The 121,896-nt window shown below is 51.7% G+C and overlaps 5 protein-coding genes across 9 annotated transcripts; 2 read left to right on the plus strand and 3 right to left on the minus strand.

Annotated features, from left to right (window-relative positions):
• Positions 1-16,058: 16,058 nt before the first annotated feature.
• On the minus strand, positions 16,059-47,445 carry Pafah2 (platelet activating factor acetylhydrolase 2). 2 transcript variants are annotated; one of them, XM_021643307.2, is made up of 11 exons: positions 47,294-47,445; positions 41,155-41,290; positions 40,050-40,203; positions 39,166-39,262; positions 32,283-32,351; positions 31,688-31,826; positions 30,426-30,539; positions 26,355-26,446; positions 24,482-24,652; positions 21,999-22,153; positions 16,059-18,221 (listed from the first exon to the last, which is right to left on the minus strand). In XM_021643307.2, exons 2-11 carry the CDS (start codon positions 41,242-41,244, stop codon positions 18,112-18,114), a joined length of 1,191 nt encoding a protein of 396 aa, XP_021498982.1. In that variant the 5' UTR covers positions 41,245-41,290; positions 47,294-47,445; the 3' UTR covers positions 16,059-18,111. The 2 variants fall into 2 exon arrangements, with proteins under 2 accessions (XP_021498982.1, XP_060235315.1); XM_060379332.1 differs by lacking the exons at positions 39,166-39,262; positions 41,155-41,290; positions 47,294-47,445 and having other exon boundaries at positions 40,050-40,188.
• Positions 47,446-67,063: 19,618 nt separating this feature from the next.
• Positions 67,064-82,231, plus strand: Extl1 (exostosin like glycosyltransferase 1). 2 transcript variants are annotated; one of them, XM_021643316.2, is made up of 11 exons: positions 67,065-68,721; positions 74,493-74,583; positions 74,800-74,907; positions 76,069-76,188; positions 76,791-76,923; positions 77,109-77,215; positions 78,274-78,363; positions 78,843-78,929; positions 79,556-79,716; positions 80,629-80,755; positions 80,914-82,231. In XM_021643316.2, exons 1-11 carry the CDS (start codon positions 67,955-67,957, stop codon positions 81,094-81,096), a joined length of 1,974 nt encoding a protein of 657 aa, XP_021498991.1. In that variant the 5' UTR covers positions 67,065-67,954; the 3' UTR covers positions 81,097-82,231. The 2 variants fall into 2 exon arrangements, with proteins under 2 accessions (XP_021498999.1, XP_021498991.1); XM_021643324.2 differs by lacking the exon at positions 80,914-82,231 and having other exon boundaries at positions 67,064-68,721; positions 79,556-79,780; positions 80,629-80,759.
• Positions 82,232-83,957: 1,726 nt separating this feature from the next.
• Slc30a2 (solute carrier family 30 member 2) lies at positions 83,958-93,629 on the minus strand. 3 transcript variants are annotated; one of them, XR_002476633.2, is made up of 9 exons: positions 93,503-93,629; positions 92,667-92,875; positions 91,546-91,692; positions 90,316-90,469; positions 89,505-89,712; positions 88,551-88,656; positions 86,345-86,479; positions 85,835-86,051; positions 83,958-85,736 (listed from the first exon to the last, which is right to left on the minus strand). XR_002476633.2 is itself a non-coding variant. In XM_021643345.2 (9 exons), exons 1-8 carry the CDS (start codon positions 93,550-93,552, stop codon positions 85,906-85,908), a joined length of 1,155 nt encoding a protein of 384 aa, XP_021499020.1. In that variant the 5' UTR covers positions 93,553-93,629; the 3' UTR covers positions 83,958-85,736; positions 85,881-85,905. The 3 variants fall into 3 exon arrangements, 2 of the variants coding, with proteins under 2 accessions (XP_021499020.1, XP_021499007.1); XM_021643345.2 differs by having other exon boundaries at positions 85,881-86,051; XM_021643332.2 differs by having other exon boundaries at positions 83,958-86,051.
• Positions 92,875-94,419, plus strand: LOC132652976 (uncharacterized). Its single transcript, XM_060379333.1, has 2 exons — positions 92,875-93,316; positions 93,400-94,419. The coding sequence occupies exons 1-2, from the start codon at positions 92,902-92,904 to the stop codon at positions 93,789-93,791; spliced, it is 807 nt and encodes a 268-aa protein (XP_060235316.1). The 5' UTR covers positions 92,875-92,901; the 3' UTR covers positions 93,792-94,419.
• Positions 94,420-102,831: 8,412 nt separating this feature from the next.
• Trim63 (tripartite motif containing 63) lies at positions 102,832-116,552 on the minus strand. The gene is made up of 9 exons (XM_021644234.2): positions 116,279-116,552; positions 114,884-115,056; positions 111,262-111,430; positions 110,318-110,413; positions 108,371-108,604; positions 106,762-106,784; positions 106,353-106,477; positions 104,674-104,742; positions 102,832-103,586 (listed from the first exon to the last, which is right to left on the minus strand). Exons 1-9 carry the CDS (start codon positions 116,435-116,437, stop codon positions 103,576-103,578), a joined length of 1,059 nt encoding a protein of 352 aa, XP_021499909.1. The 5' UTR covers positions 116,438-116,552; the 3' UTR covers positions 102,832-103,575.
• Positions 116,553-121,896: the final 5,344 nt, after the last annotated feature.

Raw genomic sequence — 121,896 nt, forward strand, 5'->3', positions numbered from 1 at the left:
AAACCCTCGGGACAATGGGGTAGCTTAGAGATAAAGGGGCTTGCTGCTGAGCCTGATAGCAGAGTTCGATCCCTGGCACCACATGATGGGAGGAGAAACAACCCCAAGTTGACCTCTGACCTGTATGTCCATGCCATGACACACACATGTCCACATATAACAGTAAACAGATTTTAAAAACTTAAGAAAAGGGATCTCCTTTGTGTAAAGGAGAGACTTCCCTATCACGGCTAGAGAAACTTCGTTTTCATATTGATGCTGGCTTCTAGAAAGGCAGATGCACTCTTGCCCCTCTTCTGAGCTTTTGAGTCAAAGCAAGACCCTCCCAAAACAGGGGCACCAGACAGTAGTACCCACGTTTGTACCTGGCACCAGATACATTCCATACATTATTGCTTCTAGACTTTGCCACACCCTTTGTTCTGCACCATTACGGCTCAGGGTAAGAGCACTGGTTAGTTTTTATTGTCACTCTGACACCTGGAAAGAGGAACTCGACCCTCACAGCCAGGCCTGGCATGGCACACCTGTAATTCCTGCACCTGGGAGGTAGAGGCAGGAGGGTTAAGAGTTCAAGGCCAGTCTCCTTGACTCCGCAGGTTTCACGACAGCTGATAATATGGGGTGCTGTCTCAAGAACAAAACAAGGGCTGGGGTGAAGCTGGGCCAGTAGGAGGCTTGCCTAGCTGTGCATGGGCTCATGAGTGTGAGCTTGAGCTCTAGCACATATAAACTGGATGTGGTAGCCCCCAGAAGGTGGTGGCAGGGGGACCAGAAGGCCAAGGTCATCCTTGGCTACATAGGGAGTTGAGATCAATTTGGGCTAGAGACTGTGTCTCCAAAAACAAAACCAACCAACCAACCAACCAAACAAACAAACAACTGAAATGAGGGCTAGAGAGAGGGCTCAGCTGGTAAGGTGCTTGCCGCTGCCAACTCTGATGACCTGAGTTTCAACTCCCAGGACCCAACTGGGTGGAAGGAGAGACCTGACCCCGGAGAGTTCTCTTCTGACTTTACAAATGTGTACTGTGGCGTATGCACCACCCCATCCACGCATAAGTGTAGCCAGAAGTCAACAACACAAAAAGTCAGCCAGGTAACTCATGCCAGCAAACCCAGCATTTGGGAGACAGAAAAGGAGGATCACTACAATTTGAGGCTAGGCTAGGCTATATCACAAGTTCCAAGCCAGGCAAGGGTATATAAGCAAGCCTGTGTTTTGAAATAAGCTCACACCTTTAATCCCAGCATTTGGGAGGTAGAGGCAGCCAAATCTGTGAATTTGAGGCCAGCCTGGTCTACAGAGAGAGAGTTCCAGGACAGCCAGGGCTACACAAAGAAACCCTGTCTGGAAAAAATAAAACTGAAAAAAAATAAATAATCCCCAAACAAATAGTACAAAGGCAGGATTTGAGCACAGCCCTGCCTAACACCAAAACCCAGGATTTCTCTGTGCCACAGAGATTTTGGGTTAATTGTTACCTGATGGCAAGGCCTCCCCTGACTGACTGACCATGCGGTGCCCTGTCCCTGGCACTCAGTGTACCGCCCCTCTGTCACTTCTGTTGTATCCTTTGATTACTTGTGTTTTAAGATAAGACCTCATTCTGTAGCCCGCCAGACCTCAAACTCACACAATCCTCCTGCCTCAGCTTTCCAAGTACTGATGTGACAGTTTGAATAAGAACGGCACACATAGGCTCATGTATTTGAATGCTCAGTCAGCAGGGAGTGGCGTCACTTAGAAGGATGAGGGGTGTGGCCTTGTAGGAGGAAGTATGTCATGGGGGGTGGGCTTTGATGCTTCAGAAGCACAAGGCTGGTCTAGAGACTCTCTCTTCCTGCTGCCTGTGCATCCAGATGTAGAATTCTCAGCATCATGTCTGCCTGAATGCCGCCATGTCTCCTACCATGACAACAGACTAAACCTCTGAAACCAGAAGCCAACCCCAATTAAATACTTTCCTTTATAAGAGCTGTTGTGGTCCTGGTGTCTTTTCACAGCAAATGGAACACTAAGACAACTGGGATCACTGATATGTGCCACTTTTGATAAAGAACAATCCAGGAACCTTTAGGGAACCAACAGGTTTGAGGTTCTGCAGGGATAAAAGGAAGAGGAACAGGCACGGAGCACCTTTGGGAGGAAAGTGGCATCCAGACCACAGCACATGAGATGGGGCAGGAGGTGCTCTTCTACAAGTTAATCTTGGCGTGGACAGAGCTAAGCGGACGAGAAAAGAAAGCAGTGGCGCGGGTCGCCTGCCCGTTGCCTGTGCTTCTTCCTGCCCCTTCATCGAGGAAGATGAAAGGATAAAGAAGCTTCGCCCACAGCACAGGCACTTGACTAGTCCAGGCAAGAGACCTACAAAGTCGCTTTATCGAGATCTTTCTTTGGCTTGCCCAGGCTTGGCCTCGCTGGGAATGAGATGGGATCACTCAGAAAAGCCCTGCTCATGCCAAGGCCTGGCATGCTGGGGGGCGGAGTGGGGGGGTGGCACGCACTGCCCGCTTTCAAACAGAAATCTCTCTTTAAAACTCTGGCAAACACTATAAACTCGCTGGAAAACCACACAGTCAATCAGGTCCTGTTTTGCACGCAGCTCTGAGAGTGGTAAGTCGGTCTTTGGAACCTGCTGAACCGGGATTTGGGTACAATTGCTAAGAGACTAACAAGCTTCATTGCTAAACACAGGCCTGAAGGAGCAATGTGCGTATGGAACTGGAGTTAGAAAACCATGGAAGCCCAGAAACCGTAACAGGCCGATACAGGCTGTCCCCATTCAAGCACTGCTTTGGGAGTGGTACCCGGTCCACAGCCCCTGCAGCTGTCCCTGGAGGCGACGGCTTGGGATTACCGCAGACATGTGCGGTAGAGTCTTTGCCTGATGGTGTCTCTCAGGTCCCCAAGCTTGCATGGCAAACACTCTTCTGAGTGAGCTATCTCCTGACGTCTTTCGCTTTTTACTGCTTCGAGCATCAAGCCCGTAGTCATTTATCCAGGCAAGGCTCTGGCTTGAGCCACATCCCCAGTGCCATTGCCTGATGGCTTTAATTTAATGCTAATGCTACTTAAGCCCCTTGCTCCATAATGACCCATCAGTCTGCACCCGACCCCTCACCCCCCCCTCCACCAGTGAGTGAAGGGCAAACAGAGGGCTCTGGCTGAGAGCAAGCATTCCTTCGGTCTCCCCTCTCCTAAGCCACTTATATTTTTTATTGAAAACTAGCCAGCTAGCACTCTGGCTTTGTGGGACAGTCTAGCGGTGTGGCTAACCCCTTTTCTTCTCAGGTACGTAGAGCAATTCGTTTATACCTCTGAGCCTTCTTAGGGGATAGCCAGCAAATTTCCAACACGCTGGAACTGAGGTCTCATTTCTCACTGAATTCCTTTGCAGCCTCTCTTCTGGGAATCTTCTAGAAGGGAATGAGTAGAAGCAGCAGTACCCATATGTACAGTATTTTTATTTACTATCATTTTTATTTATGTGTACATGTGTGTGCCTGTATGTGCAAGAACAGGCTGAGCCCAGACGAGGCCGTCAGAAATCCTGGAATGGCATCACAGACAGCCGTGAGTAGCCCATTGCGGGTGCTGGGAACTGAACCCAGGTCCCCTGCAAGAGTAGCAATTGCTCTTAACCTTTGATCCATCGACGCAAACCCAACTCTCTCTCTCTCTCTCTCTCTCTCTCTCTCTCTCTCTCTCTCTCTCTTTTTCCTTTGGTATCCCAGGCTTGCCAGGAGCTCACCACGTACCCCAGGCTGGCCTCTGACTTCTGAGAGTCCTCATGTCTTAGCCCCTCACATGCTAGGATTGTGTGTGAGAGCCCTCATGCCTGGATTGTTCTAAAAATCTCTGTAATAAGCCTCTGTCATGGTGGATTATCCTTCCCTGAGATGCACACGTGCCTCGAGAGGTGTGGCTTGGTTGAGAGAGTGCTTGCCTCACATGCTTGGGCCTCTGCACTTGATCTCCAGCACTGAGTGTGCCCGGGAGGCAGAAGCAGGAGTATCAGAAGTTCGAAGTCGGTTTTGGCTATATATCAAGTTCAAGGTCAGCCTGGGCTAGATGGAAAAAAAAAGTACATGTTGGAACTATACTCTGTTTTTGATGATACTCAGGGGTGGGGCCTTTGGAAGTGGATTTGGTGAAGAAAAGATCATGGGGGCAGACCCCATAATTGGTTAGTGTCCTTGCAGGAAGAGAAAGAGACAGGTGGTATAGCTCAGTGGAAGCCCACCTGAAGGAAAGGAGGAACAAGCTGATCTGTCCTTCCACCATGTGAAACGTGGCAGAAGGCAGCAAGATGGTGGACATCCAAAGTGGACAAACCACCAGCAGCCAACCAGTATCCTTTTTGTTTTTTTGGTTTTTTTTTTTTTGGGGGGGGGTTTGGTTTTTCAAGACACGGTTTTCCTGTGTAGCCCTGGCTATCCTGAAACACTCTGTAGACCAGGCTGGCCTTGAACTTAGATCCTCCTGCTTCTGCTTCCCAGTGCTGGGATCAGAGGTGTGCCCCACCACACTGGGCTTCAGTTAGCCCTGAGCTTGGCCTTCTCAAGGCCTTGCCAGCTGTGGACTTCAGTTGCTGTTTCTGCCTCCTGTGTTATTATGTTATTGCACCCCGAGCTGAAGAGATGGCATCTGCTTCTCACAAATGAAGAGGTGGGTGTGGGTGGGAGGTGTAAACACAGGAGGGGAGCGAGCCGGGCCAAGATAAATTAAAACCCAAAACAAGTCAAAATAGGCACTTCGGGCAGAGATCCAAAATGGAGAAGACATGCTCTCTGGGGGCTTTCTACAGGGGACCTGAGGGCCTCTGGCCTTTCTCTTAGAGCAGCTTAGGGAGGCGTCATCCAAGCTCTGCAGCTCCAGGCTGTGACCTGGGTAGAGCAGGAAGGTGAAACAGCTCCCTGGCCTCAGCTGTTTTTCAAGCAGGGTGTCCGGAGCACCATGACAGGGTTGGAGGGCCGCCCAGCTCTGCCCTCTTCCCTCAGATCTGCAACCCGGGGGAGAGAGGGGTGTGGCCTTTGGGAGACGAGAGATGGGCGGGGCACTTGTTCAGCGGGGGGAGGAGGAGGGTAGTCAGTCTGCTATCTTCCCTGCTGGTCCTATCAGATAAGAGCTTGGCCTGGGGGTTGCCACATGGGTTCCAGCTGAACTGAGCCTCACACCCCGGAAAAGCCAAAGATGCAGGGGACATTTTGATCCCCGAGGCATTTTGCTATCAAAGCACTGAATAGAACAGAAAATCAGGTTGTTCCTGCAAGACCTACCCAGCTCTTGCTTGCTTTCTGATGCTCACCCAGCCCGCCACTCCACTGCTGCTGACCTTCCCCATCTCTGACAGTCACCAGGCCCCTAGCCACCTCTCCACTGTAGATTGTTCCAAGTTTCCAGTGCTGGGAGCCAGGGTAGGCTGAGAATCAGAGAGGAAGTGGGGATGTCCGCTTTACAGGCATCAGTTCAGGATAAAAATTAGAAAACAACCATCTGGAGCCTGGAGAGAGGGCTTGATGCTCTCACTGAGGACAGCACCCATGTTGTACGGCTCACCACCACCTTTACCTACAAATGCAGGAGCCTCTGACACCCTTCTCAGGCCTCTGAATGCACACCTGCACACACAGACTCATAAGGAAAAATAACAAAAATAAAATCTAAAATAACGTGTAAGTATCTGGTCTTAAGAATAAAGGTCCTCAGCTGGGCAATGGCGGCATATTCCTTTAATCCCAGCAGAGGCAGGCAGATCTCTGAGTTCAAGACCAGCCTGGCCTACAGAGCTGGACAGCCGAGGCTACACAGAGAAACCCTGTCTTGAAAACAAGACAAAACTAATGTCCTCACGTGAATCGATGGTGCGCCGGCAGGCAGGTCTACTGAATGGCTGCTATAAACTGTGGAAGGGCACAGAAGGTGCTGAAGGCACCAGAAGCTTTCCTACACGAAGTGAGAGATTTACGAAAGCTCCCAGGTGAAGAGGCCAGGCCTCAGAAGGGAAACCCTAGGAATGGAGCACCGGACAGTCCTTGGGAGGATGCAGGTGGCTGGTCCATGCACCCTGTCCTCCTGCCTGCCCTTGTGGTCTGGCACACAAACACAACGTAGCCTTTCAGGTAGGTGTGCGGGGTAGGCAATGACCGAGGCCTAGCCAGTCAGGGAGACACATGACCCAAGCAGCATCTCTGGGGTCCAACAACCTGTTCCTTGGTAGAGAGCAACGCCAAGGGCTTCCTCTAGGATTGTGGTCTAGAAGGGGCTGGGAGGTTGGGGCTGCTGGCGACCATCTCGCCTCCATCTGGAGCGTCAACAGCCCTACTTCAGATTTCCCTCGCCAATAAATCCCCTTGTTGCTCAGACTAGATCACATCCGTATTTTGTTGTGACTAACAGGCTCCCAACACACTCTCCTGTTCCTTGGATTTTGTACATGTGGGGATCCCAAAGGGAACCCTGCCGCTTACTGACAGTCCATGCCCATCTGTGTACCCACAGTTGGCAGCCACACCTTCCGCTCTGGAAAGGGAACCCGTGCGCTCCAGGGGAAACCTGCACAGCTGCCCTTCCATGCTAACCAAACCCCTCATCCATTGTTATGGTTTGTATGTAAAACGTCCCCCACAGCCTCCTGTGTTCGAGCATTTGGTTCCTAGCCATTTGGTTCCTAGCCACTTGGTGCCAGCCTTCGGTGCCTGCGGAAGTGGGAACTTCTGGACAGAGAGCCTCGCTGGCAGAGGTGAATCCCTGGGGGCAGGCTTTTGCAGGTTCATCTGCTACCAGGTCAGGCCCAAGCTCTCTCTGCTTCTAGGTCCACCCCCAGGTGAAGGAGCCATGCTGAAAACCCGGCCTCTCCAGCCACCATGCCCTGCCTGCCATGATGGACTCACTGTATAGCCAAGGGTGACCTTGGACCTCGGCTCTCAGCTCAGTATTAGGTCTCAAGAAAGTTTTCTAAACTCTCACAGCTAGAAAGTGGGGATCCGGGGCTGACCACAGAGCCCTGGGCCACAGTCCCTGTTCATTCACGTTCCCTGCTTTCCATCAGCTATCTCATTTGTGCTGTGACTTCAGTAATTAAGTGAGCATCGCCTAATTCACTTGCCAGCACTTGCCTGTCCCCGTGGCCCTCTGCTTAGCACTACCCTGGTCCAGTCAGGGTAGCTAGGTTCTAGTCCACAGCTGTGCTGATGAGCCTCCAGGGCTAAACCTCTAATTATCTTTTCTTTTTATTTCCTCCTTTTTCATTTTTTATGTGTACATGAGTGCTATGCACATGCATGCTTTTTGCATGTGTGTGTGGGTTCATATGTGCGCAAGTACAAGCGGAGGCTGGAGATCGGTGCTAGGGCTTACCCCTGATAGCTCTTCATCAAGGCAGGATTTCTTGATCAAACCCAGAGCTCACTGAGATAGTCTTGCTAGCCAGCTAGATTAAGGAATCCCATGTCTCTGCCTTCGGAGGCTGGAATGGCAGGCAGCCGCCACAGCTATCCAGCAATCACTTAAACCTCTGAGGCACCTCCCCGGTCTGGAGTCCTTATTATTATTATTCATTTTTTATTTTATTTCTTAAGAACAGGCCGGGGTTAGAGAGTGAACGCTGTATTCCCTTTATGCTGACCATACTGACTCGGTGAAGTCAGGCAGCATTCCAGGTAGGAGAGAGGACACAGCAGGTCCCCATTCGGCTGCACACAGCGTCAGCCCACAGAGAGCCAGAGGCGCCGGGAGATGAGGCTGGGTCCCCACAGCATTAGTCACTGTCTGCTTCCCCTCCCCAGGAGACGGGAGGGCAGAGGCACACCAATTAGGCTGAATTGATGAGGGACTTCAGGATGATGAAAGGGTGAGGAGTCATGTCGGGATAGAAGTGGGAGATCCGGACCCTTCAGCCCAGAGGGAAGACAGGAAGGGCCAGGTCTCCGGGAGATAGACAGCCGGGTGGCAGGGCCAGAGCGCCAGTCCGAGGCTCAGGGTGGCCAGGGATCTGCTGGCTCTAGTCCTGGCTGTCGAAGAAAACGAATGAAAAGCAGTGTGGTCCTCGGCAAGTCGTTTCAGTTCTCTAACCTGCAATGTCCACATCCAGAAAATCGAGAGGTCAGGGGTGGGGTGGGGCAGGGAATCCAACCAATGTATACAAAGAAATGTATAGGATGCTAGCGGGTAGACGTTTGTAATCATGGTTGGTGGGGGGTGTGGGCAAGAGGAACAGGAGAGGCCAGCCTCAGTGACATAGTAACTAAGGCTAGCCTGGGCTATGAGATGCAGACCCTGTCCCAAAAATTGGGTTGGGAGATCGACAGCCTGGGCTGGTGAGATAGCTTGCTCTTTCAGCACGGGGACCTGGGTTTGCTCCCCAGAAACCATGCAAGAAACAAGGCTAGGTGTGGTGGCAGATTTTTTAATCCCAGTGCTGAGGAGGTGGAGACAGGCAGCCCTGGGACTCACTGCCATCCAGCCTCGCCCACTTGACTAGTTCTAGGCCAGTGAGAGATCCAGCTAAAACCCAAAGCCAACTTGACAGTGTCCTCTGGCTTCTATACACGTACATACATACACATAGACACACACACACAAACACACACAGACACACACACCTACCCCACTGCTTACATTTTAAAAATCCTTAAAAACATATGTACCTGCATACACACACAAAACATTTCCTCAATAAAATTAAATGAACAGCCAGGCATGGCGCACCCTCCTTAGTCTCGGCACCATGCTCTGCGAAAGCTGTTGCAGGCGCTCTGAGCGCGTGCGTCCCGGACCCACCAGGGCCACATAGTAACTCCATGCCTCTTAGTTACTTTTCTGTTGCTGCCACCAAACACCGTATACAACTTAAGGGAAAGGGGGTTATTTTGGCTTACGGACCAGAGGCATGAAAGACCATCGTGGCAAGGCAGAAAGAGGGCATCAAGAGGCAGGCAAGGCAGGAGCAAGACCCTAAGAGATCACATCTTATAATCCTGGCTCTAGGTTGCTGGAGACCCGGGGATCCCTGGGCTCACTGGCCAGTCAGACTAGCCTACCTGTGGAGTCTCAGGCTGGTGAGGAACCCTATCTCAAAGAGGAAGCAAGAGGGAGTGAGAAAGCATCAGGCATCTTTCCGCAGGCACCATCTAATCATCTACCCTTCCTCTCTCCCTCCCCCCTTCTCTTCCTGGTATCCAGATCCAGATCCTCAGTGGCAGTGAAGACACTGGCCTGTGGGGAAGGCCCTGGCTACAACGCCAGAACCATGTAGAACCCATCTCTGCAGCCGTGTGCCACGAGAGGATGGCAGTGGACGCCTATGAGTGTGGCTTGCGTTGGGGGTGATGCTCCATGATCATAGTGGCATTTACAGCCCAGACGGACCACTTGAGTGTCCTCCCTGAGACCCACGTGGTGAAGAGAGAACCAGCTCCCGGGAACCTCGTCCTCTGACCTCCACAAGCCACCACCCCATACAAAAAAATAAAATAAACAAAAGCTCAACAGCTGGAGAGCTGGCTCAGCAGTTAAGAGCACGCACTGCTGTTCTGGAGGATGGCTGTTCCGTTCCGAGCTCCCATGTTGAGTGATTCCATGTCACTTGCACCAGCTCCAGGGAATCCAATGCCTGTTTCTGGCCTCTTTGGGCACCTGTACCAGCATGGCATTCTCCGGCTCAGTGGCTTGCATTTTATCCTCTTGGATCCTCTCTTTCTCTCTCTCTCTCTCACTCTCTCTCTCTCTCTCTCTCTAGCACCCTTTTCTCTCTTTGATCACTTACTTTGGGAGATGCCAGAAGCTAAGTCTGGACACTCCACGTTCTAAGACATGTAGGCCTTGTAATGACAGTGACAGGAAGGCCCTTGGCTCAGCCTCATGGGAGATGATCAGCTAGAACAATCCCTCTGTGACACTCCAGAATCCCTGAGCCATCGAAAGTGCGAAGGAACACTTAAATCCTGGCACAACTGGTTACAGTGATAGATAATTGTTGGCATATTAAAAAAAAAAAATTTTATTTATGTTTCTTATATCTTCTCCCTTCTCCACCCCAATCCCTCCCAACACCCCAACACCAGGTAGGAGAGAGTCAGGGTTAGGGGGAGACGGGGAGCAGTTCTTTCTCTTTCTTAGCTGTTTCCTGCTGGTTAGGGTCATTGGGTTCCTGGGAGCCAGTCCGATCCTTGTTTCAGGAGATCTTCATCTTCTTGTCTCACAACAGCAACCAGGAGCTTCAGGGGAAGCAGGAACAGCCTTGTTCTTCCTCCTTGCTCCACTCTCTGGGCTCTGGCATTTGTTCTCTCCAGAGTCCTCAGATTTAAACTATCTGCAGCTGGCAAAGAGCTCGGAGGCCACACAAAGCAAATAGTTTGCTGTCGTGAACAATCTGAATCAGCCCCATATCCCACACGTGGGATTGAAACAAAAACATGTTTACATCCACGACAGGAAACCAATGAAAATACCAAGTACACTCCAGTAGCTCACACTCATTTTGTTCTGGGGACAGGATTCCTGGAGCCGAGGCTGGCCTTGAACTTACTACGTAACTGTCTTAGTTTCCTTTTCTGGGTCTGTGCTACACTACCCAACAAAAGCAACGTAAAGGGGTTTGCTTTGGCTCGCAAGTCAAGGCGGGGGGGGGAAATCAAGGCAGCAGGAGCTTGAAGCAAATGGTCACGGAGCGTCCACAGTCAGGACGCCAGGGAGGGATTCTGGCCAGACTGATTCTGGGCTCCCTTTCCAGACTCAGAGTGGCCAGGATCCCAGCCAGGGAACGGCACTGCCCACAGCGGAGAGTCTACCCATTCCAATCAGTGTAGTAAAGGTGATTCTCCTCCCGGTGCACCCAGGGCCTACCCTAACCTAGATCATTTCTCACAGGGGTGCAGAGAGCCTTGTCTCCCACGATTCCAGACCTGGCTAAGGGCATAGTGAGTGCAAACCATTACCACAGCCAAGAAGCACCTTGAACTGATCCTCCTGCCTCCCCCTCCTTCGTGCTAGGATCCCAGGTGCGCACCAGAAGGCTTGCCCCTCAAGCTCAGGTACCTGACGCTTTTTCAGCCTTTCGCTCTCCTCTGCTAAGCTGAAACCGGTCACCTGGACCACTTTTGAGGGGTGTGGGTCCCCCGTGACAGCACTCACCACAGCAGGCCTGCCTAGTCACTTTTCCTCCTTGCCTTTAGATTCGGTTCTGTGAGCCCAGGGCCAGCCACAGCGCAGGCACCAGTGTCAACCCTCGAGGCCTTCTAGGCTAGGCGTCTTCCTTACACAAAGGCTCCAAGGTACAACTGTACTGTGAATTGGGGGGAGGAGTCTGAGAACAAAACCTGGGCAGTGATGAGTGTCTCTAGAGTGTGTGTGTAGCTGGAAGATCTAGGGCTGTTCGTTTCCACAGACCCCGAGGGCTTGTTGACACTAGTCAAGTGCTCTACCAACCGAGCTGTGCGTACTCAACCGGAGATTTTAACCCGATCTGCCTGCTATCTGCCAAGTATCTGTGAACTCTGGTTTCTTCACGGACTAAACCAGCCAATTTTTCTTCTAAAATGTCGAGGTTCTGAGTTCCAGGACTTACTCTTATTCCCTAAAATCAGGCCAATCTGCCTAAGTCCCTGTGTGGCGGGTGTCTTGACCTCCGCTGAGTGTCTGTGCGACTTCCCATCATATCCCATCCATCTGGGCCCCCTCCTCGATCCCCTGGGGACCAGCATCTCCAGAACCCTGAGCAGATCCTAGGCATCTCCATCTACAGTCCCCAAGAGAGTCTGATGTACACATGCAACATACTCATCAGAATTGGGGGTTCACTGACTTCTAAGAGAATCTAAGTGTGTTTCTCTCGGCTAATGGCTCCGTGGATTACGGAGACGCTCCTTTTATATCCGAAGGATGGATGGATGGATGGATGGATGGGTGACAGACAGATGGATGAAGCCTGTCTTTTATTGCTACTCAAAGTACACGTGTTACTGCTTGGACCTAGTGGTGTTTTCAACAGAAGCAGCTCTTTGTATGAACAGACTAGGCAATGCACTTAGCTGGGGAAGAGAGTGGGGGTTATTTCAGCTGACAGGGGAGCTGGTACAGAAATGGTTTTTCTTTCTTTGTCTGTTTATCTATGCGTGTGGCATATGTATGTCTGTGTATACATGAGTGAGCCAGAGGGTCGACACAGGGTCTCTTCCCCTCTTGAGCTCCACCTTAGTCTCTGAGACAGCATCTCTGCTTGAACCCATAAGCTCACACACTGGCTAGACTGGCTGGCCAGTGAGCCTGGGACCTGCCTTCTCGGCCTCAGCCCTGGGGTTGCAGACCTGTACTCCTGTACTTGGCTTTGCCATGGATGCTGGGGAGCCAAACTTGGGTCCCCACACTTGCAGAGTAAGTACTTTCCTGACCCAGCCTGAGACCCTCTTTCTTTTTGTGGAGTGGCTTTGGTAAGGGGCTAAAGCACTGGCTTTGGAGCCCACATTTTAGGTTCAAATCCTGTTCCCATCACCTAGATGCTGGTGTCTTGGCTGGTCCAGTAAATCTTCCAAGGCTCACCTTCTTGGTCCAAACAATGGGAATAAATGCGCTGCCTTCTAGAAATGAGGTTCGGATTAAATGGTACAGTGTGCAGAAAGCACTCAGCACAGTACCCAACACAGAAGTGAAGTGCTTACTGCTAAGTAGTAGCTAGCTCACCCAGCAAATGCAAAATTCGGCACACCTGATGGGTAGCAGCAACACTTGTCTTCCTGGATAGCACTTTGTAGACAACAAGGGTCATTCCATTTTACCTTAGCCATCCAGTCCCAGCAAAAAACACCCGAGGTGGGCAAGGCCCCCACGAGTGACCCTACTTTGCTGAAAGGGAAACAAAAGCCCAGGAGGCCCCACTGGCTCTAGATCAAACAGCAAAAGAAAGTGCCTGTGTCTGAATCCAGTCTTGGGCGTGATTCTGTGAAGATGAATAATTACCCATGCACACTGGGCAGGCTGCGCGTCTCGGGCCCATCTGGCTTCACAGCTCGAGGAGAGCCGTGTTTCTAAGCAGCTTTTTTTAGACGAGAGCAAGATGGGAGAGAGGAGCTGGCAAACTGCTTTCCCTCGTTTTCCAGGCTGGCATGATTTGTGCTCAGCTCTGCCCTCCTCCTCACTCCCAAATGCTTCTTGCCTGTGGCTTCCCAAAGTTCTCTGAAGCTGCCCTTGGCTGGATGGCTGGCCGCTGGCTCTGCCCTGGCTCCTCAGCTGGGATCTGGGGAAAAGCAAAAAAAGGGGAACAGGGGCAGCTGCCGGAGACATCAGAGAGCTTGGGCCAACACCAGCTGGTCACAGTCTGGGTAGGGAAGGAGGAGCAGATAGAGGCCAGAGGGCAGGGTCCCTGCTGCCTCTGTCAGTTAGCAGGGGGTGTTATTCCCCGTCCAACAGATGGGCCCTGGAATCATGTAATGAAGTAGAACATTCACTGTGGCACAGACCACTACTCTCCCGGGAGCACGAGGCCCGGAGATCAAATGTTGACTGAATGCAATCAGGACACTTCATTGAAGAGGTAGGCTGGCTGGGAGGGGCAGACCAGCCTGAAGTTCCAGGAGTATCAGGGGTGTCGAGGTGCACCTGAAGGGGGCTGGGAGGCCGTGAGAGTCAGCAAAGCACCGGGAGGGAGGGCTAGGGAATGGAAAGACACGGGAAGAGTGCACAGAGGCCGGGACAGAGCAGACGAAATAAGGTACGATTCTATGGGCACCTTGTAAACTGTCAGGAGTGGCAGGCAGAGCTGAAGGGGCCTCAGACACCAGCCAGCTCAACCGCTGCCACCCTACATCCTGGTTCACAGGGAGGAAGGCTGGAGTCTACAGAGCAACATGAGGTCGCACAGTGAGAGAGGGAGACAACGGACTGGGCAAGAACCAAGGGATCTCAGGAGAGGCTCACGAAACCCTGTGCCCACAGAAGGCTAAGGAGAGACATCTTCTTTAGTGGTGTGGCCACCGGTGGGGTGTCCACGCTCTTGGGAATGCCTCATCCTTATCCATGCTTCTGTAAAGAATCCTCCGTGAAGTCACTGAGACAGGACACACACGCACAACAAGTGTGCTTGAACACACACACACACACACACACACACACACACGCTTGCACATATACGTGCCATGGAAGAGCTATCAAAGGGAGGGAGGGGCTGGTGGGGGTCACGGATAAAAATATATTTTACCTATATGTGAAAACATCATAACGAGGAGGCTGGAACAAGGGCTCAGCGGTCAGAGCATAGACTGCTCTTGCAGAGGACCCGGGTTCGGCTCCCAGCACCCACGTGGTGGCTTGCAACTCTCTGTAACTTCAGTTCCAGAGGACCAGACGCCCTCTTCTGGCCTCTGTTAAATCCTGCATGCACGTGGGACTTCCAAACACGAAACACACATACACAGTAACAACAATAGTACTAATAACATTCCGGAAAAATTATCAAAAGAAAAAATAAAAACCACAAAAGAAAATCTCACGATGCAATCTATCGCCATGCATAATTAGCACGCACTAACAAAATCTAGAAAAAAACCCAAAAACTCAGGGCTCCAACCGACTGATTTGTTCTTGCCACTAGACAGTCCACCTTGCCAGGCTGGGGTTTTGGCACGAGGACCGTGCTTATGACGGACCTGGCCACAGAACGCAGGGCCCTGTAAACAGGAGTGGGGGCGTGAGTGAGTCGCGTAGACTTAAGGCAAATGGAGAGGACTGGTTGCTGTTAGACCCACCGTTTCCAGGAAACACGGGGCTTTGTAGTTATAGGGGGTAGAAGTGAAGGAGAGCATGCAGAGCTGACTCGTTGGTCACTCTCAGGGTGGGGCCTTTCTCCCAAGGACACAGGGGACTTGACCCACTGACCCCAGCCTCAAAATCCACAGACAAAAATTAGCCAGCCTCTGCAGACTTTCTTCCATTTGACATTTAAAGATTTATTTATTTATTCTAATGTATGCGTGGTTCCTTGAGTTTTTGTGCACATGTGCATGGAGGGACCCTCAGAGGTCAGAAGAGGGCTTCAGACTCACCCAGAACTGGGGCTACAGGCCATTGCGGGTCATCATATGGATGCTGGGAACTGGACCCTGGTCCTCTGTAAGAGCGGTGGGTTCTCTTAACTACAGAACTATCTTTCCCGCCCACCTGCTGATGTTTTAGAACTTGGGCCTGTGTTTGGATGATTAGGTGTGCAATTAAAACCCAAATCAATCCACTAGTGTAAGCTACTGGGTGAGAGGCCTGCAGGGTTCCAACCGTGCTGTGAACTTTGATTTCTGGTGTAAGAACCAAGAAACCAGAGCACAAAACAATGGGAGAGTGTCTCTCTTCATGGAGCTTGAGGCCAGGGCTGCACTCTGGCAGGCACTCCACCAGAATGAGATCTATTGATTTATTTATTATTATGAGTGCGCTATCTGCATGCATAACTGAATACCAGAAGAGGTATTGTTGTGAGCCTCTGAGCCATCTCTCTAGCCCCCGAGATATGTATGTATGTACATATTTGTTTGTTTGTTTGTTTGTTTTTGACAGGGTTTTTCTGTGTAGACTTGGTTTCTCTCTTTTAGTCCTGGACTCACTTTGTAGTCAGGCTGGCCTCAAACTCAGAGATCTGCCTGCCTCTGCCTCCCAGAGTGGTGGGATTACAGGCGTGCCACCTCGCCCAGAATGTGTATGTTTTACACAGACAACCATTTCAGAGAGGCAATGGTTTCTGGCTTATGGGATAGGTCTACAGAAGAGTCCCCTGGTGTGCTGCTGCTGGACACGTGGGCCATTAGCACAATGGATGGACAGGGTCCTCTGTCAAGAGGTCCTAGGTCTCCTCACAGCTTTGCACCTGTATTATTTTTGGGTCTCAGAAGTGAGGTCACAGGTGCTATGGCTCCCAGGACCAGCCCAAGGTGGCATCCTCTTTGGGAGAGTCCTGTGGGCACTGGGGAACTGGACTCTGGACCCATTTGGGGGCTAGAGCGTCCATTCTAGACCAGTCTGTGCTCTCTGGGAGAGACATTCTGCGGACTACGGAAGAACACCAGCCAGCGACTTCGGAATAGACAGGCTTTTTAATAGTACAGTCAACAGTGACAGTGTCGACTTCAAGTGGGCTGACGATCACGTCAACAAATCTTGAAGGATGAAGATCATATGGGCCATTCTTACCATGAGACATTTAACACACGAAGAATTAGAAAGCGCACGTGTGGGAAACAGGAAACGCACATCTAATAACCCATAACCGCGTCTAATAACACATCCTCTCGCTCATTATCCCAACTGTTCAGAAGGACGGCCCTCACTTTACACATTCAGAGATGGAGGTTGCGAAGATAACACAGCATGCTCTGATTTACACGGTGGAGCCAGAACTCAAGGCCCAGCTGTGTGGCCGCAGAGCCATGACTCTGAGGAGCCTCCTGATGCCTGCATGTCTCTCTCTGCTGACCTTGGCCTACTGTGCAGAGATGCATTTCTGTTCTGGACTTGCCCCTCCAGCGTTCCCTCGCTGGACTCGGGTGATGTGTCTTGTATGGTAGAGATACGGTCCTAGACAGGCCTTCCCGTAGAGCTTGGAACTCAGGGAGACTTCCTTTCTTTACAAGGGTTTTCCATGTGGGCACACTTGATCAGTGAACAAAGGGAAACAGGAAGAAAATTCACTCCCAGATGGTTCCCCGACCTGCTCTAACGCAGACCAAATAGACAGGGTAGGACAACACACCACCAGACAAACATGAGAGTAGGACTATTTCTTGACTTAAACTGCGGACGATGGCCTCGAAAACACAAAACAAAAACGACGGCTGCAGCACCCAGGTTTGGAGCAAGCTGGTGGCTCATGGCATGAGGGCTAAGAGGCAAGACCATGCTGACCTCAGACAGAGATCTGGAGCTCCCTAGAACATTCCAGAGTTGAGCTGGCTGACCCAGTGCCCTCGGTGGCCTGTGCAAGTGGCGCCTCGGCCGCATTAGTATCCCACCACCCACCTCAACCTATTCAGGATGCTTCCTGACAAGACATACCCGTGAAACCTCAAAGACGCCGAGCTTCTGAGCTTCCAAGCGACTGGGCTGTGGCTGTGTTCTAAGGACAATACTGTTTGCCACACCCGGGGCTCCTACGAATAACAGTACGAGGTGCCCACGGCTGTTTTGCATAGAGCAAGACTTAAAAGTAAGTGGGAGACCAGTTCCCCAGTGTTTCCCTGGGGAGAGACGGCACGTGGAGAGTGCCAGGCAGGGATGGAAAGCCCTAAGGTTTCCCTCTGGCCTTTGGCATCACGAGGCAACTATTGCCCTCGGTGAAGAGAGTGGGCTCGCCCAGTCTGCACAAGCGGGCTCCACGGGGCTCGGCCTGGGGCTCAGCCAGTCTCCCCCTGCAGCTTCTTCTCTTGGCCCAGCGTCAGAAAGTCAGCGTGCCAAGAGCAGGGGCTGCGGCTCGGACACAACAGTGGCGGCCTAACCTTCAAGGCAAACACTGTGAGGTCAGCCCAGGGTGGCTACCCCGGCTCCAGTGCGGTTTCCTTGAGATGAGCACCCGGACACCAAGCTCACTGGGCGTGGGGCTGCCGTGGCACAGCGCCAATGGCTCCTATCGCTATGGATTCCACACAGTAACTGTGTGGCCAGAACAGCAGAAACGGTCCGTGGCTAGCGAGAGCTCAGCTGAGCAGGCACACGCTGCTCTTATTTAAAACAAACAGGTCCCGGGACTGTCACTGGGACCGGGTCCTCTGCACACAAGCACATCACAGCCATTAAGTCAGGCATAACCACTCACGTCAAATCCCCAGCACTGAAGGAAACCAGGCAGAGTGGCAGTGTTTCGTCATTCAGAAGGAGGGTCATCCTCACTCTAAAGTAAGTTCAAAGCCAGTCTGGGATATGAGCCCTTGACTTAAAAAAAAAAAAAATCAACTTCCCAATCAGCCGGTGATGTGTATTCTGTTCTGAGGTGGGTTTAAGATCAGCGAGTCCGAGTGCCCAGTTGCCCAATCAGCTGTCTGATTACGTCTTCTCGGTGTGTGAAAAAAGGATCCTGCCGACAGGCTACAAGTACCCTGGGGCAGTTCCTGAGTGGAAACCTCTGCTCAAACGACTTACAAACGGCCAGCCGTGCCTAGAGATAGGTATTGTGGGGACCCCTGGATGAGCCGGGGCCCGATGCCGTCGATGAAGCTGCTCCACTGATCGTAGTCCTCCTTCAGGTCTGCATGGGCACAAACAGGAAGGAGGGTTAGGAAGGAGAGGAGAGGTGGAAGAGCAGTCCTGAGTAGTCAGCAGAAGGAAGCAGGGATCTTACTGGGAGGGTGGCACTTAGCACTGGGAGGCGTTAGGTAGGAGCTGAGAGGCGCTGTTGAGCCACCTCTGGCCCGTTTTAGTTCCCCGTGTGACAAGGCACTGCAGAGTCACCTAAAAGCTTCCTTTCTTTTGCTTTTTAATGATTTATTTATTTTTAAATTTCATATACATTCGTGTTTTGCCTGCATGTAAATCTGTGTGTCACATGCCCTGGAAATGAAGTTACAGACAGATGTGAGCTGCATGTGGGTGCTGAGAATTGAACCCAGGTCCCCTTCTGGAAGAGCAGCCAGCGTTCTTAACCCCTGAGCCATCTCTCCAGCCCCTAAGAGCGTCCTTTTACTGTAAAGCTAGCTGATGAAGATATGGCACCCTCACTCAGGCTGTTCTCTCTCTGCTCACCTGGGCTACCACGAGAGCCTCCACGTTACCCACACTCTTGGCTCTCAATTCTCCATCCTGCCCACCCTCTCCACGCAGCTAGACCACAAGCCTGTCCAACCATACTGTTCTCCTGCCTCTAACCTACCGCAGGCTCCTCACAGCCGGAGGAGGCAGATCCCAAGACCTTCAGCAAACCCAGAGACCACTGTTTCCGACTTCTGCCCACTTCTCCACCTTCCCCCCCTTCAACGGCTCCCCGTCCTGAGCTCTGGATTTGTGGGAATAGTTTCTCCAAACTACTGTCCCTTCCCTCCCCGTGGCCTCTCTTCACCAAACAAGACCAAAGCCAGAACTGCCTTGTCTGGGCATCCTCTTCCCAGGCTGTTCTCCCCTTCCCTCTAGTCCCCTGGGTCCTCCTAGGCAGCCACTGTATGCCCACGATCAAAGACATGACAACACCTCAGCACAGCAATGACGGGACACGGCTGTAGAGCGTGAGAGCCAGGCTGCAGGCTGCCATTGCATAACACCATCACCAGATAGCCTTCACAAACTGCAGGTTCCAGAGATTCTCTACGCTTTAAGGTATTCATGTGAGAAAATGAGTAATAAATAAAAGAACGACCGGAAAGGGCCATCTTCAGAATTAGACATGACAGATAGTGCATCTAGAGTGCCGAGAGCGGCAAGTATTGACGGCATCAGCGCCCTCAGCATGAGACCGAATCACCAGCGAGATTCCTCCGGCCATGACTCCTGCCTTCCACCTCCTCCTCTGCTGTCTCTCCCCTTGACTGTCTCTAAAAGGGAGCACTGTGGGCTCCCTGCCTCGAGACTGGACGCCTCAAATTCACCAAGGTCTACCTGCTTCTGCCTTCTGGGTGCTGGGACTAAGGAAGTGTCACCACCCCGGCAGCTCCCACCATCTTTAACCTCGGACTCCTACAGTGACGTGTGCCCAGGGGAAACAGGAGGTGTGGGCTCAGGACCAGGGAGCAGGAAGCACTCAAGTCTTGGGAGTTGGGTCTGCCCCCTCCTATCAGGAGAGGACACACGTCTCTGTAAACCCTGGCAGGCCTCTACAGAACAGCTCTTTGCTCATGATTTGCACGGTGAAATGAGCAGATATAAACAGACATGCAAATTTGGCTCAAAGTACCAATGCGTTCTTAGTAGGACAGGCATATTTTAAACATGAGCACAATCCCAACCAAATGGGTTGCACACGTTGTGGGAAATGTGAATGAACCAGGTTGTCCAGAGCCCTGACTGGAACACAGCACATGTCTGGGCAGCGCCTCTCCCAGCAGGACTCTCTTTAGAAGAAGCCCTGACACAGCAGGGCGGGGGTGCACACCTTTAATCCCAGCACTCAGCACTCAGGAGGCAGAGGCAGGAGGACCTCAGAGTTCCAGGACAACAGAGCAACACTGTCTTGAAAAACCGAAGGAAGCCCTGATAGAGTACACCCAAAGGAAGGGGATAATGGAACCTACGGGGCCTTGAACAAGGGACTGCTGCAGGCCCCATGGACATTAGCTTAATCAACAGAGGACATGAGAGGGGACCACAAAAGAGCTGCCATGTGCATCTCAGGCATCTCTGGTCAGCTCTTGTGATAACCAGAGCAACTGTGTATGTGCGTGGCGGGGAGGGAGGTGGGGGGGTACGTGTGTGTGTGTGTGTGTGTGTGTGTGTGTGTGTGTGTGTGTGTGCGCGCGCGTGAGGTTAGAGTTCGAAGTTTCTCCCAGGCAAGCCTGGCTGCCTTCTGATGAAAGTGACTGGTTCGGGGTCAGCTGCATGAGGGTCATGGTCCCCCCACCTCCACGCTGACTGCATTGAAAGGCCACGTGATCACGAAAGCTCCAGGCTGCGGCTGGACAGTGACCAACAGTGTGTTTTGGTGGGCGAAGATGAGCTGACACAAGCATCTCTCTTGGGAATCTGGTGTTAAGAAAGAATCATAACAAATACCTAAGTACAATAAAGTTACCCCCCATGGCTTACTCCCCAAATACAGCTGTGACAGTGGAGCGGAAGAGGCAGGTATGAGCCCGCAAGGACAGTGAACCAGCCACCGGCGGCAAAAGCTAAGCCAAGTTCTGAGGAAGCAAAGGCTGAACAAACCGATGCTTCTGAGTAAAAGAGCACAGAAAGAAAGAAGCTGAGGAACAGGAAGGAAACAGGAAGCCACCCATCCTGCAGTGACCTCTGCCCCTTTGACTGTGCTGCCCACGGGGACCAGGAATACCTCAGAAGCATATTTTCACTTGTTTTTTTGAGGTAAATTAAAATTTTAGTCTTCATGGCCAAAAAAGTAACGAGACCATCAACTCCTTTTTGCTGTATTTGTGTGCGTGTGCATGTTCGTGTGCACATGCCACAGAGAGTGTGGGCTGACAGGACAATTGTGTGTGTGCTCCCAAGTGCACATGCCACAGAGAGTGTGGGCTGACAGGACAATTGTGTGTGTGCTCCCAAGTGCACATGCCACAGAGAGTGTGGGCTGACAGGACAATTGTGTGTGTGCTCCCAAGTGCACATGCCACAGAGTGTGTGGGCTGACAGGACAATTGTGTGTGTGCTCCCAAGTGCACATGCCACAGAGAGTGTGGGCTGACAGGACAATTGTGTGTGTGCTCCCAAGTGCACATGCCACAGAGTGTGTGGGCTGCGAGGACAACTGTGCGGTCAGTTCCTTCCTCCTGTTCTGTGGGTTCTAGGGACTGTACTCAGATCATCAGGCATGGGCCACGAGCACCATTTCCCATGGGGCCATCTCACTAGCCCCTAGAAAATCACCTCAAGCATTCAAATTCCCAGTGGAGGAGTCGGCTTGCTGGTCCATCAGAGAAGACAACTTCTCTGGGTAGAGGCGACACCAGAGACCTCGAGGGGCTTTGCCATTCAGCGGGTCCGTGACTCATGATACTGGTCACAATCTTCTCATATTTGGGTTTTTTTTAGAAACTTAAATTTTGCCCAGTTACTTGCATAAAGACTCCACAGCGCACACAGCACCGACAAGTTTGGGGGCAGAGGTGGTGGAGTAAAGAGAGGTGACTGTACCGTCACAGTGAGGATGCCATGGCTCAGAAAGGTTAGAAGATCAGGCCAAGGTCATTCACCTCCTAGGTCAGGGCCTAGAGGGGCAAACCTTCAGAAATGATTTTTCTGTGTTGCTAAGCATCGCTTCTTCAGTCAGGCTTCCATTTGCCATGAATCCCCTGGGTCCTGGTCCTGTCACGACAGGACCCAGGGGACCCCACATGCGCTCTGTAATGCCCCTGTGTCTCCTTACCAAGGTGCTTCTGCAGGAAGGCCAACATGGCCCGCACCATAACCTCCTGACCTTCATAAGGGTTCAGCGTCCCACGCGTGTGACTGGAAAAGAACTTGGCGATCATGCCGCCTGTCATGAAAGCAAAGTCACTTTGACTCCGATGAACGATGCCTCTGAAGAGAAAGAAAAACAGCCCGCAGGGGGGTGGAGGTTAGGCTCACACATCAAATACCTACTGTGTGCAAAGCACTTGCCTGTGTGTCACGCCCAACTCTCCCAGCCGCCTTGTCAGGGAAGTATTTTCCTGTGTGACAGACTCTGAGGAGGGAACGAGCGACCCTGGACAGCGCTAGGATCTGAACTGAGGTACTGCAAAGCTGGCTTGATGTCTAGGTCACCATGGTGGACAGTGCAGAGAAGGAGACTGGGCTTGTTAGAGGGAGCTGGGAGGCAGAGCTGAGGGTCCCGTCACCTACTGCTCCCACCATGTCACGGCTGTTCTCCAGTGACCCGAAGGCCCATGAAACATTTAACCTCACTGCCAGAACTGCGCCATGGCGTCAGCAGGGAGAAGGAAACACCTGCTTTTAGTTACATAATCACAGCAGAGAGGACATGGAAAAATGGGTTTTGGATTAAATCCTTTGCCTGTAAGTGCAGCATTCATTCACTCATCTATTCATCCATTCATTTATTCACTGGTGGTAGTGAAGACTGACCCAGGACCCCCAGCCCCCTAAATACATTTAATTCACACGTGATATCCTCACTGGATTCCTACTGAGCTAAATTATTCATAACTCAAATGAATGTGGCATGGAAATCCAAATAGTAAAATACCTGTCTAACATGTAAGAAAAAAAAGATTAAAAGAAATTAGATCTACTCGTTTACTCGTGTGAGTGTGTGCATGTGTGTGTGGTACATCTGGATGGCGGAGGACAGCTGGCAGGAATCGGTCCCCCTCCCACTGCGCAGGTCCCAGGGACAGAATTCCACATTCAGGCTTCCAGGCAGGTGCCTCTACCTGCTGGACCGTCCTGCCAGCCTACAACTGTTTTGCAAGGGCGCATGAAAAAGGTGTGTAGAATGATGGGTGCTTGAGTATTCAGAACTGGGTTTTAAAAAATACTCTTCTGGGGCTGGAGAGATGGCTGAGTGCTTCAAAGCCCTTGTTCTTGCGGAAGACCCACGTTCTGTTCCCAGCACCCACACAGTGGCTCACAACAGTCTGTGACTCCAGGTTTAAGAATCCAAAACCCTCCACTGGCCTCCATGGGGCACCAGACACACATACGCAGGAAAATATAATATATATAATAAAATAATTACATCAGAAAAAAATGGGGTTGAGGCAGGGTCTCACTATGTGGCTCTGGCTGTCCTGGAATTCACTACGTAGACCAGGCTGGCCTCGAACTCACAGAGATGTGACTCTGCCTCCCAAGTACTCGAATTAAAGGTATACGCCACTGCATGCAGCTCTTAAAAAACTTTTATAGAACAGACTGCCTATTGTTAAGTCTCCTTTGTGTGCCCTGTCTCTTCCCTACAGATTCTACGTGACCGAGTCTGACTGGCCTGGGAAAACATCCCCACAGTCCTGTCCCTCCAACACATGAAGTCAAAATGAAAGAAGAGGGCCAGGCCACGGTGAGCAAGAGAGGAAGCCACGGAAGCCGCTATGGCAGCCAGCCGGCACTCGGGGGTTTGGCATGGCAAGGAATTCAGCCGCCTAGCTCATTTCCAGGGTGCAGAACACGCAGCCAGTTGTCTTTTCCCAGACACTGGTGTGTGTGTGCTGTTTGGCCTGAGCAGGGCAGCGGCAGGTCAGGGAGGTCTCGGGCCTGCCTGAGTTCCTCCTGCCTCCCACAGGGCCAGCACCTGAAGATGCGAAAGCCTGTTGTTCCCGAAGAATGGCAACCACAGTGCCATGAGCAAGTGAGGAAAATGCAGTTTACTTGGCCAGCACGGAAGAGGTTTATTTGGTTTGGATATCATGTTGATGCCCTGGTTGAGCTTTCCATCCCCGTGCCTCAGCTTCCTACGTGCTGGGATTACAAGCATGCGACACCAGGCTCAGCTTGCATAAATGGCTTTTAGAAGAAGGCCTAGGCTAGGATAACCTCGGTGAAGAGGATATCCATGGAAATTCTACAAATCCCCTCAAACTGTCAACTCCTACTACGTCCATAGTCTTCAAAAAAAAGTAAGATTCCTGTAGGAGGCTAGAGATGTCTGGACTCCACCCAGACCTGATACAGCCATTTTCCAGAAAGTACTAAATTCATTCTATCATGCAGCCACCTGAACTGTGGAATAAATCTCGGTAGGTGGAGCCAAGCAGAGACCGCAGACATCTAAATCACTACAGGATTGCAATGTAGGGATTCTGGCCATACTCGGATGTTCTGTGAATATATAAAAAGTTCTGGATAACCTAGAAGAAATGATTAAAAAGGGAACAGGACCCTGGGGTAGTCCCAGGGGGGCACACTTACAGGACAGTCACAATCCTGGACTGCTCATGCCGGGCACATATCTTCTTCATCAAGTTGACGCTCTCCACAGTCTGGAATTTCTCAGCGTTGATAAAGAACACAGGGCCCCGGGCCTTGGGGTAGACGTCGTGTTCCAGAGGGAACATCCAAGCATCCAGGGCTATAGCACACCTGGGAAAAGGCAGACGCTGCGCATCACTAAGAAACTCAGGCAAGAAGAGCTAGGGAGCAGAGGTCAGATGGGACTTTCTTGCCAATGGGAGGATGACTCAGAAAGCCAGCAACTGGGTGCTGGAACCCTCACTCTCTTATCATGATCCTACACAGGCATCCCCTTCACCTGTCCCCAGGGAGCCTTCTAGAACTTAGCCTCCCTCAGAACAAGGGGCGGACTTCCTTCTCTGGAGCTACCTTCAGGTGATGCACTCAGTTCTGCAGAATGTCACCTCTTTCATTTCATCTCTCAGTTCATTCATCCTCACTGAGTGACTGCTGTGGGCGAAGCCCTCTGGATGCAGAGATCAGTGAGAAAGGCCATACATCCCAGGACATTGTGGGAGGCGGGGGGCAGGACCGAGAGACTTTGAAAGTATCAGAACCACAGCTCTGAGCTCTGATGCGCAAGATGCTATATGAACGCGGAGCCTGGGTGACAGAGAACCCTGCCAACTTCCTTGGTACCAAGGGCAAAACTGTGGCACTGTGACTCGGAGGCACACCCACTCCATCTTCTCCCTTTCAGCAGGGGACAGCCAGCCTTGCACTGTAATGACAGGTGCACCCATAAGGCCCCTGCTTGCCCTCCCCTTGCTCTTACATATCACCGTGGCCTGACAACTTGAATGCATCCGACTCCATCCATGCTCCCCCTCCTACACCCCCACCCTTGTGCAAATTCATCCTCTCTTGGCTTTGCTCTGACCCAGCCCACATCCACCCAGCCTTCAGGGTGGTCTGCCATATCTCACAGCAGCCAGGGGGCTTTTAAAGATCTAAGGTTGATTCTTTCTCTGCTTAAAATTCTTTTTTTTTTTTAAATATTTATTTATTTAGTATGTATACAATGTCCTGCCTATATGGACGCCTGCACGCCAGAAGAGGGCACCAGATCTCATTTTAGATGGTTGTGAGCCACCATGTGGTTGCTGGGAACTGAACTCAGGTCCTTTGGAAGAGCAGCCAGTGCTCTTAACCTCTGAGCCGTCTCTCCAGCCCTCTACTTAAAATTATTTGGTGGGGTCTGGAGAGATGGCTCAGCAGTTAAGAGCACCGGCTACTCTTCCAGAGGTCCTGAGTTCAGTTCCTAGCCCCCACATGGTGGCTCACAACCATCTATAAAGGCATCTGATGCCCTCTTCTGGTGTACAGGCATACATGTAGCAGAGCACCGTACACATAAAATAAATAAATAAAATATACTTTAAAAATTATTTAATTGTGTTCCATTTTACTTTTTAAGATAGGGTCTTGTGCCACAGTGGTGACACACACCTGCAATCCCAGCACTCGAGAGGCAGAGGCAGGCAGATCTCTGTGAGTTGGAGGCCAGCATGGTCTACAGAGTTTATTCCAGGGCAGCCAGGGCTACATAGAGAAACTCTGTCTTGGAAAAAAATAAAATTAAAAATAAAAGTAAGGTCTTTCTTAGGCTTGCTTTGAACTCTGTGCTCCTCCTGCCTCAGCCTCCAGAGTGCAGAGGTATGTGTGTGTGTTCTGCACCTCTTACCCTCTTCACTGCATTAAGTGGTGATCTTTGCTGATCACCACTAAATCCCCAGCCCTTCAGAGGGCCCAGAACACAACCCCGTGTAACACATCCTGGCTGAACGAACGGCTCATGAAGCTTGACCACAACAGCATCACTGGCACTCACCGAAACTGGACCTCCTGGGCCAAAGCAAGAATAGCTGTAGCTCCTCCAAACGAGTGTCCCATCACAGCCACACGGCTCATGTCGATGCTGCCCTGAGGAAAGCAGAGAACTTAGCCGAGCCTGACACTCACAGAGAAGCAGCTGCAAGGGAATGAAGTGAGCTATGATGCCAGCTAAAGCTGCACCATCTGAGCCTCTGGCTGGAGCATGGTACCCTACTAGCTTGATTCTCAGGCAGGATGATGGCAATTTCAAGCCTGGCTTGGCCTATACAGTGAGACATTGTCATAATTGAAAAAAAAAATTCAGGAGGTGGGGAGATAGCTCCATGGCTAAGAGCACTCGCTGCTTTTCCAAAGAACCTGGGTTCAATTCCCAGCACCTACATGGTGGTTCACAACTGTCTACAACTCCAGTTCCAGGGCACCTGACACCTTCACGCCAATGCACATAAAATTTTAAAATAAATACATTTTAAAAAGGAACCTCTGGGGTGTAGCTCAGTGGCAGAGCACACTCAGCACATAAAGGCTCTGGGTTTAACACCCAGCATGGCAGAGACCTTCTGTCCTGGAGATCTGACCTCTGGTGTGATCGACCTTTAAAGGATTGTGCTTTATATCTGCTCTTTTTCTTTGTTTTGTTTTAAGACAGAGTCACTCTGCATCCCCGGCTGTCCTGGAACTCATTCGATAGCCCAGGCTGGCCTCAAACTCAGAGATGCTTCTCTCTCTGCCTCTAAGTGCTAAGATTAAAGGCATGTGCCACCACTCTGGCTCTTGACTTTGTAATCCTCCTGCCAATGCTACTCTCTGAGGAGGGCAGGCATTCACACACCTGCGAGTACCCAGGCAGACAGAAGTTGCCAGACTTCCACCAGCTCACCCTCTGAGAAGCAGCCCCTCCATGCACAGCAGTGGTTCTCAACCCGGGGGTCGCGAACCCCAGTAACCCTCTACCTCCAAAAAGATTTTAACCGTCTCGAAATTACACTAGTAACAGAATAACTTCATCTCAGGGTCACCACAGCACGGGGCCGCACCACTAGGAAGGTTGAGAAGTGCTGCCCTACAGCTCCTGCCTCACAAGCTGGTCCTTGGGGTGCCTCAGCGAACACAGCGGGAAGCACAGGGAACTGCCCTCCATTTTGCCCTAGAGCAATAACCGCCTGTGCAGAAAGCAACTCAGGGTCTACTTCCTCTGCCCTGATTTTTGTCTACAGCCCAGGGGAGAGTTTGTGCGCCCTGACTGCTCCGTGTGCATTTCTGGTTGTTCCCAGTCTTCAGGGCATGGTTTTTATAAAAAGCCACCTCGGATGCCTCCTAGGGAGCTGGGAAAATCTCTCCAGGCTTTGTGTGCCAGGCTCTGCGCAGAGGCCTTGCTCTCCTCAACTTCTAGGCCGGGGTGTGCATCCGTTCTGCCCCTGGGCCGGGAGGAGCACTCGAGGCGGATGGGCTCTTCAGCTTTTTAAACACACGTGACTGTGTCCGTACCCCTCCGAATCAGCTCTGTGGAGAGGCCTCCCACCCACAGTTTCCTTCCTACCGCAGCCTGCTTCCTGCCCTGAACCAGCGGCCTTTCACAGCGGCTGCACAGACAAGCGCACACTTGTTGCTCTTCCCAAAGAGCTCCTCCCGCCAGCGTCTCTTTGTCTGTGTGCAGCAGTATTAGTACAGAGCTGGCGCTGCTTGTCCTTCCCCACAGCTACGTTTGACATCACTCGGAAATAGACAGCTGGCTGCTCAACCAAATCTCCGGACACACGGCTGGACCAGCTTTCTGCAGTTCCCTGAGACTGAGTCCTAGCTAACAGCATGAGCGAAAGCCTAACTTCCAAAGCTGGAGAAGAGATGGTTCTGGGGTTAAGAACACTTGCTGCTTTTGCAGAGGACTGGGGTCTGACCTCCAGAACCCAAGCAGGGAGCTCACAACCCTGTAACTCCAGCTCCGAGGGAATCCCACACCTCTGGCTTCTGCACTCGTGTGCGCATGCCCAAACGCAGATACACGTTCATATATAATTTAAATTTACATATGTATATATGTTACATGTATATATATTTAAAAGTCTAACTTCCAAGTACATCTATAAAAGCTCTCAGGGACTCCCTGCCTGTGCCTTTCTGCTGGCCTAATGTTTGTAGCACACGTGGGTTCAAGAGTGAGGAGGGTAGAGCCGGCAGGTGAATGGAGCCCCGGGCGGGGGTGTGGCTCGGTGGTAGAGTGGCTTTCTAGCTTGGGCCAAGCTCTAAATTGAATCTCAGTTCTGAAAGGAGCCTGGATCCCTGGACTGCCTCTTGCACCCTGAGGACAGTACACAGGAGAAAGATGTTTCTATTGAATGAAGCCCCTGAGAGAGGTCTCTGTGCCCAGCAATTAGCATTCCCTGTGGCCCTTAGAGGAACATGTCAGCTCCTCCCCACTGTCTGCTATCAGGAACAGTAAAGCTCATACGAAACACTGGACTAAAAACTTCTGGATCAAAAAATAAGAAAAAAAAGGAGAGAAAAACCGCACATTTGTGCTGCTGACAGCTCTGACACACTGCCTTCCTCGGCTGTGGAGGAGGCTAACTCCCTCACAGGGGGGTAGCGGATGCTGGGATCCACAGGTCTCACGTGAGGTTTGCTCAGCTGGCTGATCGCCCATTTCCTCGGGGTCCACCTGGACAACGGCCGCTGCTCCTCAGTGCCGGGCTTGGATCTCAGGCAGGTCGGTCTGGACTCCAGCACGGGGGCGGGGTGGGGGACGGGACCTACTTCTCCACTCAGCAAGTAGTCACTAACGCCCACCAGGGCCCAGGTTCCGCCTTGCCCACAGGCACATGTGTCTTTAAAGAGGTGTTGAGACATAAAGAGGCTTTGGGAACAAGAGTCCCATTTAAAGCTGGTTCCACCATCTTCTTCTCTTTTTTTAGTTTTAACCTTATTTTATGTGCATGGGTATTTTTGCTTGTGTGAATGTCTATACACTAATGTGCCTGGTGCTCATGGGAGCCAGAAGAGGGCAATGGATCCCCCAGAACTAGAGTTTCAGATGGTTATGAGCCACCATGTGGGCGCTGGAAATCAAACCCCAGTCCTCTGGTTTTGTTTGTTTTGGTTTTTTGAGATGGTTTCTCTGTGTAGCCTTGGCTGTCCTGGACTCGATTTGTAGACCAGGCTGGCCTCGAATTTACAGAGAGAGCCGCCTGCCTCTGCCACCCTGAGTGATGGGACTACAGGCACAGACCACCGTGCCCGGCAAACCTGAGTCCCCTGGAAGAGCAGCCAGTGCTCTTAACCATGAGCCATCTCTCCAGCCTCCCCCATTTTCTGTTTGTGGGTTCTTAGCCATTTCCATGCTTCTCTTCATCCGATGTGCAGAGGTACTGACTCATTCACTCTGCGTGTATGTATGTGTGTGAATGAAAAAGAAAAAGCTACCACATTTTGTTTTGATATTAGAAAGATCAGGGGAGAAAAGTCTGGGCTTTGGAAGATAGAAGCCACACCTCTCCGTCACCACTTCCCGAGCCAGGACAGTGTCATGCCCTCAGGGAGGAGTCTTGGGACCCTCTCAGAAACCTTCTTGGCCAATGGCCTGCAATAGACAGGTGGCTGCTCCTCAACACCATGATTAGGGGAAGGAACTCTCCTCCAGCCGTGTGGTACACTGGGGCCCTCAGTCCTGGTGTTCCAGCTCCTCTGACCGGGAAGGTGACACACCTAGACAGGCCACCCCAAATATCCTCTCCCTCGGGCACAGTGACTGGTCCATTCGGACCATGCATTCTACTCAAGGCCACAGCCTAGAAGCTAAGAGGCTCTTTGCTGTTTGATTCTGGGGCTGTTCAGCCACAGGCCTGGGTTTCTAGCAACTCTTTCTTGCCTGGAGGCTGGTGAGAATAAAGGCCACACGCGCACAGGGAAACTGAGCCCAGAGAAGGGAGGTAAGCGCACAGAGCCGACAGGCCCGAGACCCTGGACCTCACAGCGCTAGCCTGAAGCCAGCCTGTGCTCTTGCCAGCTGTGTGAGCCGGCAAGGCTGTGGGGAATGTGTCACTCTGGGTCATCCTAACTGTTGCCATACCTTCAGGGTCATCAGGTCCAATCCACCAGGGAAGACATTGAGGACAGTCTTCCCGGAAGAGGCGTCCTGCAGGATCCGCAGCACCCGCACACACTCTCTCACCCGCTGGTGCACCTGTAACATAGCCGGTCTGCAGGAGCATCCCAGGGCCACACAGTGTTACCCTCAGGTCCCCACAAGCCCATGCAGGTGGCAGTGGGAGAGCAGGTCTGCCCACAGTGTCTTAGCACACAGGCCATGGCCCTTGCAGCTCACACAGGTTCACCTGACAGCATCGTGAGCGGGCCCAGGAGTTCAGGTTGTGCTTGCCTCCTCACAGGGCCCTCGGGATGGCCAGATGAGAGCACTTTGCAAACACAAGGCATGGTGAGTGCTCTTGTTCTCAAGCCTGGATGGTTCGACTTGCCCATTTACAACACAGGCTGCTGCCTTTGCCTGCTCTTCTCCCATTAGTCTCTCCTTTTAAGGACTGTCCCCAACTCCAGCCTTCCCCTAACAATCTGACAATGGATTTGGGTGGGAATTTTCATTTTGCCTTTCTCCCCGGACCGGGAATTTTCAATATGAGCTTGGCTCTGGAATGAAGGACAGGGAGCCTTATCCTCTGTCGATGAGCTAAACATCTGCAAAGTCACAGCTGGTGGGAGAAGGTAAGCCAGCCTGCAGGAGGTGGTCCTCTAAGTGCCCGTGGCTGTGAGGCTGCACCAGGTTTCACTCTCCCTGCCCTGCCTGAATGAGACCATCGGCTCCCTTGCCACCTATGTGGCTGGACTTTACGCACAACTGCAAGAGTCCTGTGATTCAAACCTGATTTATTCCCACGGATGTGGTGAGCTCAGACCCACTATGCTGAGGCCTCTGAGAGAGAACAATAGTTCTCTTGCTTGTGGTTGGCTGAAGGTCCACATTAATGACCTGGTCCTCACAGAAGATGGAGTCTTTAGAAGGTGGGATCTAGTGAGGGGTCTTTACATCATTGAAGACCTGCCCTGAAAAGGGATTGTGGGATGCCAGCAACCCACCCAGCTCCCCGCCATCTGAGATGCTTCCTAGAGGCCCAGGGCAATAGGTCCTTCTGACCTTGGCTTGCTATTTCCAGAACTGAGAGCTAAAACCAGTGCTCTCTTCTAAGTTAATTACTTCTGGTATTTTGCTGGAGAGATGAAAACCACGGGACCAGCACCACAACCATGCCAGTGGCCACGAATCTACCTCAGATTCTGATCACAGTCCTGTGACTATGCCAACGGGCACAGGACTACCTGGGGATTCCTAACGTGGAATTCCTTCTCTCCTTCCTTGATCTGCCGGAAGGGGATCCATTCCTCCTCCAGCGGTTCAGCAGACTGGCACTCCTGTGAGTTTTGCTTGTAGAAGTAGGTGGCCGCAGCTGACTGGTCCCTGACCCACACATGCCAGCAGAGAGAAGAAGAGGCAACGGTGAGCTCCTCCCCCCTGCCCCCAAGCCTCCCTCCCAACCATGACCCGCAGCCGCTCTGCTTGGCTGGTAGGTTAGATCGGCAGCCGCAAAGGAGAGCAGAGAAAACGTGGGTTGTCAGGGGACAGGCGTGGGTCTGGGTCCAGAGGCAGCTGTGTGATTTTCAGCCAGCTACCGGACATCTTTGAACCTTGGTGTTCTGTTCTTTTAAGTGGATATAACTGTTTTGAATGGTTATTAGAAATAATACATTGGGGCTAGGGATGTAGCTCAGGGATAGTGTTTGCTAGTGTGTGTGGGTCTCACGCCCCGGCTCTGTGCACTAAACTAGAAAAAGATGTAACACACGGGCAGGGGACTGGCCTATTCCCAGCTCCCCACAGGCGTCCAACAGACCTCGAGCATCAGCAACCTCTCACCTGTGCTCCACGACAGCCACCACAAAGCCACGGGAGGCCAGCTCCATGCAGAAGGCTGAGTACAGCGTCCTGGCGGTCAGAGGGAGACGAGATCAAAACCACGGCCCAGCTTCACCACCCTCCAGCAGGCCCACCTCAAAAGACTGGCTAAGAAGGTGTCATGATGGCCCTCCCAAGCACTTTTCCCCAGTCATGCAGCCCTTGTCCCCCCAGGGCTCTAGAGTCCTCCGGTGTGTGTCTACAGGCCAGTCTTCAAACTGATGAGCCTTTCCACCCAACTGAGTCAGCCACCCCAACCCCAGACAGAATCCGACTGTTCTAATGTATGTGCATATGCATGTGTTCCAGCGTGTTAACGAGTGTGCACACGTGTGTCTGCATGTGAAGGCCATGTTGTCAGGTGTCTTTCTAGCACTTGCTTCTTTCTAATCATCATCATCATCATTTGAGACAGGGTTTCCCACTGAACCTAGACCACCTCACTTCTGTGAGACTAGCTGGCCAGAGAGATCCAGGAAGCCTCCTGTCTCATCCACCCCCGAACTGGATGACAGGTGTGTGTGGCCATGGGCAGATTTTAAATGGGTTTTGTGGATCCAACTCAAGTCAGTGTCAGGCTTACACAGCAATCCTGTAACCCACTGAGCAGGGTCTCACTGTGTGGCCATGGCTGGCCTGGAACTCTCTACGTATGTGGTCCAGGCTAGCCTTGAACTCACCAAGAGCTGCCTGCCTCTGTCTCCTGAGTGCTGGGATTAAGGGCGTGTGTCACAAGGCTTAGCATAAATATTTCTTAAAACCACGAAAGGACTGGCAAGATGGCTCATCAGGTAAAGGCACTTGCCTCACTGGCCTAGCAACCTGAATTTGATCCCCAGAATGCACAAAATAGGTGAAAGGTGAGAACTTACTTCACAAAATTATTTTCTGCCTTCCACAAATGAGTCCACATATACAATATATGATAATAATAAATTTTAAACACAAATACAAATCAGAGTAATTTAAAATTTTCAAGTAGTCATATTAATGTTTTGAAAAGTTAAAAAGGGGTAGCTGTGGGGCTGGCTCAGCAGTTTAGAACACTGGCAGCTCTTCTGGAGGACCCAGGCTTGACTCCCAGCACCCACGTGGTGGCTCACAACCGCTTATAACTGCAGTTACAGAGGATCCAGGACCCTCTTCTGGCCTCCACAGATACTGCATACATGTGACACACAAACAAACGTGAGCAAAACATCTATACACATTAAAAAAAAAAAAAAAGACAGGGGCTGTAGCTCAGTGGCAGAAGACTTGCCTAGCACGTACAAGGCACTAGCTTCAAAATGTTTTTTTTAGCCAGTTGTGGTAGCACATAACTATAATCTCCAGAACTTGGAAGGCAGAGGCAAACATTTCAGGAGTTCAAGGTCATCCTTAGTTACATAGCGAGTATACAGCAGCTTGGGCTACATGAGATCCTGTCAAAAAAAGGAAGAAGGGAGGAAGGAAGGGATGGAGGGAGGAAAGAAGGCAAGCCGGCATGCTAGTGTACACATATGATCCAAGCACTTGACACATGATGGTCGGATCAGTTCAGGGCTAGCCTTGTCTATGCATCAAGATCTTGTCTCGAAACAACAAGTAACAAGAAACATAGAGGGGAAGAGATGGTTCAGCTGTTAAGAGCACTTGCTGCTCCAACTGCCTGTAGCTCCAGTTCCAAGGGAGCTGAGGCCCTCTTCTGGCCTCAGTGGGCACTTGCACAAATGTGCATATACACACATGCAGACACACAAAACTAAAATTGTTTTTTAAAGTAAGAAAATCAGATTAATGTTACTAATATGTTTTATTTAAGCTGTAATGGCCTATTATACCTATTTTTACCTTATTTAACTATTGTAACCTACGTAACCCACTGTAATTTAAAATATAATTAAATTTTTAATTAATGAAATATTACTCTATTCTTTGACTCCTGTGCAGCCTTTGGAGTCTGGTTTGTATGTTACACCTGAAGCATGTTATGGTGTTGACATGGAGCTGACAGCCTAGAATAGACCAAAATGGCTCTAACAAAGGAGATGCCCACAGCTGTGTTACACAGAACTAGCCAGGAGATTTTCCTTAAAAAAGCAGAGTTCCCCCTTCCTACTGCCTGGGATGCAGATGTAATGGCTGGAATAAAAGCAGCTACCCTGGGTCAGGAGGTGACGTTAGAATGGAAGCCACATACAACAGAGCAAGATTATCGAAGTTCGGTTTTCTGTTACATTCATGTAACTGTAACAGCCACCCTAACAGTCTACCTCCGGCTCCCCCGTCACCTTGGTTTTTCAGTGTTTTGATGCAGAGTTTTATGTGCCCAGGCTGGCCTCGAACTCACTATTCCGCAGGAGATGAACGCTTGATCTTCCTGCTTCTATTCTCTAAGTGCTAGGGTTACAGGCAGGTGCCACTGTGCCCAGCCCTTCTAGCTTGCTTTAACTGAGAGAGATAAAGAAGTTTTGTTGGTTGGTTAGTGCTGTTTTCTTCTTTTATAGTGCACGCCATATTTACAGTCATGCTTCCCGTCTCCTCCTCTCAGGTATTGAGAGTACAGGCATGCACCAGGACCCCAGGGAAGGAAGGAATGTTTTAGTTAACTTGGTGTTTTCTGTTAAATATACTTTTCTAACTCAGACGGGAAAGTCAGTTTCTGAAGTTTCCTTTCAGTGTCCTTCCATGTCTCCAGAGAGGCGTTGGAGCCCTTCCTGGTGTGTGCTGTGTGATGAAGACAGTTGCTGCTTGCTACTCAGGGCCCAGTGGCTCCTGTCTGCCTACTGCAGAGGGCTGTTCAGGGAACAGGGGCATTCTGGGAGCCAGTTGGGCAGTATCTATATGCTCCTCCCTGCAACGAGGGAAGGACTTCAAGGTGAAATTAACCAAAGAAGCTACAGACAAAACTGTCCTCTGGTCCCGTTCTTTCCCTTCTCTTGGAATTTCACTCGCGGTTAAGGAGGGATGTCTGCACAGGCTCACTCTGGTCTACTGAGGAAAGGCACCCAACGGAGCTTCCTCAAAAGAGCCACCCAGGTCACCTGGTCACTGCTCTGTCCAGCACAGCTGTGGGTGGCGTGGGTGGCAAGGGAGTGTCTCCTTAGTTCTTTCTGCTAGGCTAGCACATAACACAAACATGCACACATATACACGCATACACACACACAGGCTCTGAAGGCAGGAACTCTTCTATTCAAAGCAGGCTTTCAGTTCACTACAAAAGGAACCATCAGAAACCACATGCTCGCCTCCCCAGCCTTATCCTCACACCTACTCTCCACTTCCGGCCACACCCTAGTTGTGTTTGTCTGTATGTCAGCTCCTCTAGGGTGAGGGGCTTCTGGGTGTGTGTACGTCCAAATTTCCCACTTTCCTTTTGTGCCAGGAGGGTGACAGAGATTGGTGCGTATGGAGGTTGGCTGAATGAGTGAGAATCCAGCAAAACAGCCCTGTGTTCCTTTGGGAATGAGCATTTACAGGGAAACCATGACTTCCAGACACTGTCACAGGCACTGGGGGGCAAAAAACAGGAGGTATCTGTCTTCACAGAGGTTACAGTCTAGCAAGGAAGACAAGACACTGGAATATAGTTATACAAGAGATAAACACACTGTAGGGGTGCCTCAGCGGCCAAGAGGGACTGCGCTTGCAAAGCACCCAAATTTAGTTCCTGGCACTCACATCAGGAGGCACACAACCAACCACCTGTAACTCCAGCTCTAGGGGATCTGAGGCTCTTCAGTCTTCCTCAGGCATCTGTGCTCATGTACACACACACACACACACACACACACACACACACACGTAGAACAAATCAGTTGCAGGCTGTTTAATCCCATTGTGAACCTCTGAGATTGTGAACTGTAAAAAAAAAAAAGTTTCTTGTTTGGTGTGGCTCAGCCCTAACACACACCTTTAACCCAAGAACTTTCTGTTTACTGTAAACAAATACTTGTGGTATGGCTCAGCCCTAGCACACACCTTTAATCCAAGAGCTTTCTGTAAATAGGATTAAATAAAAATAACCCAAGATCAAGAGGCAGATCAATAAACCAGCTGACAGAGATTAAAGGAGGGACATTGAGAGAAAGGTATCTAAGACACTGTGGAGAAGAAAGAAAAATGGACTTTTGGCTCTTTCTCAGACATGAGATGATCCGGAAGTGCTTTCTCCTGGGATGTCTGCTGAGGAGGAAGGTCAGCAGTGTGCTTTCTCTGCCTCTCTGAGGTAGTATCCCAGCACCTGGCTTCTGAGTCTTTGTTGGTAAAATAATCTAACATTTGGAATTTTGTTTAAAAAACAAAACAAAACACAAATCATTTATAAATATGCTGTCATTATATTAAGTATTGAGAAGTACAAATAGTACTTGAAAACTCAGCCTTATAGAGGGGTCAGTGCACACCTCTAATTTCAATAATTGAAAATTTAAAATGCAATTAAGGGTTTTTTGTTTGTTTGTTTGTTTGTTTGTTTGTTTTTTGAGACAGTTTCCCTGGGTAGACTTGGCTGTTATAGAACTCATTCTGTAGCTCAGGCTGGCCTCGAACTCAGAGATCCTCCTGATTCTGCCTCTGCTGGGAGTAAAGGCATGTGCCACCCCCCCATCCCCCCAGCTCAAGCTTTTAAAAGCTATTAAGATGTTTCATTTAGGGGGCTGGAGAGATGGCTCAGTGATTAAGAGCACTGTCTGTTCTTCCAGAGGACTCAAGTTTGTGGTTCCTAGCAACCACATGGTGACTCACAACCATTTATAATGCCAGGCCCAGAGGATCTGACACCTTCTAGAAATGAGGGATGGATGGAGGGAAGAAGGAAGGAAGGAAGGAAGGAAGGAAGGAAGGAAGGAAGGAAGGAAGGAAATTTCATTTAGAACACTCATGGTTTCATATAGAAGAACATTCATGTACTCCACAAATATTTACCAAGACCACGACCTGCCAAGCACTCTTCAAGGCAGTCGACTAGCAAGAGGGGATTTGCGCTTGTTTTCCCATTTTGTTTTGAGACAGGGTATCAACACACAATACACACTGGCCTGACCTCAGGACCATCCAGTTTCTGCCCTCCAGAATGACTGACGTGAGCCACCACTCTGCCAGCTTTAAAACAGATCTACCAGGCTATGGTGTGGACAAAAGTCGGAGAGTTGGCAGCTTCTGAGAGTGTGGCACTCTGGGATGGACACCAGACGTGTATGCTCACGGACGAACAGACGACCGAGAGCTCACTGACAAACTTAAGGGAGAACAGGCAGGCTTCAACTGTAAGCTGTGTAACACCCCGTGGTGTAGACGGAAAAAGCCATGGGAGTGATCCTGACTGGACACTGAATTATGAAGGGGAAGCCAGTTGCACAACATCTGGTGAAAGAGGTTATCAGATGGCTGTGCACCTAGTAGGCACCCATCCAACTGAAACCTCACAAGCCGCACGAGGAAGCCACAGCCTCAGCTGGCAGATGGTGAAATCCGGCCTCCCAGAGTGTTACAATTGTCCCACTCAGGACACAAGGGCCACGGGAGGTTAGGCTGTGCAGGCTGGCACATCCCCAGATAACCAGAGATTAACTGAAAATCAAAGGCATGATGGAGCCTTTGATTTCTGACCGTGCCTTACGCAGGCTCGTCTGGAAAGTTCTCTGCAGCCCTGGGTTCTGCACACACGTGTGCTGTGGACTGTGCACGCCATCCTGCCCCACCGTGTCAAAAAGACTACCTGGGACACCTGGATGGGGATTTGATACTATTACGTGTCACAAACTGCAGTGTTTTTACTGTACAAAGATCTCTGTGTTTATGAAAGCATGATGGCTTCCTCACAGAAAACAAAGGCTTTTCACGTCTTCCTACCACCATTCCTGTGTATCAGGTTAATGATGGCTCGTGGTTAAAAGCACAGGCTGCTCTTACAGAACACCAGAGTTTGATTCTCAGCACCCATATCCGCTGCCTTGTAGCTCCAGATCTGACCCCTTTGGCCTCTGTGGGCACCTACTCTTACTGCGCATGACCGCACTCGGATACACGACCCACACTCACAATTAAAAAGAATAAAAATAAAGCTTAAAAAAAAAAAAAAGGACTGGTGTCTGAGTTGCTAACTTGAGTTTAAAAAAAAAAAAGTGTTAAGTAGATCTTGGCTTGAGATCAAGACAGAACTGAATTTTCAATTTCTGAAATGGCCCTAAACATACTTCTGCCATTTTGTGCTATGAATATATGTGAAGCAGAATACTCAGCATCGACGATCATAAAACTGAAAATCAATCAATTGTGAAAAATGCTGAAGATCCTCTAGACCTTATGGCATCACAAGTTCAGCTTAGGGTCCATCCTTTGCACAAAAATAAATGAGCACACCTATCTCATTAGTATGCAAATTTGCTTTTGCTTTTAATGAGTGGTAAAATGACATGAATACCAAATCATCGTGGTTTTTTTGTTGTTGTTGTTTTATGTGTGTGTGTGTTTCTTTTTCCTCCCAGACAGGGTTTCTCTGTATAGCCTTGGCTGTCCAGTATAGACCAAGCTGGCCTGCCTCTGCTTCCCTGAGTGCTGGGATTAAAGGTATGTGCCACCACGCCCAACTCCAAATCTGTTTTAAAATCCAACTCTTTTATGATTTCTTACCAGTGAATGTTTGACCTGTATATTTTATAAACTTCAATAGTGGGTAGTCATGTAAAATGTCAGGCAAAAGCGAGTCACAAGTGGAAAACCTTACGAAGCCCTGTTCTAGAAGCAGGGCCCAATGCTCTGCCAAGGGGCAAAGGGGAGTAAGATGGCAGGCAGACGAAATGTCTGTTACACAGCCACAGTGCGAGGGACATGGCAAGGGCCAGGGACAAGCTCTTACCTGAAGCCTCCTAGGCCATGGGACAAGATGATCAAAGGGTATCCAGAGTCCTTTGTCTTAAAGGGGCCATTCCAGCTAACAGGCAAGCGACAAGATCCTGGCAGAGACACGGGCTGTAGAATCTCTGGCTGCCCTTAACTGTAATCCCATGGGCAGCCTGCGTACAGGCAGGGATGGGCATTTGTGGCACCCTCCCCCCAGCTCCAGAACCACCAGGGAAAAAAGACCTAAAGAGGCATCTGAAGAAATCTGGGGCAGATCTGTGAAACTGCAAGGCCACGGGGAACGCCTGGGGTGGGGCCTTAAGAGTGGGTAGAGAGAACAAGACCAGAGGGCATGCTGCAGGAGAACGGATGTTCAATGGGAGCCAAGAATGTCCAATCTAGCTGCTGGGGTGGTGGTGGAGCGCATGGCTGGCGGGGTGTGGTTCAGTGGTAAGTGGCAAAGCACTGGTCTACCTTGAATAAGGCCCTGGGTTTGATCCCCTATACTGAATCAAAAATGGGTGATCTACGGAGTGGATAAGAACGCATGGTGGATTTAGGAATCAGTCAGCACCACGTCCCCATCTGATGCCCAAACACTGCACAAGAGGTTCTAGTTCTTTCTACATACACCTGGAACCTCACCTCTACAACAGCTGGCAGGCAAGTACTTGCCCAAGTCCCACTGCCGGTAAATGACCAAGTCTGGATTTGAATCCATGACCCAGATTCTCACACATTCAATTCTCTCCCATCTCTCCATACCATGGACTGGACTGTGCAAGTTTAAAAAATTATGGTGTCTGCCTGGTTTTCTCCTGGGGACACAACCAGGCAACCGGGAAAGCACCCAGGGCCAGGTCAGCCTTACCGATACCCAGAGGGACAGGCCAGCCTTACCGATTCCCAGGTTGAACAGCAAGCCCACCCAGCGCTTGTTATACTGTAGGTAGTCAGCCAGGCCCATGCAGTACTCATAGCGCGGAATCCAGAGGGGCTGCTCGCACTTCTCCTCTGATGCTTGGCAGGGGTAGAAGAGTCGGAAGAGGCTCCCCTGGAGAAAAGAAGAGAGCAGATGCTGGGACAAGAAGCCCAGGCATTGCGGGTCAGCAGGAGTCTGGGCACCTGCCAGGCTGGATGCCAGAACACTCAGATCCAGAGGCAATGTTGTTGCTGGCACATCAGAAGGCTTCTGTTCTCCCAATTGTCAAGTTACACCCTGGAAGGGCACCTCATGTGGGCCCAGGCTTGGTGGAACAGGGGAACTAGAGTGCTGCTCTGAGGTTGAACAGGTTGGCAGCAGTGGGCCAGCCAGGCCATTCCTCCAGGCTGCCTCTCAGGAGTACAAGAGCGGTTACCAGGCAGTGGGTGTCTCTCACAGGAACAAAATCCTAAGAACTTGCTGGGCCATGGTGGTACATGCCTGGAGTCCTGGAGATGGGAGAATCAGGGCCTATGGTCATCCTGGGTTACATTTCCAGTTGGAGGCCAGCCTGAGCTACATGAGAAAACTCAGAATGTTGAAAAGAGAAGGAAACAGAGAAAAAGAAAAGCCTAGAGATTGGCAGGAGGGTCAGGAAAAGGTAGAAAACATATGGAGACAAAGACACTGCTCTCCCAACCAAGGCGTGGAGTCAGGCCGTTAGTGCTTGGCCCACCCTGCTTTCTCACATTCGCCTACATCAGGATGGGATGGAAAACCTTTCATGGATCAGATGCTCGTACTCAAGACAGGAGAAAGGGTCTATGAGCTGCCTCTGAAGCCAGAGGCAACCTCTCCTCCTCGCTGTAGGAAGAACTCAGTCTCTCATCAATTGGGAAGGTTCTAGGAATTTGAAAGAGGAATTTTTAAAAAGGGAGGAAGACAGGCCTAAGGGCTGATGACCGAAACCCAGCCCAGCTGCAACTTAGCACCCAAGAATTACACACTCAGACCTGTGGTGGCAGAGTCCCCATACAGGTGGCAGCTGTGGCACAGCACAGCAGCAGAGCTTGGGACACTTACCTCAAGACTCTGGCCCTCCATCACATCTGTGCAGCCCACGTGGTGGGGTCCCGAGATGGGTGGAAAGCACATGGACTGGCCGGCTCCCATCTTATCACCAGCTGGACCAAAGCCTGGGCGCTCCTGAACTTGCTGGCTGAAGGCAGAGCATACAACAGCCTCTTGCTGGACTGTTGCTTTTCATGTGCCAATGCTGTCCACTTCCTGGCATCCTTATCACCCTGACCCTCCTGCCAACTACTTACCAAATCATCTACATCATTTACCCTTGCTACTTTGCCAACATTTACATTTGCTTTTGCGGTGGTGGGAGGGAAGCCAGGGCCTTGCATTCCATTCCCAGTCCTAGGGACTGTATGCTTCATTTTCTTCTGTTGGGGTGAGGAGATGGAGCTACTCCTTAGATTCCTCAAAACCTACACACCTCAAGGGTATGGTTCAGCTGATAGAGTGTTTGTCTAGTAGTCAAGAAGCCATGGGTTCGATTCCCAGCACTGCATAAAACAGCTGTGGCAATAAACATCACAGCAACAGCTGTAACCCCAGCACTGGGCAGCTGGTATCCTGAGATTAGGAGTTCAAGGGAACGTGGAATGCATGAGACCCTGTCTCGGGATTAACACATACAGACAACTGCACCGATCATGCATCCATCCAGTAGTACCTGCCATAGCAATCACAGCCCAGACCTCACCCTTCCCTGGCTAATAATGTCCACTGCGGTCCAGCGATTCCTCTGCTAGCACTGTACTAAGACCCTCATAGACACTGCCTCACCTAAACCTCTCAACAGCTCTCTGAGAAGGTAAGTATCAGGACCAATTTTACAAACAAGCAAACCAAGCCAAAGACAGTTACCCTGGCTATGGGAGTCTAACCCATAACCCACCCTGCTTAAAGCAACAAGATCTAGAATCCTACTCCTTACGGCCCAAACCACTCTCACGGGTAGGGTCCTGGGCGCACATGTTTTGTTTTGACGTTATTCTGAGTCCTCCTCTGGGAGGATCGGTGTGCAAGCCAGAGCATGTCTGGGCAAAAAGTGAGCTTAGGGGATGGCTGCTGCCAGAGCTCCCTGCCATCATCCTTCCGGCCTTGGTGCACACACGTGCATCACTGAAGAAGTCACCGGTAATGACTCAATGAGCCGCTCAAGGTCACAGCCCAGCTGTTACTAAACACACACACACAATCGCCCCATCACCTGGTCCAGAAGAAAATCCCCACGAGCCCCAGCCCAAAGAGCCACTCTACTTAATGCTGGGAGGTAATAATTTTCTTTCTACTATTCATTTTTCCCCCTTTTGCTTTGGCAGTACAAATTATTTAAGACACCCGGTATTACAAAAGGGGGGAGGGGCAGGAGAGGAGGAGCTCCGCTCCGTGGCCGGCGGAGGGAACGGGGAGGAGCCTCGGCCGGTTCCCCCTCGGGGTCCAGGGGCACACACTGGAGAACTAAGACCGCAGCTCTAGGACACGTGTGGATCCCAAGACAGCGAAGCAGCTGCAGATCCTGTCATTAAAGAGAGATAAAACGCCACTGGAGTTCTGAGAGAGAGCATCCCCAGAGCGTGGGAGCAGAGAGCAGGGTTAGACAGGAAAGGAAAGAAAGCGTCGGGGAAAGGGCGTGTGACACAGAGGGGCAGCTAGTGCCCGCAGCAAGGGGAGAATGGGAGAACGGGCCGTGGGCGTGCAAATTCCCACGCTCTTGTGGGGGTGGGTATGAGCATCCACGCGCATGTGCAGGCCAGCGTCGTGTCCGTTCTCACATGCTTTCCACCCTTTTGTTTGAGACGGGGTCTCCCGCGGAGACTTCCAGGGGTCTACCTGCCTGCCTCTGCTCTCCCCATCCTTCCATCATTGAGATTACAGCCTACCACCAAGTAGGCTTTCTTAAAAATTACATTTATTTCTTTAGTGCGTGGAAACGCGTGGGTGCCACAGCGTTGTGGGTGTCAGAGGGCAACCTGAGGGAGTCCAGAGACCAAACTCACTCAGTCAAGCTTTGCAGCAAGTCTTTGTTTCTATCCACCGAGCCATCTCACTGCCCTCTGGGACTGGGTGTCTCTATGTAGCCCAGGCTATCCTGGAACTTGCTATGTACACCCGGCTAACCCTAACTCACAGATCCACCTGCCTCTGTCTCCGGAGCGCAAGGATTAATGCCATGTACCACCACACCCAGCCTTTTTTCCCCTTAATGTGAGCTCTAAGGATCTGAACTCAATTCCTCCTATCTGTGGGACAAGCACCCTAGCAACTAAGCTTTCTCCCCACGAGAGACCCAAGCCTGAGACCCAGCTCTTTTGCCACCTAGCTTGGGCAAGTTAACCTGATCTCTAAGCCTGATTTTGTGTCTGCACAAAGGGATTTGTATCAGTCTTGTGGTTGCTATGGAGATAAATGAAACCATGCAATTAAAGCACAACGCATAGTACCTGACTTGAGCCCGTATCTAGATGAGTTCCGTGATTGTGAGACAAACAGAAACAAAGGAGTATGGTATGGCAACTGTGTAGATTTGTGAACCAAAGGAAAGGGGGGGAGGCAAAAGGGAGGCAAATGTTGAGAGTTCTGTGACTAGGATTTTTGTGGAAAGTGAATTTTCCCCCCTCAGGAAAGCACATTTCAGAGTCATGGAGGTACAGAACCCTGATGATCCTAGCAAGCTTGTAAGAGGTTGTAAGCTTTAAGCATCTGTTAAATTCTGCTTGGGAATAAAAACCTAAAGAACACAACTGGCCAGACTGAGGCTGAAAACAGCCTGAATTCCCCTGGCTCACGCTGACTGATGCCCATGAAGGAGGAGAGTGGGGAATAAAAGTCAGTCTCACTTGCAAATTACAACAAAGACACCCAGCCTTACTTCTCATAAACAGCACAGGATTTTCCACGGTGGTCGGTCAGGGGGGTTCCATTGTGCACCTTGGCTCCACAGTTCATGACAGTGCCTGTCCAGAGTCTCTCTATCATCCAGGCCCAGTGAGGCCTCCTAGTTCCCTGGGACAAGTTCCCAACCCCCTATCTTCCAGACTCTCAGCGCTGAGCACAGCCTCCTCCCTTACCTGGACTCCCAGCACAGGCTGCCTCAGGCTTAGGCTTAGGCCTAGGGCGGCAGCCTCAGCCACCAGCTTCTCACAGTAGTCCATGTGAGGTCTATGTCAGAGGTTCCTGAACCTACAACCCAATTGCCCCATGATCTCTTAACAGTGTATTTCTTCCATTTGCAGAAAAAAAACGAAACAATACAAAAACAACAACAACAACAAAAAAAAAAAAAACAAAAAAAAAAACCAATGGTTGCTTTTTACAACTGAGCTACACTCCCAACTCCAGGGTGTTTCTGACCAGCAGGATTTGAGAATCTCTGAGGGAGGGTCTCTTCTTTCATTCAAACACACCTGCACCAAACACTGAGTGTACCCTGTGATGGTCACTATCCTCTCACTGGGAGAATGGCCCTGGCCACCGGAAACACATGGGTTAATGCTGACCAGATGGCTCAGGAGGCAAAGGAGCTTCCAAGCCTGATGTCCCGTGTTCAATTCCCAGAAACTACACTGAAAGGAGAGGAATCCTGTTCCCGCCCCCCTACACTGTCCCGGGACCTCCTCACATTTCCCACGGCACGCGGGTACCCAGCCGCATGCAGACTAAATTAAAAGTTTTTAAAAGTTACTTTCTCCAACGAGTGCCATTTAACTTTTGCATACTTATGCCTTTCCTCTTCATGGGAACTCTAGGGGGTAAAGAGCCTCTTTATATCTGTATGACAAAGTGTATGTCACAAGCTTTCCACAGGCAGCAAGACCTCACTGTGTCTTCTTTTGGTTTTGATTTTTAAAACTTTCAATTCTTCTCCTTGCTTATTATGAGATAGGGTCTCTCTGTGCAGCCTAGCAGGCCCCAAGTTCAAGATCTCTTTGTTCACCTCCTGGAAGCTGAACCCCGATCCTCTGGAAGAACAGCCAGTGTTCTTAACTGCTGAGCCATCCCTCCAGCTCCCCAGCTCAATTTTTTTTTTTAATTGTCATGTTTATCAGAAAACAAGGCTCTATGCGACAGAGGGAAAAGAAAAGTTTTGGTGACTTTGAATTCTATTTCTGCCACTTACCAGCTGCCTATAAGATCTCTAAATAAATAAATAAATAAATAAAGCATGAATAAATGGATAAATAAATGTTGTCATATGCTTAACCATATTTATCATTGTTTATTTATTTATTTATTTGAGGGGTCCCATGACACCACCGGTAGAGGTCAGACAACAACCCGCAGGAATTGTCTCTCTCCTTCCACTCTTGGGGTTCCTGGAATAGAACTCAGGTCATCAGTCATGACAGCACTGTTGGAAGGACCCTGCTGTTTGAGGCTGCAGTCTCCCCGGTCGGGATTACAGGACTCCCTCTTCCCAGCAGGGCCTCCTGCACTCTGCCTGACTTCATCTGCAGAGTGACTCTAGACATGACCCCCCCCAACCACACTTGATATATGGCCTTTGACAACGCTCCCCTCCCTGCGCCTTTAGGATAATTAGGTACTGTGTTCCCATTCCTATGATAGAAGCATGTCGTTCAATGCAAAGCAAGCATCCTTACAGTGCCCCAGTATTAACCAATTAATGTATACCTATCCTTGGAGCCCCTACTCACTCCCCAAGGGGTATATAGCCTTTGCTCTCTGGAATTAAAGTTGAACTAGCTCCCTGAAGTGGCTCCCGGAGTGTGTGCTCCCGTGGTGCTCCCAGCCTTCCAAGCTCTGCACCTTGTCTTCTGCCCTCTTGCCTTCCTGGGCTGCTGGCCAACAGCCCCCCAGGGAGGAGGACCACACAGCACCCTTACTCACTGAGCCACGGCTGTGAGACCTTCAACAAACGCCTTAAACCCTAAACCTGCCTTTTACAGCTACTCATGAGCTTTGAAATTATATGTGTAAAGTGTCTAGCACAATGAAGACACTATGACTCCATGGGGCAGCTAAAGATAATCATTTTAACGGACTATATGACCACCCCAAGTCTAACTTTCTTATATGTAAAATAAGGACACTTCATAAGCGTAGTTTATGAAAACTGATACAGCCTAAGGCCACTGTCATTACTCATAAAACGTCAGCAACTAATCAGCAATGCTGTGGCTCTCTTTCAACATACCCAGGTGACGGCTTCCATTTTTCCTGGGCATAGACCCTTTGACAAAAAAAATTCTTCTCTCCCAGGCTTTTCCTGTCTGAGACACACCTACCAAAGTCCACTAAAGAGGCCCAGAGGAGCCCAAAGGGAAAGGATGGGGCTTTCACTGCAGCTCTGTCCTTCTGCCAGCCCTGTGGACTTTTCATCACCGGCTATTTCAGGACAGAGTCCAAGATAAGCAACCCTCTTGGGATTCCTTTCAGACACCGCTCTCTGAAGGCTATGGTCTCCGGGCCTGTCTGATCTTTGGTCTGAAGGAAGTGGAGAAATAACCTGGTCTTAGATGAAGACATCAAGAGCTCAAGGGACAGGATTGAGCAACAAGGCAGTAAAACTAGAAAAGTGGCCCTGACGAGAATGTTCTAGGGCACCAACACGCGGCACAAAGAGAACCTCTGTTCTGTTGCTAGTGGAGGCCTTGCAGTTTACAAAGTACTTCCATACACTGTGATAGAGAGGAGGAGAAGGGAAGAAGGAAAGAGGAGACGGGAGGGGGGGGAGAAGAGGAGAAGGAGCAGGAGGAGAATTAAAGGCCCAGAGAGCCTGTGCGATTTGCCCAAGGTCACGGACAGTGAGGCAGAGTTCTTTGCTGCACTTCAAGTTCACAGCAGTGCGCGGGAGAATTTGGAAGCCTTCCTCCACCAGCATGGAAACCAGGATAGCGAAGAGTGGAGGGCAGCCCAAAAGATTTCAAAAAACTGCCCGCGCTCAGGGACGTGAGAATCACGGCGGGAATCTTGGGGCCTGCGAGTGACAAGTCTGCGGTGACCCTGGGAGGGCTCAGGTGCGGGATGGATTCGGACGGGACTTGTCTGAACAGGAAACAGAGACGATGAAGAGCAAAGATTAGCGTGCAGATCCTGGAGCTGAGAGAAAAGAAGGCCCCACGCTGGACTATGAGAGTCTTCGGAGAGCTCAGTTAAGAACTGGAGCTGTTGTCAAACTTACCCACTCACGCTGATCACTCAAAAGCAACCTCACGAGGGTCACTCGACGGAAACCCGACACCGCCTAGGAGCCCGTGGCCCTCTGGGAGTGGTAGTTCCTCTCACTTAACGTGCGAGCTTAAGCCTAGCTCCTGCCTTATGTTACACTACAAGTCCCGAGGCGCAACGCGAGGCACAGCGCCTTGTCATTTCCCAGAACTACAATTCCCAGGGTTCCTGGCTACACCCGTGGGCGGTGTCAAATCAACCGAGGCTGGGGATGCGGTGAGGTTGCTCCCCCTGGTGTCTGAGGAGCAGTAGCCGAGGTGAAACGTCTCAAGCGGAGGGTTCCAGTGCTGGAAAATAACCCTCCGCCTCGCCGGTCCTCACATAGTTCCCAGGCGTGCCTGGAAACCTCCAGGCTTCACTTTGTTGTCGGGGAGAGTGATAATGGGAGGCTGTGTTCTGCCCCTGTAGATATTATTTCCTGTGAATAGCTGAGACTGATTGTTGAGGACACATCACGCCGCTTCTGGTGACGCCTTGAATTTTCCATTGTTCTCAGAAGACTCAGCTGAGAAGAGGGAGGAACCTGAGAGATCTTGGGGTCCACATCGCAACCCTCCTTCCCCTCTTCACCTCCATTTGATTGGCCCCGTGCTGGGTGTTTTGGAGACACACTGATGGACAAGATATTGTCTCTAGGGTTAGCAGAATTCAGAAAGGGTTGGGAGAACCCCAACAAGTGTGGGAGCCTTGAAAAGCACCCGCCCAAGCTAGGGAAAGGGAGCTGTGTCTAGAGATACTTAAAGGAAGAGATGGGTCAAAAGGAAAGGATTTTAGCAGTACAGGGAGTGTGGAAATTTCAGATGAGATGTCGTGACTTCAGTCTTACAGAGCCACAGGAGGTGAAGGCTGGACTATGAATGTCAACCCAAACTGGACTATCCCAAAAACTCAGAAACCGTAAGTGTTGGGATACGTCTGTAGTGCCAGCATTCAGAACACAGAGGCTGGGCCTAGACTACATTCTGAGACTCCATCAAAATACCACCATTGACACAGCACACACACACACACACACACACACACACACACACACACAAAATGTTCACCACTCGTTACAGCCTATCATGGTGGCACATGCCTTTAATCCCAGCACTCAGGGAGGCAGAGGCAGGCAGATCGCTGTTTGAGGTCAGCCTGGTCTACAAAAGGAATCCAGGGCAGCCAAGGCTACACAGAGAAACCCTGTCTCAAAAACCCAAAAAGCAAACAAACAAAACAAAACAAAACCCAGCTCTTTACAACCTAATGAATGAGGTCCCAATTTCTTACCCTGGGATTAAGTGCCCCCTGACTCCACCAGGGCATTCTACCTCCTGACAGGACCCCCAGCTACATGCAATGAAAGCCTCAGCAACCCAGGGATGCCTTGAGTTCTCACTGTTCCCCGCGGTCTTCAGCATGACTAGGTGTCTCAAAGTGCTCTTCCCTGCCTGGTGAGCTCCTTACTCCCGCCTGCTTCAGCTCAGTCTCAGCATCCCACCCCGCCTCGGCTTCCTCTCAGTTGCTGGAACATTTACAGACTTCTCACTTCTTACTGGGTGTTTTTGCCTTCACCACCTTGTAGCATCAACCAGGATGAAGGTCTTTTGTTTGTTTGTCCTCCTCCTCCTCCTCCTCCTCCTCCTCCTCCTCCTCCTCCTCCTCCTCCTCTTCTTCTTCTTCTTCTTCTTCTTCTTTTTATTTTTTTTTTCAGACAAGTTTTCTCTGTGTAGTCTTGGCTGTCCTGAAGAAAACTGAGATCCCAGAGGCCACCGGTCCTGCATACTTGATCTGCACATCCCTTGGAATCATTGGCTGGAATCCTGCTCTAGGTTCCTCCAGGCTCATCTCTCTTCCTGGAACATACTGCCCCTCCTGTCCTTCCAGGAGCCATGATAAGGTCATTGCAAGGGTGGAAACAGGAATACATAAGTCACAGATTTAATTAAAGCTGTGGTCACTGCCAGTGGACACAGAACAGAGAAGTGTTAGTGAGGATTGGAGAAGGCTCTCTTTGTCTGATCCAGGCCATGCAGTTGTTCCAAACAACACAGAGTCCCCTTGTCATGAGAGGAGGTGTCTGGAGACGGTTTATCTCCATCATCTATCTCCAGCTAGGCTTGCTGACCACCAATAATGGAGGATTTCCTTCAAGTCAGCTACCATGCCAACACTAACCTTTTTCCCGTGCCTAAGCCAGCTTGAAGGATATTTGATCAGGAACATATAAAAACCTTTTTGTCCAGGAAGAAAAGAGGCTGGCTGTGGTGGCATATGCCTTTAATCCCAGCTCTGGGGAGGCAGAGGCAGGCAGATCTCTGTGAGTCTGAGGCCAGCCTTGTCTATAGCCAAGGCTACACAGAGAAACCCTGTCTTGAAAACCAAACAAAAAAGGAGGAGGAGGAGAGAAAGAAAGAAGGAAAGAAAGAATGGAGAAAAAAGGCAAACATTAGCAGATTGGTATCTTTTACACTATGTATTTTGAGATCAGAGCTGTAACGGTATAAAATGGCTTCCCGAATAAGCTGAGTCCTTTGCTGCTCTTCTTTTAGTGTTTGTGGTCTTGTTGATCCTGATCTGTCATACCAGGTTTAACTGGAATTTGGATGAACAGCTTTAGATTTCCTCTTCCTCCTCCCTGCTGAACTAGGACACTGCCTTCAAAATCAAGATGAAATTAGTATATAATAAACACCATCATTGTTATTATTATTATTATTTTCTTCTTGAGATGGGGTTTTACTATGTAGCTCAGGGTAGCCTCAAACTTGCAGCCCTCTTTCATCTCCCAAGTGCTGGGATCACCAATGGGAGACACTATGCCCTGTTGTAGTAGGCGTTAATATTTACTCTTGATATATCTCTTAGTAAAGCCGCGGTTAATCCTAATCAGCTGTATAACCAAATCACCACACAGAGGCTGGGATTTATTTAATTAACCTAGACCACAATGCTGGGCAACAGTTTTTCCATCCTAAACCTCCAAGCCCACATAGTTTCCTACCATTCAGATTTCACCCATTATACTTGCTTTTAGTTATATCTTATGTCAGGTTCATTCTCCATGTCATTCCAAGACCTCTCCTCCAGCCTCTGCTCTCCCAGCTTCTCTCCTGCTGCGTTTCCTCCTCCTCTGCCTCCCACCTCTTCCTCTTCTCTGGCTCCTCCCCTCTCCCTCCTACTCCTTCCTCTCCATTGCTCAACACTGTGGCTGGTTGTTTTATTTTGGCATGTTTACACAAAGTTGAGACAGGTGATGCTTAGAATAAGTATCACAATGCAACATCCGGATTGAAACCAGAGAGTGGGGGAGAGAAATCTGTGTTTGAATGAACAGGGGTAAGGTGTATACATTCCACAAGAACATTATACCAACAATGCCCAGCCTGAACATCCTAATACATTTTAAAACTTTTTGAAAGATTTACTTTTATCTTATCAGTGCATGTAAGTATGTGCATGGTGCCTAGAGAGACCAGAAGAGAGGGCCAGATCCCCTCGACCTGGAGCTAAAGGTGGTTGTAAGCCACCAAGTGGGTGCTGGAAATTGAACCCAGGTCCTCTGGAAAAGCCGTCAGTGCTCTTAATCACTGAGCCATCTGCCACTTAAACACTCTAATCATAAATGTATAGCTCAAAATTGTGTGTGCAAGCACGCGTGTGTATGTATATAGTGCATACCTGTGAATGCCTGGGCTCCTACGCCTGTGGGTGTGTGCATGGAGACCAGGGCTGTCCACTGGATGTCTTGCTCTATCGCTCTCCACATAATTGTCTCGAGACAAGTTTCCTCCTAAAGCAGAAGGCCTTGGCTAGGCTGACTTGCCGGTGAACTCTTGAGAGTCACCTGTTTCTGCTCACCTATGTTGGGGTTCTAGTAACATGTGACCATGCCAGCCAGGTGTGCAGGGACACACCTTTAATCCCAGCATTTGGGAGGCAGAGGCTGGTGGGTCTCTGAGTTGGATGCCAGCCTGGTCTACAGAGTGAGTCTGAGGACAGCCAGGGCTACACAGAGAAACAAACAAACAAACAAACCCTGTTTGAAAAACAACAAGAAGAAGCAAATACGCAACTGTACGCAGCATCCTTCCCCCCTTTTCTTTTTTGTTTTTTCCAGACAAGGTTTCTCTGTGTAGCCTTGGCTTGGCTCTCCTGGACCAGCTTTGTAGATCAGGCTGGCCTGGAATTCACATTGATCTGCCTGCCTCTGCCTCGCTGAGTGCTGGGATTACAGGTGTAACGGAGGACGCAAATGCAGGCTTTCATGCTTATATAGCAATCGGGCTTCCCCTCTAAGGCATCTCCCTAGTTCCCTATCCCTGATTTAAAATTTTTATTTTATTTCATGTGCATGGGTGTTTTTTTAATTAAATTTTTATTTTTTTAATATTAGTTACAGTTTATTAACTTTGTATCGCAGCTGTATCCCGCTCCCTCATTCCCTCCCATTCCCACCCTCCCTCCTTCATCTTTCCAAGTCCATTGATAGGGGAGGACCTCCTCTCCTTTCATCTGACCCTAACTTATCAGGTATCTTCAGGCCTGGCTGCAAAGTCCTGCATGGGTGTTATGGCTGCATACGTTAAGAGTGCCATTTCCAAAATATAAAAAAATAAAAATAAAAATAAAAATAAAAATAAAAAAGTGCCATTTCCATGCCTTGTACCAACAGAGACCAGAAGAGGGTGTCAGAGCCCCTGAAACTGCAATTACAGACCCTTGTCATCTGCTATGTAGGTTCTGGGAGCTGAACAGGGAGCAGTGAGTGCTTGTAACGGCTGAGACCTGTGGAGAGCCGCTTGTTTGTCAGGCTGCTTTGTTCTTGAGCTCTCAGCGAAAAGCATGTTTTCACCCTGGCCTTCACCTGGAGACAGGGATAGGCAGATATTTTGCCAAGTCCACTTTCTTTTTCTTTTCTTTTTTTTTTTTTTTAAGGTAAAGCTCTTTTTTTTTAATTTTTAAAAATTTATTACAATTTATTCACTTTGTATCCCAGCTATAGCCCCCTCCCAATCCCGCCCTCCCTCCCTCTCTTCTCCCATGCCCCTTTCTTAGTCCATTGATGGGGTGGTTCTCCTCCCCTTCCATCTGACCCTGGCCTATCAGGTCTCATCAGGACTGTCTGCATTGTCCTCCTCTGTGGCCTGGTAAGGCTGCACCCCCCTCAGGGGGAAGTGATCAAAAAGCTAGCCACTGAGTTTCATGTCAGAGACAGTCCCTGTTCCCCTTACTACGGTACACACTTGGAGACTGGGCTGCCATGGGCTACATCTGTGCAGGGTTCTAGGTTATTGCTATGCATGGTTCTTGGTTGGAGTATCAGTCTCAGAAAAGACCCCTGTACCCAGATTTTTTGGTTCTGTTGCTCTGCTTATGGATCTCCAGTCCCCTCCAGGTCTTTTTGTCTTCCTCTTCTTTCATAAGATTCCCTGCACTCTGCCCAAAATTTGGCTGTGAGTCTCAGCATCTGTTTTAATACCCTGCTGGGTAGAGTCTTTCAGAGGCACTTTGTGGTAGGCTTCTGTCCTGTTCCCTGTTTTTTCCCCTCTTCTGATGTCCATCCTGTTTGCTTTTCTGAATGAGGATTGATCATCCTACCCAGGATCGTCCTCCTTGCTTAGCTTCTTTAGGTGTACAGATTTTAGTATGTTTATTCTATATTACATGTCTAATATCTGTCTTTCTACTTCTGGGATACCTCACTCAGGATGATCTTTTCTAGTTCCCACCATTTGCCTGCAAATTTCATGATTTCCTTGTTTTTATTTGCTGAGTAGTATTCCATTGTGTAAATGTACCACAACTTTTTATCCATTCCTCAATTGAGGGACATCTGGGTTATTTCCACATTCTAGCTATTATGAATAAAGCTGCTATGAACATGGTTGAGCAAACGTCCTTGTTGTGTATTTGAGCATATTTTGGATATATGTCTAGGAGTGGTATAGCTGGATCTTGAGGTAGCACTATTCCTAATTGTCTGAGAAAGAGCCAGATTGATTTCCAAAGTGGTTGTACAAGTTTACATTCCCACCAGCAATGGAGAAGGGTTCCCCTTTCTCCACATCCTCTCCAGCATGTGTTGTCACTTGAATTTTTGATCATACCCATTCTGATGTGTGTTAAGTGAAATCTCAGGGTCGTTTTGATTTGCATTTCCCTGATGACTAAGGATGTTGAGCATTTCTTTAAGTTTTTCTCCACCGTTTGATATTCCTCTATTGAGAAGTCTCTGTTTAGTTCTATACCCCATTTTTTAATTAATTTTTTAATTTTTTACTTGATTTGTTGCTGTTTAACTTCTTGAGTTCTTTATATATCCTGGATATTAGCCCTCGGTCAGATATAGGGTTGGTGAAGATCCTTTCCCAATCTATAGGCTGTCATTTTGTTCTGACAACCATGTCCTTTGCTTTACAAAAGCTTTTTAGTTTCGTAAGGTTCCATTTACTGATTGTGGATCTTAGAGCCTGTGCTATTGGTGTTCTGTTCAGGAAGTTGTCTCCTGTGCCGATGAGTTCCAGGCTCTTTCCCACTCTTTCTTCTAACATTTTTAGTGTGTCTGGTTTTATGTTGAGGTCTTTGATCCACTTGGACTTTAGTTTTGTGCAGGGTGATAAGTATGGATCTATTTGCATTTTTTACATGTAGATAAGAAACAGGAGTCCTGGTGGCGAGAATGGAGACATTTAGTTCTTTTCCTGGTTTGGACAGTATTCATGTTTTGTCCAAGTTCAGGTATTTTCATTTGTCTCCAAGCACCACAGCCCCAGAGTGACCTTGTCTGTTGTTGCTGTTCGGTGAAATTTATGTTCAGCAAGGGGGTCAGCTTCCAGAGCTCAGCCATCGGCTTCTGTCTGATAATGCATTGATGTCTTATCCGGGCTGTGGCTGGGGTGTGTAGAAACGACTGGCCTTTACGTCCTCAGGGATCCCTGGGGGAAAGTCCTCTGCTCGGGATTTTCGATCGTACTCACAGCTTCGTACACGCAAAGCTTCTGCCCTGCCCCTGGCTTACCCCTGAGTACAGCAAGCCTGAGCATAGACTCTGGTGCAACCTCTGTGAGGTCTGGGCTGCTCCCTAAGCCTCCCTTTCTGCCTCTGTAGGTTGAAGATTATAGGGGTGCACCACCATCTAATGTGTGTGAATGCTGAGCTACCCCTTTCTCCCATAAAGTTATTTATACGACACAGAGAGGACCGTCTTTTGGAAAAAACACTCTCGTGGGCATGGTAGCTCACACTGGCAACGCATCCTGACTGAAACAGAGGAATCTCGCTGCAAGCCTGAGGGCAGCCAGGGCTGTATAGCTACCAAGTGAGTTCCAGGCTAGCCTAATCAACACAGCAAGAAAAGAACTGTAAAATATCTTCCTCATAGTAAAATTCGAACCACATGGGCCTGTGACACTTCCTTAGCTCTTCTGTAACTCGGGCAATAAAAGGGCACAAAGGACAAGATCGTTTCATTTTTCTTAAGTCACTGAGTCACCTTGCTGCCCGAAAACTCACGGCTCACCATCTGCTCAAGCCTCTGAGCAGTTTCTGGGACAGAAGCCTGGAAGTTGGTGGGGCCGAGTCAAGGTGTTCTGAGTGGAACTGTACCCATTTCCAGCTGCAGCCCAGACAAACCCTCTTGATCATCATTTTAATTTACGGGTCTTTTTTCCTTTTTATAAAAGATTTATTTGCTGGACACAGTGGCACATGCCTTTGATCCCAGCACTCTAGAGGTAGAAGCCAGGTGGATCTCTCTGAGTTCAAGGCCAGCCTGATCTGAGTCCAGGACAGCCAGAGCTGTGACACAGAGAGACCCTGTCTTGAAAAAACAAAACAACAATAAAAATGTGTTTGTTTTCATTTTACATGTGTATTTTTTTTCCTGCATGTCCTCGTGTCCATGGAAGCCAGAAGAGGGCGCCAGATCCCCTAGAACTGGAGTTACAGATAGTTGTGAGCGGTCATGTGGGTCCTGGGTCAGAAACCCAGCTCCTGGGCAAAAACAGCAACCACTGAGCCACACCCACACCCCCAGGCCTTTCTTTTTAATCATTATCTTCCAAACAGTATCTTACTCATCTCTGTCTGGCCTCAGACTTATATATAATATATGTATAGTATAACTGAGGATAGCCTTAAACATTTTTTTCAATTTATTTACTATTTATACAACATTCTGCCTACACACCAGATCTTACTATAGATGGTTATGAGCCACCATGTGGTTGCTGGGAATTGAACACAGGACCTTTGGAAGAACAGTGAGTGTTCTTAACCTCTGAGCCATCTCTCCAGCCCAGGCTTAAACTTTTAGTCCCCCTGTCTCTGCTTGCTGGGTGCTGAGATTATAGGGGTGCACCACCATCTAACCTGTGTGAATGCTGAGCTACACCTTTTGCCCATAAAGTTATTTATTATTTTTCCGCAATGCTAAGGATTTAGCCCACAGAATAAAATGACGGTAAATTCAGCTCAGACAGATCAGAAACGAGCTCTCTTTGTATTTATTTATGTAATGATTCTTCTATCAAAAAGTTTTTGTTGAGGATCTAGGATGTGACAGGCCCTAGACTCAGTCCTGGGTATAAAGCAACAAATAAGAGAGCTCATTCCCATACCCACGTGCTGCTTTCACTCCCGTGAGAAAGTGCCAGGGTTGACAGGGAAACCATCCAAAGACCAACTGGCTAGAGGTGAAGATTGAAGTCAGGTCGGCACTTCAGCAGGCCCTGGGCCAAAAACGTCCAGACTCCGACCTCAGGGTTTATTTCTCTTACACATTTACACACAGCAAAACTTTAGGGAAAAGTCTCCACATGACAGTAATCACAACAAAGCTTTAGGCAGGGCCTCTTTCATAGTGACGGATCCTGTTCACTGAGAGACAAAATTCAGGATAAAGGCCTAAACAATGCTCAGGGTTTGGAGGCTTCCTGAGGGCTGGCTCCGTAGCGTAGCAGGAAGGTGAGACAAGGCCCACTCCAGCCTCCTGGTGACCAGGCATCAGTCATTTTCTTCCTTTGAAGGGCCCGTGTGTGTAACAAATTTGGTTTCTCTGATGCTTTCTCTAAGCTGTGCCTCCTACAGGAAAAAGAAAAGGAGTAGATAAAATAATCAAGACAATGGCTACTTTCCAAAGGAAGAACACCCTGCGGTGGGAAATGAGAGCGAGCCTCTGTCAACGGATGGTCATAGAGGGAGTTGATTTTTGGAGATTCCAGCAGGGGAATGTCAATGCTCACACACCCTTACCTTTCTAATCTTTATTTTTATCTTATGCGTATGGATATTTTGCCTGCAGGTATGTCTGTACACGGTGGGCATGCAGTGCCAGAAGAGTGTCAGAACCCCTGGAACTGGATGTTTGCGAGCCCAGGTTCTCTGGAACAGCAGCCAGTGCTCTTAACCAAGGAGCCGTCTCTGCAGCCCCAACCCATATGCCCTTGACCAAAGAATGGCCTTCTATTAGGGGTGTGTTCAGCTCGATGGAGATCGCAGCGCTGGGAGGAACGCGAATGGAGCAGTGACGGAGGAAGGTGACACCGGCTAGAGTAGCTGGCTCACGGTTGACAGTCAATCGAGTGATGCGTGGTGGCCACCTGGCCCTCACATTGGGGAGTCAGTACCTGAGCTGAGTCCAACCATCCTCTCAGGCAGCGATCCACCACACGCCACATATGTCCTTAGGTCCTTCTTAGTGTTTTTTCTCTTTAATCCTCCAGTGGAATGTACCTTTCCAGAAAACAGCCTTTCCGTGTTTCAAACAAGGAAACACAGGCGTGAAAGGTAACCACAGACGCCGTCAATTGCCCACCTTATATTCTTTATCACTCCCTTGCTCTTGGTGGTGTGGTCATTTCCAGCTGCCGAGAGCCCCTTCACCCAGGATCTGGCTTCTGTCCCGTTGCTTCCTTGCCTGCGGTAAGGCCGAAAACTTCACGGCAGCAAGGGGAAATGGTAAGAAGTGGCTGGTGTCATGATGGAGAGAAGGCAGAGGCCACAGGAAGGGGCTGGGGAGAAGATACACCTGCTGTGAAGTAGGTGCTCTGCCGACCTGTCCTGACAGTGGCAGCTCATCGGCAGCGGCTTGTGTCATCACCTCCGCCACCCAGATTTGTTCATTCTCTGTGTGTGTGTGTGTGTGTGGTTTCTCTGTCTCTGTCTCTCTCATGTCCCCACTCCAAGACCGCCTTTTGCTCCTGCATGCCTTGCTGTAACCCTAGATCTGTTACAGGATGTGGCATCCGTTCGTTGGCTCTAACTTATAAAAGTACCTTTCCCTGCTTTATCCTAACGAGGTCCAGTCTAGCTAGGGCAGACTCCCCATAACCTACTCGCTACAACCAGGCCCTGCCTCCTGTTAGTCCATTAGCCCTACTGGCCTTTTCATACCCCGAACTCACTGACGGATTAACTCACTGGTAAAGTCAGCACCTTCATGAGCAAGTCACTTCTCAATAGCTCCTTCAGCTGGGGAGTTGGCGCCCTCGGTAGAGGGCTTCCTAGTGTGCGCAAGGCCCTGGGTTCCATTCCTAGCACCGGTATAAAATTGGGTGTGGTGGCATAGGCCTATAACCCTAGGTATAGACAGAGGATCAGAAGGTCAAAGTCGTGGTGGCTACATAATGAATTTGAGGCCGGCCTGGAATGTGTAACACTCTATCTTTTAAAAAACAATTGTGCCACCAGCTGGAGACAAAGCCTCTGTTTGAACCACAAGCCTGTTTTAGACCTGTGTGGTGATGTGAATAGGCATGGCCCCCATAGACTCGTGTATTTGAATGCCTGGCCCATGGGGAGTGGCACTATTCGGAGGTGTGGCCTATTGGAGGAGGCGTGGCCTTGCTGGAGGAAATGCATCACTGTGGGGGTGAGCCTTGAGGTCTCCTGTGTTCCAGCTTTGCTCGGTGTGACGCAGTCTCCTTCTGCTGCCTGCAGATCTAGTTGTAGAACTCTCAGCTTCTTCTCCAGCACCATGTCTGCCTGCACGCTGCCAAGCTTCCCGCCATGACGATAATGGACTAAATCTCTGAAACTGCAAGCCAGCCCTGATGAAATGGTTTCCTTTGTGAGTTGCTGTGGTCGTGATGTCTCATCACGGCAATAAAACCCAAACTAAGTCAGCACATCCTAGCCAATTACCGTAACTCTCATCTTCACTCCGTCCCTGTCCTCTACGAGATGGATTCCAAACTCCAAGTCCATTGTCAGGAAGGACCACCTCTGTGCCCGGTGCGTGGCATTCCTCATCTCACCCAGTTAGCGTGATAGATGAGAAGGTTAGTCATACAGCCCCAGTTTAAAGGCAGACAACAGAAGGACACCAAAGCCAGGTGACCAATTACTGGCAGAGCCAGGATCGAAACTCCCATCTACCTGTTCAGCTGTGACATCTTGACTCCTAGCTACAGGAAGGACTGGAAGTGAGGTCCTGGGGTGGCCATATTCTTCCTCTTTTGGGCGTGACTCCAGGCCTGGGTGTGACCTCACGATCACTGGAGCCCTGGCTGGGAGTAGCAGGGACTACAGAGCCCAGAGGGAGACAGAGGCCTTTTCTTCAAGGCAGAGGGGAGCTGGGCAAAGCATTCTGCATTCTGCTTTCTGGCTCCTTCCAGGCCTTTAGGAGCTTACTTGGCCTTAGCGACACCCTGCTTCCCAGAATCTCTCAGCAGAAGTGACTGGTGGAGACAGAGCCAGCTCAGAGACGCCAGAGGCCAAGGCAGGGCGCACTTCCCACTCTCAGTCTTCTCCTTCTGGCTCCCGGGCCTGCTATCACGAACCCCATCAAAAGCCTGGCAGAAGCATGCCCTCCTGCCAAGCATAAGGCAACCTGGAGGTACGAACGAAACTCTCCGTGTCTAGGGATGGGGGGAGATGCGGGAACAGGCTGGGAGTAGGGAGGTTGCTGCCAGCCCTCACTTACCCTTCTGGGGGTGCTCACAACCTTGACAGGAAGGTAGCTGCCCTTGTCAGAAGCCGTGATGGTTTCAGACCAGTGTCCTGCCAGCGAGATCCGCTCCTCTTCCACACACAGAGAGACCTGTGTGTATACCTGACCACCTCTCTGTTCTCGTCTGCGTTCCCCTAAGGGGGCCACCCCTATGATGGCCTCCTCCCCGTGTGAGCCAAAACAAACCCTTCCTTCCTTCCTTAAGCACCTTAGTCTGGTATGTTGTCACAGGGTAACTAACCTAAGACAGTCTTGCTAGAAGCCCAGGTTGGCATTGAACTCACAGCAATCCTCCTGCCTCAGCAACACGGCATGTTGCTCGTAGGCGTGTCATCACATACCCAGCTTGTGTGGGTTTTATCCTAAGTCTGACAAAAGTTCCTGGGGATTAGCTTTTAAACAGTGGCTACAGGGGCTGGGGAGATGGCCCAGGGGGTAAACGCTTGTAACACAAATGTGTAAACACAGGCTGGGTGTGGCAGCCCAGGAAGAGACTGGGGAAACCCAGAGCAAGCTGCAGGCATATAGGTGAGCTCTGGGTTTGATTGAGAGGCCTTGCCTCGATGAATGAAGTGGAGGGTGATTGAGGACGACTCCCAGTGTCAGCCTTGCTCCTCTACATACATGTAGACACAGGAGTGCCCCATATATGTGACTGCGCTTATACCCACATACCCACACACACCAAAAAAAAAGCCCCACAAATATTGGCTGTCCTGTCACTTTAATACGACAAAGGCCACGGATCAAGGCATCAAGAGGAGGGTGGACATGGCGTCCTGGGAGGGCATCCACAGAGCTGCCTGAACAGTCAGGTGGCTGGATGCTCTGGTGTGGTCTCCTTGGAGAAAGGAGGGAGGAGCAACAGGAGGGTAAGGCCTGGCCTGTTTGGGCCATTTCATCAGGCCCCGGGGTCCAGGGGCTGTCCCTGGCTCTTGGGCACCTGGTCCTGGTGGTTAAAACAGAACAGTGGCCCTGTGAGTAAGCCAACTGAGAAGGTGATGGGCGGCTCTGAGCCAGGTAGAAAGCCTTTGACAGGCCCACCACTCCAGGCCCAGCTGCTTACCCTCTCTCCACAAAACAGAGCCTTGGTAAGGCTCCAGGGAGAGCTGGGGTGGGAGCTATTGAGGAGATAAGGGAGGGAAACAGAGACCGGAAGCAACGCCATGATCTTGCTGCCAAATGGTGGCAGCTGAGCTAGGGTAGGGCTGCGGGGACGGGAGCTAGGGTTCAGGGTTTGCAAGTGTCACTGGAGGAACTTTATGAACAGCCGGAGAGGGTGTCATGTACATTACAAGAGAGGCCCACCCTGTTCCTAGTCTGGAATTCACTTCTCTTTCGTCCCCTGCCACAGACGCTGTTATGCCTTGCAATGACACTGCTGATGTTGGTGGCTTAGGAAGGGGTTTTCTAGGATATGATACCTCCGGGACTCAAGACAGACAAAGTTCAGCACAATGCCGGGCCCACAGCAGAGACTCGGCAAACGGGTGCTGCCACGTCCACTGAGAAAGTAGAGAGTTTGGCAGATCTGAGGTCAGACAGGTCATGCCTTGGGTACCGGCTCTATTCTCCACTACCTAGGAAACCCTGAGGAGCAATCTTACCTCCCCTTATCTGGAAGCCCAGCTAGAGGGCCGTGTCTGTCGGGGCCCAGCCCTTGCATGAGCTCCGTGAGTTATAACAGCAATGCGCTCATATAACGCAGCCGGGCTGCAGAGGTGAGCCAAGACTCAGAGAGAAACGGGACTGAGGGCCCTCTGTCTCCTCCTCAGAGCTCATCTCCGGACCTATTTCTTCCCATACCCAGCCCCCATCCTCCAGCCCTCTGCAGGCTTTTTCCTCAAGGCGCCCACAGAAAGCTGGCATAGCTCAATATGCCAGGCAGCTGTCCCTGGGGAGGGAGAGGAGGAGAAATCAAGCCTCTTGCCTCTGCTTGGAAGGCAGCCTGTTAGTCACCTGGGTTTGAAGCAGCCTGCTTGCTAGGTAACAGCATGGCTCTCCTAATTAACCTCTAGGTGGTCAGGGCTGATATGAAGGTGTCTGGGTGTGGGCAGCTCGGGGAAGGCCCAGGAACTCCCTTGAGGGATCCTCAGTTTTAGAAACCTTCAGAGAGTCTAGTTCAGTGGAACACGATAGAGGGAGGAATAAAATGGCTTCAGGATCAAGCTTTGAAAACAAGCTCATTCATTCGGTCTAATCCCACAATTTCAAAGAACCCTGTTCCTTGAGAATGGCTGGGCCTCAAAACTCAGCCTGCAGCCTAAGGCATGGACACTGGCTTGTCCGTCATGCCTGCTCACCCCCATGACCTCTGGGTTTGCTTTTTTTTCCTTGGTTTTTCAAGACAGAAACTCTGGGTAGCCCTGGCTATCCTGGAACTCTGTAGACCAGGCTGGCCTTAAACTCACAGAGATCTACCTGCCTCTGCCTCCAGAGTGTTGGCACTAAGGGCATACGACACCACCTGCCAGCTCTAAATTTTTAAATTAATGAATGTGGAGACAAGGTCTAGGAAAGCCAGGCTGGCTTTGAATTCAGGCTACCTTTGAACTCATGGCAATCCTCCTGTCTCCTCACTCCTGAGTGCTGGGATTACAAGTGAGCTCCATCACATCCATCTTTCTCTGAATAGCGGAAGTTCATCCTACAGAAGACAGAGACCTATATAGGGGGCAGTGTCCAGGTTTTCCCACTTAGAAGGTGGACTTGAGTGGAATAAAACACAAACACGCCTGGCAGGCCTCACACCAGTGTTTCGTTGTTTTGAGACTGGTTCTCACGCAGCCCAGAGCTATCTACGCACTGACCTTGAATTTATGATCCTGTTGTTTCCAGCTCCCAAGTGCTGGGATTACAGATGTTCAGCGCCAGGCCGGGTTCATGGGCCGCTGGGGATGGAGTCCAGCACTCTGTCCGCGGTGGGCCAGCCTCGACCAACTGAGCTACATCCATCCCTACCTAAGCTCCGACTGTCAAGCCCCCTGCCTCTACCTCAGTGACAGAGTGTGACCTGAGCATTGTAAGGAGACCATTCCTCCCCAGGCTGCTTCCGGTCATAGTCTGTCACAGCATGAAAGCAATCCTAGACAACTGGGAGTCCCAAGTCCAGGTCCTGGTGTGCTCTAAGGTCTGCCTCGGTGTCCTTAGGTGAGTCATCAGTATGAGCTGACTGAAGACTTAGCTTGCTTTCAGCTGCTCTGGTAGCACCTGACCAAAAGCAATTTGGAGAGGAAAGGGTTTACTTCATCTTCTAGCTTATAGTCCATCACTCAGGGACAGGGACAGCAGGGCAGACACTCAAGATAAGAACCTGGGGGCTGGAGAGATGGCTCAGAGGTTCATGGCACTGGCTGTTCTACCATAAAGGTCCTGAGTTCAATTCCCAGCAACGACATGGTGGCTCATAACCATCCTGTACCCTCTTCTGGCATGTAGGTGTACATGCAGGCAGAATAATGTATAAATAATAAATAAATCAATAAAAAAAAAGATAAGAACCTGGAGGCAGGAACTGAAACAGATGCCACAGAGGAAGGCTGCTTACTGGCTTGTTCTTCATGGCTTACTCAGCTTTTTGTTTTTGTTCTGTTTTTGTTTTATACAGCTCAGGACCACTCAATTCACTAATCAAGAAAATGCCCCCAAAGCTGGGCAGTGGGGGCACACACCTTTAATTCCAGCACTTGGGAGGCAGAGGCAGGCAGATCTCCAGGAGTTTGAGGCCAGCCTGGTCTACAGAGCAAGTTCTAGGATGGCCAAGGATACACAGAGAAACCCTGTCTCTAAACACCGAAGAAAAAAAAAAAAAAAAAAAGGAAAGAAAGAAGAAAGAAAATGCCCCCCATAGACTTGCCTACAGATTAGTCATATAGACACACTTTTTCAAGTGAGGTCCCCTCTTCCTAGAAGACTCTTTATCAGTGGTTCTCGACCTCTGGGTAGCACCCCCTTTCGAGAGCAAACGGCCCATTCTCCGGCGTTGCTTATTTATAACGGTAGCAAGATTACTGTCAGGGAGGCGCATGAGGATCATCCACAGCACGAGGGACTGTATTAAAGGGTGGCAGCATTGGGAAGGCTGAGAACCGCTGGAGTCTGTCACTTGTGCCAAGTGGCAGAGGAGGGCGACAACATCATGACACGGGAGGAGATGACAAGGGCTGACACGACAGGGGACGGACCACCTGCAGAGGCGCAGCGAGAGGCTGAACCCTTATCCTTGGGCAAAGGAGACAAGCGCTGTATCCCTGAACCACACCTCCAGCCCCTGGAATGCCATCTGTGTGCTGAGTGGGGGTATGTTTTGCAGACTGTTGCATGCCTGGTATCTCACCCCACTTTGGGAAACAGCTATTCTGAGCATCCCCATGGTGCAGATGAGAGAACAGAAGCACGGAGAGGGGACGGTCACTTGCCCAGGAAGGCACAGATTCCTGGGGACATTTGGGCTATATTGTCAACCATAGGGCCTGCATAGGTCATGCTTAGGGCCTCCCTCCCAGAAGGACATGGAAGCCTTTCCGAGGCTGAGAAAATGAGAAGGAGGATGGGAGGGCTCCAGACTGAACTCCATGGAGGCAGCCTTAGCTCCCATTCTCTGTGCGCCTCATGCCTCAGGCAAGAAGTGACACACATCCCCAGGATGGAAGGTTGAGCCGAGATAGCCGGGAGGCAAACGCCGCTGTGCTCAGGGGTCCAGGAGCGCCGGTTAGTGCTCAAGATCACACACCAAAAGGTGCCTCACCTCCTCCCCACTGAACCCAGGCCTCTCATTCTACCTCACCGTGCCCTCGCCTTCCTGCCCTGGCCACTCCCTGTTCTCCAGGATGACGGCTTCCAGCCCTTAGATCAGCATCCAGCTACAGGACACGGGTCTCCTAGTGCCTTTGATGAGTGTTAAAGAACCCGACAGGTTCCCCCGGAGCCCTTGGCACAGCCCAAAAGCCAGTTTTCAGCAGGAGCTCAGGACATCCCTCATCTCTGCCTCCACCCAAGCCTGCAAGCAAGCTTGGGAATTGGTTTAGACAAGTCCAGGCCCAGCTGGCCTGAGAACCTCCCCTGCAGGAATGAAGGTGAAGAGGGTGTGTGTGTGTGTTGCAATGCAAAGGGAGAGTGCTTCCAGCATGAGCCAGCCATGAGCAGAGAGCTGGGGGCAGGGTGGCAGTCAGAGCATGACGGGGTATGGGGTATCGATGTTGTGTGACTAAACTTTCCCTGGGGAAGACACTGCACACGCATCTGCTCCCCCCAGATAGCATGCCTGGAGTCTGCGTGTGCTGCTGGGAAAAAAGGTCACATGTCTACTCTCCTGCCCCCAAACCTGTGCCCTGGTTGTCCCTGTGTCTGGAGCAATTTCCCCCTTGGTAGTGAAGCCTGCCGCAGGCCCCTGACACTGACATTCCTCCCCTGCCCAGAAAGAAGCCTTCAGGAGGCCGAGATGTTATCAGCTATCTGCTTTCCTCAAAGCCACCTCGCCCTCAGGATGAAGCTCCTTAAGCAACTGTGGAATGAGGAGGTGACCATTTCCTCTCACTCCCTCACAGTGATAGTGACTTTTCTCAAAAACATATTTTGGGGCTGGGAAGGTGGCCTTGTCGGTAAGGTACTCCGGAAGCATTCATGAGGCCCTGGGTTACATGTGACATCACATGACCCAGGCTTGGTGGAGCATGCCTGTAATCACAGCACCCACCAAGGGGCTCAAGGCAAGAGGAGCACAAGTTCAAGGTCGTTCTTGGCTACACAGCTAGTGCAAGGCCAGTCTCCAAAGCAAACCAAACAAAAACTGCTATGAACCTGGGAGGTAGCTCAGTTGGGGAGCGGCTGCCTAGCTTCTATTCCAGGGCAGCCTGAACAAAGCGAAACAAGGCAGAAACAACCTCGCTTCCTTTCTGGTCTTGACCTGTCACTCTCAGAGGACCTCTCTGCCCCTGGGTTCAGCAGACCCCTGTGTGCTGCCGGGTCCCTTCATTCAAATACTGCTGTCTCTTCTAACAGCAGGGGTGGGGGGAGGAGGGGCCCTCTCACTCAGCATATTACCTTGGTTAGGGTTAGTGGTTACAGGAATGGGTGGCAGAATTGAGAGACGGCTCAGCGGAGCAGAGCACCTGTTCTTACTGATGACCCAGCTTTGGGTCCCTGCACCCACATGGCAGCTCACCTGTAACTCCAGTTCCAGTGAATCTGACACCCTCTTCTGGCCCCCACAGGCATGAGGCATGCACACACAGCACACACAGGGCAACACTCAGACACACATATTTAAAAATAAGTATAATTTTTAAAAATAAGTATAATTTTTAAAAAATTCCACCATCTGAGTATGGTGGAATATACCTTTAATCTTAGCACTTGGGAGGCAGAGACTGGCCGAAAGTTCAAGGCCAGCCTGGTTTACATAATGAGTTCTGGGACAGCCAGAGCTATGCAGAGGCACTGCCTCAGAATAAAAGAACAGAGGAATAGATAAGATGGTTTACTACCTGGCCAAGCCATGGGAGTACAGGCAGTTATTCGAGGTCCCTGAGCCTCTACTTTCTCTTATATAAAATGGGAATAATAGTCGTATCTCCTTTATAGTCATTTCTAGCATGCTCAGGACATGGTCACATAACGCTGTTAGCCATTTTCAGCCTGGTTCCCCTGGGGAACCTGGTCCAAGTTAGGATGCTAAGGGCCTGTTAGATGAACGAAGGTGGATGCAGGAAGGAGGGGAAGGATCATGAGGACCCTGAGAAAGGTCCTGGTTCTGACTAAGGAGACTCATGGCAGCTTCCTGCAGGAAGGGAACCTTCCACGAATTCCAAGTGGGTGAGGAAGTCAGCTTGGCAAGATGGCAACAGCACACGCTCACACCTGTCTCCTCTGTGAGAAGGCCTGGGGTTCCCTGAGCAGGTGTCTGTCACTGGGCGATCAGCCTCTTAGTGCCAAGAGTCCAGCCTCCTTTCGTTTCCATTTTCAGGATGTTCCTGGGCACATGGCCGTGCCCCGCCATCAGTCTGGCTACTCACCGAGGAAAGGAACGGATGGTCACACAGTGGCTGGCTCCCTTACCACATCAGCAGCCCTCCCAGGTCAGGGGAAGGACATCCCTACCAAGGGCTCTTCTAAGACCTCCCTTGGCAACCCTCTAAGGAGGATGCTGTTCATCCATTGTATAGATGCAGGTGGCCACTGCCCAGACCCACCCAGCAGCCAGGGGCACAAGCAGAGGCCCCATCAGGGAAGGCCCTGAGCTCAAATCTTCTCCTGGACACTTCCAAGCTGGATCACCTTAGGGAGAGTCCACCCCCTCTCTGAGCTTCAATTTTCTCAACAGGAAAGAAAAAAAAAAAAAAAAAAGTCAGAGGGCTGACATCAGTGATATAACACTTGTCCAGTGTGCACAAAGCCTTGGGTTCTATTTCCAATGATAGTAATAATAAAAGGGATAAATGACAGATAATTGTCTACTTCGGATCACTGGTAAAGAACTTGAAGAGAAACAGGCTGTCAGAGCCTAGCCACCAGTGGTGCCCTCCTGGCCAGTGTTAGTCTTCCAGAGCCTGGCGTCACGGCGAAACAGCTGGAATCCGAGCCCTAGGAGGGGAAGACAGGACAATCAGAGACTCAAGGTCTTTGGTTGCAAGGTGAGTTTGGAACCAACTCGGGCTATGGGAGACCTTGACTCAAAACGAAAACGAAACGAAATAGTACCCCCTAGGAAGAGAGATTGCAACGGGTTAAGTGGAGACCCTGCCTCCTAGCCGGGAGCCAATCAGGGCTGGCGGGGGCGGAGCCGGGCTGCAGCTAGGAAAGAGATCTGGACCCAGCCGAAGCCTGCTGGAGTGAGAGACCTGGAGCTGCCGGCTGCGCTTCGGGGCCAGGAGCAGGAACTGGAGCGTAGGTGTCGGCCTCTGCCCTTTGACAGCTCCCAGCCGAAGGGTGCAGGGCAGCTGCCCGGGTCAGGGACCATAGCAGAGGGAGAGAAGACCAGCACCCCGGCATCCTCTCATTCCAGGCAGCCCGGGCAGCAGGCATGGGCTGCACCGGAGCTCTAACTTCAGCCGGCCCCGGTGGCCCACATGGGCACAAGGTCTATTTTTAGCTCTGCCACAGAAGGCCAGCCACCAAGCACAGGGATAGCCAGGGTATTTCAGGGGCAGAGGGAAGAGTGGGAGAGACCAATCCTGCTTCCTTCCACATCACCCTCGGCCGTCCCCACCCCCATGAACCCAGACTAGTTCCCCATGGTCTGGCAGACAGCCTGCCTCTGGGGCAAGGGTAAGGTCAGGGGCTTTTGCAGCCCTGAGGGCAGATGGACAAGGTCTTGCGGTCCGGACAACGGTTGCATCAGCCCAAGCAGTGGCCCAGGGCAGAGGGCCCTGATGAGAGAGGGCAAGGTTAGGTTGGCTTGGTTGTGGAAAGGCAGAGAAATCGATGTGAGAGTGGGAAGGCGAGTTCAGAACGCCAGAGCCTCCCTGGGCCTCCCGCGAGGGGTCAGTCCCACAGGTGGCCAACGATAACGCCGGCGGGCCGAACTCTCCAGGGGTCCGCAGTCTCGCCTTCCGCAGCAGCACCGTGAGAGAGCGGGACCAGAAAGCTGATTCCCCCAGCTGCTCTCTCCTGCCTGGGGTTCCCACCTTCCCCACTTGCTACGAAGTTTCCAACTTCCTTCTAGCCCTGGCTGTGGGTGGCCACATGCCGCTGTGGAGAAGAAAGTGCTTCTGGCTGGCGCTGTCAGTCTTCTGGCTCCTCCTCGTTCTCCTGGGAGTCTTCCCCCTTCGCCGAGCAGTGCCACCGGGTCGTCTACCGGGGCGCTCCCAGGGCTGGCCCCGCTGGCTGGACGCTGCCTTCCTGCAGAGTTTCTCCCAGTCTGAGACGCACCCAGAGGTCCCAGAGCTTCCTCGTGCTCCCCGGGGGAGCGGCTGCACCTGGGGAGCCTGCTTCGACCCCTCCAGATGTCAGGGAGATGTCCTCAGGATCTTCGTGCACACCCCGGCTGGCGGGAGCGCCGCGGAGGAGGCTCACCGCCGGGTCCTGGACTCCCTGCGGGGCTCGCGCTACTACGCCCCCAGCGCGGCCGAGGCTTGCCTCTTCCTCCTGCTCCCCAGCCGGGACGGCCGCGGAGCGTGCGGGCCTCTGCCTCCGAGCTGGGACGGAGGCCGCAACCACCTGGTCCTCAGTCTCCGCCCGGCCCCCTGCACCAGGCTGGGACTGGCGATGGTAGCCGAGGCCAGCCCCTCCTCCGACATCTTCCGCTCGGGCTTCGACGTCGCGCTTCCAGATCTCCCTGAGGCTCACCCACTGCTAGGTGGGGCCCCCGGCCGGCTGCCCCGGCACAGCCCCCAGCCTGGGGCTCCCTTCCTGGCGGTAGCAGAGGAGGGGGGCAGGTGGCGCGCCGCAGGCGCCCACGCCTCAGCCTGCCCCTGGGACAGACGCTGTGAGCAAGACCCCGGACCCCACCAGTAAGTAAACCCGCCCTTCGGGAGCTGCTGAGAGGGAGGGGAGCTAGTCCAGAGGAGTAAAGAGCAAGATTGACAGCCGGCCCAGCCGGGGACAAGCCGTCTGAGCTGCGGTAGAAGAGACAGGATTAAGACACCACCACGGTGGGAAGACAAGTCTCCAAGGGTGTGAGAGGCAGGTTTTTGGCATTCTCCCTTGAGGATCTTAGAAACATGACATGCTTACTCCCCCTCCTCTCCCTCCTCCCCCTCCTCCCTCTCCCTCTCCCTCTCCTTCCTCCCTATTCCTCCTCTCCCTTCCCCATCCCCGTTCCGCTGGTCCCTCCCACTCTAAGCATTTTATGTAACAGACAGTTGTACAAATCTCACTTGGTGTAAGCACACCCATTAACAATGGGGGTGGAGGTTGTAGATCAGTCATAAGGTGTTTGCCTTACAAACGTATCGACAGGAGTTCAAGCCCCACCCCTGCCCCATGTAACAGTGTTGAGGAGGTACAGACCGGAAGATCCCCGGAGCTCTTCCTGGCCGACCAGCTTAACTGAATGGGTGAGCCTCAAGTTCCGTGGCACACCTGCCTTAAACAGGATAGAGGATGGCTGAATGGGCGAAGGCTTTGCCGCCAAGCCGGAAGGCTTGAGTCCTGTGCCTGGAGCCCACAAATTAGAAAGAGAGAGTGGATTCCTGGAGACTGTCCCCTGACATCCACACAGCCCCAGAAGGCACAGGCACCCACTCACAGGAGTAAATCGGTAAATGTGAAAAAGTGAAATAAAGTGGAGAGTGATTGAGGAAGACGCCCTCAGTCTCTGGCCTCCACACCTGGGCACGTGCGTGCACACACACACACACACACTCACACACACACACACACACACTATTATATATAATAAAATCCTTCTGACATCTATCACTGAAGCGTCTGTGATCTGAAGAGGCTGTAGGTTAGATAACCGGTGGCCACCCTGCAGTACGGGCACAGAACTGTCTCCAAAGGGCTTCGGAGTTTCAAGCAAGGCTAGCATCAACCCCGTCAAAGGCCTCAGGGGAGCCACAGAGACTGGCAACTGGTCCCAGCTGGAAACTGCTCCTGTGTCTAATTTTGGAGATTAATCTCTCAAGGAAATAACAGCCTTTGGCTTTAGACATGTTGCATAGGTCAGACCTAAAGATGGCCAGCCTGTGTGAATGCCTTCAGAGACAGACACTGGGTTGGCCAGCCTGTGTCCACCTGTGTCCACCTGTGCCGGGAGCACTCACTCCTAAGTACTGAACTCTAGTGTCTCAGGCAGCCTCCTTCTAAGGTTGCCCAGGCTGTGGGTCTGGACTCCCCCTCCTCCCCGCACGGGTTTATACTCTCTCTGGTGCCTCTGCTTTGCCTCCTTCTGTGTCTGCCCCCCTGCCCCCCCCACCCCATCCTCCACCATGGCTATTCTGAGCTCAGCTTCCCCCAGGACACTCTCCCCTGGCCAAGCTCCAGTTCTGCCTGTGCTTGAGGCTGAGTCTCTGAGGGGAAGGGAGTCCTTACCCTCCTGAAGGCACTCGGGAGAGCTCCTGGGAGCCTGCCTCCTCATTCCCACGCCAGCCCTTCTGGAGACTAGTGAACTTGGGACTCTTCAGGCCTAGAACCTGACAGGAACTCTCCAATGGTGACCAGGCTCTGGGGGTCACCGTGCCCCTCCCCCCCAATGCACTCACTGGCTCTGCTTGCTCTCTGGAAGTCCCTCTTTGGGCTAACTTTTTATTACTCTGTATGCTGTTTCAACGAAGCATGGGCCACCTGTAGATACCTGAGTTGTTTCGGTTTTCTTTTGTTTTTGCCCTGGCCTACCTGGAAGGTTCAGGGTGGACCCTGCTGGCTTTGAGCTTGGAGTAATCCTCCTGCCTTTGCCTCCTGAGTGTAGGGAGAGGGGTTACAGGTGTGTGCCACCTCATTCTGCTCTGGGCAGCGTTTCCCACGAGGACTTTATCTCCAAAGCGAGCTGCATGGCCGTCTTTCATTGTCCTCAGTTTCTCAGAAGTACCTGGCAGCTGCCTAGGCCAGACAGCACGGGGACAGGGTGAAGGAGGGAGGGAGGCCAGCCCCAGAACACAGCCTGAATAACAAGCACAGGCCGGAGAAAGAGGCACTTCCCTGCCCCTGTCCCACATTTCCTGGCAGGCAGGTGACGGTGGTGGCCGCTGTCCAGGGGGACTGCGCTGTGCCCACCTTCCTCAGTTACTGCTGATTCTCCCAGCATCCTCCACAGGAGATACCAGTCCTCCTCTCAGGGCACGGGGAGTTCCAGGAGGGGAGCAGCGAGGGGCCCTCTGCTCCCCCAGGTCCCCTCCCTCTCTGCTCAAGCACTCAGGAGCCCCAGTGGGGTTGGGATTCAAAGCTGCGCTGCTGGCTCCCGTGCCAGTGTTTTTCCACGTTGGTTGAATAGTCTCCTGTTGCATTGGAATAAGGGTCCGCCCGCCGAAATTGTAATTTCTTTATTTTTATGAATAGGTGATTCATTCGCAGGACGAAGAATTCCAGTGGTACAAAGGGGGCACACAGACGGCCCCCTCCCACCTGGCTCGACCACCCAGGTTCCCTCCCTCCCTTGCAGCACGGGTTCCAGCTTCTCGGGTGTCTTTCTTTTCTGGGGAGCTCTGTAGGCCCAGGGTATGTGTAGGCACTCCCACACACCTCTTCTTCGGCCTGTGTGATTGTCTGGATTTTCTGAGGCAGGGTTTCACGTAGCCCAGGCCGCCTTTCAGCTCACTGGGTGGATGAACATGACCTGGAACTCCTGATCTGCCCGCCTCCGCCACCCACGAGATTACAGGTGTGTGCCACCTTGGCCGTTCCCATCATCATTTTCAAACCTCTGTGCATGCCTGTGGTATGCATACATGCATGCTAGGTCACACGGATGTGGACGCATGTGGGCGGGGTACGTGTGCACATGTACGCACATGCGTGTGGAGGCCCAAAGCGGTGACTGTCTTCCTAGATTGAGCTCTGCCTTACACACATTGAGGCAGGGCCTCTCGCTTGAACCCAGAGCTTGACAGTTTGCCTAGTCTAGCTAGCCAAAGATCCTGTCTCCATATACCTCCTGTTGAGATTACAAATGTGCTTCTGTGCCCACTCGCCAGCTGAGTGCTGGGGAGCTAAAGTCTAGGCTCTTAAAAATTATTATTATTATTATTATTATTTTTAGAGCTGGGCATTGGTGATGCACACCTTTAATCCCAGCAGGCAGATCTCTGAATTTCAGGCCAGCCTGGTCTACAGAGTGAGTTCCAGGGCAGCCAAGGACCCACAGAGAAACCCTGTCTTGAAAAACAAAACCAAAAAAATATTTATTTATCGTTTTATGTGTATGTGTGTTGCTTGCATGTGTTTTATGGTGCCATATGCGTGCAAGATACCTTAAGAGACTAGAAGAGGGCATTGGCTACCCTGGAACTGGAGTTACAGATGGATGTGAGCTGCCATATGGGCGCTGGGAGCCAAACCTGGGTCCTTTGCGAGGTCAAGAAGTGCCCTTAACTGCTGGGCCAGCTCTCCAGCCCCTAAACTGAGGTCTCTTGTGCAGCAAAGGCTGAACCATATTTCCACCTCCCACCACCCATTAAAAGCTCTGGTTTTGAGTCCTGGCTGTTATGGAACCCGATTTGTAGACCAGGCTGGTCTCAAACTCACAGAGACATGCCTGCCTGCCTCCCAGGTGCTGGGATTGAAGGCATGTGCCGCCCCTGGTGAGCTCTCCCATGTTTAATGTAAACCGAGTGGATGTTTCCGTGTCCCTGCCCCCACTCCTTGGACGATCTGCTGAGCCCAGGGATACTCTGAGAACACATGGAAGTAGCTTCAAAAGGGAAAGTGTGAATCTTCAGGCGAAAGAAAACGTTCTGACATATAACATTATTTGTTTTTATTCCAGCCCAGTAAGTTAGATGTAAATAATTTTTAATATTTTAAACATAACATTTTTTTCCAGGGCAGGAGGGACTGCAAAGGCTGAAGTGCCTGGGACCCGTGGAAGTCACGGTGTGGCTCTGCCGCGGCCAGGCCCTGGTGAATGCTATGGCTGTGGGCGGAGCCTAGCCTTTCACCACAGGCTCTGAAACCCTAGGCCTGTGGCGCGCACTATAAAGAGAAAGCCTTTAGACTTCTTGGTGGTCAGCACACAGAGACACGGGCTCCTTCTCTAACTCTCTCCCCAGCCCCACACAGGTGCTCATCCGACCTCTGCCTGCTCACCCCTGCACACGGGGAATATAGAATCTCCCAGTGGGCCCTGCGCACAGCCCCGCCCCTGGCCCCCTCTGGCCCTGTGCTCAATTAGCCCATTTCTATCAAGGAGGCAGCTACATCCCTGGTTCACTCTTAAGCAGAGGGAGGCTTTAGAGTCTGCTCTCTTTCAAGGCCAAGTATGACTTCGGGCCTCATTTTCCTTACCTGTCAGATAGGATAACAGCAGTGTTTTCCACCTCAGAGAGCTGCTGTGAGAATGCTGTTCGGACACGGAAAGCTCTTAGAACTGTGCCAGGAGTGGTGGTTGCCTGGGGTATCACGGAGGGCTTCTTGGAGAAGGGGACACGGAGCCAGGTCTCTGCTGAGAGCAGAAGAAAGGGTGAGGCAGAGCGGGCATCTGGCTGAGGGGAGAGGCCATGCAGGGGCACAAAGGAAAGATGGAGAAGAGCTGAAAGCAAAGGGGTACAGCCTGTGCAGTGCCCCCCCTTTCTCTCTCTGTGGGTTCCCTGGAACATTCACCTACTTCCTTACAGCCTAGTGGAGGGGAGCTGGGCCTGACTGGCCAGTGCTGGGGCTTTTAATTTGATGGGGGAGGGGAGGGAGGTTTGTTTTGTGGTTTCTTCCAGCATTCCTGGCGCATCCCTGAACATGTCCTTATGATGGCTGAAATAACCAGGGCCTGGAATTGGAATTAGTTCTAACCACAGCCCAGTCCCTCTCCTTGAGACTCAGTGTCTCCAACTGCTCAGAGGCGCCACCTGATCCTCCCAGATCTTTCAGCTGAAGGTCTGACTCAGAGCAGTGACCAGCTGAGGAGGGTCTTGGGCGGTCCCCTTATGCACCTCACGGAGCATTGTGTGCACCCATGGGTCCCCCCTGGTCCTTTCTTCCCCAGCTGGGTGGTAGGCACTGGATCCCTGGACTGGCAGACCCAGAGAGGTGGCTCTGAGGAGCCTGTGGCTGGAGCCTGTGGCTGGGCCCTCCCTCACAGATTCACTGGCACAACCTGATCATGGCCCTGGGGCTGGGGAAGGGGGGAGGGGAACAGAGGAGGCCTGTCCGCCAAGACAGGGCTGTGGGCAAGAGCTTCCTGTGCAGTTCCAGGCTGGAGGCCCAGCCTACCTCAGCACAGAGGAGCCTTTCATGCCTAGGCTACCAGTAGCTACCAGTACGGGAGTGCTGAGCATGGGGGTCACTCAGGTGAGGGAGGGATGCCTGGGCCTGAGTGGAAGTAGAAGGACATCAGATCCAGGTACCCCCCCATTTTGCAGATGAGGGAACTGAGGTACAAGGAAGAAAAGGGGGTGTCTGAGGCCAGCAAGGGCAGAGACAGAGCTAGCAGATCCGAATCCCCATGGAGCAGAGGGGCAGTGGGCAGTGGGCAGAGGAGAGGCCAGGCCGCTGTCCTCGGTGACATTCCCACCGGTGCAGGGCTCTGGCTGAGAGCACGGGGGGGGGGGGGGGGCGGCACGGGGCTGCCAGGCACCACGAGGGGTGGCTGTCTCAGGCTCCTGTGTCCAGGCACTTTCCTGTACCTTCTCAGGACCTACCCAGGAGACACGCTACCCAACGCCACCTTCTGCCTCATCCCTGGCCACCGAGCTGCTACCTCCTGCTTCCTCCAAGCCCTTCAGGTACACCCCAACCCGAGTACCCCCTAGCCTCCCTCTGTACCTGCCGGTGAGCTAGCAGGAAGGCTGGGCACGAGCACCTAGGAAGGGGCTTCTCTGCCCCCCCCGCCCCCACGAAAATTCTCCCTCTCTTTGTCCTTTCCCCTAATCTTGGATTGGGGTGGTGGTGAGTGTGTGCAGGGAGGGGCTGGGCTCCCCAATGACTGCCCTGCCCCCCAGGCCGGCTGTATCCCTGTGCTCCTCAGCCCTCGCTGGGAGCTGCCTTTCTCTGAAGTCATCGACTGGACCAAGGCAGCCATCATTGCTGACGAGAGGCTCCCGCTGCAGGTAGCTCAGGGTCTACAGCATGGGGGGGTCAGGGGAGGGACCCCAGGAACTTGGCCCCCTTCTAGCAGTCATTCCTATACCTGTCACCTCCCTGTGGGCTCTCATAGACATAGATGAAGGTGGAGCCTCTGGAGGGTGCTGGGAGCGAGTTCTGAACCACGTTTAGGCTCAGTCTGCCCGTCTCTATAATGGGATAAGTTAGATCAGGTGATCTCCGGGGCTCTGCTGAAAGGAAAGGAGAACGATGCCGTATCTCTTCCATCGGATGAAGCTAACGTTGCCCGGGTCTGCACAGTGTGTGCAATCTGCTGTGAGAAGTCTGGGCAGTCAGGCGGAGGCAGGAAAGTGAGCAGTGCCCGCCTTCAGCAGGACGTGGCGACCCACACATACAGTCCCCGACCCTGGGGCGTGTGAGGCAGGGAGGTTGAAGGCCGTCTTCGCTACATAGCAAGTTCGAGGCCAGCCTGGGACAGTCTCCAAATAAGCAGACCCAGGAACAGGCAAGCGCGCACACCATGAGTCTCCACAAGGCCTGAGCACTAAATGGAAATGTTCGTCTGCTAGTTGAGTATCCACAGCCTATGAGAGAAACGGAGATTGGAGGCTTTGCAACAGCTACTGTCTCCCCACCCCCTTCACTTCGGTATTTTGGGTAGGGTCTCAGGTAGCCCGTGCTGACCTCTAACCCTGTGCAGCCTAGAATATCTTGAACTTCTGATCCTCCTGCCTCCAGCCCCTGAATGCCGGGATTACAGCTGTGTGTCCACGGCGACAGTTTATGTGGTGCTGGGGATCAAGCCCAGGGCTCTGTCCATGCTGTGTTGTGTAGGCACTTTGTTAACTGAGCCACATCCCCAGCCACCCCTACCCTTGATTTTTTTTGTGTGTTTTTTTAAAGAGAAGGTCTCTTCCTTATGTAGTCCAGGCTGGCCTTGAACTCAAGATCCTTTTGTCTCAGCCTCCTGAGTGTCAGGATTTACAGGCATGTGCCACGTCCCCTAACATAGTGTCACTTAAAACCAGCTCTGTGTGACTCTTCATACAAGCTACACATCACTAGAAGCTTCTAGTTCCCAGACGTCTGGGATCAGCCTTCTCCTTCCCGGATCAGTCAGGGGGCTGGACCCCAGGCCGCCTCTCTTTCTCCCGCTCTGCCTCCAGGTGCTGGCTGCCCTCCGTGAGATGCTCCCTTCGCGGGTTCTCGCCCTGCGCCAGCAGACCCAGTTCCTGTGGACCGCTTACTTCTCCTCAGTGGAAAAAGTCATCCATACCACCCTAGAGGTGAAGGGACTTCATCCACGGGGCCCGGGCACCCCTCCACCCCTCCTCCTCTCCATCCTTCTCTTCCTAGAGGTCTTCCTCTTGTGTTGCGGTTCCTTCCTTGATGCTTCTGGGAAGAATCCGTCCTGGTTGTGCGATCCCGGCCACACATTTTTTTCTCCAATCTTGAGCTTTCCCTTGACTGTGGGGGCCACTGGGGCCAATGGATTCCAAACATATGATCATTCTTAACTGATGGCACAAGCAGTCCGGGGTCCCCCGTTCCGAAAAAGTCTGGCTCTTTCAGAATTTCGAGTCTGAGAAAACGGCATCATGACCCCACAGCTGTGTCCGTGGGAGTGAGAGGGGAAGCGTGGGCCTGTCACCATCTATCACCAGGACATTCCCACCAGAGTCGTCTCCTCCGGCCGGCCTCTAGCTACTCAGCTGTTGAGCCTTAGAGGCTCTCAACCTGGCCTGACTGAGAGGGCGGCTAAGTGCCTCTGGTAGAGTTATCTCTGCCCACACTCCTCCCCTGAGGCCCCGCCCTTCCCCGGGCCCCGCCCACAGCCTGCTGGCAGACAGTAGCCACACCCCCTGCAAGCCTTTCCCTCTTTCTACAGATCATCCAGGACCGGATCCGGGGTGCATCCGCTCACCCGTCGCTGATGTGGAACAGCCCCCCGGGGGCACTCCTAGCCCTGCCCACGTTTTCCACGAGCCTACAAGACTTCCCCTTTTATCACCTGCAACAGGGTATGTCCTGGAGGTGGGCCACCTTGAGGTGGCCTCGGCTCTCTCCAGGTTTGCTCCGTGTTTCATCTGCAGACACTCGCTCAAGCTCGAGCATCTCTTCTGGTTCTTCGGGGTTCCCCCACCTCAGGTCATTCTCCAACAGGCTCCATCTTCTCCCTCCTAACACCTGTGTCTCCTCCCTCCAGGCACCAGCCCTGAGAGCAGTTTCAGCGCCTTGATCTGGGTGGAGGCCTCTGGAGAGCCCCTCCTGAAGCTCATCCAGGAGGTAGCAGGTTCCCGGCACTGTGCCCAGGTCTGTCCCCCGACACCTGAAGTCCTGGGAGCCAGGGTGGACGGAAAGACCACACATCTGGGGGAAGGCACAGGGAGGTTTTCCAGAGATCCTTGCAGACTTCCAAGTCTCAGGTTTCTTGTTCTTTCTCCAAACTCCATCAGAATTGGGGAAGCCCTAGGAGAGCTGGTACTTCTAGGTGAGGTTGGAGAAAGAAGCATTCATTCATTCATCCATTCATTCTTTCAATGTCACTTTGAGGGCAGGCCTGAGGCATCATCAGTGTTGAGGACCAAAGAAAAAGCAGGAGAGAACTCCTCCCGTGGTTTGTAAATGTCATCAGTTCCTAGTACCAACACACCAAGTCTCACTTCCAGAGGACACAGGTTGCTAGGTGTGGTTGCTCATGCCAGTAATTCCAACCCTTGAGCTAAGTGAGGCCGGAGGAATGTTGAAGGCAGGCTAGCCCTGGGCCACACCGTGAGTGAGTGTAAGGGCAGCCAAGACTGCGTAACAAGATCCTATCTCAAAAGCCATAAAGCAAAGAAAAACCAAACAGGGCTGGAGAAAAGGCTCAGGGCCTAAGAGTGCTTGTTCCTTCAGAGGACCCAGGCTCAGCAACCCACACAGGCACGATGGCTCACGGCTATCCGTGACACCAGTTCCGGCGGATTTGACACCTCCTCTGACCTCTGTGGGGGCCGGGCAGGCACGTGGCGCACAGACATGCAGGCAAAAACACTCGTGCAACAAAAAGCCACCAGCAATGCCAGGTGGGCTCTCAGAGGAAGAAGCTTCGAGGCCAGGGCGGAGAGGTCGGAACCCAGTCTAGGGCTACCACAGTTCAAAACACTTGGAGACAATTTTGTGTAGTCATGGTTAGCTCTGAACTCAGAGATCTGCTTCCTAAATGCTAGAATTACAGGCATGCGCCATCACCCTGTCTCAGCCAGAACTCTTGCCTTCCGTGAGGGCAGAGGCCTTAAGACCAAGTGCAATGAAGGAACCCCCCCCCAAGTCCCCTGGGACTACCCTTCCAACCTGATCCCGGACTTCAGAGGAGTCCCCTTTCTCTCTAGATCCTGATCCTCTGGAGCAGTGAGAAGCCACCCCCTGACAGGTGGCCCAAGACAGCGGTGCCCTTGACGGTCATTGAGGGCCACAGGAAGGTGAGGGGGAGGAGTCCCAATGGAGGACAGACACAGGAGGTTTTGAGGCAAGCTGGCGCTCTGTGAGGGTCTGAAGGAATCGGGCCACGGGTTCCAGCTGCAGGGTTAGTGGGGTGATGTTCTTATTCCAGGGCTGGGCTCAGTGGTGTGGATTTATCTGCTGCATTCCGGGTCCTGCACACCAAACACCCTTCGCTCCCTGGCCTTGGGCAGTGCACTTGTAGAGCTTTGGAGCTCTTGGGATGTAGGAGGCAGGAGACTGCCTGGATGTTTGGGATAAGGCGGGGGGAGAAACCCCTCCAAGTCTGATCTTTCAAATCATTTGATCCAGGGTTAGTAAGAGCCAGAGGGGAAGCTGCAATCCAGGCTCATGGGCAGGCTTCTGCGTTCCTGGCTCCCCCTCACTTACTTGGGGTGAGCAGTGTTGAGGGGTGGTTCTCATGGCCGAGTCACCCTCAGCTCTCTCTGCCCCACCACAGGTCAGCGACCGCTTCTTCCCATACAGCAGCATCAACACCAATGTGGTCCTCAGCCTTGATGCCCACAGCATTCTTTCTACCAGTGAGGTAAGGGCTCGGCCCAAGAGATCTCGGGTACAACGTGGACAAAGCCCGAGGGGGTCCCATGTCCTGAGCTCCAGCCTGTTGCTAGAAGTGTGACATAGAGGGGGCTCCCAGCTGGACAGGTTCCCTTGGAGTCCCCCAGAAACACTCATTTAAACTTCTAGTAAAACTTTAAGGAAGAGCCCGGCATGGTGGCACATGCCTTTAATCCCAGGGCTCGGGAGGCAGGAGGCAGGCGGATCTATAGTGTGGTTCCAGGACAGCCAGGGCTATACAAAGAAACTCTGTTTAGAAAAATCAAAATCCAGAGATGGCTCAGGGGTCAAGAGCACTGGTTGCTTTTCCAGAGGTCCTAAGTCCAATTCCCAGCAACCAGATGGTGGTTCACAAAGATCTATAAGGAGATCTGGTGCCCCCTTCTGGCCTGTTGGCATACGTGCAGGCAGAATACTGTATACATAATGAAATAAATCTTAAAAAAGAAAAACCAAAACTCAAAACAGCTTCAAGCAGTGGCTCTGATCCCCTGTCCCCTAAGCCCTGCCCCAAGCCACCAGCCAGGGTGGTCTCAATGACCATAGGCCGTAAAAGGATTTTGGTCCTCACAGCTCACTCAAATCCCTCTGCAGGTGGATTTTGCCTTTGTGGTGTGGCAGAGCTTTCCTGAGCGGCTCGTGGGCTTTCTGACATGCAGCCACTTCTGGGATGAGGCCCGGGGTGGCTGGGGCTACAGTACTGAGATGGCCAACGAATTCTCCATGGTCCTCAACACGGCTGCCTTCTACCACAGGTGCAAACCCTGGCCCCGGCACAGGGATAAAGGGCCAGAGGCTCCGGTCCTGACCTAGGAGTAGGTGGGTTCCTGCTGTCTAGAGGCAAGGTTCAAGGCCAAGGTCACCTGCTCCCAGTGATGTGATCTCTGGGAGCATCATCCCGCTTGTTTTTGTTGTTTTGAAACAAGGTGGTGTTGAGCTGGGCTGGGGTATACACAGCTGTGCTTGTAGAGCATGGGTGATGCCCTGGGGTCCATCCTCAGTACTGAATGTGCCCAAACTGGGCATGATGGCACACACCTGTAAACCCAGCAATGGTCCGTCGAAAGGAAGGGGATCCGGTATTCAAGGACACGCCCAGCTGGGTAGTGAGTCTGAGGTCAGCCTGGGGAAACATAAAACCCCAAGCTGATCTCAAGTGTGATTCTCCAGGTCTTCTGAGCACCGAGCACTGACATTACACGGGCCCTTCCCCACCAGGCCTGGCTTCTGGGGCCTCTTGAGAGAGACCCTTTGATCTGTCCAGACCTCCTCTGCATATCATGGAACTTTCTGTAGATTCTTCCCAGGGTCTGCATGGCGCTCTCAGAATGAGGCAGAACCCTCCGGGGCGGAGTGGACCCAGCTTGCGGCCTCCCTGAAGCTGGTCTCTTGGGTAGCCGTGTTTGGTGGCTTTCGGACCATGTAGTACTCCCCCGTGCCACCAGGTCTGGTTCTGTCAGAGTTCAGACGTGGGAGCCCAGAAAGCGGGCCCCCAGGAGAGACTGGGGCCATCGGGAATACGTCAGTGCTCACCTCGAAACCACACACAGGGCGCGGAGGGCCGGTCACGGCCCGGATGGGAGCTCCTTGTGAAAGGAGCTAGGGGGCGGGGCTCAGGTCTGCAGCCTCTGTCTGTCCCGGCCTAAGGCCTACCTCGTACCTCACAGATACTACCACACTCTCTTCACCTCCCTGCCTAAGTCCCTGAGGACCATAGCAGACGAGACTCCCAGCTGCGCGGACGTCCTGATGAACTTCCTGGTAGCAGCCGTCACCAAGCTGCCCCCTATCAAGGTACCTTACGGCAGGGAGCGCCAAGGGCCTGCCCCACTGGTGAGGGGCCTCGGGGGATGGGCACTCTTGTGTTGTCTAATTCAGATCTTATTTGCTGCGGCAGGGACGAGGGTTCGGTAAAGTAAGCCTCGTGGATACGCTTTCCTCCCGTCCCTTAGGTTGCTGGGGGCCCACGGCCCGGGCCGGAGCCGCAGCCCCCGGCTCAGGACTGCGTCAACCGTTTGGCAGCAGGGTTCGGCCATATGCCGCTGGTTTCCTCTCGAGTGCGTCTGGACCCGGTGCTGTTCAAGGACCCGGTGTCCGTGCAACGCAAGAAGTACCGCAGTTTGGAGAAGCCCTAGGCGAGGCGCTGGACAGAAGAGAACCCGTCCAGGAGGGGAAAAGCTGTGTCCTGGTTGGCCAATCACGGCAGAGCCCCAGGGGGCAGTGGCGGCACCGCGACCACAAGCTGATCCGGTTCCCTGAAAAGCCTTCCTCTGCATCTCTGCCTGACCCGCATGCCCACTCACCTCCGTGGCGGCCTCGAAGGCCTTGCACGGTTCACGCCGAGTGGGCCTGGGAGCTCAGGAGGGCGGCTTCTGCCCTCCGCTCTTTGGAATATTTGACCAATAGCTGCAAGAGTATCAGCTGGATGCCCTCGTGGAGGAACACAGGCGGAAGGGGACGTGCACGAGACAAACTCTGCTCCTTATTCTGGAGCGAAGAAAACAGACATCCGCGGGCACCAGAGTTGCCAGGCTCAGTCAAACGTGAGCGAAGAGGCCAGGAGCCCGGAATAACCAGAGGGTTGGGTGCTGCGAGCCAGGCGCACGCACCGCACGCTGGTCTCCGGGGTGACCAGCCGCGCTGGACTACCAGCCCGGACCACTAGAGGTCAGCTGCTGCACGCTGTCCCTCCAGAGGTTGGCTTTGCTGTCTTGAGTTTTTGTTGTTGTTTTTCTAGACAGAGTTTCTCCGTGTAGTCCTGGCACGCACTCTGTAGACCAGGCTAGCCTTGAACTCACTCCTACTGCCTCTGCCTCCCGGGTGCTGGGATTAAAGGCGTGCACCGCCACCCCTGGCTCTTTCTTGATTGGAGGAGGGGGGAAGGGCGGTAGAGATCTGACTCTGTAACCCAGGCTGGTCTGGAACTCCCAGCTCGTGTCTCAGCTTCCCCAGTGTTACAGAGTTACAGGCGTGAGCCACAGTGCCAGACCGAATGGAGTTAGAGACTACGGAGAAGAGGGCAGGCTGAGAAGTGGAGGGGCCCTGGTGTGTGCAGCTCCCCGGTCTAAAAACGCGGGAGGAATAAAGATGACAGAAGTCCACTTTGGCCTGCGCACTCGGAGCTGGGGCTGGTCTCGCGGAGGAGGGCCGTCCTCAGCGTCCTGTAGGTGAGAGTGGAGCTGGGGGAGGGGACGCTGCCTTTCCTGGGTTCATCCACCTGGAACTGGAATTATCGCTTCCGAAATAAAGCACGTGTCCTTGCCCACTCACGCTCGGGCTATAAATATCCTTCCAGCAGCTGCGCGGTGTGGCGGGGCGCTCAGGGTCAAGGGGGAGCGTCGTGGGTGACTCCAGTCTTTGGGGGGGGTGTCTAACCCAAGATAGCGGGTGTTTTCTTTGATGGCTTCGGCCCCTGTGGAAACCCCCGTGACTAGGTTGCTGGCTGGAACAGGTTGTCCCCTGAGGCCTCCCACCCGATCCCAGCTTCACTCCTGGCCCCTGTATGACTCAGGTCCGTCCTGGAGCCTGTCACAGCTGGGTGTGGAAAGCAGGCCGGTCTATTGGCAGCCGGGAGCTGTCAGATGCTTGAGGTGCAAGGGGGCTGGGGGAGGGGACTGGAGATTAAAGTGGGGAGGGAGGTGACCTGGCCCAGGGTCAAGAGCGGCTGAGGGTGAGGACTCACACAGCTGCAGTCTAGGCAGCCTGCCAAGGATAAAGAGGGCACCCAGTGCCAGCGCCAGCACCAGCCGAGGAACAAGAGGCACCTTAGCAGTGGTGGCTTGGACGCCCAGGACCATGGACAGCCTTGGGGTGGCGGAAGGCCCTGCTGGATCCAGGGCTCGCGCTGTACTAACGTTCAGCTCAGGGGAGGTCTCGACCCTTGCCGTAACTGCGATGAGCCCAGGAATGAGGACACTGCCTCACACCAGCTATGACTTTGCCTCTCTGAACCTTCCTTTCCTCATCTATAAAAATGAAAGCTTTGGGGGTGGCGGGGAGCTAGAGAGAGGGCTCAGTGGTTACGAACGCTTACTGCTCTTGCAAAGGACCCTACCTGGGTTCCCAGCACCCACATGGTGGCTCACAAACACCTGTAGCTCCTGTCCAAGGGGATCTAAAACCCTCTTCTGGCCTCCACAGGTGCCTGCACACTTGTGGTTCACGTACAGATGAGTGCGTGTGCACGTACTTTAAAAGGAAGAGGAGGCTCTGGTAGCTCATGGCCATCGACCCAGCACTAGGAGGCAGGAGCGGGGCCAGGAGATCCTCTGAAAGTCCCAGGCTAGGCTGGACTACACCCATCTCAAAACATCGGCAACCACAGAGAGGACATCAATGGCCATCTCTTGAGAGGTGTAAGGAGGTGACACTCTATGAGGGTCAGTACCCAGAATCCTGGGGCTGGTGGAGGCTTGAGCCTGGAGGAGTGCAGCTTTCCTGTTCCAGGTCCATAGGGATCCTCCAAACCTGACCCTCAGCCACAGGCGGCCAGTGACAGCGCTGAGGTTCAAAGGAGAGGGAGCGGAGGGGACGGGGGGGGGGGGGTGCTGCGTGGTGCAAGCAGTAACTCAGCTGTTCAGGAGGATGAGAACTAGAGGTGACCACGGGCTACCCGAAATTAAAATTAAAACTTGAAAAAGCCAGATGGATCTGCTGTTACCTGTAATTCCAGCAGGCAGAGGTAGGAGGGCCAGTGGGATGGCTCCTTGGTTGAAAGTACAGGCCTGGTGGCCTGAATTCCACACCCCACACCCCAAGAGCTCACGGTGAAGGGAGAGAACCAATTTCCCAAAGTTGTCCTCTGACCTACACACAAGCACCACGGAACACACAACGCCCTCACTTGTGCACAGATACACAACTGGGTTAAGAGATGCCGAGTTCAGTTCCCAGCACCCACATGGCCCCTCACAACCACCTCCTCTGCCTTCCGGAGGAACTGATGCCGCTTCCTGGCATATGGTGCATATACATACCTATAAGGCAAAACACCCACTACACATACAACAACGGCTAGCCATTTATTTGAAGCATGGGATGGTGCTGGGGGAGGCAAACACCCAGCCTTTCCTCTGAGTCAATGCAGGACGGTGGGGATGCCTGCCTGGCCTTTCACAACAGCCTTTTCCAGGACACTGGTCAAAACGGCCAATACACAACCAGCAGGTGTGTGGCAGGCTGGGCCGTCTTCACAGTCCTGTGGGGGAGGCGTCACGAAGTTCCTGGTCTCTGTGTGAGTCACAGGCACTGAGCAGTGACAACCTTAAGGACCGGCCTACAGTAACAGACACGTTGGCCCCTGGTTTCCTAAGAGCTAGGCCTGTCACCCCTGTAAGGCTGCGGACACCTCTCTTCCTCTTGCATCTCGTGACCTCAAGCCAGCTCTAAGGATTCTTCTACCTCGAGAACAGCTGTCCTTGTGGGCCCGTGTGGGTCCTCAGCCCTGGGTTCAAAGTAGGTCCTGTCACCTCGGCAACAGAACAGGAGCTACAATCTCCTGGGATAGTGTCAGGTCAAGGGAAGTCTCAGGCCTTGGGGCTAGAATCTGTCCCTGCTACCTGTGTCAAGGTCATGGATACTCTTGACACAGCTCCCTGGGCTGGGGGACCAGGAAGGAAGCAGGCAGGTTCCTCACAACTAAAGGGACTCCTCCTCCAGGAAGTCACATGGGGACCACAGCCAAAGCAACCAAGGCCCAGGAAAGCCTCAGGTACCCTTTGGCCCCCCCATCTCCGGGGATTCGTATGAACTCAGGCCCCATGGCCTCGGTGTGCCGTGTCATAGAAACGGGCTCTGCTCTCAAATGTGCAGGTCTGAGAGGCAGTTGCTGGGACCCACTGGGTAGAGCCTTGTCCTTGAGGCCAGTCTCCCCTAGAAGCAAATTCCTCCCGGTCAGAAGAATGGAAACTGAGTTCCAGACCCCCCCCCCCCCACTTTTTATAGAGTTCATTCAATTGGGCCTGGTAGTCACCCAAAGACATGCTAAGGAACTGAAAGGAGCAAGCAGTATTCTCCTTGAGCAGGGTACTTACAGCTCTGTGGGGCCCAGCCCCCACACAGAAGACACCTTAACGGCTAAGTTAGCTCGTTTTCCCAAATTCTAATTCAAAAGCATGATTTCTCCTTTCCCCCTTTTTATCTCTTCATTAAAAAAAAAAATTATTTTTATAAACATTTGGTGTCTGTGTGACAGAGTCAGATCCACCAGAATGAGTTACACAGTTGTGAGCTACCACGTGGGTCCTGGGAATTGAACCAGGGTCCTCGGGAAGAGCAGCCAGTGTTCTTAACCGCTGAGCCATCTTCCCCAGGCCCTCCGTTTTCATCTTTAAATTTTACGTGTGTGTGTGTGTGTGTGTGTGTGTGTGTGTGGCAGAGGGGTGTTCATGCTTTCTGTTTCTCTACCCCCTTCCCCCACTTAGCCATTCAGTTGTTTACAGAACGCCACTGCTGACCCTAACTCAAAAGGTTTTCTTCCTTCTCCCTCACTCTTCTCCCCAACAGCTGCTGAGATTAACAGCTTGCCTGGTCTGTCCTCCCCAATTCTAATAAAATGCCTTCAGACCTTCCTTCTGAGTGCGCTTCAAAATTATTTTATCGATGAGACTGACCCTACAAAAGGGCTTCCCATTAACATTTTATCTTGTTCAATTTTCTGTTCAGGACACAGAGGCCCTGTGTCATACAGGACACCCCGAGTCCCCTCTTCTGTGCCTCGGTGTCTTTCCAGCTGCAGTAGGATGTAGTCAGTTGAGGATCGAGCCCAAACACAGCCCTGAAAAAGAAGTAGGGCCTCGTCTGCCTTGTCCCCATCCTGGGGGCTCACAGAAGCCAAGGGGAGTGCCACTGAGTGGGCTGGGCTATGCCTTGAACCTGCAGTCCTAGCTGGACACTGAGTGTGCCACCCACAGGTCCTGACCGTGCCTCCGGTGGGCTAGCGTCTGTCAGTCCGAGGGGCCTTGGCACTCCTGGCAGTTCTTCATGTCCTCAGAGTAGCTCTCGATTTGGATGGTTATGGTGTGGAAATTGAACTTCCCCTGGAGACGGTCCCTAGCCACCTTCAGCACGGCCTGGGCATCAGCATTCTGAGCTGGGAAGAGAGAGACGGAATCCTAGGCCTCGTGTCTACCCCTGGGGACAAGAAATGCTAGGGTCGATCCCTCATCAGGCAAGCCTGAGAGCAAGACGTGGCCTTACAGCACCAATCCCTCTCCCCCCCCCCCCGCCCAGTCGCGCCTGTACGGGGAGACCTGACCACCTCGCACAGGGCCTTGGCTTATCTTCCTCCATAAAAGCAGTGGAAAGGATCGGAGGGCATTTAAACGCTCAGCATATGGCCGGGGCTTGGCAAACCCTCAGGAATGGCGTCAGGGCTTCACCCACCGATTGCTATGTGGACGGACAGCACTGGCTGGGCCACCGTCAGCGCCCAGATGTGCAGGCTGTGTAAGGCTTCCACGCCATCCACGGACAACAGGAGATTTCTCACGGCCGTGAAGTCCACGCCCTTGGGAGTCCCTGGGGACATCAAGCAGAATGCTAGAGGACACTGCCATCCCCATCCCCCAACTCGTTTCTACCCTCTTCCTCCAGGGCCACCTCCTCAGAAGTCCTCCTTGGCCAGCCGTTTCCATGTGCTCCGCAACCCTCACTCTGTCCTGTCACAGGTAACTTCACCCAGGATGACCTCATTAAAGTATCCATCAGGTCAAGAGGGGAAGCAGGCATCAGTCTAGTTTTGCTCACGGCTAGAAGGTCAGTGCCTAGCGCAGAACCTCACTAAACATCCCCCCTAAAAATAAATAAATAAATAAACTTCAGCTTCAGCTTCCTGGGTGCTGGGATTACAGATGTGGCCCAGCAAGGTAAGTCATCTTGTTAGGGAAGACGGCCTTAAAGACCCTGCCGCCCCTAGGCCGGCACTCTACTCTGGCAAGAGTCCTTGACCCTCCAGAAGGCCATGGCTTTGGCCTAAGCCCCAAGGCCTGAAGTGTGAACGAGCCCTGTGAATTAGAGGTTCCAAGAAGACCATTCAGCACTTGGCAGGAAGAGGGTGTAGGCATGGAGACCTGTGGGAAGATCTAAGCTGGTGTGCATTCACTCAGTAACTACGGTGGCGCATTCCTATTTTTCCAGTACTTGGGAGGCCAGGGCGGTCCAGCTTGAGCTGTACATAGAGCGCCTGTCTCAAAAACAACAAAGGATTAGAAAGGTGACTCAGTGGTTGGGAGCAATGTCTGCTCTTCCGGAGGATCAGGGCTGGATTCCCAGCACCCTTTGATCCTAGGCAGAGGTAGGTGGATCTCTGCGAATCTGAGGCTGGTCCGGGCTACACAGTGAGATCCAGGACAGCTAGAGCTACAGAGGGAGAGAGACCCTATTTAATATCCTAACCCCCCCAAACGAAACAAAAACAAAGAACCTCAAACACCCCAATCTCTGTCGTCCTGGGAAAGGCACCTGATGAGGTGGGGGAGGCTGGGGCTCCAGGTGTGACCAGCCAGGGAGGACATGCTCCCAGCAGGGGAGGAGGCACCCCTGGGCCTAGAGGGAGGGTGAGCGCTGCTGGGGCCTGTCACACCGGATCAAACCTGTCAAACCAGACCCCAGCGGACCCACATTAGGTTCCAGACCCCAGCTCCCACAGCGCGGTGCTTCTTCCTACACTCACGCCGTCCTTAAAGCTGGTCAGACTGTGGGCCACAGGCTGAGAGAGAGCCCCAAAGTCGGGAACAGTGCTGGATGTTAGCTCCCTCAGAACTCACGCTACTCACAGGCAGGCAGGCACACAGTAGTGCCTACTTGCAATCCCAGACAGGGGAGGCAGAGACAGGCAGATTCCTTAGGACTAAGCCAATGAGCTTCGTCTAAACAGAGTCCCAGATCTAGGGAGAAGGCTCAGTGGGGAAAGTGAGGACCTGAGTTCAGGTATCCAGTATCCCTGAGACACACACACACACACGTGATGGCCCTCTCCAGTAACCCTAGAGCTGGGTAGGAAATGGAGCACAAGCAGACCCAAGTCTACTTTGAGAAACTAGACAGCTCTAGGTTCAATAAAAGACCCCAGTAAGCAACTAAAAAAATAAGGTGAGCCAGGTAGGGTAGTGCCTTTAATCCTAGCACTCTGGAGGCAGCAGCAGACGCATCTGTGGGTTCAAGGCCAGCTTGGTCTACACAGTGAGACCCTGTCTCTGGAGGCAGAGACAGGCAGATTTCTAAGTTCAAGGCCAGCCTGGTCTACAAAGTGAATCCAGGACAGCCAGGGCTCTGTTACACAGAGAAAACTTCTTGGGGGAAAAAAAAAAGGTGAGAGCTGGGCTCGGTGATGCCAGCACTTGGGAGGCAGAGGCAGGTGGATCTCTGTGAGTTTAAGTTCGGCCTTGTCTACATAGTGAGTTCCAGGACAGCCGGGGTTACACAGTGAGACCATGTCTCAAAACCAAACAAAACAAGCACAACAAAAATTTCGTTGAAGAAGACACTCCAGTGGCAATCTCTGGTTTCCACACACAACCTAACCGGTGAACACAGTCAAACACGCGCCCCGACCCCATTCATTCACTCAAAGCCCTAGGGGCCCAGTTACCTTCCATGAGAACCAAGAGCACGTCTCTCAGGATGGTCAACGTTGTCCCCAAGACCAGGATGGAGAAGAGGAAGGTGCAGATGGGGTCCACGTACTTGTACTCCGGCTGCACCAAAAGAAGACAAGCCTGGGGTTCCCTAGCGTCAAGCTGAGCCTCGCTGTCTCCTTCCCAGCACGGTATCAGGGAGAGTCCCTCTCTTCAGGGTGAGCTGGGGCCTCGCTCTGGCCTACCCTGTCAGTTTTCTACTCTATTCTCCAGGACAGAACACATCTCTTCCTGAAGAGCTGAGACAAAGGTGGAGCTAAAGAGCCCTCTGCATTGGCCTTACCATTCCCATTAAAATAATAATAATAATAATAATAATAATAATAATATATTTAATGTATGAGTGCTCTACCTAGATGTACACCTGCGTGTCACAAGAGGGCACCAGATCCCACTATAGATGGTTGTGAGCCACCATGTGGTTGCTGGGAATTGAACTCAGGACCTCTGGAAGAGCAGGCAGGGCTCTTAACCGCTGAGCCATCCTCTCCCGCCCCCACCATTCCCATTTTTAAAGATGGGGAAACTGAGGCTCATTCAACGAGACCGAGCAATTCACTCATCACCAGCCTCGGCCCCACGCATGGCTCTTTATCTCAGTGCCTGTGTGTGATGGGCAACACCCGGGCTTCGGCAGCGCGCCCGTCCTGGAGGCCCAGCTTCACAGCTTCTGTGTGAGTGGACGAGAAAGTAACAGGACTTTCCTAAACTGCCTAGAAAAAAGCCGGTCGCCTACCTTTCAGGCTTGCTGTAGAGGTGAGAGGCGGCGACACTTGGTAAGTAATAAATACTCCTTCCCTTTCTGTACCCTCTCATCCAGAGCTGGAGGGAGCCTAACAGGGAAAAAGCCCACCCCCACCCCTGTCTCACCCCTCCCCCACCCCTCTCCCTCTGTGTCCAGTTCTGACCTTGAAGTATATGATGTAGGCTGCCACCAAGACCCCCACGCTCTGCAGAAGGTCCCCAATCACATGGATGAAGGCAGCTCGAACGCTGGGATTCTGCTGCTGGCTGTTGTCGCCTCGACTTTGGTCATCGTGGCTGTGCCCAGGGCCGTGGCTGTGCCCAGGTCCATGGCTGTGCCCATGTCCTGACTGATAGAGGGACAAGCCCATTCTGCGGAAGCAGACGAAGCACAGGGACTCGGTGAGCTTGCAGGGGTTTCAAGGCAGCCAGGCACAGTCTGCCCATTAGGGTGGCCTCCCCGAGGGTGGAATTCTGAAGCCTCAGCACCCAGTGACCTTCCCACGCTGAGGACTGCAGCCTTGGCTCCTAGCCACAGGGCAAAGAGCTCTGCTCATAATGGAAGGTTATCTGGGCACAATCCCCAAAGCTGAATTTCAGAGCAAGGGGCGAGGAGGAAGTCATCTGGCTCATCCCCTCTCGTTATAAGTGGGGAGAATGAGACAAGCGATAACAGGAGAGGAAAGGCCCAAACTCGTGCTCTGCCCACCCCACCCCCCTTCCTTTATCTCCTCATTTGGCCCAGCGGGGGTCTCAAGGATATTCTCCAACACATGATGTAGGGGTGAAATGATGGGGTGCGCACCTAACACCTCCCACATCCTTGGCCCAAGGTCTCAACGGAACCAATGTGTAACAGGTGCCAGAGGTGAGCGTCTGAGGGGATTCTGTCCTGGTGGCCGGGGCTGGAATGGGGAGCTCTGCATGGGGGAGTGGGGGTGGGCGTGAACCACAGGGAGCTGGGGCCCCACTCACATGATGTTCACAGCCACGGCGCAGCCCGACGTGATCAGCATGGTGGCCCCTTCGATCTCATAATCTCCAGAAATCAATCGCTGCACAGCCAGGTACACGAGCACGCCAGTGACCACCCAGATGGACAGGACAGACAGCAAGGCTCCAAGGATCTCTGGATGAGAGCCCAATCTCAACTGAAACCCGAGCCCTTGGCGCTACTCTCTGTCTGTCAGCCCTGCCCACTGTAAAGTCCGGGCCTTGTTGGTCTCTACAGTGTTTCAAGATCTGCCTTATCCCGCCAACTCATTTCTGAGAAAGTCAGGGCTAGACTTTCTCACCTAGGCCAATCTTGTTTGCTCTGTGTGGGCAGAAAGTGACAGTAATGTGTACTCTAGCCATGGTGGTCACTTCTAATCCTAGAGCGTGGGGCACAAGGTGTGTGTGTGTGTGTGTGTGTGTGTGTGTGTGTGTGTGTGTGGTCTCCCTATGTAGACCGGGCTAGCTTTGAACTCAAGAGATTTCACCGGTCTCCCCTGGGCTGGGATTAAAGGCGCATCTGTAGGGTGTCTTTCCCTCAAATAAAGGTAGGGTTACTACCTCTTTTAATTAGGGTAGCGGGCTAGAAGAGGGCCCAGACCCCCGGAGGGCTAGAGTTGAGGCTGTGAGCCAACAGTAGTAGGTGCTAGCTGCTGTGCCACGCCAAGCTCCATGTTTTGCTCAATTGACTAAGGGAGGCTGAGGACACTGGGCCACCTCTCCATACAGGAAGAGTGTCAGTGCCATCCAGAAGTGCACTAACGGCCTAAGGCAGCGCTTGCTGACCTTTTCCTCCACTAGAGCCGGTCCCCAGTCACAGGCGGTGCTATTGTCACTTTTCTGAGCCACAACTTTCTCAGCAAGGTGAACTTGACTTCACCAGAATCCTGGCAACAAGCCTGCCGTCAGACTGGGGGTCCCAGAGGACAGAAGCCAAGGCAGACACCCTCTTCTTGCATAGCAGTTACCTTCTGGGCTTGCTCAGGGACCCCCGCCCCCCCAGGTCTAGTTCTAGCCTGGCATCCCTGTGATGGCACACAGCATTCCAATTCTTGAGAGGCTCCTGACAGTAGAGTGTCTATGAGTCTGAAGCCAGCCTGGGCTACAGAGTGAGTTAGGGGCCAGCCTGGACTACCAGAGACATTGACTCAAAACATTACAATTCCAAACAAATGCCCTCAACATTGTATCTGGCCCTCGGAGGATCCTTACCAGCTCGCTGCCAGCCGAAGTTCATGGTCTTGGTGGCCGGTCGGGAAGACACCCAGAGGGAGAAGAGGCTGATGAGCATGCTGGCAAAATCGGTGAGCAGGTGGGCTGCGTCGGTCATGATGGCCAGGCTGTGAGCCAGATACCCACCTGCAAAAGTGAGAGGAGGACGGTCGAGTACCCCAGAGAGTCAGCAGAGACCACAAGCCCTGGGAGATACACTGGGTTTAAGGTCTCTGCATCTCTCCCACAGCGTGAGCATGTGGCCTCCACCGTGTGCCTCGATTTCTCCTATGGAAAAGACTCAAGTCAAGACTGAAAATCGAGCTCAGGTGATGGCGCACACCTTTGATCCCAGCATCCTGGAGGCAAAGGCAGGCAGATCTCCGAGTTCGAGGGCAGTCTGGGCTACAGAGGGAGTTACTATAGCAAGGGCTACACAGAAAAACCTTTCCTTGAAAAAACAACAACAACAAACCATTAAATAAATAAAAAATAAATAAATAGAGAGATAGGTAAGTATTGATGGGGGCGGTGTCACACAGGTTTAATCCCAACACTCTGGAAGTAGACGCAGGCAGTTATGAGTTCCAGGTCAGCCAAGGCTGCTTAGTGAGGAGAGGGAGAGAGAGAGAGAGAGAGAGAGAGAAAGAAAGAAGTAAACTTGTTGGTTTGGTACCTATTTGGCTGAGGTACCTATTTAACATAAAAATCGGACCTGGCCTCTGGATTCTCCCAGCATCCCTCAGTCCCTCCCTGTTACAGGGCATGGGTGACATACCCCGCCCTCCTTTCCAGCCGGAGGCTGGGCTTCCTCTCCCCCAGAGGCTCTTCACTTTATAACCCAACATTTTGGTTCTCTCCCCCTCTCTCCTCTCACTCTTTGCGTGCCCCCTCTTTCTTTCCTTCTCTGTCTGTTACTCCCCCTCCCTTTCCCCCCACTGCATGGCAACACCCCTGGCCTCTTTCCTTGGGACTGGTGAACCCGCTAGGAGCTGCTCCCTCCCCCATAAACCTGCTGTTGTTTAATTTTACTTTAATTTAGCTTCAGTTTGGCGGGAGAATACCTACCAAAACAACTCGTGCACGCGGGGACCTCACTCAGGTCACACACATGGCCTTACCAATGATTTCTCCAATCATGAACACCAGGCAGATGGCAGAGGCCACATAGAGCTTGCGCCGGGCACTCTGCTTCTTGGGGTCAGGGTGACTGGCAGAATCCTTCTGGGCATGGCAATAATGGTTGCTCTGGACAGCCAGCTCAACGGCAGGCAGGTCCACAGGAGGGGTCCAGCCAGCCTCACTCTTCCACAGAGATCCTAAGTAAGACCTGGCCGTGAGAGGAAGCAAGAGGAAATGCTCAGCAGGGAGGAAGCGCAGAGCCGGCCTCTGGGAGTATTGCTGGCCCGGAGTTTCCAGAGCAAGAGCACTTCAAGCCCAGCAATGCCCGGCGGGTGGGTTATCAGAGGTAAGATGCTGGGGAGAATGAGCCTTGGGACCTTTCTAGGCTGTCCCGTCCTCCTCCACCCCTTCCCAGGCCTGGAGGAGAGTCTTGGCGTACTAGCCAAAGGGCAGGTCGCGGTGAGAGAGCAGAGTTCTGGTTCAGGGCGCAGCAAAAGACCGAAGCTCAGCGCACCCGCACCCGAGGGCACAGGGCCTCCCCACCTCAGGGCTGCCTGGGATCAAAGTGCTGGAGTGAAGGCGGGGTTCCAGGAACCCGACTCTCCCGCTGCACCACCGGGCAGCGCTGAGGACCTGTGTGCCTGGCCAGGTGAGACAGGTGATCCCCGAGGCTACGAGGCCACCGCCAACTTCCTCCCCCTCTGGCCTCTCCTCACCCCATCCCTCTGGCAGGATCCCAGTTCGAGCCCCCGCCCGCCCAACCAGGGCCAGGACGGCCAAAGAGGAGGCGCGTAGGATGCCGCTCAGATTCCCGCCCCTTGGGGCATGAACTCACCGGGCTCCACGCGTGCTCTCCAGCAGATTCTGCTTGTCCAAGGTCGGCATGCCGCACCCCCCCCCCAGGGCGCGCACTCAAAGTTGCACGCGGGACGACGGCAGCGGGCACTCACCTTCCGCTCGGCTCCCGCCGCTGCGCCCCGCGCCCGCCCGCTTTATCCCCGGTCCTCGCCGCCGCCTCGTGTGAAGCCGCCCGCCGCGCGTCGTGTGCAAAAGCCTGCGGGGAGGGGGGAAGGGTGACCGGCTGCAAAGGGAGTCTCGGCTCTGCCCCCACACCGGCCCCATGAGTCCCGAGCCCGAAGGAGACGGCCGGCCTGCGACCCAAAGCTTAAGGGCCTCTGCCCTGAGCAGAGCACTTGCTAAAAGTTGCAAAGTTAGGACTAGGTGGCCAAAACACCCACCCTAACCGGTGTACCATAGAAAAGACTTGGGATCTGGATGTTTCTAGAAAACCGGCATGCCTCAAATTCCAGCAGTCGCAGGCGGACCTCTGTGGGTTCCAGACCAACCTGATACACAAACCGAGTACAGGACGGCCAGGGCTACACAGAGAAACCCTGTCTGGAAAACACAAAAGCCAACCAAAATAAACAAACAGAAAAACCAACAACAAACCACAAGAAAAAAAAAAAAATCCTTTGCCCTAAGGGCAGGGATGTGACTGCTGACAGCCTGGCTGGAGACTCTGAGGCCAGGAGCAGCGAAGAAGGACTTCCGGGAGCTTGATTCCAGGCGGTGAGGGCACCCGGGAGGGCCGGGGCTCACCCCCTGCCTGAGCTGTGCCTCACCACCGTCTGTCGGAGTTACAGCTGCTTGCTTCCCTTTGAAAAGTTCCTCCTGCCTCTCTGATTACCATCTGGAGGGACCGGCTTTATCTCCACCTCTGTGAAGACCAGTGACTGTCCTTTTTTTTTTTTTTTTAACAGATGTTATCTGTGGAGAACGACACACTGCTGGAGCCTTTCTTTGTGCCCCGGAAGTTCAACAAATTCCCGAGAGACGGTGGCAGTGCGGCCAAACGTACAGCGCCTTCCGTGGAGAGGGTGCGGCTGTCAGCCTGATGCTGCCCCATGCATCCTTTTTGGTTTTTCGAGAGACAGGGTTTCCCTGTGTGGCCCTGGCTGTCCTGGAACTCTCTGGAACGGGTGGTAGACCAGGCTGGCCTCGAACTCAGAGCTATGCCTGCCTCTGTGCTGGGATTAAAGTCGTGTGCCGCCGTGTCCAGTTTGCCCCATGCATTCCAAACAGCCTATTTTCTGGGGTTTGGGCCCTGCGACACCCACCACCAGGTCCAGCCTCTGATGGGTATCTGCTTCCGGCTGGTGACCTCCCTGCTCAGTTACTGCATCTTCTAGAGTCTGAAGACCAGGGTTTGGAGAGTAGTTCCTGATAGTAGTTCAGGGGGAAGGCCTTGGATCCTATTCCCAGGGCCCAGTGGAGAAGGGAAGAGAGGGGCAGGACTGGTCTGGACAGGACCGGACTGGGGCTGGCGCTCAGCCGGTAGCATGCAGGAAGTCTTGAGTTCCAGCCACAGCAACCCAGAAACTGGGTGTGACTGCCTTGTGCCTGTCATCCTATCTCTGCGGAGGGCTGAAAGGAAAGGATCAGCAGTTCAAGGTTATCTTTGGCTAGATAGCTAGTTTGAGGCCTGCCCGGGGTGCTTTTAAGCCTTGCAGGCCCTGGCTCAGAAAAACAAACAACAATAATAAAAATAACTCAGTTACCGGAGTCGGTGGCAGAAGAAACAAGTTCACCTGGGTATAGTGCAGAGGCCCGAGGTCCAGCTGACCCAGAAGCAGGGACAGCAGGAATCTCCTCAGACCTCCGGTGGTCTCTGCCTGTGAAATTAGACTGAAACAAATTGGAGAGCCTGACATGGTTGCGCCTGGAATCAGGAATTCAGGAGCCTTGGGCGGAAGGATCTGGAGTTTGAGACCAGCCTGGGCAGTTTACTGGGGACCCTGTCTCAAAGTAAAAGGACTCCGGTGTGCGCTCAGCAGTGGGGGACTTCTGCTATGCACAAAGCCCTTGTTTCAATTCTTGATCCTATAAATATGAATTGGATGAGAGGCAGCGAGTGCTGTTCGGTGGAGTTTCTATAGGGTAATCACGGATTACTGTCATCTCTTAAGGTGGAAAAATCATGTTATAGCACTCCTCGGTGCAAAAGTTGTTGGGAACAAGCGAAAGGAACTCACTCAAAGTACTACCATTTAATTTTCAGACTCCATTTAATCATAGGGAGAAAGTAAGTTCAAGGTCCCAGTGAAATGGTGATGCGCAAGAGATATTGTACGAAAGAGGTTTATTGGTTGGCGATGAAGAGAGAGGAGAGAGCAAGACACGATGGGGGAGGGGAGGAGAGCACAAGAGCAAGAAGGCAAGAGAGTGACAAAGTAGCAGGTTGGTCCTTTTGTGGAGCAACTGAACCACACCTGCCAGGTGTGACTACCTGGCTGGCGACACATGATGACATCATAGGTTGCTAGGCAACCCAGAAGCAGGCTACCTAAATACTAACTAGGCCCTAGGGAAGCTGGTGACTTCCCACTAGCTGAACAGCTTCTGTTGTAAGGCAACAGTTGTCTGAATCCAGCCATTTCAAGGGCAATTCTCCATCTCCCTGGCAGGGTCAAAGTAGGTTCATCTTCCCAGGAACCTACTCCTATCCTGATTGATGGAAACTCTCTTGCTCAACCCTTTATGTCAAATACGACTGGACAATGCTCCAGCCCACCCTGCTCCCATCACTTTATGGTTTCATCCTTTAAATATGCTGCACAACATCCCTTCAGTGTCATAGTTCAGCTCCCAAGTCTTCTTTGGCCCTGATCCATCAGTAGTGGCTTGATGACAATAAATATTTGTCATCTGCATTGACCTGGTGTTTGGGTTATGTTGGATTTAGGCGGACCCCACAACAGTCATAAATTTTCAATGTTTTGTTTTTGTTTTTTTTGAGAGAGGGTTTCTCTGTAGCCCTGACTGTCCTGGAACTCACTCTGTAGACCCAGCTGGCCTCGAACTCAGAGATCCACCTGCCTCTGCCCCTGAGTGCTGGGACTAAAGGTGTGCATCACCAACTCCAGCTCAGCAGATTTGTTTTAAATCCGTATTTCCAACAATGCATGTGATATAATATATATATATATATATATATATATATATATATCAACCTATATATATATATAGTTCGATTTGTTTAGCTTGAGACAGTTTCCCTAAGAAAGCCAGGCTGGCTTGAAACTTGTGATCCTCCTGCCTCAGCATCCTGAGTGGTAAAATTGCAGGCCAATGTCATCCACACCCAACCTTCCCAAGGAAGGCAGAAAACAAAAACAAAAACTAGACATTCTGTTCTTTAGGACAGATCTTAGGTGGGTCTTGTTGTTGCTTACTTCTTTGAGACTGGATCAGTGCAGCCCAGGATGCCCTCCAGCTGCTGTTCTTCCTGCCTCACCACCTGAAACCACAGAAATTCTAATCTTTCCCACCTTCCAGCTAGGAGCTGGTCATGAAAGGACTTCTCTGGCCTGACCAGCCAGAGGGGCCCTGCCTGGTATCTGGGATGGGGAAAGTGAACAGACAGGCTCTTCTAGGTTTCCCTACCAGGCTGTTAACATTGGCTCTGACGCTTCTTCATCCAATCGAGTTCCTCAGGGGTTTGGGTTAATTATGTTTACAGGAGGACGTCGCCACCAATACAAAGCCAAACAAAAAAGCCCCACAAAAAGGACAAGAGTTCCAGAAGCTGGTGTGCCTGGAGAGAGCAACTCCACTTCTTCCCAAATGCCCCCTGACCCTTATCTGTGTCCTTTGTGATAGCCTTTTATGGTGAAGTAATAAGTGCTAAGTTAGCATTTCCCTGGGTTCTTATCAAATTGATGGTACTCTGTGTGGGGGAGGGGGTCCTGTGAGAAACGTGGGACCTGTGCTTGGCATCAGAAGAGATGGGGGATGGCCTTGGGGACCGAGCGCTGCAGGTAAATGGCAGCAGGACTGAATTCAGTTTGTGGACAACCTGCTATGGTGCGCTGCAAGATTAGTTGCTTGTCCGGTGTGTGCATCTGGTGCCTAAAGCTCGGCTTTGAGAGTTTAGCAGAAGTCTGAGGTTGGCCTTTCCCTAGATCCTCAGAAAAAACTGTAGTTGATGTGCAGCAGTTTGTGCTGAGGAGATAGCTCAGTGATAAAGTGCTTGGCTAGCATTCCTGGGGCCTTGGGTTCAATTCCCGTAACACACACACACACACACACTTAAACAAAAATTTCATTTAAAATTTCAACAAGACTCCCGGCCTGTAATCCCAGCACTCAGGGAGGCAGAGGCAGATAGATCTCTGTGAGTTAGTGGCCAGCCTGGTCTATAAAGCAAGTCCAGGACAGCCAGAGCTACACAGAGAAACCCTGTCTCAAAAAAGACAAAACCAATACAATATATATATATATATATATATATATATATATATATATATATATATATTTTTTTTTTTTTTTTCCCTTCCAACAAGAGGGGTAGATAGGTGGATCAGTGGTTAAAGGCACTTACCCCTGTTTAAGAGGACTTCAGGCCAGGAGGGAGTGCCACATACTTTTAATCCCAGAGTTTGGGAGTCAGAGGCAGGAGGCTCTGTCTGAGTTAGAGGCCAGCCTGGTCTACACGGAAAGACACTGCCTCAAAAATAAATAACAGATTAAAAATAAGACTTCACAGGATTGGCAGCACTTGGCAAGTGAGGACAAGAGGTTTGGAAGACCAGGATTATCAACTATGTATATAGTGAGTTCAAAGCCAGGCCCTGTCTAAAGGAAACACGAGCGCTGAGTGTGTGCAGTGTAGTAGCTTCCTCCTACATCAAAGCCTGTATCTTGAAAGGAAGTGAATTCAGACGCAGGGTGGTAAAGGCAGGTCAAAAAGCAGGACATTTTAAGACAGGGGGTTTATAGAAAGGTGAAACAACAAGATGTTTTGTAGGGAAGTCCCTGAAACTGACCAGATCCTGTAGGCCCCACCTTCCCCAAGCATATATAAGCAGAGAGACAGTGAGACTGTCTCAGCTGATCTGCCTAAAAAGCTAGGTGGTGGTACTTGCTTTTAATCCCAGCACTTGGGAGGGAGAAAGATGTCCGTGAGTTTGAGGCCAGCCTGGTCTACAGAGTTCCAGGACAGCTAAGACTATACAGAGAGACCCTGTCTCAAAAACAAATAAAAAAACAAACAAACAAAAAAAAAAAAAACCAAAGTCATACTAGAACCAAGAGGCTGCTGAGCTGCCAGGAAGAAGCTCACCTAACTAATCTGCCTGGAAAGCAGCCTCTCCAGCCTGCTAAGCCGAGTGCATGTTGGGATGTCTGTTCAGGATTTCCAACGTTTTGACCTGACGCCTGCCCAGGAGTGGGCTTTATTGATGCAGCTGTCCGAACCATTTTTGCACCTGAAAGTAACCCAAATAAAGCTAACTGGTTCGCTGGGTTGGGCCCTGGAGGTACGATACTTCGTAGGGTCCCTGTCTGGGAACGTGTGTGGGTTCCCTGTCTTTGTATCTCTTGACAAGTGACAAGATGAGGTGCTGTAATGTTTGCATCTGTAGTCTGTAACGTGAAACAAGATGATATGATGCAGTATCAAGGAGGGGAAGCCTCTGTCTTCGTTTTTAAGTTATTTACCCACTTTTGAGACATAATCTCACTATGGATCCCAGGCTGGCTTGAGTTCTCAGCCCTCCTGCCTTACTCTCCTCAGTGATGGGACTGAAGCTCACCACGCCCCACCCTGCGCTTTCTGGCCTCAAAAGCCTTTAAAGTCCTATGTGTGAGAAGAGTTGAGAATAAGGCTCTGAAGAGGGCTTAGCAGTTGAAGCTCGTCCTCACCAAGGAGGAAAAAACAGACTCCTAAGTTCTCCTCTGACCTCCATATGCATGCTGTGCGCCCCCCCAACTCCATAAATAAAGGTAAGTAAAATACGAAGACTGTCAGAAAACTAAGTGTTTTCAGCCTGAGCTGCCATCTTCCAGTCATTTGACAAAATGTCTCCCAGTGGGAGAGAGAGGAGGCACCTTATGGCTGAGCTTTGGTGACCTGGAGTTCCTGGCCACACATGCATGGCTTTACAAGAAGTCATACTGCAGACATCAAAGAAACAAGTGTGGGTCAAAGAGGAACGCCCCGTTAATGTCGCCATGGCAAAGCTGGCAGAGTCTGTGGTAGCACCTGGTGCTCCCGGCCTTGTAAACAAGCAGGCTGAGGGCAAGATTCGGAGAGAATTAATGAGTATACTGAGCGTGGTCGGAGACGACTTCCTGAAACAGGAAGGAAAACGTAAGCCAAAGAGGAAGGTACCTGGGTTCCCCGCTGAAGCAGCAGCTGCCCAGCCCAGAGAAACATGCGTGGTGAGACCAAATGGACAGGGGCCCTTTCCCATGAATTCTCGGCTAGAGAAGTGAAAATGATACAAAAGGCCTCAGTTGTAAAGTGTTTTCTTTAGTAAAGATTGCTTATTTTTATTCCATGTGTATGTGTGTTCTACCTGCGTGTATGTATGTGCGCTGGTGCGTGGGAGGAGGGCTCCGGATTCCCTGGAGTTAGATAGACAGTTGTGAGCCGCCTTGTGGGTGCTGTGAACCAAAGCCAGGCCCTATGCAATAGCAGCAAGTGCTTTTTTAATCTCGGAGCCATCTTCCCAACCCCCAAATTGTTTTTTGTTTTTTTTTTTTTCTTAATTAGGTTGAACTTTGATATAACCCTCTCCCTGAAAAAAAAAAATATTTTGAGAAGAAAAGCAGGTGTGTGACAGTAAAGACAGTAGGGAAATGACCCACACAGAGTGAGGATTTGAGCTGGCAAGGGCACGGAAAGGTCCCAAGGCCAGCTTGTGTTCTTTTTCTTAGCTTGGTTTTTAGTAAAGGACTCACATGCTGCAATGATTAATTAAATTTTACAACTGTGTACATATTGCATATCACAAACAAAAATTAGCCAGGTCATGGTGGCCCACGCTGGTAATTCTAACATTTAAGAGGCAGAGATACCTGAGGACCAGCCTGGGTTACGAAATGAAGCCCTGTCAAAAAAAAAAAAAAAAATTAAGAGCACACCTTTAACTGCAGCACTGATTGGAGCATCTGTGTGAGTTCAAGGCCAGCCCAAGCCAGCTAGGGCTACAGAGGAAAGCCCGTCTTACAGAGGTTTGTGTGTCTGAGAACAGGGATGACCTGGCATGTTAACCTCTGGTCTCCATGGTCCCCACGTGCACACAGGTGCGCATGTGCCGAGACTCAGGTGTGCACCCGTACGGGCACACCACTCACACACGTGAAAATAGAAAGAGCAAACTTGAAGCACCGTGTTGAGAGAGACTAGCAACGAGCTGGCAGGAGTGAAGACAGAGGTGGGACATTGGACCAAAGAGAGTTTCGTGGTAAAGGTGAGCTCTAAACGATGCACACGAACAAGTAAGTTGGAAATTGCTGAGTTGATGGGTTAAGTGTTTAACCTGCAGAAATATATGGAGATTCTAAGCTCTTGTTTGAGAGGGTCTCACGAAGCCCAGGCTAGTCCTCGAATTCAGTATGTTCTGAATATGGTGGCGCATACCTTTAATCTCAGTCAGGTCTCTGAGTTCAAGCCCAGCCTGCTATATATACATAATGAGTTCTGGGACAGCCAGGGCTATGTAGAAAGACCCTGTCTCAAATAAACAAACAAATAACAAATGATAAGAACAAAACAAAACACCAACAAAACCATTCTGTAGGCCAGACTAGTCTCGGAACTCCTGCTCTCCCTGCCTCTACACCAAAAAAGTGCTGTAATTATAGGCTTTTGTCACCATACTTGGTTTGTGCTGTGCTGGGCATCGAACCCAGGACTGCATGAATGTTCGACAGACACTCCATCAAGGGGGCTGTATTCCCCTGCTTGCTTCTGTCAGTGCCACTTCTTTCCACGTAGCTCTGTCTGGCGTGACCCCTGACAGGGGCACCGCATGGTCTCAGACTCACAGCAGTGTTCCCGGGGAGCCTCCTGAGTGCACCCCACCTCTTCATCAGCTTTTGTTTTATGAGACAGGGTCTCGGGCTGGCTTTGAACTTGCTGTGTGGCTGAGGATGGTCTTGAACATCAGATCTTCCTGCCTCCACCTCCCAAACAGTGGGGTTACAGGTGTGTACCACCAAGCCAGTTTCACCAGCTCTCAGCTTTTTAGCCTCAGTTCAGTTTAGTTTGAGACAGGCCTAGCTCTTCTTAAACTCAGTATCAGCCTCCCTTGGCTTCCCGAGCGCTACCTGGCCAGGCTCTCCTTAGCTTTCTTTTGGCCGGCTGCTTCCTGTACGCGTCAGCCCTGAGCCCTGCTAGCCTGTAGGTGAGCGCACTCTACACTGCGCTCTGAGAGGAGGCAAGGCCTGCTAATTCATTGCCTCTACTGCCCCCGTTAGAGCCTGCTGCTGCTACGCTGTGCACCATCCCTCATGCTCGGAGCTAGTGGTCGTCTGGGTCTTCCCTGAAGAAAGTCAGGCCTCCGCTCTGGCCTCCATTCCACCTGTAGCCCACAGGCAGACAGCAGCAGTTCCAGATTCCTGACTCCACCGCCCTGGGTCCTCCCACCACTTACAAAACATCACCCATTACAAACCCAGCAGGGAGCCAACTCACTGCCTGCTCCAAGACTCCAGGGGACCTCCCTCCTCAGCCCCACAAACTGTTTCAATCAAGCTGTGTCCTTCCCCACTCACTGGAAACCTCTCACAAGACTGAGCCGGAAGCTGGGGCTTTGAAGCGGTGGCCGGCTCTGTCAGGGAACATCTGCACACGTTGGGGTCCTCCTCCCCTGCCTCCTTCCATCCTCTGCCAGTGGCCCCAGGATGGGACCTCCACATACCACATCGGAACTGCCAGGGACGGGTCTTCTGGGGAACTAGAAGCTGTTTAGGGAGGCTCCAAGGGCCGGTTCTCCGCAGAGCTCACATTGGCAAGTATGGGGGAAGAAACCTCCTCTATGGCCATGTTAGCCCAGCCTTGGCTATGCCGTCTGTCAGGCCTTCTGCTCACTAACACTAGGTTTTGTTGTTTTGTTTTTGTTTTTTAGACAGGATTTCTCTGTGTAGCTCTGGCTCTCTCTGTAGACAGACACAGGCCTGTGTCTACCTCTCAAAGGCTGTGATTTAAAAGCTGGCTGATGCTCAATTATTTTTCCTTGTGAAACAAAAACAAAAAAACAAACACGCTAAAGGAGACCTGGGGCCTCCTGTGGGTCAGGGTTCAGTTTTCGTGTCAGTTCCGATAGCAGCACACACGCAGTCAAGCTCAATGAGATCACACCACTTCTGTAGTTACAGGAAAAAAAAGCATTGAGTTTATTTTTTATTCTTTTTCATTTTTTATCTTTGAGACAGAGTCTCTCTCCGTAGCCCTGGCTGGTCTGGAACTCTCCATGTAGACCAGGCTGGCCTAGAACTCAGAGAGATCCAACTGCCTCTGCCTCAGGGTGCCGGGATCAAAGGGTGTGTGCCCCCACGCCCAGCCCCCTTGTACATTTATTAATACAACACATAACACAAACTCAGTCTCTCCCTGTGTTTGGGGATGGGCACAGGAATACAGTACAATTGCCCCTTTCTGGGCCTTTGAGAGAGACCCAGCAAGGAAAGGAAGTGAGTAGTTCTATTCTTGTGGCTTCCTTCCCACCCTGTGACAATCGCCAGTCACACAATGACCGGGCGTGATCGTACAAAAATTCTCGTACAAAAAGCACCAAATTGGCGTACATATACAAGTATATACAAAAAGAAAATCACATTTTAAAAACATACAAAATCTTTCTTTTTTTCTTTTTTTCTTTGCACCAACGTAGAAAAGTGTCCTGTGACGTTCTAAACACACTTCCGATCGTGTTTCCGAAGCTGCTGGACACAGTGGTGGGAGCGTCCTGCTCTAGTCCCTACTCTCTGAGCAGAGACTAGACACACTCCCCTCACTGTGTGCCCCCCCGTGAGCCCCCACCCCCTCCCAAGGGCCTGTCGCCCTCCTCCCCAAGTGTCTGCATCCAGAGGGTATGGGTATCTCGCTCATCCAGCTCCTCATTGGTGTCCTGAAAGAGAAAAATCAGACGCGGTGAGACACAGACTTGAGAGGACACAGGACCTCCCAGGCTGTGGTGACAAATGCCATCTCCAGCCTGGGGCTCTTGTTTTAAAGAAAACAACTAGAATTTAGTTGTCAGAATTCAGTGGGCGGCAGATGCCCTCCAGCAGGGGTTCTCGGCCTTCCCAACCCTGCGACCCTGTGATGCAGCTCCTCATGCTGTGATGACCCCCAACCATTACATTATTTTCACTGCTACTTCATAACTGTGATGTTGCTACTGTTAGGAACTGTAATCTGTGTTTCCCAAATGCCCCAACGGGGTTACAACCCAGAGGTTGACAATCACTGCACGAGACGCTTTAGTGCTAGCTGCTTTAGCCAGGTTGGAGTTCGACTCCAGCAGCTAGGGACTGAACATTAATCAGGTGTACTGGTGCATGCCTTTAATCCCAGATCTGAGACCAGCCTGGTCTCCACAGTGAGTTCCTGGCAAGCAGAGGCGCATCTAAAGAGAAGGAGGAGGTGGTGGAGGAGGAGAATAAGGGGAAGAGGAAGAAGAAGGCAGCAGCAGCTAGGAGATGGCTTGGTGGGTGGGTCCCTACATAATTGTGAGGGCCAGAGCTGAGGTCACCAGTACTCAAAAAGAAAATGCTGGGTAGCTGTGGCAGCCCCCGTGATTCCAGAGCTCAGAAGGCAGGAAAAGGGACTCCAAAGTAACTTGGCTAGCTAGACTAGCAGAACTCTGAGTTCTATTACGAGACCAACCCTGACTCAAAGAGAACAATGGCCAGCCCGTGGTGGCAGGAGCCTGTAATCCCAGCACTCAGAGGCAGAGGCAGGTGGACCTCTGTGAGTTCGAGGCCAGCCTGGTCTAAACAGTGAGTTCAAGACAGCCGAGCCCACACAGAGAAACCCTATCTCGAAAAACCAAAAAGAAAAAAAAAAAAAAAAAGACCCTTTGAAACTCTTCATAAGCACCTCTTACCTCACCTGCACGCTCACGCACACACACACACACACCCTGAGGATGTATAGCCTGGCATCCCTACCGATGACAGCACAAAGACAGGGAAAGGTAGAACTCTTCTTACCTTCTTTCCCCTCTGTGGACACGCCCTCTTCCTGATCTTCTTCTTCAATAAACTCCTCTTCATCCTCATCTACGGGGAGACCAATCGTGTTAAAATGGGACTGGCTTCTCACAGCAGCTATTAGAAGAGGATTAGTCTACAGGCCACACCTGTCTCTATTTCTGGGCCCAACTGGGCACCTCGGGGTCCTGCACCTGATGGTCCCAAGCTCACAGAGCTCAGCCTCCCTATCCCCTGCCTCCTTCTCCAAGATCACAACCCTTTTGCTCTAAGACACCAGTGTCATTCTTACTGGCCTGTCTGTGGCCTCTCGGATGCAAGGAGGCACAGGTAGGGTTCAGACATATCACAAAGGGGAAGCAAGGCAGACAGTTCCTGTCCTGAGGGTTCAAAGTCCTTGGCTTAAAGGAATTTGCTCAGCCTTGGAAACCTGCTCGCTCAGCACCTCCTTCTGTTCTCTTGTTCCTCAGTCCACAGAGAGGCAGTCTTGGGGCGGCCTGGGGTCTCTGCTCAGGAGACAGTGCCCCACCCCCAGATGCAACCTGGATTCTCACCTTCTCATCCTGGGATGTGACCTTCCCTAACATGGCCTTGCCCCTTCCCCGACTCCCTTCCCAGGCCTCAGGGACTTGCAGAGTCAGCATTTGTCAAGCATACCCATAGACCAGAGCAGTGGCTTAAATTTGTAATTCCAGCACTCAGGAAAATGAGGTAGGAGAGTAGCCACAAATTCAGGCTGTCACTGGGCTACACAGTGACACCTTGTCTCAAAAAACAAAACAAAACAAACAAACAAACAAAGCAAAACAACAAAAATGACAAGTCAAAACAATAAACGGGCTCAGGGCTGGACAGAGAGGCTCATGCCTTTAATGCCTGTTCTCAGAAGACCCAGGAATCGGAGCTCTGTGAATCTGAGGCTGGTCTACATGAACAGGCTCAAGCAATGCTGTCGGGATGGTCTCCCTGCATAGGGGTGGGGTAGTGCAGACCTTCAAATGTTATGTTCACACCTGTCTTGAATACCCTCTTCACTATGTAGCCTAAGCCAGCCTCCAGCTCACCATCTTCCTGCCCCTGCCTTAATTTCCCTTCCCAGGTACTAAGTAAGATTCCAGGCCCATACTGGGTCCAGAGAGGCACAGAAAGAGCTGGCTCAGCGGTAGGACACCTACCTGGCATGTGTGAAGCCCTGGGTTTGAAAACAGTAATGGGCTCCCCATTCCCCTCCCCCCCCAAAAAAAAACGAAACAAAACAGGAGACCACAAAGGCAGAGCACACACATGGCAGAATCAGGATTTGAAGTCAGATCTGTCTAATGCCAGAGTCCCAGGCTTTGGATCCACACATAATTTATTTAGCAAAATCTACGCACTAGGCACTGTGCTGGACTCTGGAGTCATCACAGAGTTGACTGCGTAGCCAGCCAGGCATGGTGGCGCACGCCTTTAATCCCAGCACTCAGGAAGCCGAGGCAGGGGGATCTCTGTGAGCTCCAGGCCAGCCCGGTCTACTTAGAGAATTCTCAGGCAGCTAGGGCTCCACAGAGAAACCCTGTCAGCGCTGACTGTGTAAATTTAACTTCTTTAGTGAATCCGCCTCCCGTCGGGGCTCAAGAAGAATGCTCACTTCCAAAGGTCAAATGTGTACAGGCAAGCAGCAGCCTCACGTCCTTTACCTGTCCCAAAGTCGATGGCCCTCAAGGCTTCCGCTATGTGTTCTAGATCCAGGGTAAAGTAGTCCATGTTTTCAAAACCCTGCTCTGTCTTCCCCAACTGGCAGCCTTTGGAAGCTTCCACGATGCTGTTGGGGGAGAGAGGCAGAGTGAGGTCTCTGGGTTCTATGCAGTGAGGGACAGCCCAGCCTTGGCTCTATGGGGGCCCACCCCAGCCCCACAATCCACCCCTGAAGTGAGGGGACAAAGGAGCAGAGAGCATCTCTTCTTTAGTGTCAAGCAGAAGCAGGGGACACGATTTGGGGCTGAGTTCCAACCCCTGCAGAACTAATGCTCGGGGTCCCACAGGGCAGGTGTCAGAAGGACTGAGGGAAAAACTAGAGACTTGGGCCACAGTCCCGGAGACACTGACCTCTTGATGAGTTGCTTGGCACTCTGTGGAGAGAGAGAGGGCAGAGGTTAGCATTGAAAAAACCTGGAGATCTCTGAGTGTGGGGGCGCACACCTTTAAGCCCAGCACTCAGGAGGAAGAGGCAGGAGGATCATCATGAGTTTGAGGCCAGTCTACAAAGCAAGTCCAGGACAGCCAGGGCTATTACACAGAGAAACCCTGTCAAAAAAAGAGAGAAAGAAGGAAGGAAGGAAGGAAGGAAGGAAGGAAGGAAGGAAGGAAGGAAGGAAGGAGGGAAGGAAGGAAGGGGAAAAGGAAAAGAAAAACCTGTTCCATGGAACAGGCATAACTCGCCTCCTGCCCTGTTAGACAGAACTTGGACATTTTCTCTCTTCTTGGTTAGCACAGACCTTGGCCAGCACACACCCCAGCATGCTTCCAGGGTTGTGGAAGGAAGGCAGGCACTCACAGTGTCTGAAGCCTTTTGCCTGACAGTCAACCAAACCTCCACTTCATGGTCCATGGAGGGGAGCCTGAAGGCATGTGTTTTGGGTGTTGTCGTTTTTGTGTGTGTATTTAAATTTTTCTTTATACGTATGAATGTATGTAGGTGCATCATGTGTGCTGCAGTCCCTGGAGGCCAGAAGAGGGGGCCAGAGTCCCCTGGATCTGGAAGCATAGGTGGTTGTGGGATGCCCCACACGGGTCTGGGGACTTGACTCAAGCGCCCTGAAAGAGCTGTAAGCCCTCCTGACTCTTGAGCCATTTCTCGTCTCTCCAGACCTTCTGGCTTTTGCTGTCGTAGCTGAAAGGATCCATTATTTTTTAAAGGGTATTTACGCGTGCCTGCATGTATGTGTGTACACCACACAGGTCCCCGGTGCCTTTGGAAGTTAGAGATGGGCAATGGGTCCCCTGGAACTCAAGTTTTGGGTGGTCGTAAGCCACCATGTGGGTACTGGAAACTGGACCCAGGTCCTTCCCAAAAGCAAAAAAGCAAAAAAAAAAAAAAAAAAAAAAAAAAAAAAAAATCTTTTTCTTTGTATTTTCTTTGGTTTCTTTGCTGTTTGTCTTTAAGACAGGATCTCTATATTATGCAGCCCTGCCTGTCCTGGAATGTAGACCAGGCTAACCTCAAACTCACCGAGATCTGCCTGCCTCTGCTTCCCCAGTGCTGGGATTAAAGACAGGCGATACAGAGAGTGTTCTTAACCATGAAGTCATCTCTCCACCTTCAATGTTTTTATGTCAGTTTGTTTATTTATTTGTTTACTTGTTTATTGACAGGGATTCACCTTACAGTCTTGGCTGGCCTGGAGCTTGCTGTGTAGACCAGGCTAGCCTCAAACTCACAGAGATCCTCCTGCTTCTGCCTGTGTCTTCCAAGTGCTGGGATCAAGGTCGTGTGTCACCTGGCATGTTTTATTTTGAGATAACACTTTATCAAGTTACCCTGATTTCCCCTGGACTTGGAATCCTCCTGTTGCAGCCTAGAAGTACTAGGATAGCAGGCGTGAGCCTACAGTGGTGACATGCCTGGCAGTCACACTGAGATTTAAATGGCCTGTTCAAGAGTTAGGGAAGAGGAAAGTTCAGATCCACTCAAGCCGTCCAGGTGCCACTCACTCACCAAGAGAAAGGTGGCCCCTCCAGGCTCGTCCAGGGACTGGATGGCTGTTTCCACAAGCTTGGTGGACTTTTCTAGCTGCTCTCGGTACTGGAGGATCAGGCCCTCAATGAAGCCCAGCTTCTCCTCCTGCTCCTGCGTGATCCGCTGCAGCAGCTCACTCTTCTTCTCGTCCAGGATGGCGTAGAGGGTGTCAAACTTCTGGCTCAGCTCCTCCTTCACCTGGTGGCTGTTTTCCTGAGGGCAGAAATCCTACAGTCACTTCTCATGGGGTCCCAACCCACTTTCTGAGACAGAAGGGCCCAGGAACCATCTGCAGCAGGAAGACACCCTGTCATGTCTTCCGGTGCCCAGGAGGCGAAGTTAACAGGAAGAAAGTGCCCGAAAGGAAGGCTGGCGTGGTGCAGCTTAGTGAGACTTTGTTTCAAAATCAAACGTCAGATGGGCTTGGCAGTGGCACCTTTCAGAATGGGATGCCACTCCGAGGGGTAACAATGTCCCTTCCTCTCCATGGCTGTCCCCTTACCGCTCTTACCAGCGCCAAACCTCCTTAAAAAGAGATCAAATTAAATTTTGTTCTTTCTTCTTCCTTTCTTTTTCCTTCTTTCCTTCCTTCCTTCCTTCCAACAGGGTATCACTATATAGCCCTGGCTAGCCTGGAACTCACTATATTGTTCAAGCTAGCCTCAAACTCACAGAGATTCTCTAGCTTTTGGCTCCTGAGTGCTGGGATTAAGGTGTGTGTCACCTTGTCCAGGAAGACAAGACTTTTGGATACTCTTTAAGGGTGGGAAATCGTCCTTTTACTTTCTTTTCTTCTTTTTTCTCTCTCTTCATTTTACTTTAAAAAACAAAAACAAAAACAAAAACATTATGTGTAGGGAGATGACCTTGCATTTCTGATTCTCTTGCCTCCACTTCCCAAATGCTGAGATTACAGATGTGCCATCACATCTAGCTGGGAAAGCTATCCCGGCCTTCCGCCATCTGTGGAACCAACAGCCTTCCAAAGCTCATTAGAAATACAAAATTTCAGCCAGGTGCATGCCTACAATCTCAGCACTTGGCAGGTAGAGAGGCAGGAGGACCAGAAGTTCAAGAGCAACCTAGACTACACAGTGAATGAAAGGCTGTTCCCCACAAGGCCTTGTCTAAAGAAAAAAAAAAAATCAGCCAGGCAGTGATGGTGCACACCTTTAATCCTAGTCTCTGGAAGTAGAGGCAGGTGGATCTCTTGGGTTTGGGCTACAGGGTGAGTTCCAGGACAGCCAGGGCTACACAGAGAAACCCTGTCCCCGAAAAACGAACAGACAAAAAATAAAATCAAAGATAGAAGGACAGAAAGAGAGCTGGAGAATTGGGTTAGTGGCTAAGAGCACCTGCTGTTCTTCTGGAAGACCCCGTTTAATTCCCAGCACCCACATGGTGGCTCACAGCCATCTGGAACTCCAGTTCCAGGGGATCCAGCTCCCTCTTCTGGCCTCCTCTGGCACTGCACACATGGTGCACAGACACATAAGCAGCCAAAACATCCATATACATAAAAAAAAAAAAAAAAAAAGAGGAAGAGGTAAAGAACCCTGGTTCATTCCAGACCCACTGAGTCAGAACCTGCGCTTCCACAGGCTGCTGTGTCAAGGGTGAGCTTTTAAAGGTCCAGGAGTCTTGCTCTGCAGCAAAATGATTCACACTGGAGACGTTCTGGGAGTTACTGGAGAGCCCTGAGTCAGGGACCAACTGGATCTGTCTTGACTTTGGGCAGGGTCTGTGTTCAGGAAGCACTTGCTGAATGAGTGGAGGAATGACTATGCCCCCTTCCTGCTGTCTGTGCTGGGCACCCAAGGCTCCAGTCCCCAAACTGCACTCACAGCTCAGGCCTTCCCCAGAGACCGGTCACGCTGGAGGCTTCAACGCCTCCTCACCGCTGCCAGGGCCGCTGGGCACCCTCACCTTGGTCACTCGGCAGGAGTCCTCCAGCTGAGAGATGATGGTCTGCACTCTGTCATTCCCGGCCACCAGCATGGAGATGCAGTTACTCAGCTCAGTCTGGACGGGAGGGGAGAGAGGAGACGGAAGCAGACTCAGAGCCGGCCGCTTCTCTGGCACTACAGCACCCTCTCGGACAGTCACCGCGAGGGTTGCTATCCCTCCTTCCGGGGTACAGTTCAGGCCAAAAGCAGAGACTACCACAGATGTACGTATCCATTATGGAACAGATGAGGCCCAGAGAGGGGAGCTGAGCAACCCAGGACACACAGCAAGGTACTGACAAAGCAGCAGAGGAAAAACCAGTTTCTTTCATTTTCTTTTCCTTTTTTTTTTTTCAAATTTAATTTAACTTATATTTATTTATTTGTTTGTTTATTTATTTTTATTTTTGAGACGGGGTCTTCCTACAATGCCTTGGCTGGCCCAGAACTCAATATAGAGAACCAGGCTGGCCTCGAATTCATACCGACCCTGCCTCTGCCTCCCGCATTCTAGGCTTAAATGCCCGAGTGGGGTGTGGAGAACAGAGAGTTCAGAAAGTGGGGCTACAGCTCACTCCACGGCAGGATGCTGGGGTTGCCGCTGCCCAGGGAAGGGCCTGGAATCTGCCTGTGCTGCATGAGAGGCTCAGGTGGAGAGATCTATGACCCCCGAGCACACAGGACGGGCAACCCGTGGCCGGGGAGTCTGGTCTCTTCCCCGTGGCCACACCCGGGTGCTCTCAAGTGGCTTTAAGTATATATAACCCATGAGCTCAGCCACCTCCCCCAGGGAGGCAGCGGCTTCAGTCCCTGTGGCCTGAGAAGTCCCTCCAGAGGAGCTATTCCTAAAAGGCCAGCTCAGCACATCCGAAAGGGTCAAATCTGTCCCTGGAATCATCTGGGCGCAGTGGCTGTCGTCAGTACCTTCTGTCCCTGGAAGATGCTTTGCAACGGGGCAACCTCACAGGCCTGGTGGGCCCCGAACACCTTGCACAGGGAGCAAGTAGGCACTTCACAGGTGAGGCAGTAGATGTTGATTTTTTCATCTTCATGCTCCTTGCACATCGGGTGGCTGCCCTTCTGCAGGGGCCGACTAAGGTGGAAAGAGCCACAGGTCAGAGATGTCCCCCTTCCCTGTCCCATCCTAGCTCCATGCACAGGAGGCCAACGCATCCATGTGTCAGCTCCCAGTGGATCTGGCCGCTGCAAACATCCTCCTTTTTATCATCCAGGAGCCCAAGATCAAGGAAGCTAGTGACATCAGACAAACCTGTTTCCAGACACTAAAACTCAGGCTCCGGAGTACAGAGGACATGGGGAGGGCCCCAGGATTCCAGGCATTGGAAGATACAAACCACAGGAAAGAAGTGACAGAGTCCCAGGAAATAAATGGACTTGTCCAAGGTGGCCCAGCAACATCTCCCCAGCCCAGGCGGGGAGGTTAGAACACCTCAGTTCTAATTATAGCCGCACTGCCTAGGGTTGCTGGGGCCTGGGCAATCCTGTCGGCAGCCTGGCCATCTATATTTAATCCATCAGACTGTACCCTCCAGGCAGGCAGGGAAGCCTGCTTGTTTTCCTTCCCTGAGTCTATAACATACAGTACCTGGCGCGGAGAACATGAAGAGGAAACACAAGTAGAAAGAATATATCAGTAAACACATCCTAGGGTGTCTGAGGGTCCAGAGAAGGGCTTAGTATGGTCACCCGAAGCCAGACAAACAGCACGTGGCTGGGGCCGGGGCTGTCCAGAAGCCCAGAGCAAACCTCCACAGCACAAAGGCCCTTCCTGGTGGCCAGGCATCAGGGTCAAACGCTCGTTGTCTGTGACCTTAGTCCTTTGAGCCTCAGTGTCTCTCAGGTCTGTGCCAACCGTGTCAGAACGGGACACCTGCAGGGCTCTGAGCAGACCCTGGTGAAGAAAACTGTCCTTGTCACTCACGTATTAGGGAAAAGCCTCAGAGCTCAAACGCAAGATGCTCTTCAGGCCTCGACAGCAGTGGGCTGACACTGGTATACTATAAATTACATCATCATCATCGTCATCGTCGTTTTCAGAAACAGGCACTTGTGGTTTGGGCAAGGTGGCACGGCAGATAAGGGTGCTCGCAGCCCAAGCTACCAACCTGGTTTGAAGCCTGGAATTCATGTAAAGGAGAGAACTGATTCCACAAAGCTGTTCTCTGACCTCCATGGGCACATGGACACTAATAACGACACTAAATAAAAATAGTTTTAAATGTATCCATGTGCGTTGTCTGGGGAGGAGACCGGGGGCTGGACAGAGCCTTGTATTAAATAAGAGTTCTACCACTGTGCTACACTTCCAGCCTCTTCTTTCCGTTATTTTGTTCTAACTTTGAATCAGGATCTTGCCGAATTGTCCAGGCAGGCACTGCATTTGCGGTGTAGCCTAGGAGAACCTTGAAAGTAAAATCCTCCTGCCTCAGACGCCCAAGTAGCTGGGATCACTGTACCATGCCTAGTCCACTGTCCGTTTGTAATGTTGTGTTCTAGGTACATGAGGCAGGATCTAACGAAGAAGCGTAGAATATTCACTGTGGCGGCTGGAGAGGTGGATGGGCAATTACGGGAGCTTACTGCAAAGGACCTGGGTTTGGTTCCCAGCACCCACATGGCGGCTCAGAGCCATCTGTAAGTCCAGTTCTAGTTCCAGGGGGACTGTGACACCTATACCCTGTCAACTTCACTACATCTGGAATTAACTAAAACCCAAGCAGCTGGGTATGCCTGTAAGGATTTGTCTGTTTGTTGAGACAGAATTTCCCTGTGGAGCCTCGGCTGTCCTAGAACTCGCTCTGTAGACCAGGCTGGCCTCAGACTCACAGAGATCCACCTGCCTCTGCCACCTGAGTGAAGGGATTAAAGGTGTGTGCCACCACTGCCTGGGCAGGACTTTTATTTATTTATTTATTTCTTAATTAAATCACTTGGAGTGGGAAGACCCACTTTTAATCCAGATCTTTTCTGAGGCGGGAAAATAGACCTTTAATCTGGGCCACAAAAAGGACATGGAAGAAGGAAGCTCTCTCTTTGCCTGTTCTCTCTCTCTCACTAGCAAGTCCATCTCTTCACTGGCATTAGGGCTTGTTTCTTTGGAATTCTGGAGTATACTGAAGACCAGCTGAGGCATCCAGCCTCATGGAATGAACAAGTACTAGATTCTTGGAGCTTCTGTTGGTAGACATCCATTGCTGGACTGGCTGGCCCACAGCCTGTAAACCATTCTAATAAATCCCACACATAAAAATAAATACATATACAGAATATACACACACGTACCTATTTGCTGTACATTCTGTTTCTGTAGAAAACTCTGACTAATCCAGGGATCCGTACCCTCTTCTGGTCTCCACAGACACCAGACACACGCATGCACGCACTCACACATACACACACAGCAGGGAGAATATTAACCACCCTCTCCTCAGCTTCACCATTTGCTGGCCTAACCTGAGCCTTCGTTTCCTCATTGTAAAACAGGGGTGAGATGGCCTTGTGATATCACTGTGAGGCTGGACAGGAAACGCACAGAGGAGCCGAGGGTGGCGCTCAGAGCAGGGTGAATATCTAATATTTTTGCAAATCTCGGTGATATCCTCTTTGACATTCACAGATCCTACCATCTGTTCCCTTGACTCAGTCTGGCTGCACAGGCTGGGCTTGAACTCTCAGTCCCCTGCCTCAGCCTTCTAAGTGCTGGGATTACAGATGTGTTCCATCTTAACTGGCCTGGTGAAGGTTTTAGGCTGTGAGGCCATGAGTGGTCCAGGAGTCTTGTTGGGATATTCCCATGTACATGACTGATGGGTAAATGGACCGATTGGCAGTGGCGCCGTGGATCCCAGCACCCAGGCTCTTGTGGATTCTCAGCAGGGTCTACCATGGAGCCCCAGTCAGGATGCCCTTCCTTGTAAAGATCACCCCAGTAGCTATGCCGCTTTCCAGTTTGATGCCCACCACTGCACAACCTCTGCCATTCACAAATTCTGCCCAGATCACCCCCTTCCCGACTGGCAAACTCTGGGTAATTGTCCAAAACTACTATTACTGTTATTATTATTAATATTATTGAGGAAGGGTGAGACAGGGTCTCATTCTGTAGCTTAGGCTGGACTGGAGCTCACAGTAATCCCCCTGTCTCTGTCTCTCAAGAGCTGAGTTCACAGGTGTGAGTCACCACACCAAGCTGACTTTCCTTCTTTGGGATTCCACTTCCTTCTCTACATAGGGACAGTCCCTCAGGATGAAGCATTCTGGGTGCCTGGCTCTCGCTGTCTTATGGACCACTTGGCTGCATCCTCCCACGTGTTCTCTCGGCTGTGAGTTTCTCTCTCATACACACACACACACACACACACACACACACACACCTCTGCACCCTGCTCTTAGGATTCCTTTCCACGCCCCCAGGGTACCCCAACCTCCAGAGCCGAAGCTCTGTCTGAGGTGGAGGATGATGACTGTCGGCTGACAGATGTGCCTGTGGTCCCCCCCCCCCCGAGGCGGAGGGCTGCACACCGACCTGGAGCACTCCTGCTTGTAGATGTCAATGATGTTCTCCACCAGCAGGTTCCTCTGGAGGCCGTATACCCCATGCCGGTCCATGATCACTTCGTGGCGGCACGAGGGGCACCGGAAACGGCCTCCGGACATGGACACTGAGCCACCGCGGTTGGTCCAGTAGGGGTTGGCAGCCTGCAGACAGCCAAGGCAGAGGTGAGGCTGCATTCCTCCCCTCCCCAGTCTCCAGCTCTCCTTTCCCCGGTTGCCCCAGACACACTGGCCAAACCACAGGCTCCTGGGCTTGACCTAGAACCAGCCCACCATGGGCTGGAGTATCCTGGTTGAAGCACTGAGTCAAAGGGTTCGGTATCAGCCAACCTGAGTTCAAGTCATGTGACTTCAGACCAGCAACTCTCTCTCTATGCCTCAGTTTACTCCTGTAGAGCCAACTCCTAAGATTGTTACTTTAAAGATAATTGTAGGGGTTAAAAAAATTTTTTTTTTGTTTTTGGTTTTTCTGTTTGTTTTTAAGATTGGGTCTTGCTATTTCAGACTAATTAGGTATCACAGACTGGCCCCAGACTCAGCAATCCTCCTGCCTCAGCTTCCTGAATGCTGGGATTATTTTTAAAAATTACTTTAATTTAATTTTATGTGCATTAGTGTGAAGGTGCCAGATCCCTTGGAGCTGGTGTTACAGACAGTTGTGAGCTGCCATGTGGGTGCTGGGAATGGAACCCGGGTCCATCAGAGGAGCAGACAGTGCTCTTGACTACTGAGCCATCTCTCCAGCCCCAAATGCTGGGGTTATTGACATATGCAAGGTCACCTGACTTTGGGAGACCATTTGCTGTAGGGGCAAATGCTGTAGAGGGACCCTTGAATCCCTCTTCCCAGTGCAGTCACAACTATTCCCTCCTTACCCGAGGAAGATGGAGTCTCTTCCGCCACCATGCTGGAGCTCAGGACTCTGGGATGCCTCTGTGGCCATGTGCCTCTTGCCACCCTCCTCCCAAAGCTCTGGGCCCCCTGCCACCCTGGAGCTGGCTCCTACCCCAGGGCCTGCTTTCTCTCGTCTCTACCCGCCTCCCCTTCTTATCACCTGAGGCATTTGACTCTTGACTAGGGATGGAATAGTGCGCCATCCAGGCAGAGCAGGGAGCTATGGGCAGGGTGGGGACGAGATGGGTGTGTCACGGAGCCGAAATGGAGCAGCTAGCTCCCCTTTCCCCGGGCCCCATCCCTACCCCGAAACCCTAACCCTTCCCAGAAGTCTCTGCGTGGCTTCACGTTGGAGCGAGCTAGTGAGCGTCAGAAGCTGCCTAGGCAGAGAGCAAGGAGCGCCTAAGAAGCCGTCGGGGGGAGGAGGGGGAAGCGGGGAGCCCTCCAGGTCCCGGCCCTGCCTAGTGCTGACCTGGAAGATGTCGTTGGCACACTTCCGGCAGAGGTTGTGCTGGCAGGGCAGGATGACCACTGGCTTGGTAAACATCTCCAGGCAGATGGGGCAGATGAGCTGCTTCTCCAGGTTTTCCATGGCGTTTCCGTCCGGGATCAGGCTAGATTTATAATCCATGTTGCTTTGAGATGCCACCGACTCCTCCACCAATGTCACACTGATTGGAACCGGAGGCCTTGCCTTCGTCCCCAAGCCCACTCGGATACTCTTTGTCTCCTGGCGCCCGACTTCTCTCTTGGTCTGAGGCCCCTCTGATATTTATAGCTGCACGTCAGTCACATGAGCCCCAGGAGGGGACCAGCTGAGCATTCTCGAGCCAAGCTGCTGGCAGGGCTTGAGTTTCCTCCAGGCCTCAAAGATTTGGCCCTCTCAGATCACATGCAGGGATGAGCAATCGCTGTTCCCCCAGGGGTGGGGGTCGTAAACAGGAACAGACTGTTCAGAGCCAGGTTAGGGGGGCGGGGCAGGTACCCTCGTTTCCCCGTCCCCCCTCCCCACCTCCACCCTCCAGTCAAGCGGGAGTGAGGGATGGGACCTAGAGAGAGGGTTCCTGGCATTCAAGGGATAACAGCTGGCCCTCCTGTACCAACCTAGGTCAGTTTCCCTTCTGGATCCTTGAGCAGCTCCAAGCTAAGGGCTTGGGATAGGCCTTCTGAGAGCTATCCTGTCTCAAAGCGTTTCAATGGTGTTTTTAGAGACTCCCACCCGGACCCCGCCTCGGCCAACTCTTTCACTTCCTGCTGAAAGGGCTTTCTGAGGGCTGGTGGGGTGGCCCAGGGTATAGGTGCTTGCTGCCAAGGCTGACACCTTGCGTTCACATGTTCCTGTTTTCCCTGCACTGACATGCTCACAGCTCAGAAAGGGGACAAACACGAACTCCCTTGGGGTGCCTCAGAACCCTGCCCTGACACTTGGAAGTCCGCCAGAGGCTCCCCTGGACTCCGCACGCGTGTTCACTCTTGGGCCCTGTAGACGACCCTACGAGGCTGTGGAATATATGGGTACAGAGACAGGACTGATCGAAGGTGATCTGCAAGCCTATATTCCTAGCAACTCAGGAGGCCGAAGCAGGAGAACCTAAAGTTTCAGGCCATCCTGGGCTACATAGTGCTGTCATGGCTCAGCACGAAAGGTGACCCGAGGCATGATGGTACATGCCTGTAACTCCGGTACTTAGAAGACAGACGCAGGAGTTCAAAGCCAGCCTGGGCTACATGAGACCCTATCTCAAAATACCAAAATACTGTCGCCACACGCCTCTGGTCACCACCATGACCCCTCACCACAAACCACACCACCCCAAAAGAAAAGGTAGAGCACTGTGTGTGTGTTTGCTTGTTCTTTAGTGTTTTTCGAGGCAGAGTTTCTCCCTGTAGTCCTGGCTGTCTTGGCTGTCCACTTGCTTTGTCGACCAGATCCCCCTTTAAACCCAAGCGCTGGGTTTAAAGCAGTGCGTCCCGACTGCCTGGCTTAAAAGCACATTTTTAAAAGTAAAAAGACAGAGCAGAAGTCCAGGGTTCAGTTCCCAGCATCCATACGGCGGCTCACAACTGTTATTCCCCGTCCAGGGGGCCTGGCACCCACGTTGGCCTATACGAGCGCTGCATGCTTGCGATGCGAATGTAGGCGCGCAGGCAGAGCACTCATACACGTACATAGAAAACAGATTTTTAAAAATAATTTTTTTAAATAGTAGGGGATGGAGAGATAGCTAAGCAGTTAAGATTCCGGGCTATCTTCCAGGAGACCTGGGTTCAAATCCCAGCGCCCACAGGGTGGCTCACAATTGTCTTGTGACTCTAGTTCTGAGGAATCAAAGGCCTCTTCTGGATGCACATGGCACACAGATATACATGCAGGGAAACACACGTATGCAGAAAAAAGTAGATCTCCTTTAAAGGGTTAAAAAACAAACAAACAAACAAACAATAAAAACAACGAGAGAAGCCTAGCATGTGGGATGAGGACTTAGGTTAAATTTTACAACTCCCCCACACACAAAAAAGTTTAGGGGGAGTCCTAAGAGCAGAGGGTCCAGTCTCAGGAGAGGGAAGATGAGGAGGAGCCAGCCCCATCAAGATTACAGGAGGAGGCCTTTCAGACAAAGGACAGAAAGCCAGGCAGTGATTCAGGCAGGAGGACCGCCGTGAGTTCAAGGTCAGCCTGGGCTGCTGCATGAGGACCTGTCGATTTTTGAGGCTCTCATGGTTTCCCTGGTGTTTGCCGAGCACTGTGCACTCGCTATGAGCCAGGCTCTGTGCTAAGCACTCATCGGCCTGTGGCATTTCATCGCCTGATCAATCTAACACTGAGAGAACCGCTGCTCCCCCGCCGATGGACAGGCAAGTCAGGCACAGGGAGGCAAAGTGACCTGTGTGAAGTTACACAGCTAGCAGCAGGTGGCTCTGAGACACAGCCCGGTCTGAGCTCGCATCTCCGTGGAGGGGTGTCTGGGACCAGGTGATAGTTTCAGACCATCTGAGGGAGAAGAAGATGAGAACGCGTCTCGGCCATCCTTCCCTGTTCACAGGGCCTGCTGTTCATTCAGGCACGGGTAGCGTGGCACCTCAGGAAAGGGGGGCCTCTCCCCTCTCATGGGGAATAAGTCACAGGAGGTTTATGTTGGTAGATGGTTTTGTGCGCTGTGTATTCAAATGCTTGTTTTTGTACCCAGGGATCTTGTTACAGTCCAGACGCTGGCATTAACATTGTTATTGAAGCATCTCCCGGGTCAATGTTGGGTAAAAATTGTTCTCCACCACTTCTGATTAGTTAATAAAGAGCTGAGCAGCCTATATCTGTGCAGGAATGCTAAGGCAGGACTTCCAGGCTCAGAGAGGGGTTCCCAGGTGGAGAGCAGAGAGAGAGAGAGAAGGTTGCCACGAGGGAGTCACCATGAGGACATGGATGGAGCTGGAGCAGCCAGGGCGAGACTAAGATGGCAGATAAGGGGGTACACGGCTGGGAAGTAGCTCAGACCAGCATAGATGGGTTAAAATAGCTCAATATCTGCCCAGCTACAGTGCTTAAACTATTATTAATAAGTAGAAAGGTCTCCGCGTCGTTATTCAGGAGCTAGGGCAGGTATTGGAAAAGCCCCTACTTTTAATTTTGCAGGTTTAAGCCTGTAATAGTAATCTTCCTTTCTGTCTAACAGTGCAGCCATTGCCAAGGTCATATTACTAGCAATAACATCTGCTAACCATAAGGACTTTCTCCATGCTAAGAACATGAGTGCAAGAAGTAAGCTTCACTCTTGCTTTGGAATGGGGCTGTGAGCGAGTGGAAAGCCTACCCTGGGTTGGGTGGGGGGCATGTATGGAGAAATGGCAGTTAAGAGCACTGCCTGCTCTTTCAGAGGACCCGGGTTCAATTTCCGGCACCCACGTGGCAGCTTACAACTGTTTGTAAGTTCAGTTCCAGGGAATCTGACACCCTCATTCATATGTACAGGCAGGCAAAATACCAATGCACATTAAAAAGTAACAAACTACTAAAAAATAAAAAGTCCCTGGGATCTTGGTGCCAATTGGAATTTCCTGACTCTTGCCTACTTAAGAGGTATAATAGGGCTGATGGCTCAGTGGTTAGAGCTCTGGCTGCTTTTCCAGAGTAGCTGGGTGGGACTTCCACACGCATGTAACGTGCGCGCGCACACATACACATACACACACACACACACACACACACACACACAGTGGCTCACAACCGTGTCCCGGGGGAGCTTGTGCCCTCTTTGGCTCTGCAGGCACACATGCGGTGCACAGACATACGTTCAAGGAAAGCACAGACACGCATAGAAACTTTAAAAATAAAGTAAACGTTCTTTTAAAAAAAGCAGCTCAGAGTCGCCTTCAGCTACATAGTAAGTCCAAGACTAACTGAATTATTTTAGATCCTGTCTCAAAATAAAAAACCAAAAGGCGGCCAGGCATGGTGCAGGCTTTTAATCCAGCACTCGGAGGCAGGGGCAGGCAGATCTCTGTGAGTTCGAGGCCAGCCTGGTCTACAGAGTGAGTTCCAGGACAGCCAGGGCTTGGATCAGCCGATGCGGCGAAGGAAGAAGAGCCTTGCTGATGTCTGTGTCCTGGACAAGTTTTGCCACCTGGGAGGAGCAATTCACAGCTTCCTGTTGACTTTCTCCGGCCACACTGGACAGGCAGGTGCAGAGCCCCAGCAAACAGACAGTGGGACGGCCTCCAGCCTGGACACCGGGAAGGCCAGCTCTGTTGAAAGTCAAGGGGTGAGATGGGGAAATTCCCACGTGGGCTGCACTGGGCAGAAAAACATGTCTGGCCATTCAAGCCTCACACCTGTCCTTTAGGGAGAGCTGTGTCTTTCCCCTCCCAGCAGGAAACGAGATTCAGAGAGTGAGCTGACTTGGCCAAAGTCACACAGCCAGAAACAGTAGAGCGACTCTGAAACCTTCTGTTAAGGGCAGTTATTGAGTGTTTATTATGGCTGAGCAGTGAGCTGAGACTTTTCCACACTTCCTATCGCTCTACGTGACTCAGCGGGGCAGGGAGTGGCACCTCCCCTGCTTCCGGCTGACCTGCAGAGGCTCAAAGACATGCAGTCACTTGGCCAGGCTCCACCAGGAGTAAGTGGCAGAGCCAGGGGCATCACCAGGAAGTTATAAACCAACATCACCACCAGTTGTTAAGATAAACTAGAAAGCCATGGGCCTGGCAGCTGGAGAGAGCAGTATGAGTCACCAGGGTGGGCTGAGCCCAGGGCTGTTTCTGAGGGGAGACAGACTCTCACAGTGTGACCTTTGCTGGCCTAGAACTTGCTCTGTAGACAAGGCGGGCCTCTAACTCACAGAGATCCACCTGCCTCTGCCTCCCAAGTGCTGGGATTAAAGGTGTGTGTCATCATGCCTGGCTGCAAGCTTTCATCATTCATTCATTCAAACACAGGGTCTCGAGTATCGCCGGAAATTTGGCAAAGATTGGCCTTGAAGACCTGATTCTTCTGCCTCTGCCTCCCACGTGCTGAGATGACAGGAACAGGGTACCATGCCTGGCTTATTTTCACTTTAATGAAGATTTCAAACACATGAAAGTAGGGAGAACAGTCTAACGAGCTCATGTAATCAAGACCAGCTTCAGTTCATTGGTTTTGGTTGTGTGTGTGTGCATGTGTATGTGTGTATGTTTGGAGAATGAGCCTAAGATCTCGTGCGTGCTAAGCACCAAGCTCTAACTCAACCTTTTTGTTTTTAAAGCTTGTTTGCCAGTTTCATATGTTTACATGAAGGATTTTAGTCATGTTCAACCCCCATTGCCCCCCTCCATTCCCTTCCCCCTCCCACTGGAACCCTTCTTCTCAACCAGTTTATTTCTCCCTCCTACAAGCATTAGCTGCAGATGGGAACACCGGAAAGAGCGTTACCTCCTGGCCTTCCTCCATCCATGAGGAAATGTTGATGGGTTCAGTTCTGTGTAAGTCTCGTTAGAGAACCACAGCTGCTGTGAATTTATGAATGAATCTTTCTTTCTTTCTTTCTTTCTTTCTTTCTTTCTTTCTTTCTTTCTTTCTTTTCCTTCCTTCCTTCCTTCCTTCCTTCCTTCCTT

The sequence above is a fragment of the Meriones unguiculatus genome, chromosome 3, assembly GCF_030254825.1.
Source record: "Meriones unguiculatus strain TT.TT164.6M chromosome 3, Bangor_MerUng_6.1, whole genome shotgun sequence".
In the NCBI taxonomy this organism is placed as follows: Eukaryota; Metazoa; Chordata; class Mammalia; order Rodentia; family Muridae; genus Meriones; species Meriones unguiculatus.

Bases quoted from the DNA above. Each gene is read 5' to 3' on its own strand.
- Slc30a2 (XM_021643345.2), bottom strand. From the start codon at position 93,552: ATGCCGACCTTGGACAAGCAGAATCTGCTGGAGAGCACGCGTGGAGCC. The intron at 91,693-92,666 runs GTAAGGCCATGT...TCACTTTTGCAG, and splicing joins CATGATTGGAGAAATCATTG to GTGGGTATCTGGCTCACAGC. The intron at 88,657-89,504 runs GTCAGAACTGGA...CTTTTGGTGCAG, and splicing joins CCTACATCATATACTTCAAG to CCGGAGTACAAGTACGTGGA.
- Trim63 (XM_021644234.2), bottom strand. From the start codon at position 116,437: ATGGATTATAAATCTAGCCTGATCCCGGACGGAAACGCCATGGAAAAC. The intron at 106,785-108,370 runs GTGAGTGAGTGG...CTCTCTCCACAG, and splicing joins GAGGGGCCACCTTTCTCTTG to AGTGCCAAGCAACTCATCAA. The intron at 106,478-106,761 runs GTCAGTGTCTCC...CTCCCCCAACAG, and splicing joins GCCAAGCAACTCATCAAGAG to CATCGTGGAAGCTTCCAAAG.
- LOC132652976 (XM_060379333.1), top strand. From the start codon at position 92,902: ATGCTCAGCAGGGAGGAAGCGCAGAGCCGGCCTCTGGGAGTATTGCTG. The intron at 93,317-93,399 runs GTGAGACAGGTG...TCCCTCTGGCAG, and splicing joins GGACCTGTGTGCCTGGCCAG to GATCCCAGTTCGAGCCCCCG.
- Extl1 (XM_021643316.2), top strand. From the start codon at position 67,955: ATGCCGCTGTGGAGAAGAAAGTGCTTCTGGCTGGCGCTGTCAGTCTTC. The intron at 76,924-77,108 runs GTATGTCCTGGA...TCCTCCCTCCAG, and splicing joins CTTTTATCACCTGCAACAGG to GCACCAGCCCTGAGAGCAGT. The intron at 80,756-80,913 runs GTACCTTACGGC...CCCGTCCCTTAG, and splicing joins CCAAGCTGCCCCCTATCAAG to GTTGCTGGGGGCCCACGGCC.
- Pafah2 (XM_021643307.2), bottom strand. From the start codon at position 41,244: ATGGGAGCCGGCCAGTCCATGTGCTTTCCACCCATCTCGGGACCCCAC. The intron at 32,352-39,165 runs GTAAGAGCTTGT...TCTGACCGCCAG, and splicing joins CATGGCCTAGGAGGCTTCAG to GACGCTGTACTCAGCCTTCT. The intron at 22,154-24,481 runs GTAAGTGTGCCC...CTTTCTCTTCAG, and splicing joins TCCAGGATTGTGACTGTCCT to AGGCATCGTTCATCGGAGTC.